This window comes from Pristiophorus japonicus, chromosome 12 (genome assembly GCF_044704955.1).
Source record: "Pristiophorus japonicus isolate sPriJap1 chromosome 12, sPriJap1.hap1, whole genome shotgun sequence".
Lineage (NCBI taxonomy): Eukaryota > Metazoa > Chordata > Chondrichthyes > Pristiophoridae > Pristiophorus > Pristiophorus japonicus.
This window is the reverse complement of record NC_091988.1, coordinates 74,860,526-75,000,794: the sequence shown is the minus strand read 5'-3', so window position 1 is coordinate 75,000,794 and position 140,269 is coordinate 74,860,526.

The following is a 140,269-nucleotide window of genomic DNA, read 5'->3' as shown; positions in this document are numbered from 1 at the left end:
AGAATGGTAAAGATGTTAAATGTTTTCTGCTTTTTCCTCCTCTCCCTCTGGATAAAAGTTGAAAGTGAAGCCCCTTCCTTCCTTCTGTTCCTGGGCTGGTCTCAGGGCTCTCCAGGCAGGAGCTCAAGTTGCTTGCTGCTCCTCTCACTGCTCACAGCTCCAACTGAGCAGGACACGCCTCCACTGCTCTACGATTGGTCCTTGTGCATGAAACTCTTTTAGGAGTCTACCTGCAAAACATAAACAACATTAAACTGTGCCACCCGACCTGGGTGACACAGCAGACATTTTCAAGGCCCCCTTTTTTTTTTTTGGTTTTTTTTTTTTTTTTTTTTTGGGCGCTAAAATCAAATTTTTCCAGTGCCCCCTATAAAAGGAGAGGGGGACACTAAAAACACCGGCAATTAAAACAAATTAAACTTTAAAACGTAAAATCAAATTAAAATTTGGTTGCCGGGCGTGATGATGCACTCCAGTCCCTCCGGTGCCCACCTCTCGCGGAAGGCCGCGAGCGTACCGGTGGACACCGCGTGCTCCATCTCCAAGGACACCCTGGACCGGATGTAAGAGCGGAAGAGAGGCAGGCAGTCAGGTTGAACGACCCCCTCGACCGCCCGCTGCCTGGACCGGCTGATGGCACCCTTGGCCGTGCCCAGGAGCAGTCCTACGAGGAGGCCTTCGGACCTACCCGCTCCCCTCCGCACAGGGTGCCCAAAGATCAGGAGAGTGGGACTGAAGTGCAGCCAGAATTTCAGGAGCAGCCCCTTCAAATAATAAAACAGGGGCTGCAACCTCGTGCATTCCATAAAAACATGGAACACGGACTCCTCCAGACCGCAGAAATTGCAGGCGGCCTGGGAGTCCGTGAACCGGCTTAAAAATTTGTTGCACGGCACTGCTCCGTGCACCACCCTCCAGGCCAAGTCCCCGATGAATAGTGGGAGGACCCCTGCGTAGAGTGCCCTCCATCGGGGACCCCCGCCTCCTCCGGACGGCAAGATGGTACGCCATGGCGTGTCCGGACGGCCGGCGAGGATGGCAAAGTTGAGGGTGTGCAGGAGCAGCCCGTACAGGAAACCCCTCCGCGCGGAACTGAAAGGCACGGAGGGGATTTCCCCGAGGCGGCTCAAGTTGTGAGGCGCCGGCCCCCGAGGGAGGTTCCGGGGTTTGGCGCCGATGAGGAATTCCGTCCGGACGGGGGTCAGTTCGGACGGGATCTCCCCACGTGCTTGAGCCTCCTCGATACACCTAACGGAGTCAGGGCCCAGAGCTGTTTTTAGCGACTCGATGGCATCGGCCGCGCGGCGGACGTTGGCAGAATTTAGGCGCCGCGCCAGCGTGACTGGCGCCATCCAGCCCGCTCCTCCGCCATCGAGCAGGTCCCTGACCCTGGTCACCTCACCAGCCACAGCCCTCTCTTCCGACCGCCACATGAAGCCTCGGCCGTGGAGGTACGGATTCCCGAGCAGCGGTTCCTGCAGGACGGCCGCCACTCCAGCCGGCGGAGAGCTGCGCTTGGTGGAGACTTTGTTCCAGACCCTGATGAGTTCCCTGTAAAAGACAGGCAGCTCCCGGAGGGCGGTCCTTGCACCCCCCAAGTTCACAAACAGGAGCTGCGTGTCATAATTGAGGTCGAGCTGCTGGCGGAAGAAATACCTCGCCAGAGCACACCACCTAGGAGGGGGCTCGACGTAAAGGTATCTCTGCAGGGTCTGAAGACGGAAAGTCGCGAGCTGGGCGCTGACGCACACCAACGACTGACCGCCCTCCTCAAGCGGGAGACTCAAGACCGCGGCAGAGACCCAGTGCTTCCTGTTGTTCCAGAAGAAGTCCACCAGCTTCTTCTGTATCTTGGCGACAAACGCAGGGGGAGGGGTCAAAGTGACCAGCCGGTACCACAGCATTGCGGCCACCAGCTGGTTTATGACTAGCGCTCGACCCCTGTAGGACAGCACTCGGAGCAGTCCTGTCCAGCGCCCTAGGCGAGCGGCGACCTTGGCCTCCAGCTCCTGCCAGTTCGCCGGCCAGGCTTACTCGTCGGGGCTAAGGTAGACTCCCAGATAGAGGAGATGGGTCGTGCTCCAGGCAAAAGGCCTGAGCTCCTCCGGCAGGGAGTCCACCCGCCACTGACCCACCAGGAGTCCGGAACATTTCTCCCAGTTGATCCTGGCGGAGGACGCGGCCGAGTAAATCTCCTGGCACTCACGCATCCTCCGCAGGTCAGCGGGATCCTCTACCGCGAGGAGCACGTCATCGGCGTAAGCCGAGAGGACGACCTCCACGCCCGGCCCTTGCAGAGCCAGTCCCGTCAACCTCGTCCGCAAGAGGCGCAGGAAAGGCTCCACGCAAACGGCGTATAACTGGCCGGACATGGGGCATCCCTGGCGCACCCCTCTCCTAAAGCGAAGGGGCGCCGTCAAGGACCCGTTAACCTTAATCAGACACTCCGCGGCGGCGTACAAAAGTCGGATCCGGGCGACGAAATGCGTCCCGAACCCGAAAGCGCGCAGAGTTCCGAGCAGATAGTCGTGATCCACCCTGTCGAACGCCTTCTCTTGGTCGAGGGATAGGAAGGCGACCGACAGACCAGCCTCCTGGGAGCAATGGATGAGGTCCCGGACCAGATGGATGTTGTCGTGGATTGTCCGGCCCGGGACCGTGTATGACTGGTCGGGGTGGATCATGTGGTCCAGCACGGCACCAAGGCGAGCAGACATCGCCCTGGCGAAGATTTTGTAGTCCGTGCTGAGGAGGGAGACCGGGCGCCAGTTCTTAAGGAGGCGGAGATCGCCCTTCTTAGGCAGCAGGACGATGACTGCCCTGCGCCAAGAGAGGGGCATCTCCCCGGTCGCCAGACTTTCCCCCAGGACCCGCGCGTAGTCGCTCCCCAGGACGTCCCAGAACGCCCTGTGGAACTCCACGGTCAGCCCGTCCAGCCCCGGGGATTTTCCCCTCGAGAGCCGGGCGAGGGCACCGGTCAGCTCCGCCAGGCTTAGCGGAGCTTCCAGATTTTCGGCGCCCTCCGGGCCGACCTTCGGCAGGTCCTCCCACAAAACTCTACGCGCTTCCTCGCTGGACGGATCCGGAGAGAACAGAGCCCCGTAATATTCACGGACCCTGTTGTTGACGCCCTCCGGATCCGAGACGAGAGAGCCGTCGTCGGCCAGCAGCGTCAAGAGCTGCTTACGGACACTCTGCCTTTTTTCCAGCGAGTAGAAGAAGGGGGAGCCGCGGTCCAGATCCCGCAGGAACCGGATCCGCGACCTCACGAACGCGCCTCGGGACCCGACGAGCTGCAGGTCCTTCAGCGCGGCCTTCTTCGCTTCGTACACCGTCCGCAGGGCCGGGCCCTGGACGACTTGACCGAGACGGGCTTCCAGGTCGAGCACCTCTTTTTCTAGGCGCCCGACTCTGGCCGCCCGCCTCTTGGTCGACCCCCTCGCGTACTCTTGACAGAAGACGCGGACGTGAGCCTTGCCCACGTCCCACCATAGCCTCAAGGAGGGGAAGCCCCCCTGCTTCCTTCTCCAGTCGGACCAGAATCGACGGAACGAGTCCTGGAACCGCACGTCCTCCAGCAGCCGGTTGTTAAAGTGCCAGTACGCGGACCCCGTCCCCGCGCGGAGCGAAGCGAGCTCCGCCCACACCAGGTGGTGGTCCGAACACGGCACCGGCCGCATGGAGGCCGCCGGGACGCAGGAAACGTACGCCCGAGACACGTAAAGGCGGTCGACCCTAGACCATCCAACTCCAGGCCTCACCCAAGTAAAGGCGCTGGAGTCGGGGTGGAGATTTCGCCAGACGTCCACCAAGTCGAAGGACCCGACCAGGTCCCTCAACTTCTCCATCGCCGTCATGCACTGCGGGGCACCGGAGCGGTCCCTCGCCTCGAGGGTGCAGTTAAAATCCCCCCCGAGGACAATGCAGTCGCCGACGTCGACGGAGCCAAGAAGAGCGGACACCTCTTCAAAGAAGCGCGTTTGCTGCGGGCCGGGATGAGGGGCGTACACGTTCACGAGATGGAGCGGCACGTCCCCCAGGCGAACCGTTACGTGCAGCAAGCGGCCTGGCACGGGCTCCTCGACCCCCAAGATCTCCGGCTGAAAATGCGGGCCCAGCAAGATGGCCACCCCACTTGAAATGGCGGTGAGGTGGCTCATGCGGACCTCTCCTTGCCATTCCAGGAGCCACGTGGCTTCGTCTCCCGGAACGGTGTGGGTTTCTTGCAGGAAGCACACCGCATATTTCCCCTCCCGCAGGAGCGAAAAATTGGCAAATCTACGGCGTGCCCCTCTGCCGCCGTTGATGTTGAGGCTGGCTATGGTTATCTTCATGGCAAAAGCATAGTGCAACCTCTACCTTAACCTATTGTGGGGGAGGGAGCGGAGTCTTTTGTTGAACTCCGCTCCCTCCGCAGCCCAGCGAGGAGTCCCTCGAGCTCGCGCAGCTCAAGGTGCTGCTCCTTTGTCAAGGGCCCGCCCGCGGCCAAGGTTTTAACGGCGGCGCGGACGGACCCCTTGATCAGCTCCGGCTCGGACCATTTTTCCAGGGCCAGTCGGGCTTGGTCGCGGCGACCCCGGCTCTGGGCCAAAAAGTCCCGGAGTTCCTTTGCAGGAACGAGGAGGGCCTCAGCGGCGGCCGCGAGCAGATCCATCGCCTCCCTGGCGGTGGTCTCTAGGTCTTCACCCGCGTCCCCCACCGAGTCCCCGTCCTCCTCCGGGAGGTGGCCGCCAGCAGCCGGCCCATCGACCGCACAAGGTACGGCAAATGAACCGGCCGCTCCAACCGGCCCTGGCACTGCCCCGATCCCACCCCCAGGATCGTCGGCAGAGGAGTCCCCACTGGGCTCTTTTAAAAATGGTGCTGGGTCGGGAAATGACAGCGGAAGGGGTTCCCCCTCCGCCCCAGGAACCGGAGAACAAGGAGAGACCCGGCCATAGGAAATCCCCAGGCCCTCCAAGTGCTCCAGCTCCAAAGTAAGGGGCGAGGGTGGGTGTTCCTCCCCCTCCCCGCTGCCACCCCCCGGCCCAGCGTCTACAGTTTCATTAAAATCAATATATTTTGTTTCTGCCGGGTCGAGCAACTCCCGGGGGAAGTTGGGTAATAGCTGGGCGGGCTCAGGTTCGGCCTTTTCGGCCTCGCCCGCCTCAGTCCCCGGGACGCCCGGCCCGGCGGCTACGCATTCCTCCGCGGTCCCCACGCCCCCCACGACAGGCAGATCTTCCACTCCATCCCCGGGAGGCAGAGGCTGGGCAGCCTCAACTGTCTCACCCTCCCCGGGGAAAGACTCCTCGCGCCTGCAGCGCAATTTGGGGGCGCTGGTGGGGGACGCGGGACACGCGGCGGGCACCGCCTCCTCCGCGGAGGGATGTTGTTCCCCCTCCGCCTCATTGGGGCGGTGCCTCTTTTTGTTCCTGGGGGCGCGCGGAGTCAGGGAGACCTCCATGTCTGCCGAGGCCTCCCGCTCCGCCCCCCCTTTTCCTTTTCTTGCCCGCGCCTGGGCCCCTCTGTGGTGGTATTCAAGGGCCCGGGCACGGGCTCGGGGCACCCCGCGCTCGCCGGTGACTGGGTTGGGCTGAGCGCGGTGGTCAGACTTTCCGGCGCACCGAGGGGACCCGCCTCTAGATGTTTCTCCTTCTTCCGCGCCTTCTTTCCGCTCGGACGCTCTCCCTCCCCCCCGCCGGAGGCCCTGAAAACAAAGGCCTCCGACGATGCCCGCGCACCCATGGCTCCCGGCACGCGGACGCAACTAGGGGGAGGGGTGGCGGCAGCGCCAGCCTTGGCCGCCTTCGGTGGTTTGGCGGCCTTGGAGGCGGGGCAGTTCTTACGAACATGCCCCACCTCCCTGCAGGCATGGCACCGCACGCCGTCCGACGTCCAGAAGACGCGGTAGGCAGTCCCCTCGTGCACCACATTAAAGTGCCCTTCTGTCACGTCCTCCCGCGCCAGCCGGACAAAGAGCTGGCGGCGGAAGGAGAACACGTGGCGCAGGCTGTTCTCCCTGAGGCCGAGCGGTATGGGGTTGATCCCTGACCTTACCTCCCCCAGTTGTTGTAGGTGAGGGAGGAGGAGCCCAGCGGGAACAAAGGGCGGGACGTTCGACACGATGACCCTCTGCGCGGTGGCCTCGAGAGGATCCACCGGCAGGAACGTCCCGCCCACCGTGAGCCCCTTTTCGAGGGCCAGGGACACCGCCCGCTCCGACCCCAGGAAGAAAACAGCCTTCCCAGACATCTTGGAGGCTGCGACAATGGCCGAGGGGCCGACTACCCCAGCCATCGCCCGCACGCACTCCTCGATGCTCATTGTGGGGTGAGTGTAGCTCTTGACCCCGTGTTTTTTTGTTATAAGTGTAAATGGTGGCAGGGCAGCGGGTGGCGCAGGAGGTGCTGTGGAAGCGGTTGCCACCTGCGCATACGTCCTTGCTGGCCCTGCCACCGGCGTGGATGGGGTCGCCATCACGGGGTCCCTTTAAGGGCTACACCCACCCCAAAGTCACAGGCCTTAATGGTCTTTAATGGCCTCGTGTATTTAACTGAGCAGAGGAGCCCTTAACGAGGCACCTCTCCCCTCGTTGACAATTGGGGAGAGGCCTTGCTCCCTCTGCTCAGTTGTCTTAATAGTTTTTTTTTATAAAATTTGGAAGGAAAGGGTTCTCAGAGAGAGAGGGGAGAAACAGAGTAGCAGAGAAAAGAGAGAGGGGGGTGGGAAGGGGGGGGGGCTGCGAGGGCAGGTCTCTCCTCGCAGCTGTGGGTGGGTGCACTCCCCAGATGGCAAAACACAAAAGTCTTTGAGGTGGTCTTCAGGTGGGGGGAGAAGATGTCTTCACCTGGGGTAGCTGGAGCCACCAGGCACTCCCAACGATCTTTAATTGGGTGATTAATAACAATCTTCAGCCTGGTAGCTCCAGCTATCCCAGGCTAGGCAAATGTGGGGGGTGGGGGGGGTTCCAATTGTGGGGGGGGGCCTAGTTGTAAGCACGGCCCCCACGCACACTACCACACACACACACACCCCTCGCGATGTTCCGGCCCTCAGTGGTCTTCTTTCCTCCCCCCACCGATACAACAAAGTCTGTTTGGGGAAATGCACCCACACCCACCTGTAGAATGTAGAGTCTCCCTCCTTCCACACTGGATGTTGTTGGTTTTTCCCCCTCTCTCCAACTCCTTGCAGAATGGTAAAGATGTTAAATGTTTTCTGCTTTTTCCTCCTCTCCCTCTGGATAAAAGTTGAAAGTGAAGCCCCTTCCTTCCTTCTGTTCCTGGGCTGGTCTCAGGGCTCTCCAGGCAGGAGCTCAAGTTGCTTGCTGCTCCTCTCACTGCTCACAGCTCCAACTGAGCAGGACACGCCTCCACTGCTCTACGATTGGTCCTTGTGCATGAAACTCTTTTTGGAGTTCACCTGCAAAAACATAAAACATGTATCCGTGCCACCCGAACTGGATGACACACACAAGACATTTACAAGGCCCCTTTTTTATTTATTTTTTTGTGTTTTTTTTTTGGGGCACTAAAATCAAATTTTTCCTTTTTCCAGTGCCCCCTATAAAAGGAGAGGGGGACACTAAAAGCACCGGCAATTAAAACAAATTAAACTTTAAAACGTAAAATCAAATTAAAATTTGGTTGCCGGGCGTGATGATGCACTCCAGTCCCTCCGGTGCCCACCTCTCGCGGAAGGCCGCGAGCGTACCGGTGGACACCGCGTGCTCCATCTCCAGGGACACCCTGGATCGGATGTAAGAGCGGAAGAGAGGCAGGCAGTCAGGTTGAACGACCCCCTCGACCGCCCGCTGCCTGGACCGGCTGATGGCACCCTTGGCCGTGCCCAGGAGCAGTCCTACGAGGAGGCCCTCGGACCTACCCGCTCCCCTCCGCACAGGGTGCCCAAAGATCAGGAGAGTGGGACTGAAGTGCAGCCAGAATTTCAGGAGCAGCCCCTTCAAATAGTGGAACAGGGGCTGCAACCTTGTGCATTCAATAAAAACATGGAACACGGACTCCTCCAGACCGCAGAAATTGCAGGCGGCCTGGGAGTCCGTGAACCGGCTTAAAAATTTGTTGCACGGCACTGCTCCGTGCACCACCCTCCAGGCCAAGTCCCCGATGAATAGTGGGAGGACCCCTGCGTAGAGTGCTCTCCAGCGGGGACCCCCGCCTCCTCCGGACGGCAAGATGGTACGCCATGGCGTGTCCGGACGGCCGGCGAGGATGGCAAAGTTGAGGGTGTGCAGGAGCAGCCCGTACAGGAAACCCCTCCGCGCGGAACTGAAAGGCACGGAGGGGATTTCCCCGAGGCGGCTCAAGTTGTGAGGCGCCGGCCCCCGAGGGAGGTTCCGGGGTTTGGCGCCGATGAGGAATTCCGTCCGGACGGGGGTCAGTTCGGACGGGATCTCCCCACGTGCTTGAGCCTCCTCGATACACCTAACGGAGTCAGGGCCCAGAGCTGTTTTTAGCGACTCGATGGCATCGGCCGCGCGGCGGACGTTGGCAGAATTTAGGCGCCGCGCCAGCGTGACTGGCGCCATCCAGCCCGCTCCTCCGCCATCGAGCAGGTCCCTGACCCTGGTCACCTCACCAGCCACAGCCCTCTCTTCCGACCGCCACATGAAGCCTCGGCCGTGGAGGTACGGATTCCCGAGCAGCGGTTCCTGCAGGACGGCCGCCACTCCAGCCGGCGGAGAGCTGCGCTTGGTGGAGACTTTGTTCCAGACCCTGATGAGTTCCCTGTAAAAGACAGGCAGCTCCCGGAGGGCGGTCCTGGCACCCCCCAAGTTCACAAACAGGAGCTGCGTGTCATAATTGAGGTCGAGCTGCTGGCGGAAGAAATACCTCGCCAGAGCACACCACCTAGGAGGGGGCTCGACGTAAAGGTATCTCTGCAGGGTCTGAAGACGGAAAGTCGCGAGCTGGGCGCTGACGCACACCAACGACTGACCGCCCTCCTCAAGCGGGAGACTCAAGACCGCGACAGAGACCCAGTGCTTCCTGTTGTTCCAGAAGAAGTCCACCAGCTTCTTCTGTATCTTGGCGACAAACGCAGGGGGAGGGGTCAAAGTGACCAGCCGGTACCACAGCATTGCGGCCACCAGCTGGTTTATGACTAGCGCTCGACCCCTGTAGGACAGCACTCGGAGCAGTCCTGTCCAGCGCCCTAGGCGAGCGGCGACCTTGGCCTCCAGCTCCTGCCAGTTCGCCGGCCAGGCTTCCTCGTCGGGGCTAAGGTAGACTCCCAGATAGAGGAGATGGGTCGTGCTCCAGGCAAAAGGCCTGAGCTCCTCCGGCAGGGAGTCCACCCGCCACTGACCCACCAGGAGTCCGGAACATTTCTCCCAGTTGATCCTGGCGGAGGACGCGGCCGAGTAAATCTCCTGGCACTCACGCATCCTCCGCAGGTCAGCGGGATCCTCTACCGCGAGGAGCACGTCATCGGCGTAAGCCGAGAGGACGACCTCCACGCCCGGCCCTTGCAGAGCCAGTCCCGTCAACCTCGTCCGCAAGAGGCGCAGGAAAGGCTCCACGCAAACGGCGTATAACTGGCCGGACATGGGGCATCCCTGGCGCACCCCTCTCCTAAAGCGAAGGGGCGCCGTCAAGGACCCGTTAACCTTAATCAGACACTCCGCGGCGGCGTACAAAAGTCGGATCCGGGCGACGAAATGCGTCCCGAACCCGAAAGCGCGCAGAGTTCCGAGCAGATAGTCGTGATCCACCCTGTCGAACGCCTTCTCTTGGTCGAGGGATAGGAAGGCGACCGACAGACCAGCCTCCTGGGAGCAATGGATGAGGTCCCGGACCAGATGGATGTTGTCGTGGATTGTCCGGCCCGGGACCGTGTATGACTGGTCGGGGTGGATCATGTGGTCCAGCACGGCACCAAGGCGAGCAGACATCGCCCTGGCGAAGATTTTGTAGTCCGTGCTGAGGAGGGAGACCGGGCGCCAGTTCTTAAGGAGGCGGAGATCGCCCTTCTTAGGCAGCAGGACGATGACTGCCCTGCGCCAAGAGAGGGGCATCTCCCCGGTCGCCAGACTTTCCCCCAGGACCCGCGCGTAGTCGCCCCCCAGGACGTCCCAGAACGCCCTGTGGAACTCCACGGTCAGCCCGTCCAGCCCCGGGGATTTTCCCCTCGAGAGCCGGGCGAGGGCACCGGTCAGCTCCGCCAGGCTTAGCGGAGCTTCCAGATTTTCGGCGCCCTCCGGGCTGACCTTCGGCAGGTCCTCCCACAAAACTCTACGCGCTTCCTCGCTGGACAGATCCGGAGAGAACAGAGCCCCGTAATATTCACGGACCCTGTTGTTGACGCCCTCCGGATCCGAGACGAGAGAGCCGTCGTCGGCCAGCAGCGTCAAGAGCTGCTTACGGACACTCTGCCTTTTTTCCAGCGAGTAGAAGAAGGGGGAGCCGCGGTCCAGATCCCGCAGGAACCGGATCCGCGACCTCACGAACGCGCCTCGGGACCCGACGAGCTGCAGGTCCTTCAGCGCGGCCTTCTTCGCTTCGTACACCGTCCGCAGGGCCGGGTCCTGGACGACTTGACCGAGACGGGCTTCCAGGTCGAGCACCTCTTTTTCTAGGCGCCCGACTCTGGCCGCCCGCCTCTTGGTCGACCCCCTCGCGTACTCTTGACAGAAGACGCGGACGTGAGCCTTGCCCACGTCCCACCATAGCCTCAAGGAGGGGAAGCCCCCCTGCTTCCTTCTCCAGTCGGACCAGAATCGACGGAACGAGTCCTGGAAACGCACGTCCTCCAGCAGCCGGTTGTTAAAGTGCCAGTACGCGGACCCCGCCCTCGCGCGGAGCGAAGCGAGCTCCGCCCACACCAGGTGGTGGTCCGAACACGGCACCGGCCGCATGGAGGCCGCCGGGACGCAGGAAACGTACGCCCGAGACACGTAAAGGCGGTCGACTCTAGACCATCCAACTCCAGGCCTCACCCAAGTAAAGGCGCTGGAGTCGGGGTGGAGATTTCGCCAGACGTCCACCAAGTCGAAGGACCCGACCAGGTCCCTCAACTTCTCCATCGCCGTCATGCACTGCGGGGCACCGGAGCGGTCCCTCGCCTCGAGGGTGCAGTTAAAATCCCCCCCGAGGACAATGCAGTCGCCGACGTCGACGGAGCCAAGAAGAGCGGACACCTCTTCAAAGAAGCGCGTTTGCTGCGGGCCGGGATGAGGGGCGTACACGTTCACGAGATGGAGCGGCACGTCCCCCAGGCGAACCGTTACGTGCAGCAAGCGGCCTGGCACGGGCTCCTCGACCCCCAAGATCTCCGGCTGAAAATGCGGGCCCAGCAAGATGGCCACCCCACTAGAAATGGCGGTGAGGTGGCTCATGCGGACCTCTCCTTGCCATTCCAGGAGCCACGTGGCTTCGTCTCCCGGAACGGTGTGGGTTTCTTGCAGGAAGCACACCGCATATTTCCCCTCCCGCAGGAGCGAAAAATTGTCAAATCTACGGCGTGCCCCTCTGCCGCCGTTGATGTTGAGGCTGGCTATGGTTATCTTCATGGCAAAAGCATAGTGCAACCTCTACCTTAACCTATTGTGGGGGAGGGAGCGGAGTCTTTTGTTGAACTCCGCTCCCTCCGCAGCCCAGCGAGGAGTCCCTCGAGCTCGCGCAGCTCAAGGTGCTGCTCCTTTGTCAAGGGCCCGCCCGCGGCCAAGGTTTTAACGGCGGCGCGGACGGACCCCTTGATCAGCTCCGGCTCGGACCATTTATCCAGGGCCAGTCGGGCTTGGTCGCGGCGACCCCGGCTCTGGGCCAAAAAGTCCCGGAGTTCCTTTGCAGGAACGAGGAGGGCCTCAGCGGCGGCCGCGAGCAGATCCACCGCCTCACTGGCGGTGGTCTCTAGGTCTTCACCCGCGTCCCCCACCGAGTCCCCGTCCTCCTCCGGGAGGTGGCCGCCAGCAGCCGGCCCATCGACCGCACAAGGTACGGCAAATGAACCGGCCGCTCCAACCGGCCCTGGCACTGCCCCGATCCCACCCCCAGGATCGTCGGCAGAGGAGTCCCCACTGGGCTCTTTTAAAAATGGTGCTGGGTCGGGAAATGACAGCGGAAGGGGTTCCCCCTCCGCCCCAGGAACCGGAGAACAAGGAGAGACCCGGCCATAGGAAATCCCCAGGCCCTCCAAGTGCTCCAGCTCCAAAGTAAGGGGCGAGGGTGGGTGTTCCTCCCCCTCCCCGCTGCCACCCCCCGGCCCAGCGTCTACAGTTTCATTAAAATCAATATATTTTGTTTCTGCCGGGTCGAGCAACTCCCGGGGGAAGTTGGGTAATAGCTGGGCGGGCTCAGGTTCGGCCTTTTCGGCCTCGCCCGCCTCAGTCCCCGGGACGCCCGGCCCGGCGGCTACGCATTCCTCCGCGGTCCCCACGCCCCCCACGACAGGCAGATCTTCCACTCCATCCCCGGGAGGCAGAGGCTGGGCAGCCTCAACTGTCTCACCCTCCCCGGGGAAAGACTCCTCGCGCCTGCAGCACAATTTGGGGGCGCTGGTGGGGGACGCGGGACACGCGGCGGGCACCGACTCCTCCGCGGAGGGATATTGTTCCCCCTCCGCGTCATTGGGGCGGTGCCTCTTTTTGTTCCTGGGGGCGCGCGGAGTCAGGGAGACCTCCATGTCTGCCGAGGCCTCCCGCTCCGCCCCCCCCTTTTCCTTTTCTTGCCCGCGCCCGGGCCCCTCTGTGGTGTTGTTCAAGGGCTCGGGCACGGGCTCGGGGCACCCCGCGCTCGCCGGTGACGGGGTTGGGCTGAGCGCGGTGGTCAAATTATCCGGCGCACCGAGGGGACCCGCCTCTTGATGTTTTGTCTTCTTCCGCGCCTTCTTTCCGGTCGGACGCTCTCCCTCCCCCCCGCCGGAGGCCCTGAAAACAAAGGCCTCCGACGATGCCCGCGCACCCATGGCTCCCGGCACGCGGACGCAACTAGGGGGAGGGGTGGCGGCAGCGCCAGCCTTGGCCGCCTTCGGTGGTTTGGCGGCCTTGGAGGCGGGGCAGTTCTTGCGAACATGCCCCACCTCCCTGCAGGCATGGCACCGCACGCCGTCCGACGTCCAGAAGACGCGGTAGGCAGTCCCCTCGTGCACCACATTAAAGTGCCCTTCTGTCACGTCCTCCCGCGCCAGCCGGACAAAGAGCTGGCGGCGGAAGGAGAACACGTGGCGCAGGCTGTTCTCCCTGAGGCCGAGCGGTATGGGGTTGATCCCTGACCTTACCTCCCCCAGTTGTTGTAGGTGAGGGAGGAGGAGCCCAGCGGGAACAAAGGGCGGGACGTTCGACACGATGACCCTCTGCGCGGTGGCCTCGAGAGGATCCACCGGCAGGAACGTCCCGCCCACCGTGAGCCCCTTTTCGAGGGCCAGGGACACCGCCCGCTCCGACCCCAGGAAGAAAACAGCCTTCCCAGACATCTTGGAGGCTGCGACAATGGCCGAGGGGCCGACTACCCCAGCCATCGCCCGCACGCACTCCTCGATGCTCATTGTGGGGTGAGTGTAGCTCTTGACCCCGTGTTTTTTTGTTATAAGTGTAAATGGTGGCAGGGCAGCGGGTGGCGCAGGAGGTGCTGTGGAAGCGGTTGCCACCTGCGCATACGTCCTTGCTGGCCCTGCCACCGGCGTGGATGGGGTCGCCATCACGGGGTCCCTTTAAGGGCTACACCCACCCCAAAGTCACAGGCCTTAATGGTCTTTAATGGCCTCGTGTATTTAACTGAGCAGAGGAGCCCTTAACGAGGCACCTCTCCCCTCGTTGACAATTGGGGAGAGGCCTTGCTCCCTCTGCTCAGTTGTCTTAATAGTTTTTTTTTATAAAATTTGGAAGGAAAGGGTTCTCAGAGAGAGAGGGGAGAAACAGAGTAGCAGAGAAAAGAGAGAGGGGGGTGGGAAGGGGGGGGGGCTGCGAGGGCAGGTCTCTCCTCGCAGCTGTGGGTGGGTGCACTCCCCAGATGGCAAAACACAAAAGTCTTTGAGGTGGTCTTCAGGTGGGGGGAGAAGATGTCTTCACCTGGGGTAGCTGGAGCCACCAGGCACTCCCAACGATCTTTAATTGGGTGATTAATAACAATCTTCAGCCTGGTAGCTCCAGCTATCCCAGGCTAGGCAAATGTGGGGGGGTGGGGGGGGGGCCTAGTTGTAAGCACGGCCCCCACGCACACTACCACACACACACACACCCCTCGCGATGTTCCGGCCCTCAGTGGTCTTCTTTCCTCCCCCCACCGATACAACAAAGTCTGTTTGGGGAAATGCACCCACACCCACCTGTAGAATGTAGAGTCTCCCTCCTTCCACACTGGATGTTGTTGGTTTTTCCCCCTCTCTCCAACTCCTTGCAGAATGGTAAAGATGTTAAATGTTTTCTGCTTTTTCCTCCTCTCCCTCTGGATAAAAGTTGAAAGTGAAGCCCCTTCCTTCCTTCTGTTCCTGGGCTGGTCTCAGGGCTCTCCAGGCAGGAGCTCAAGTTGCTTGCTGCTCCTCTCACTGCTCACAGCTCCAACTGAGCAGGACACGCCTCCACTGCTCTACGATTGGTCCTTGTGCATGAAACTCTTTTTGGAGTTCACCTGCAAAAACATAAAACATGTATCCGTGCCACCCGAACTGGATGACACACACAAGACATTTACAAGGCCCCTTTTTTATTTATTTTTTTGTGTTTTTTTTTTGGGGCACTAAAATCAAATTTTTCCTTTTTCCAGTGCCCCCTATAAAAGGAGAGGGGGACACTAAAAGCACCGGCAATTAAAACAAATTAAACTTTAAAACGTAAAATCAAATTAAAATTTGGTTGCCGGGCGTGATGATGCACTCCAGTCCCTCCGGTGCCCACCTCTCGCGGAAGGCCGCGAGCGTACCGGTGGACACCGCGTGCTCCATCTCCAGGGACACCCTGGATCGGATGTAAGAGCGGAAGAGAGGCAGGCAGTCAGGTTGAACGACCCCCTCGACCGCCCGCTGCCTGGACCGGCTGATGGCACCCTTGGCCGTGCCCAGGAGCAGTCCTACGAGGAGGCCCTCGGACCTACCCGCTCCCCTCCGCACAGGGTGCCCAAAGATCAGGAGAGTGGGACTGAAGTGCAGCCAGAATTTCAGGAGCAGCCCCTTCAAATAGTGGAACAGGGGCTGCAACCTTGTGCATTCAATAAAAACATGGAACACGGACTCCTCCAGACCGCAGAAATTGCAGGCGGCCTGGGAGTCCGTGAACCGGCTTAAAAATTTGTTGCACGGCACTGCTCCGTGCACCACCCTCCAGGCCAAGTCCCCGATGAATAGTGGGAGGACCCCTGCGTAGAGTGCTCTCCATCGGGGACCCCCGCCTCCTCCGGACGGCAAGATGGTACGCCATGGCGTGTCCGGACGGCCGGCGAGGATGGCAAAGTTGAGGGTGTGCAGGAGCAGCCCGTACAGGAAACCCCTCCGCGCGGAACTGAAAGGCACGGAGGGGATTTCCCCGAGGCGGCTCAAGTTGTGAGGCGCCGGCCCCCGAGGGAGGTTCCGGGGTTTGGCGCCGATGAGGAATTCCGTCCGGACGGGGGTCAGTTCGGACGGGATCTCCCCACGTGCTTGAGCCTCCTCGATACACCTAACGGAGTCAGGGCCCAGAGCTGTTTTTAGCGACTCGATGGCATCGGCCGCGCGGCGGACGTTGGCAGAATTTAGGCGCCGCGCCAGCGTGACTGGCGCCATCCAGCCCGCTCCTCCGCCATCGAGCAGGTCCCTGACCCTGGTCACCTCACCAGCCACAGCCCTCTCTTCCGACCGCCACATGAAGCCTCGGCCGTGGAGGTACGGATTCCCGAGCAGCGGTTCCTGCAGGACGGCCGCCACTCCAGCCGGCGGAGAGCTGCGCTTGGTGGAGACTTTGTTCCAGACCCTGATGAGTTCCCTGTAAAAGACAGGCAGCTCCCGGAGGGCGGTCCTGGCACCCCCCAAGTTCACAAACAGGAGCTGCGTGTCATAATTGAGGTCGAGCTGCTGGCGGAAGAAATACCTCGCCAGAGCACACCACCTAGGAGGGGGCTCGACGTAAAGGTATCTCTGCAGGGTCTGAAGACGGAAAGTCGCGAGCTGGGCGCTGACGCACACCAACGACTGACCGCCCTCCTCAAGCGGGAGACTCAAGACCGCGACAGAGACCCAGTGCTTCCTGTTGTTCCAGAAGAAGTCCACCAGCTTCTTCTGTATCTTGGCGACAAACGCAGGGGGAGGGGTCAAAGTGACCAGCCGGTACCACAGCATTGCGGCCACCAGCTGGTTTATGACTAGCGCTCGACCCCTGTAGGACAGCACTCGGAGCAGTCCTGTCCAGCGCCCTAGGCGAGCGGCGACCTTGGCCTCCAGCTCCTGCCAGTTCGCCGGCCAGGCTTCCTCGTCGGGGCTAAGGTAGACTCCCAGATAGAGGAGATGGGTCGTGCTCCAGGCAAAAGGCCTGAGCTCCTCCGGCAGGGAGTCCACCCGCCACTGACCCACCAGGAGTCCGGAACATTTCTCCCAGTTGATCCTGGCGGAGGACGCGGCCGAGTAAATCTCCTGGCACTCACGCATCCTCCGCAGGTCAGCGGGATCCTCTACCGCGAGGAGCACGTCATCGGCGTAAGCCGAGAGGACGACCTCCACGCCCGGCCCTTGCAGAGCCAGTCCCGTCAACCTCGTCCGCAAGAGGCGCAGGAAAGGCTCCACGCAAACGGCGTATAACTGGCCGGACATGGGGCATCCCTGGCGCACCCCTCTCCTAAAGCGAAGGGGCGCCGTCAAGGACCCGTTAACCTTAATCAGACACTCCGCGGCGGCGTACAAAAGTCGGATCCGGGCGACGAAATGCGTCCCGAACCCGAAAGCGCGCAGAGTTCCGAGCAGATAGTCGTGATCCACCCTGTCGAACGCCTTCTCTTGGTCGAGGGATAGGAAGGCGACCGACAGACCAGCCTCCTGGGAGCAATGGATGAGGTCCCGGACCAGATGGATGTTGTCGTGGATTGTCCGGCCCGGGACCGTGTATGACTGGTCGGGGTGGATCATGTGGTCCAGCACGGCACCAAGGCGAGCAGACATCGCCCTGGCGAAGATTTTGTAGTCCGTGCTGAGGAGGGAGACCGGGCGCCAGTTCTTAAGGAGGCGGAGATCGCCCTTCTTAGGCAGCAGGACGATGACTGCCCTGCGCCAAGAGAGGGGCATCTCCCCGGTCGCCAGACTTTCCCCCAGGACCCGCGCGTAGTCGCCCCCCAGGACGTCCCAGAACGCCCTGTGGAACTCCACGGTCAGCCCGTCCAGCCCCGGGGATTTTCCCCTCGAGAGCCGGGCGAGGGCACCGGTCAGCTCCGCCAGGCTTAGCGGAGCTTCCAGATTTTCGGCGCCCTCCGGGCTGACCTTCGGCAGGTCCTCCCACAAAACTCTACGCGCTTCCTCGCTGGACAGATCCGGAGAGAACAGAGCCCCGTAATATTCACGGACCCTGTTGTTGACGCCCTCCGGATCCGAGACGAGAGAGCCGTCGTCGGCCAGCAGCGTCAAGAGCTGCTTACGGACACTCTGCCTTTTTTCCAGCGAGTAGAAGAAGGGGGAGCCGCGGTCCAGATCCCGCAGGAACCGGATCCGCGACCTCACGAACGCGCCTCGGGACCCGACGAGCTGCAGGTCCTTCAGCGCGGCCTTCTTCGCTTCGTACACCGTCCGCAGGGCCGGGTCCTGGACGACTTGACCGAGACGGGCTTCCAGGTCGAGCACCTCTTTTTCTAGGCGCCCGACTCTGGCCGCCCGCCTCTTGGTCGACCCCCTCGCGTACTCTTGACAGAAGACGCGGACGTGAGCCTTGCCCACGTCCCACCATAGCCTCAAGGAGGGGAAGCCCCCCTGCTTCCTTCTCCAGTCGGACCAGAATCGACGGAACGAGTCCTGGAAACGCACGTCCTCCAGCAGCCGGTTGTTAAAGTGCCAGTACGCGGACCCCGCCCTCGCGCGGAGCGAAGCGAGCTCCGCCCACACCAGGTGGTGGTCCGAACACGGCACCGGCCGCATGGAGGCCGCCGGGACGCAGGAAACGTACGCCCGAGACACGTAAAGGCGGTCGACTCTAGACCATCCAACTCCAGGCCTCACCCAAGTAAAGGCGCTGGAGTCGGGGTGGAGATTTCGCCAGACGTCCACCAAGTCGAAGGACCCGACCAGGTCCCTCAACTTCTCCATCGCCGTCATGCACTGCGGGGCACCGGAGCGGTCCCTCGCCTCGAGGGTGCAGTTAAAATCCCCCCCGAGGACAATGCAGTCGCCGACGTCGACGGAGCCAAGAAGAGCGGACACCTCTTCAAAGAAGCGCGTTTGCTGCGGGCCGGGATGAGGGGCGTACACGTTCACGAGATGGAGCGGCACGTCCCCCAGGCGAACCGTTACGTGCAGCAAGCGGCCTGGCACGGGCTCCTCGACCCCCAAGATCTCCGGCTGAAAATGCGGGCCCAGCAAGATGGCCACCCCACTAGAAATGGCGGTGAGGTGGCTCATGCGGACCTCTCCTTGCCATTCCAGGAGCCACGTGGCTTCGTCTCCCGGAACGGTGTGGGTTTCTTGCAGGAAGCACACCGCATATTTCCCCTCCCGCAGGAGCGAAAAATTGTCAAATCTACGGCGTGCCCCTCTGCCGCCGTTGATGTTGAGGCTGGCTATGGTTATCTTCATGGCAAAAGCATAGTGCAACCTCTACCTTAACCTATTGTGGGGGAGGGAGCGGAGTCTTTTGTTGAACTCCGCTCCCTCCGCAGCCCAGCGAGGAGTCCCTCGAGCTCGCGCAGCTCAAGGTGCTGCTCCTTTGTCAAGGGCCCGCCCGCGGCCAAGGTTTTAACGGCGGCGCGGACGGACCCCTTGATCAGCTCCGGCTCGGACCATTTTTCCAGGGCCAGTCGGGCTTGGTCGCGGCGACCCCGGCTCTGGGCCAAAAAGTCCCGGAGTTCCTTTGCAGGAACGAGGAGGGCCTCAGCGGCGGCCGCGAGCAGATCCACCGCCTCACTGGCGGTGGTCTCTAGGTCTTCACCCGCGTCCCCCACCGAGTCCCCGTCCTCCTCCGGGAGGTGGCCGCCAGCAGCCAGCCCATCGACCGCACAAGGTACGGCAAATGAACCGGCCGCTCCAACCGGCCCTGGCACTGCCCCGATCCCACCCCCAGGATCGTCGGCAGAGGAGTCCCCACTGGGCTCTTTTAAAAATGGTGCTGGGTCGGGAAATGACAGCGGAAGGGGTTCCCCCTCCGCCCCAGGAACCGGAGAACAAGGAGAGACCCGGCCATAGGAAATCCCCAGGCCCTCCAAGTGCTCCAGCTCCAAAGTAAGGGGCGAGGGTGGGTGTTCCTCCCCCTCCCCGCTGCCACCCCCCGGCCCAGCATCTACAGTTTCATTAAAATCAATATATTTTGTTTCTGCCGGGTCGAGCAACTCCCGGGGGAAGTTGGGTAATAGCTGGGCGGGCTCAGGTTCGGTCTTTTCGGCCTCGCCCGCCTCAGTCCCCGGGACGCCCGGCCCGGCGGCTACGCATTCCTCCGCGGTCCCCACGCCCCCCACGACAGGCAGATCTTCCACTCCATCCCCGGGAGGCAGAGGCTGGGCAGCCTCAACTGTCTCACCCTCCCCGGGGAAAGACTCCTCGCGCCTGCAGCGCAATTTGGGGGCGCTGGTGGGGGACGCGGGACACGCGGCGGGCACCGACTCCTCCGCGGAGGGATATTGTTCCCCCTCCGCGTCATTGGGGCGGTGCCTCTTTTTGTTCCTGGGGGCGCGCGGAGTCAGGGAGACCTCCATGTCTGCCGAGGCCTCCCGCTCCGCCCCCCCCTTTTCCTTTTCTTGCCCGCGCCCGGGCCCCTCTGTGGTGTTGTTCAAGGGCTCGGGCACGGGCTCGGGGCACCCCGCGCTCGCCGGTGACGGGGTTGGGCTGAGCGCGGTGGTCAAATTATCCGGCGCACCGAGGGGACCCGCCTCTTGATGTTTTGTCTTCTTCCGCGCCTTCTTTCCGGTCGGACGCTCTCCCTCCCCCCCGCCGGAGGCCCTGAAAACAAAGGCCTCCGACGATGCCCGCGCACCCATGGCTCCCGGCACGCGGACGCAACTAGGGGGAGGGGTGGCGGCAGCGCCAGCCTTGGCCGCCTTCGGTGGTTTGGCGGCCTTGGAGGCGGGGCAGTTCTTGCGAACATGCCCCACCTCCCTGCAGGCATGGCACCGCACGCCGTCCGACGTCCAGAAGACGCGGTAGGCAGTCCCCTCGTGCACCACATTAAAGTGCCCTTCTGTCATGTCCTCCCGCGCCAGCCGGACAAAGAGCTGGCGGCGGAAGGAGAACACGTGGCGCAGGCTGTTCTCCCTGAGGCCGAGCGGTATGGGGTTGATCCCCGACCTTACCTCCCCCAGTTGTTGTAGGTGAGGGAGGAGGAGCCCAGCGGGAACAAAGGGCGGGACGTTCGACACGATGACCCTCTGCGCGGTGGCCTCGAGAGGGTCCACCGGCAGGAACGTCCCGCCCACCGTGAGCCCCTTTTCAAGGGCCAGGGACACCGCCCGCTCCGACCCCAGGAAGAACACGGCCTTCCCAGACATCTTGGAGGCTGCGACAATGGCCGAGGGGCCGACTACCCCAGCCATCGCCCGCACGCACTCCTCGATGCTCATTGTGGGGTGAGTGTAGCTCTTGACCCCGTGTTTTTTAGTTATTAGTCTGAAGGGTGGCAGGGCAGCGGCCGGCGCAGGAGGTGCCGTGGATGTGGACACCGCCTGCGCATACGACCTTGCTGGCCCTGCCACCGGCGTGGATGGGGTCGCCATCACGGGGTCCCTTTAAGGGCTACACCCACCCCAAAGTCACAGGCCTTAATGGTCTTTATTAGGCCTCTTGTAGATTGACTGAGCAGAGGAGCCCTTAATGAGGTACCTCTCCCCTAGTTGGCAATTGGGGAGGGGCCTTGCTCCCTCTGCTCAGTTGTCTTAAATGTTTTTTTTTTTAATTAAATTTGGAAGAAAGAGGCTCTCAGAGAGAGAGGGGAGAAACAGAGTAACAGAGAAAGAGAGAGGGGGGGTGGGAAGGGGGGGGCTGCGAGGGCAGGTCTCCCCTCGCAGCTGTGGGTGGGTGCACTCCCCAGATGGCAAAACACAAAAGTCCTTGGGGTGGTCTTCAGGTGGGGGGAGAAGATGTCTTCACCTGGGGTAGCTGGAGCCACCAGGCACTCCTAACGATCTTTAATTGGGTGATTAATAACAATCTTCAGCCTGGTAGCTCCAGCTATCCCAGGCTAGGCAAATGTGGGGGGGGTGGGGGGGGTTCCAATTGTGGGGGGGGGCCTAGTTGTAAGCACGGCCCCCACGCACACTACCACACACACACACACCCCCCGCGATGTTCCGGCCCTCAGTGGTCTTCTTTCCTCCCCCCACCGAAACAACAAAGTCTGTTTGGGGAAATGCACCAACACCCACCTGTTGAAATGTAGAGTCTCCCTCCTTCCACACTGGATGTTGTTGGTTTTTCCCCCCTCTCTCCAACTCCTTGCAGGATGGTAAAGTTGTTTAAAAGTTTTCTGCTTTTTCCTCCTCTCCCTCTGGGTTAAAGTTGAAGGTGAAGCCCCTTCCTTCCTTCTGTTCCTGGGCTGGTCTCAGGGCTCCCCAGGCAGGAGCTCAAGTTGCTAGCAGCTCCACTCACTGCTCACAGCTCCAACTGAGCAGGACACGCCTCCACTGCTCTCCAATTGGTCCTTGTGCATGAAACTCTTTTTGGAGTTCACCTGCAAAAACATAAAACATGTATCCGTGCCACCCGACCTGGATGACACACACAAGACATTTACAAGGCCCCTTTTTTATTTATTTTTTTGTGTTTTTTTTTTGGGGCACTAAAATCAAATTTTTCCTTTTTCCAGTGCCCCCTATAAAAGGAGAGGGGGACACTAAAAGCACCGGCAATTAAAACAAATTAAACTTTAAAACGTAAAATCAAATTAAAATTTGGTTGCCGGGCGTGATGATGCACTCCAGTCCCTCCGGTGCCCACCTCTCGCGGAAGGCCGCGAGCGTACCGGTGGACACCGCGTGCTCCATCTCCAAGGACACCCTGGACCGGATGTAAGAGCGGAAGAGAGGCAGGCAGTCAGGTTGAACGACCCCCTCGACCGCCCGCTGCCTGGACCGGCTGATGGCACCCTTGGCCGTGCCCAGGAGCAGTCCTACGAGGAGGCCCTCGGACCTACCCGCTCCCCTCCGCTCAGGGTGCCCAAAGATCAGGAGTGTGGGACTGAAGTGCAGCCAGAATTTCAGGAGCAGCCCCTTCAAATAATGGAACAGGGGCTGCAACCTCGTACACTCAATAAAAACATGGAACACGGACTCCTCCAGACCGCAGAAATTGCAGGCGGCCTGGGAGTCCGTGAACCGGCTTAAAAATTTATTGCACGGCACTGCTCCGTGCACCACCCTCCAGGCCAAGTCCCCGATGAATAGTGGGAGGACCCCTGCGTAGAGTGCCCTCCATCGGGGACCCCCGCCTCCTCCGGACGGCAAGATGGTACGCCATGGCGTGTCCGGACGGCCGGCGAGGATGGCAAAGTTGAGGGTGTGCAGGAGCAGCCCGTACAGGAAACCCCTCCGCGCGGAACTGAAAGGCACGGAGGGGATTTCCCCGAGGCGGCTCAAGTTGTGAGGCGCCGGCCCCCGAGGGAGGTTCCGGGGTTTGGCGCCGATGAGGAATTCCGTCCGGACGGGGGTCAGTTCGGACGGGATCTCCCCACGTGCTTGAGCCTCCTCGATACACCTAACCGAGTCAGGGCCCAGAGCTGTTTTTAGCGACTCGATGGCATCGGCCGCGTGGCGGACGTTGGCAGAATTTAGGCGCCGCGCCAGCGTGACTGGCGCCATCCAGCCCGCTCCTCCGCCATCGAGCAGGTCCCTGACCCTGGTCACCTCACCAGCCACAGCCCTCTCTTCCGACCGCCACATGAAGCCTCGGCCGTGGAGGTACGGATTCCCGAGCAGCGGCTCCTGCAGGACGGCCGCCACTCCAGCCGGTGGAGAGCTGCGCTTGGTGGAGACTTTGTTCCAGACCCTGATGAGTTCCCTGTAAAAGACAGGCAGCTCCCGGAGGGCGGTCCTGGCACCCCCCAAGTTCACAAACAGGAGCTGCGTGTCATAATTGAGGTCGAGCTGCTGGCGGAAGAAATACCTCGCCAGAGCACACCACCTAGGAGGGGGCTCGACGTAAAGGTATCTCTGCAGGGTCTGAAGACGGAAAGTCGCGAGCTGGGCGCTGACGCACACCAACGACTGACCGCCCTCCTCAAGCGGGAGACTCAAAACCGCGGCAGAGACCCAGTGCTTCCTGTTGTTCCAGAAGAAGTCCACCAGCTTCTTCTGTATCTTGGCGACAAATGCAGGGGGAGGGGTCAAAGTGACCAGCCGGTACCACAGCATTGCGGCCACCAGCTGGTTTATGACTAGCGCTCGACCCCTGTAGGACAGCACTCGGAGCAGTCCTGTCCAGCGCCCTAGGCGAGCGGCGACCTTGGCCTCCAGCTCCTGCCAGTTCGCCGGCCAGGCTTCCTCGTCGGGGCTAAGGTAGACTCCCAGATAGAGGAGATGGGTCGTGCTCCAGGCAAAAGGCCTGAGCTCCTCCGGCAGGGAGTCCACCCGCCACTGACCCACCAGGAGTCCGGAACATTTCTCCCAGTTGATCCTGGCGGAGGACGCGGCCGAGTAAATCTCCTGGCACTCACGCATCCTCCGCAGGTCAGCGGGATCCTCTACCGCGAGGAGCACGTCATCGGCGTAAGCCGAGAGGACGACCTCCACGCCCGGCCCTTGCAGAGCCAGTCCCGTCAACCTCGTCCGCAAGAGGCGCAGGAAAGGCTCCACGCAAACGGCGTATAACTGGCCGGACATGGGGCATCCCTGGCGCACCCCTCTCCTAAAGCGAAGGGGCGCCGTCAAGGACCCGTTAACCTTAATCAGACACTCCGCGGCGGCGTACAAAAGTCGGATCCGGGCGACGAAATGCGTCCCGAACCCGAAAGCGCGCAGAGTTCCGAGCAGATAGTCGTGATCCACCCTGTCGAACGCCTTCTCTTGGTCGAGGGATAGGAAGGCGACCGACAGACCAGCCTCCTGGGAGCAATGGATGAGGTCCCGGACCAGATGGATGTTGTCGTGGATTGTCCGGCCCGGGACCGTGTATGACTGGTCGGGGTGGATCATGTGGTCCAGCACGGCACCAAGGCGAGCAGACATCGCCCTGGCGAAGATTTTGTAGTCCGTGCTGAGGAGGGAGACCGGGCGCCAGTTCTTAAGGAGGCGGAGATCGCCCTTCTTAGGCAGCAGGACGATGACTGCCCTGCGCCAAGAGAGGGGCATCTCCCCGGTCGCCAGACTTTCCCCCAGGACCCGCGCGTAGTCGCCCCCCAGGACGTCCCAGAACGCCCTGTGGAACTCCACGGTCAGCCCGTCCAGCCCCGGGGATTTTCCCCTCGAGAGCCGGGCGAGGGCACCGGTCAGCTCCGCCAGGCTTAGCGGAGCTTCCAGATTTTCGGCGCCCTCCGGGCTGACCTTCGGCAGGTCCTCCCACAAAACTCTACGCGCTTCCTCGCTGGACAGATCCGGAGAGAACAGAGCCCCGTAATATTCACGGACCCTGTTGTTGACGCCCTCCGGATCCGAGACGAGAGAGCCGTCGTCGGCCAGCAGCGTCAAGAGCTGCTTACGGACACTCTGCCTTTTTTCCAGCGAGTAGAAGAAGGGGGAGCCGCGGTCCAGATCCCGCAGGAACCGGATCCGCGACCTCACGAACGCGCCTCGGGACCCGACGAGCTGCAGGTCCTTCAGCGCGGCCTTCTTCGCTTCGTACACCGTCCGCAGGGCCGGGTCCTGGACGACTTGACCGAGACGGGCTTCCAGGTCGAGCACCTCTTTTTCTAGGCGCCCGACTCTGGCCGCCCGCCTCTTGGTCGACCCCCTCGCGTACTCTTGACAGAAGACGCGGACGTGAGCCTTGCCCACGTCCCACCATAGCCTCAAGGAGGGGAAGCCCCCCTGCTTCCTTCTCCAGTCGGACCAGAATCGACGGAACGAGTCCTGGAAACGCACGTCCTCCAGCAGCCGGTTGTTAAAGTGCCAGTACGCGGACCCCGCCCTCGCGCGGAGCGAAGCGAGCTCCGCCCACACCAGGTGGTGGTCCGAACACGGCACCGGCCGCATGGAGGCCGCCGGGACGCAGGAAACGTACGCCCGAGACACGTAAAGGCGGTCGACTCTAGACCATCCAACTCCAGGCCTCACCCAAGTAAAGGCGCTGGAGTCGGGGTGGAGATTTCGCCAGACGTCCACCAAGTCGAAGGACCCGACCAGGTCCCTCAACTTCTCCATCGCCGTCATGCACTGCGGGGCACCGGAGCGGTCCCTCGCCTCGAGGGTGCAGTTAAAATCCCCCCCGAGGACAATGCAGTCGCCGACGTCGACGGAGCCAAGAAGAGCGGACACCTCTTCAAAGAAGCGCGTTTGCTGCGGGCCGGGATGAGGGGCGTACACGTTCACGAGATGGAGCGGCACGTCCCCCAGGCGAACCGTTACGTGCAGCAAGCGGCCTGGCACGGGCTCCTCGACCCCCAAGATCTCCGGCTGAAAATGCGGGCCCAGCAAGATGGCCACCCCACTAGAAATGGCGGTGAGGTGGCTCATGCGGACCTCTCCTTGCCATTCCAGGAGCCACGTGGCTTCGTCTCCCGGAACGGTGTGGGTTTCTTGCAGGAAGCACACCGCATATTTCCCCTCCCGCAGGAGCGAAAAATTGTCAAATCTACGGCGTGCCCCTCTGCCGCCGTTGATGTTGAGGCTGGCTATGGTTATCTTCATGGCAAAAGCATAGTGCAACCTCTACCTTAACCTATTGTGGGGGAGGGAGCGGAGTCTTTTGTTGAACTCCGCTCCCTCCGCAGCCCAGCGAGGAGTCCCTCGAGCTCGCGCAGCTCAAGGTGCTGCTCCTTTGTCAAGGGCCCGCCCGCGGCCAAGGTTTTAACGGCGGCGCGGACGGACCCCTTGATCAGCTCCGGCTCGGACCATTTATCCAGGGCCAGTCGGGCTTGGTCGCGGCGACCCCGGCTCTGGGCCAAAAAGTCCCGGAGTTCCTTTGCAGGAACGAGGAGGGCCTCAGCGGCGGCCGCGAGCAGATCCACCGCCTCACTGGCGGTGGTCTCTAGGTCTTCACCCGCGTCCCCCACCGAGTCCCCGTCCTCCTCCGGGAGGTGGCCGCCAGCAGCCGGCCCATCGACCGCACAAGGTACGGCAAATGAACCGGCCGCTCCAACCGGCCCTGGCACTGCCCCGATCCCACCCCCAGGATCGTCGGCAGAGGAGTCCCCACTGGGCTCTTTTAAAAATGGTGCTGGGTCGGGAAATGACAGCGGAAGGGGTTCCCCCTCCGCCCCAGGAACCGGAGAACAAGGAGAGACCCGGCCATAGGAAATCCCCAGGCCCTCCAAGTGCTCCAGCTCCAAAGTAAGGGGCGAGGGTGGGTGTTCCTCCCCCTCCCCGCTGCCACCCCCCGGCCCAGCGTCTACAGTTTCATTAAAATCAATATATTTTGTTTCTGCCGGTCGAGCAACTCCCGGGGGAAGTTGGGTAATAGCTGGGCGGGCTCAGGTTCGGCCTTTTCGGCCTCGCCCGCCTCAGTCCCCGGGACGCCCGGCCCGGCGGCTACGCATTCCTCCGCGGTCCCCACGCCCCCCACGACAGGCAGATCTTCCACTCCATCCCCGGGAGGCAGAGGCTGGGCAGCCTCAACTGTCTCACCCTCCCCGGGGAAAGACTCCTCGCGCCTGCAGCGCAATTTGGGGGCGCTGGTGGGGGACGCGGGACACGCGCCGGGCACCGACTCCTCCGCGGAGGGATATTGTTCCCCCTCCGCGTCATTGGGGCGGTGCCCCTTTTTGTTCCTGGGGGCGCGCGGAGTCAGGGAGACCTCCATGTCTGCCGAGGCCTCCCGCTCCGCCCCCCCCTTTTCCTTTTCTTGCCCGCGCCCGGGCCCCTCTGTGGTGTTGTTCAAGGGCTCGGGCACGGGCTCGGGGCACCCCGCGCTCGCCGGTGACGGGGTTGGGCTGAGCGCGGTGGTCAAATTATCCGGCGCACCGAGGGGACCCGCCTCTTGATGTTTTGTCTTCTTCCGCGCCTTCTTTCCGGTCGGACGCTCTCCCTCCCCCCCGCCGGAGGCCCTGAAAACAAAGGCCTCCGACGATGCCCGCGCACCCATGGCTCCCGGCACGCGGACGCAACTAGGGGGAGGGGTGGCGGCAGCGCCAGCCTTGGCCGCCTTCGGTGGTTTGGCGGCCTTGGAGGCGGGGCAGTTCTTGCGAACATGCCCCACCTCCCTGCAGGCATGGCACCGCACGCCGTCCGACGTCCAGAAGACGCGGTAGGCAGTCCCCTCGTGCACCACATTAAAGTGCCCTTCTGTCACGTCCTCCCGCGCCAGCCGGACAAAGAGCTGGCGGCGGAAGGAGAACACGTGGCGCAGGCTGTTCTCCCTGAGGCCGAGCGGTATGGGGTTGATCCCTGACCTTACCTCCCCCAGTTGTTGTAGGTGAGGGAGGAGGAGCCCAGCGGGAACAAAGGGCGGGACGTTCGACACGATGACCCTCTGCGCGGTGGCTTCGAGAGGATCCACCGGCAGGAACGTCCCGCCCACCGTGAGCCCCTTTTCGAGGGCCAGGGACACCGCCCGCTCCGACCCCAGGAAGAAAACAGCCTTCCCAGACATCTTGGAGGCTGCGACAATGGCCGAGGGGCCGACTACCCCAGCCATCACCCGCACGCACTCCTCGATGCTCATTGTGGGGTGAGTGTAGCTCTTGACCCCGTGTTTTTTTGTTATAAGTGTAAATGGTGGCAGGGCAGCGGGTGGCGCAGGAGGGGCCGTGGAAGCGGTTGCCACCTGCGCATACGTCCTTGCTGGCCCTGCCACCGGCGTGGATGGGGTCGCCATCACGGGGTCCCTTTAAGGGCTACACCCACCCCAAAGTCACAGGCCTTAATGGTCTTTAATGGCCTCGTGTATTTAACTGAGCAGAGGAGCCCTTAATGAGGCACCTCTCCCCTCGTTGACAATTGGGGAGAGGCCTTGCTCCCTCTGCTCAGTTGTCTTAATTGGTTTTTTTTTGCAAATTTGGAAGGAAGAGGCCTCAGAGAAAGAGGGGAGAAACAGAGTAGCAGAGAAAGAGAGAGGGGGGTGGGAAGGGGGGGGGGGGGGGACTGCGAGGGCAGGTCTCCCCTCGCAGCTGTGGGTGGGTGCACTCCCCAGATGGCAAAAACACAAAAGTCCTTGGGGTGGTCTTCAGGTGGGGGGAGAAGATGTCTTCACCTGGGGTAGCTGGAGCCACCAGGCACTCCTAACGATCTTTAATTGGGTGATTGAGAAAAACAACAATCTTCAGCCTGGTAGCTCCAGCTATCCCAGGCTAGGCAAATGTGGGGGGTGGGGGGGGTTCCAATTGTGGGGGGGGCCTAGTTGTAAGCAAGGCCCCCACACACACTACCACACACACACACACACACCCCCCGCGATGTTCCGGCCCTCAGTGGTCTTCTTTCCTCCCCCCACCGATACAACAAAGTCTGTTTGGGGAAATGCACCCACACCCACCTGTAGAGTAGTTGAGTCTCCCTCCTTCCACACTGGATGGTTGTTGTGGTTTTTCCCCCTCTCTCCAACTCTTTGCAGAAATGATAAAGTTGTTCAAAGTTTTCTGCTTCCTCCTCTCCCTCTGGGTTAAAGTTGATGGTGAAGCCCCTTCCTTCCTTCTCTTCCTGGGCTGGTCTCAGGGCTCTCCAGGCAGGAGCTCAAGTTGCTAGCTGCTTCCCTCACTGCTCACAGCTCCAACTGAGCAGGACACGCCTCCACTGCTCCACAATTGGTCCTTGTGCATGAAACTCTTTTAGAGTCTACCTGCAAAACATAAAAACATGTATCCGTGCCACCCGACCAGGATGACACACACAAGACATTTACAAGGCCCTTTTTTGGTTTTTTTTTTTTTGGTTTTTTTTTGGGCACTAAAATCAAATTTTCCTTTTTCCAGTGCCCCCTATAAAAGGAGAGGGGGACACTAAAAGCACCGGCAATTAAAACAAATTAAACTTTAAAACGTAAAATCAAATTAAAATTTGGTTGCCGGGCGTGATGATGCACTCCAGTCCCTCCGGTGCCCACCTCTCGCGGAAGGCCGCGAGCGTACCGGTGGACACCGCGTGCTCCATCTCCAAGGACACCCTGGACCGGATGTAAGAGCGGAAGAGAGGCAGGCAGTCAGGTTGAACGACCCCCTCGACCGCCCGCTGCCTGGACCGGCTGATGGCACCCTTGGCCGTGCCCAGGAGCAGTCCTACGAGGAGGCCTTCGGACCTACCCGCTCCCCTCCGCACAGGGTGCCCAAAGATCAGGAGAGTGGGACTGAAGTGCAGCCAGAATTTCAGGAGCAGCCCCTTCAAATAGTGGAACAGGGGCTGCAACCTTGTGCACTCCATAAAAACATGGAACACGGACTCCTCCAGACCGCAGAAATTGCAGGCGGCCTGGGAGTCCGTGAACCGGCTTAAAAATTTGTTGCACGGCACTGCTCCGTGCACCACCCTCCAGGCCAAGTCCCCGATGAATAGTGGGAGGACCCCTGCGTAGAGTGCCCTCCATCGGGGACCCCCGCCTCCTCCGGACGGCAAGATGGTACGCCATGGCGTGTCCGGACGGCCGGCGAGGATGGCAAAGTTGAGGGTGTGCAGGAGCAGCCCGTACAGGAAACCCCTCCGCGCGGAACTGAAAGGCACGGAGGGGATTTCCCCGAGGCGGCTCAAGTTGTGAGGCGCCGGCCCCCGAGGGAGGTTCCGGGGTTTGGCGCCGATGAGGAATTCCGTCCGGACGGGGGTCAGTTCGGACGGGATCTCCCCACGTGCTTGAGCCTCCTCGATGCACCTAACGGAGTCAGGGCCCAGAGCTGTTTTTAGCGACTCGATGGCATCGGCCGCGCGGCGGACGTTGGCAGAATTTAGGCGCCGCGCCAGCGTGTCTGGCGCCATCCAGCCCGCTCCTCCGCCATCGAGCAGGTCCCTGACCCTGGTCACCTCACCAGCCACAGCCCTCTCTTCCGACCGCCACATGAAGCCTCGGCCGTGGAGGTACGGATTCCCGAGCAGCGGCTCCTGCAGGACGGCCGCCACTCCAGCCGGCGGAGAGCTGCGCTTGGTGGAGACTTTGTTCCAGACCCTGATGAGTTCCCTGTAAAAGACAGGCAGCTCCCGGAGGGCGGTCCTGGCACCCCCCAAGTTCATAATTGAGGTCGAGCTGCTGGCGGAAGAAATACCTCGCCAGAGCACACCACCTAGGAGGGGGCTCGACGTAAAGGTATCTCTGCAGGGTCTGAAGACGGAAAGTCGCGAGCTGGGCGCTGACGCACACCAACGACTGACCGCCCTCCTCAAGCGGGAGACTCAAGACCGCGGCAGAGACCCAGTGCTTCCTGTTGTTCCAGAAGAAGTCCACCAGCTTCTTCTGTATCTTGGCGACAAACGCAGGGGGAGGGGTCAAAGTGACCAGCCGGTACCACAGCATTGCGGCCACCAGCTGGTTTATGACTAGTGCTCGACCCCTGTAGGACAGCACTCGGAGCAGTCCTGTCCAGCGCCCTAGGCGAGCGGCGACCTTGGCCTCCAGCTCCTGCCAGTTCGCCGGCCAGGCTTCCTCGTCGGGGCTAAGGTAGACTCCCAGATAGAGGAGATGGGTCGTGCTCCAGGCAAAAGGCCTGAGCTCCTCCGGCAGGGAGTCCACCCGCCACTGACCCACCAGGAGTCCGGAACATTTCTCCCAGTTGATCCTGGCGGAGGACGCGGCCGAGTAAATCTCCTGGCACTCACGCATCCTCCGCAGGTCAGCGGGATCCTCTACCGCGAGGAGCACGTCATCGGCGTAAGCCGAGAGGACGACCTCCACGCCCGGCCCTTGCAGAGCCAGTCCCGTCAACCTCGTCCGCAAGAGGCGCAGGAAAGGCTCCACGCAAACGGCGTATAACTGGCCGGACATGGGGCATCCCTGGCGCACCCCTCTCCTAAAGCGAAGGGGCGCCGTCAAGGACCCGTTAACCTTAATCAGACACTCCGCGGCGGCGTACAAAAGTCGGATCCGGGCGACGAAATGCGTCCCGAACCCGAAAGCGCGCAGAGTTCCGAGCAGATAGTCGTGATCCACCCTGTCGAACGCCTTCTCTTGGTCGAGGGATAGGAAGGCGACCGACAGACCAGCCTCCTGGGAGCAATGGATGAGGTCCCGGACCAGATGGATGTTGTCGTGGATTGTCCGGCCCGGGACCGTGTATGACTGGTCGGGGTGGATCATGTGGTCCAGCACGGCACCAAGGCGAGCAGACATCGCTCTGGCGAAGATTTTGTAGTCCGTGCTGAGGAGGGAGACCGGGCGCCAGTTCTTAAGGAGGCGGAGATCGCCCTTCTTAGGCAGCAGGACGATGACTGCCCTGCGCCAAGAGAGGGGCATCTCCCCGGTCGCCAGACTTTCCCCCAGGACCCGCGCGTAGTCGCCCCCCAGGACGTCCCAGAACGCCCTGTGGAACTCCACGGTCAGCCCGTCCAGCCCCGGGGATTTTCCCCTCGAGAGCCGGGCGAGGGCACCGGTCAGCTCCGCCAGGCTTAGCGGAGCTTCCAGATTTTCGGCGCCCTCCGGGCTGACCTTCGGCAGGTCCTCCCACAAAACTCTACGCGCTTCCTCGCTGGACGGATCCGGAGAGAACAGAGCCCCGTAATATTCACGGACCCTGTTGTTGACGCCCTCCGGATCCGAGACGAGAGAGCCGTCGTCGGCCAGCAGCGTCAAGAGCTGCTTACGGCCACTCTGCCTTTTTTCCAGCGAGTAGAAGAAGGGGGAGCCGCGGTCCAGATCCCGCAGGAACCGGATCCGCGACCTCACGAACGCGCCTCGGGACCCGACGAGCTGCAGGTCCTTCAGCGCGGCCTTCTTCGCTTCGTACACCGTCCGCAGGGCCGGGTCCTGGACGACTTGACCGAGACGGGCTTCCAGGTCGAGCACCTCTTTTTCTAGGCGCCCGACTCTGGCCGCCCGCCTCTTGGTCGACCCCCTCGCGTACTCTTGACAGAAGACGCGGACGTGAGCCTTGCCCACGTCCCACCATAGCCTCAAGGAGGGGAAGCCCCCCTGCTTCCTTCTCCAGTCGGACCAGAATCGACGGAACGAGTCCTGGAACCGCACGTCCTCCAGCAGCCGGTTGTTAAAGTGCCAGTACGCGGACCCCGCCCTCGCGCGGAGCGAAGCGAGCTCCGCCCACACCAGGTGGTGGTCCGAACACGGCACCGGCCGCATGGAGGCCGCCGGGACGCAGGAAACGTACGCCCGAGACACGTAAAGGCGGTCGACTCTAGACCATCCAACTCCAGGCCTCACCCAAGTAAAGGCGCTGGAGTCGGGGTGGAGATTTCGCCAGACGTCCACCAAGTCGAAGGACCCGACCAGGTCCCTCAACTTCTCCATCGCCGTCATGCACTGCGGGGCACCGGAGCGGTCCCTCGCCTCGAGGGTGCAGTTAAAATCCCCCCCGAGGACAATGCAGTCGCCGACGTCGACGGAGCCAAGAAGAGCGGACACCTCTTCAAAGAAGCGCGTTTGCTGCGGGCCGGGATGAGGGGCGTACACGTTCACGAGATGGAGCGGCACGTCCCCCAGGCGAACCGTTACGTGCAGCAAGCGGCCTGGCACGGGCTCCTCGACCCCCAAGATCTCCGGCTGAAAATGCGGGCCCAGCAAGATGGCCACCCCACTAGAAATGGCGGTGAGGTGGCTCATGCGGACCTCTCCTTGCCATTCCAGGAGCCACGTGGCTTCGTCTCCCGGAACGGTGTGGGTTTCTTGCAGGAAGCACACCGCATATTTCCCCTCCCGCAGGAGCGAAAAATTGTCAAATCTACGGCGTGCCCCTCTGCCGCCGTTGATGTTGAGGCTGGCTATGGTTATCTTCATGGCAAAAGCATAGTACAACCTCTACCTTAACCTATTGTGGGGGAGGGAGCGGAGTCTTTTGTTGAACTCCGCTCCTTCAGCAGCCCAGCGAGGAACTTTTTGAGCCGGCGCAGCTCAAGGCCTTGAGCCTTTGATAAGGGCCCGCCCGCGGCCATGGTTTTAGCGGCGGCGCGGACGGATGCGACGAGCAGCCCCGGCTCGGACCATCTTTCCAGGGCCAGACGGGCTTGGTCGCGGCGACCCCGGCACTGGACCAAAAAGTCCCGGAGTTCCTCTGCGGGAATGAGGAGGGTCTCAGTGGCGGCCGCGAGCAGATCCACCGCCTCACTGGCGATGGACTCGAGATCTTCACCCACGTCCTCCACCGAGTCCCCGTCCCCCTCCGGGAGGTCGCCGCTAGCAGCCGGCCCGTCGACCGCACGAGGTACGGCAAACGGCCCGGCCGCTCCATCTGGCCCTGGCTCTGCCCCGATCCCACCCCCAGGATCGTCGGCAGAGGAGTCCCCACTGGGCTCTTTTAAAATTGGTGCTGGGTCGGGAAGCGACAGCGGAAGGGGTTCCTCCTCCGCCCCAGGAACCGGGGAACACGGAGAGACCCGGTTTAGGAAGTTCTCCAGGTCCACCAAGTCCCCCAGCTCCAAAGTAGGGGGCAAGGGTTGTTGTTCTTCCCCCTCCCCGCCGCCTCCCCCCAGCCCAGCGTGTACGGATTCATTAAAATTGTTCATATTCTCAGTTTCTACCGGGTCGAGCAAATCCCGGGGGAAGTTGGGTATTGGCTGGGCGGGCTCAGGTTCGGCCTTTTCGGCCCCGCCCGCCTCGGTCCCCGGGACGCTCGACCCGGCGGCTACGCATTCTTCCACTGGCCCCACGCCCCCCACGACAGGCAGATCTTCCACGCCCACCCCAGGAGGCAGCGGCTGGGCAGCCTCGACTGCCTCATCCTCCCCGGGGACAGACTCCTCGCGCCTGCAGCGCAATTTGGGGGCGCTGGTGGGGGACGCGGGACACGCGGCGGGCACCGCCTCCTCCGCGGAGGGATGTTGTTCCCCCTCCGCCTCATTGGGGCGGTGCCTCTTTTTGTTCCTGGGGGTGCGCGAAAGCAGGGAGACCTCTGTGTCTGCCGAGGCCTCCCGCTCCGCCCCCCCCTTTTCCTTTTCTTGCCCGCGCCCGGGCCCCTCCGCGGTATTGGTCAAGGGCTCAGGCACGGGCTCAGGGCACCCCGCGCTCGCCGGTGACGGGGTTGGGCTGAGCGCGGTGGTCAAATTTTCCGGCGCACTGAGGGGACCCGCCTCGAGATGTTTCGCCTTCTTCCGCGCCTTCTTTCCGGTCGAACGCTCTCCCTCCCCCCCGCCGGAGGCCCTGAAAACAAAGGCCTCCGACGATGCCCGCGCACCCATGGCTCCCGGCACGCGGACGCAACTAGGGGGAGGGGTGGCGGCGGTGCCAGCCTTGGCCGCCTTCGGTGGTTTGGCGGCCTTGGAGGCGGGGCAGTTCTTACGAACATGCCCCACCTCCCTACAGGCATGGCACCGCACGCCGTCCGACGTCCAGAAGACGCGGTAGGCAGTCCCCTCGTGCACCACATTAAAGTTCCCCTCCGTCGTCTCCTCCCGCGCCAGCCGGACAAAGAGCTGGCGGCGGAAGGAGAACACGTGGCGCAGGCTGTTCTCCCTGAGGCCGAGCGGTATGGGGTTGATCCCCGACCTTACCTCCCCCAGTTGGTGTAGGTGAGGGAGGAGGAGCTCAGCGGGAACAAAGGGCGGGACGTTTGAAATGATGACCCTCTGCGCGGTGGCCTCGAGAGGGTCCACCGGCAGGAACGTCCCGCCCACCGTGAGCCCCTTTTCAAGGGCCAGGGACACCGCCCGCTCCGACCCCAGGAAGAACACGGCCTTCCCAGACATCTTGGAGGCTGCGACAATGGCCGAGGGGCCGACTACCCCAGCCATCGCCCGCACGCACTCCTCGATGCTCATTGTGGGGTGAGTGTAGCTCTTGACCCCGTGTTTTTTAGTTATTAGTCTGAAGGGTGGCAGGGCAGCGGCCGGCGCAGGAGGTGCCGTGGATGTGGACACCGCCTGCGCATACGACCTTGCTGGCCCTGCCACCGGCGTGGATGGGGTCGCCATCACGGGGTCCCTTTAAGGGCTACACCCACCCCAAAGTCACAGGCCTTAATGGTCTTTATTAGGCCTCTTGTAGATTGACTGAGCAGAGGAGCCCTTAATGAGGTACCTCTCCCCTAGTTGGCAATTGGGGAGGGGCCTTGCTCCCTCTGCTCAGTTGTCTTAAATGTTTTTTTTTTAAATTAAATTTGGAAGAAAGAGGCTCTCAGAGAGAGAGGGGAGAAACAGAGTAACAGAGAAAGAGAGAGGGGGGGTGGGAAGGGGGGGCTGCGAGGGCAGGTCTCCCCTCGCAGCTGTGGGTGGGTGCACTCCCCAGATGGCAAAACACAAAAGTCCTTGGGGTGGTCTTCAGGTGGGGGGAGAAGATGTCTTCACCTGGGGTAGCTGGAGCCACCAGGCACTCCTAACGATCTTTAATTGGGTGATTAAGAAAAATAACAATCTTCAGCCTGGTAGCTCCAGCTATCCCAGGCTAGGCAAATGTGGGGGGTGGGGGGGGTTCCAATTGTGGGGGGGGCCTAGTTGTAAGCAAGGCCCCCACACACACTACCACACACACACACACCCCCCGCGATGTTCCGGCCCTCAGTGGTCTTCTTTCCTCCCCCCACCGATACAACAAAGTCTGTTTGGGGAAATGCACCCACACCCACCTGTAGAGATAGTAGAGTCTCCCTCCTTCCACACTGGATGTTGGTTGTTGTGGTTTTTCCCCCTCTCTCCAACTCTTTGCAGAAATGATAAAGTTGTTCAAAGTTTTCTGCTTCCTCCTCTCCCTCTGGGTTAAAGTTGATGGTGAAGCCCCTTCCTTCCTTCTCTTCCTGGGCTGGTCTCAGGGCTCTCCAGGCAGGAGCTCAAGTTGCTAGCTGCTTCCCTCACTGCTCACAGCTCCAACTGAGCAGGACACGCCTCCACTGCTCCACAATTGGTCCTTGTGCATGAAACTCTTTTGAGTTTATCTGCAAAACATAAAGACATTAAACGGTGCCACCCGACCTGGGTGACACTCCAGACATTTACAAGGCCCTTTTTTTCCCCCCCTTTTTTGTTTTTTTTTTGTGTTTTTTTCTTTTTTTTTTTTTGTTTTTGTTTTTTTTTTGGGCACTAAAATCACAATTTTTCCCCAGTGCCCCCTATAAAAGGGAAGGGGACACTAAAAGCACCGGCAATTAAAACAAATTAACTTTAAAACGTAAAATCAAATTAAAATTTGGTTGCCGGGCGTGATGATGCACTCCAGTCCCTCCGGTGCCCACCTCTCGCGGAAGGCCGCGAGCGTACCGGTGGACACCGCGTGCTCCATCTCCAAGGACACCCTGGATCGGATGTAAGAGCGGAAGAGAGGCAGGCAGTCAGGTTGAACGACCCCCTCGACCGCCCGCTGCCTGGACCGGCTGATGGCACCCTTGGCCGTGCCCAGGAGCAGTCCTACGAGGAGGCCTTCAGACCTACCCGCTCCCCTCCGCACAGGGTGCCCAAAGATCAGGAGAGTGGGACTGAAGTGCAGCCAGAATTTCAGGAGCAGCCCCTTCAAATAGTGGAACAGGGGCTGCAACCTTGTGCATTCAATAAAAACATGGAACACGGACTCCTCCAGACCGCAGAAATTGCAGGCGGCCTGGGAGTCCGTGAACCGGCTTAAAAATTTGTTGCACGGCACTGCTCCGTGCACCACCCTCCAGGCCAAGTCCCCGATGAATAGTGGGAGGACCCCTGCGTAGAGTGCCCTCCATCGGGGACCCCCGCCTCCTCCGGACGGCAAGATGGTACGCCATGGCGTGTCCGGACGGCCGGCGAGGATGGCAAAGTTGAGGGTGTGCAGGAGCAGCCCGTACAGGAAACCCCTCCGCGCGGAACTGAAAGGCACGGAGGGGATTTCCCCGAGGCGGCTCAAGTTGTGAGGCGCCGGCCCCCGAGGGAGGTTCCGGGGTTTGGCGCCGATGAGGAATTCCGTCCGGACGGGGGTCAGTTCGGACGGGATCTCCCCACGTGCTTGAGCCTCCTCGATACACCTAACGGAGTCAGGGCCCAGAGCTGTTTTTAGCGACTCGATGGCATCGGCCGCGCGGCGGACGTTGGCAGAATTTAGGCGCCGCGCCAGCGTGACTGGCGCCATCCAGCCCGCTCCTCCGCCATCGAGCAGGTCCCTGACCCTGGTCACCTCACCAGCCACAGCCCTCTCTTCCGACCGCCACATGAAGCCTCGGCCGTGGAGGTACGGATTCCCGAGCAGCGGTTCCTGCAGGACGGCCGCCACTCCAGCCGGCGGAGAGCTGCGCTTGGTGGAGACTTTGTTCCAGACCCTGATGAGTTCCCTGTAAAAGACAGGCAGCTCCCGGAGGGCGGTCCTGGCACCCCCCAAGTTCACAAACAGGAGCTGCGTGTCATAATTGAGGTCGAGCTGCTGGCGGAAGAAATACCTCGCCAGAGCACACCACCTAGGAGGGGGCTCGACGTAAAGGTATCTCTGCAGGGTCTGAAGACGGAAAGTCGCGAGCTGGGCGCTGACGCACACCAACGACTGACCGCCCTCCTCAAGCGGGAGACTCAAGACCGCGGCAGAGACCCAGTGCTTCCTGTTGTTCCAGAAGAAGTCCACCAGCTTCTTCTGTATCTTGGCGACAAACGCAGGGGGAGGGGTCAAAGTGACCAGCCGGTACCACAGCATTGCGGCCACCAGCTGGTTTATGACTAGCGCTCGACCCCTGTAGGACAGCACTCGGAGCAGTCCTGTCCAGCGCCCTAGGCGAGCGGCGACCTTGGCCTCCAGCTCCTGCCAGTTCGCCGGCCAGGTTCCCTCGTCGGGGCTAAGGTAGACTCCCAGATAGAGGAGATGGGTCGTGCTCCAGGCAAAAGGCCTGAGCTCCTCCGGCAGGGAGTCCACCCGCCACTGACCCACCAGGAGTCCGGAACATTTCTCCCAGTTGATCCTGGCGGAGGACGCGGCCGAGTAAATCTCCTGGCACTCACGCATCCTCCGCAGGTCAGCGGGATCCTCTACCGCGAGGAGCACGTCATCGGCGTAAGCCGAGAGGACGACCTCCACGCCCGGCCCTTGCAGAGCCAGTCCCGTCAACCTCGTCCGCAAGAGGCGCAGGAAAGGCTCCACGCAAACGGCGTATAACTGGCCGGACATGGGGCATCCCTGGCGCACCCCTCTCCTAAAACGAAGGGGCGCCGTCAAGGACCCGTTAACCTTAATCAGACACTCCGCGGCGGTGTACAAAAGTCGGATCCGGGCGACGAAATGCGTCCCGAACCCGAAAGCGCGCAGAGTTCCGAGCAGATAGTCGTGATCCACCCTGTCGAACGCCTTCTCTTGGTCGAGGGATAGGAAGGCGACCGACAGACCAGCCTCCTGGGAACAATGGATGAGGTCCCGGACCAGATGGATGTTGTCGTGGATCGTCCGGCCCGGGACCGTGTATGACTGGTCGGGGTGGATCATGTGGTCCAGCACGGCACCAAGGCGAGCAGACATCGCCCTGGCGAAAATTTTGTAGTCCGTGCTGAGGAGGGAGACCGGGCGCCAGTTCTTAAGGAGGCGGAGATCGCCCTTCTTAGGCAGCAGGACGATGACTGCCCTGCGCCAAGAGAGGGGCATCTCCCCGGTCGCCAGACTTTCCCCCAGGACCCGCGCGTAGTCGCTCCCCAGGACGTCCCAGAACGCCCTGTGGAACTCCACGGTCAGCCCGTCCAGCCCCGGGGATTTTCCCCTCGAGAGCCGGGCGAGGGCACCGGTCAGCTCCGCCAGGCTTAGCGGAGCTTCCAGATTTTCGGCGCCCTCCGGGCCGACCTTCGGCAGGTCCTCCCACAAAACTCTACGCGCTTCCTCGCTGGACGGATCCGGAGAGAACAGAGCCCCGTAATATTCACGGACCCTGTTGTTGACGCCCTCCGGATCCGAGACGAGAGAGCCGTCGTCGGCCAGCAGCGTCAAGAGCTGCTTACGGACACTCTGCCTTTTTTCCAGCGAGTAGAAGAAGGGGGAGCCGCGGTCCAGATCCCGCAGGAACCGGATCCGCGACCTCACGAACGCGCCTCGGGACCCGACGAGCTGCAGGTCCTTCAGCGCGGCCTTCTTCGCTTCGTACACCGTCCGCAGGGCCGGGTCCTGGACGACTTGACCGAGACGGGCTTCCAGGTCGAGCACCTCTTTTTCTAGGCGCCCGACTCTGGCCGCCCGCCTCTTGGTCGACCCCCTCGCGTACTCTTGACAGAAGACGCGGACGTGAGCCTTGCCCACGTCCCACCATAGCCTCAAGGAGGGGAAGCCCCCCTGCTTCCTTCTCCAGTCGGACCAGAATCGACGGAACGAGTCCTGGAACCGCACGTCCTCCAGCAGCCGGTTGTTAAAGTGCCAGTACGCGGACCCCGTCCTCGCGCGGAGCGAAGCGAGCTCCGCCCACACCAGGTGGTGGTCCGAACACGGCACCGGCCGCATGGAGGCCGCCGGGACGCAGGAAACGTACGCCCGAGACACGTAAAGGCGGTCGACTCTAGACCATCCAACTCCAGGCCTCACCCAAGTAAAGGCGCTGGAGTCGGGGTGGAGATTTCGCCAGACGTCCACCAAGTCGAAGGACCCGACCAGGTCCCTCAACTTCTCCATCGCCGTCATGCACTGCGGGGCACCGGAGCGGTCCCTCGCCTCGAGGGTGCAGTTAAAATCCCCCCCGAGGACAATGCAGTCGCCGACGTCGACGGAGCCAAGAAGAGCGGACACCTCTTCAAAGAAGCGCGTTTGCTGCGGGCCGGGATGAGGGGCGTACACGCTCACGAGATGGAGCGGCACGTCCCCCAGGCGAACCGTTACGTGCAGCAAGCGGCCTGGCACGGGCTCCTCGACCCCCAAGATCTCCGGCTGAAAATGCGGGCCCAGCAAGATGGCCACCCCACTAGAAATGGCGGTGAGGTGGCTCATGCGGACCTCTCCTTGCCATTCCAGGAGCCACGTGGCTTCGTCTCCCGGAACGGTGTGGGTTTCTTGCAGGAAGCACACCGCATATTTCCCCTCCCGCAGGAGCGAAAAATTGTCAAATCTACGGCGTGCCCCTCTGCCGCCGTTGATGTTGAGGCTGGCTATGGTTATCTTCATGGCAAAAGCATAGTGCAACCTCTACCTTAACCTATTGTGGGGGAGGGAGCGGAGTCTTTTGTTGAACTCCGCTCCCTCCGCAGCCCAGCGAGGAGTCCCTCGAGCTCGCGCAGCTCAAGGTGCTGCTCCTTTGTCAAGGGCCCGCCCGCGGCCAAGGTTTTAACGGCGGCGCGGACAGACCCCTTGATCAGCTCTGGCTCGGACCATTTTTCCAGGGCCAGTCGGGCTTGGTCGCGGCGACCCCGGCTCTGGGCCAAAAAGTCCCGGAGTTCCTTTGCAGGAATGAGGAGGGCCTCAGCGGCGGCCGCGAGCAGATCCACCGCCTCACTGGCGGTGGTCTCTAGGTCTTCACCCGCGTCCCCCACCGAGTCCCCGTCCTCCTCCGGGAGGTGGCCGCCAGCAGCCAGCCCATCGACCGCACAAGGTACGGCAAATGAACCGGCCGCTCCAACCGGCCCTGGCACTGCCCCGATCCCACCCCCAGGATCGTCGGCAGAGGAGTCCCCACTGGGCTCTTTTAAAAATGGTGCTGGGTCGGGAAATGACAGCGGAAGGGGTTCCCCCTCCGCCCCAGGAACCGGAGAACAAGGAGAGACCCGGCCATAGGAAATCCCCAGGCCCTCCAAGTGCTCCAGCTCCAAAGTAAGGGGCGAGGGTGGGTGTTCCTCCCCCTCCCCGCTGTCACCCCCCGGCCCAGCATCTACAGTTTCATTAAAATCAATATATTTTGTTTCTGCCGGGTCGAGCAACTCCCGGGGGAAGTTGGGTAATAGCTGGGCGGGCTCAGGTTCGGCCTTTTCGGCCTCGCCCGCCTCAGTCCCCGGGACGCCCGGCCCGGCGGCTACGCATTCCTCCGCGGTCCCCACGCCCCCCACGACAGGCAGATCTTCCACTCCATCCCCGGGAGGCAGAGGCTGGGCAGCCTCAACTGTCTCACCCTCCCCGGGGAAAGACTCCTCGCGCCTGCAGCGCAATTTGGGGGCGCTGGTGGGGGACGCGGGACACGCGGCGGGCACCGACTCCTCCGCGGAGGGATATTGTTCCCCCTCCGCGTCATTGGGGCGGTGCCTCTTTTTGTTCCTGGGGGCGCGCGGAGTCAGGGAGACCTCCATGTCTGCCGAGGCCTCCCGCTCCGCCCCCCCCTTTTCCTTTTCTTGCCCGCGCCCGGGCCCCTCTGTGGTGTTGTTCAAGGGCTCGGGCACGGGCTCGGGGCACCCCGCGCTCGCCGGTGACGGGGTTGGGCTGAGCGCGGTGGTCAAATTATCCGGCGCACCGAGGGGACCCGCCTCTTGATGTTTTGTCTTCTTCCGCGCCTTCTTTCCGGTCGGACGCTCTCCCTCCCCCCCGCCGGAGGCCCTGAAAACAAAGGCCTCCGACGATGCCCGCGCACCCATGGCTCCCGGCACGCGGACGCAACTAGGGGGAGGGGTGGCGGCAGCGCCAGCCTTGGCCGCCTTCGGTGGTTTGGCGGCCTTGGAGGCGGGGCAGTTCTTGCGAACATGCCCCACCTCCCTGCAGGCATGGCACCGCACGCCGTCCGACGTCCAGAAGACGCGGTAGGCAGTCCCCTCGTGCACCACATTAAAGTGCCCTTCTGTCACGTCCTCCCGCGCCAGCCGGACAAAGAGCTGGCGGCGGAAGGAGAACACGTGGCGCAGGCTGTTCTCCCTGAGGCCGAGCGGTATGGGGTTGATCCCTGACCTTACCTCCCCCAGTTGTTGTAGGTGAGGGAGGAGGAGCTCAGCGGAAACAAAGGGCGGGACGTTTGAAATGATGACCCTCTGCGCGGTGGCCTCGAGAGGGTCCACCGGCAGGAACGTCCCGCCCACCGTGAGCCCCTTTTCAAGGGCCAGGGACACCGCCCGCTCCGACCCCAGGAAGAACACGGCCTTCCCAGACATCTTGGAGGCTGCGACAATGGCCGAGGGGCCGACTACCCCAGCCATCGCCCGCACGCACTCCTCAATGCTCATTGTGGGGTGAGTGTAGCTCTTGACCCCGTGTTTCCTGGTTATAAGTCTGAACGGTGGCAGGGCAGCGGGTGGCGCAGGAGGTGCCGTGGATGTGGACACCGCCTGCGCATACGTCCTTGCTGGCCCTGCCACCGGCGTGGATGGGGTCGCCATCACGGGGTCCCTTTAAGGGCTACACCCACCCCAAAGTCACAGGCCTTAATGGTCTTTAATGGCCTCTTATGTTAACTGAGCAGAGGAGCCCTTAACGAGGCACCTCTCCCCTCGTTGACAATTGGGGAGAGGCCTTGCTCCCTCTGCTCAGTTGTCTTAATTGGTTTTTTTTTAAATTAATTTGGAAGGAAAGGGTTCTCAGAGAGAGAGGGGAGAAACAGAGGGTAACGGAGAAAGAGAGAGGGGGGTGGGAAGGGGGGGGGGCTGCGAGGGCAGGTCTCCCCTCGCAGCTGTGGGTGGGTGCACTCCCCAGATGGCAAAACACAAAAGTCTTTGGGGTGGTCTTCAGGTGGGGGGAGAAAGATGTCTTCACCTGGGGTAGCTGGAGCCACCAGGCACTCCTAACGATCCTCAATAGGGTGATTAATGACTCTTCAGCCTGGTAGCTCCAGCTATCCCAGGCTAGGCAAATGTGGGGGGGGTGGGGGGGGTTCCAATTGTGGGGGGGGCCCAGTTGTAAGCACAGCCCCCACGCACACTACCACACACACACACACACCCCCCGCGATGTTCCGGCCCTCAGTGGTCTTCTTTCCTCCCCCCCACCGATACAACAAAGTCTGTTTGGGGAAATGCACCCACACCCACCTGTAGAAATGTTGAGTCTCCCTCCTTCCACACTGGATGTTGTTTGTCTTTTCCCCCTCTCTCCAACTCCTTGCAGAATGGTAATAAAGATGTTGTAATGATTTCTGTTCTCCTCCTCTCCCTCTGGATAAAAGTTGATGGTGAAGCCCCTTCCTTCCTTCTCTTCCTGGGCTGGTCTCAGGGCTCTCCAGGCAGGAGCTCAAGTTGCTAGCTGCTTCCCTCACTGCTCACAGCTCCAACTGAGCAGGACACGCCTCCACTGCTCCACAATTGGTCCTTGTGCATGAAACTCTTTTGAGTTCACCTGTGAAAACATAAAAACAATAAACGGTGCCACCCGACCTGGGTGACACTCCAGACATTTTCAAGGCCCTTTTTTTCCCCCCTTTTTTTTTTTTTTGGTTTTTTTTTTTGTGTTTTTCTTTTTTTTTGGTTTTTTTTTTGGGCACTAAAATCACAATTTTCCCCAGTGCCCCCTATAAAAGGGAAGGGGGACACTAAAAGCACCGGCAATTAAAACAAATTAAACTTTAAAACGTAAAATCAAATTAAAATTTGGTTGCCGGGCGTGATGATGCACTCCAGTCCCTCCGGTGCCCACCTCTCGCGGAAGGCCGCGAGCGTACCGGTGGACACCGCTTGCTCCATCTCCAAGGACACCCTGGACCGGATGTAAGAGCGGAAGAGAGGCAGGCAGTCAGGTTGAACGACCCCCTCGACCGCCCGCTGCCTGGACCGGCTGATGGCACCCTTGGCCGTGCCCAGGAGCAGTCCTACGAGGAGGCCTTCGGACCTACCCGCTCCCCTCCGCACAGGGTGCCCAAAGATCAGGAGAGTGGGACTGAAGTGCAGCCAGAATTTCAGGAGCAGCCCCTTCAAATAGTGGAACAGGGGCTGCAACCTCGTGCATTCAATAAAAACATGGAACACGGACTCCTCCAGACCGCAGAAATTGCAGGCGGCCTGGGAGTCCGTGAACCGGCTTAAAAATTTATTGCACGGCACTGCTCCGTGCACCACCCTCCAGGCCAAGTCCCCGATGAATAGTGGGAGGACCCCTGCGTAGAGTGCCCTCCATCGGGGACCCCCGCCTCCTCCGGACGGCAAGATGGTACGCCATGGCGTGTCCGGACGGCCGGCGAGGATGGCAAAGTTGAGGGTGTGCAGGAGCAGCCCGTACAGGAAACCCCTCCGCGCGGAACTGAAAGGCACGGAGGGGATTTCCCCGAGGCGGCTCAAGTTGTGAGGCGCCGGCCCCCGAGGGAGGTTCCGGGGTTTGGCGCCGATGAGGAATTCCGTCCGGACGGGGGTCAGTTCGGACGGGATCTCCCCACATGCTTGAGCCTCCTCGATACACCTAACGGAGTCAGGGCCCAGTGCTGTTTTTAGCGACTCGATGGCATCGGCCGCGCGGCGGACGTTGGCAGAATTTAGGCGCCGCGCCAGCGTGACTGGCGCCATCCAGCCCGCTCCTCCGCCATCGAGCAGGTCCCTGACCCTGGTCACCTCACCAGCCACAGCCCTCTCTTCCGACCGCCACATAAAACCTCGGCCGTGGAGGTACGGATTCCCGAGCAGCGGCTCCTGCAGGACGGCCGCCACTCCAGCCGGTGGAGAGCTGCGCTTGGTGGAGACTTTGTTCCAGACCCTGATGAGTTCCCTGTAAAAGACAGGCAGCTCCCGGAGGGCGGTCCTGGCACCCCCCAAGTTCACAAACAGGAGCTGCGTGTCATAATTGAGGTCGAGCTGCTGGCGGAAGAAATACCTCGCCAGAGCACACCACCTAGGAGGGGGCTCGACGTAAAGGTATCTCTGCAGGGTCTGAAGACGGAAAGTCGCGAGCTGGGCGCTGACGCACACCAACGACTGACCGCCCTCCTCAAGCGGGAGACTCAAGACCGCGGCAGAGACCCAGTGCTTCCTGTTGTTCCAGAAGAAGTCCACCAGCTTCTTCTGTATCTTGGCGACAAACGCAGGGGGAGGGGTCAAAGTGACCAGCCGGTACCACAGCATTGCGGCCACCAGCTGGTTTATGACTAGCGCTCGACCCCTGTAGGACAGCACTCGGAGCAGTCCTGTCCAGCGCCCTAGGCGAGCGGCGACCTTGGCCTCCAGCTCCTGCCAGTTCGCCGGCCAGGCTCCCTCGTCGGGGCTAAGGTAGACTCCCAGATAGAGGAGATGGGTCGTGCTCCAGGCAAAAGGCCTGAGCTCCTCCGGCAGGGAGTCCACCCGCCACTGACCCACCAGGAGTCCGGAACATTTCTCCCAGTTGATCCTGGCGGAGGACGCGGCCGAGTAAATCTCCTGGCACTCACGCATCCTCCGCAGGTCAGCGGGATCCTCTATCGCGAGGAGCACGTCATCGGCGTAAGCCGAGAGGACGACCTCCACGCCCGGCCCTTGCAGAGCCAGTCCCGTCAACCTCGTCCGCAAGAGGCGCAGGAAAGGCTCCACGCAAACGGCGTATAACTGGCCGGACATGGGGCATCCCTGGCGCACCCCTCTCCTAAAGCGAAGGGGCGCCGTCAAGGACCCGTTAACCTTAATCAGACACTCCGCGGCGGCGTACAAAAGTCGGATCCGGGCGACGAAAAGCGTCCCGAACCCGAAAGCGCGCAGAGTTCCGAGCAGATAGTCGTGATCCACCCTGTCGAACGCCTTCTCTTGGTCGAGGGATAGGAAGGCGACCGACAGACCAGCCTCCTGGGAACAATGGATGAGGTCCCGGACCAGATGGATGTTATCGTGGATTGTCCGGCCCGGGACCGTGTATGACTGGTCGGGGTGGATCATGTGGTCCAGCACGGCACCAAGGCGAGCAGACATCGCCCTGGCGAAGATTTTGTAGTCCGTGCTGAGGAGGGAGACCGGGCGCCAGTTCTTAAGGAGGCGGAGATCGCCCTTCTTAGGCAGCAGGACGATGACTGCCCTGCGCCAAGAGAGGGGCATCTCCCCGGTCGCCAGACTTTCCCCCAGGACCCGCGCGTAGTCGCTCCCCAGGACGTCCCAGAACGCCCTGTGGAACTCCACGGTCAGCCCGTCCAGCCCCGGGGATTTTCCCCTCGAGAGCCGGGCGAGGGCACCGGTCAGCTCCGCCAAGCTTAGCGGAGCTTCCAGATTTTCGGCGCCCTCCGGGCCGACCTTCGGCAGGTCCTCCCACAAAACTCTACGCGCTTCCTCGCTGGACGGATCCGGAGAGAACAGAGCCCCGTAATATTCACGGACCCTGTTGTTGACGCCCTCCGGATCCGAGACGAGAGAGCCGTCGTCGGCCAGCAGCGTCAAGAGCTGCTTACGGACACTCTGCCTTTTTTCCAGCGAGTAGAAGAAGGGGGAGCCGCGGTCCAGATCCCGCAGGAACCGGATCCGCGACCTCACGAACGCGCCTCGGGACCCGACGAGCTGCAGGTCCTTCAGCGCGGCCTTCTTCGCTTCGTACACCGTCCGCAGGGCCGGGTCCTGGACGACTTGACCGAGACGGGCTTCCAGGTCGAGCACCTCTTTTTCTAGGCGCCCGACTCTGGCCGCCCGCCTCTTGGTCGACCCCCTCGCGTACTCTTGACAGAAGACGCGGACGTGAGCCTTGCCCACGTCCCACCATAGCCTCAAGGAGGGGAAGCCCCCCTGCTTCCTTCTCCAGTCGGACCAGAATCGACGGAACGAGTCCTGGAACCGCACGTCCCCCAGCAGCCGGTTGTTAAAGTGCCAGTACGCGGACCCCGTCCTCGCGCGGAGCGAAGCGAGCTCCGCCCACACCAGGTGGTGGTCCGAACACGGCACCGGCCGCATGGAGGCCGCCGGGACGCAGGAAACGTACGCCCGAGACACGTAAAGGCGGTCGACTCTAGACCATCCAACTCCAGGCCTCACCCAAGTAAAGGCGCTGGAGTCGGGGTGGAGATTTCGCCAGACGTCCACCAAGTCGAAGGACCCGACCAGGTCCCTCAACTTCTCCATCGCCGTCATGCACTGCGGGGCACCGGAGCGGTCCCTCGCCTCGAGGGTGCAGTTAAAATCCCCCCCGAGGACAATGCAGTCGCCGACGTCGACGGAGCCAAGAAGAGCGGACACCTCTTCAAAGAAGCGCGTTTGCTGCGGGCCGGGATGAGGGGCGTACACGTTCACGAGATGGAGCGGCACGTCCCCCAGGCGAACCGTTACGTGCAGCAAGCGGCCTGGCACGGGCTCCTCGACCCCCAAGATCTCCGGCTGAAAATGCGGGCCCAGCAAGATGGCCACCCCACTAGAAATGGCGGTGAGGTGGCTCATGCGGACCTCTCCTTGCCATTCCAGGAGCCACGTGGCTTCGTCTCCCGGAACGGTGTGGGTTTCTTGCAGGAAGCACACCGCATATTTCCCCTCCCGCAGGAGCGAAAAATTGTCAAATCTACGGCGTGCCCCTCTGCCGCCGTTGATGTTGAGGCTGGCTATGGTTATCTTCATGGCAAAAGCATAGTGCAACCTCTACCTTAACCTATTGTGGGGGAGGGAGCGGAGTCTTTTGTTGAACTCCGCTCCCTCCGCAGCCCAGCGAGGAGTCCCTCGAGCTCGCGCAGCTCAAGGTGCTGCTCCTTTGTCAAGGGCCCGCCCGCGGCCAAGGTTTTAACGGCGGCGCGGACGGACCCCTTGATCAGCTCCGGCTCGGACCATTTTTCCAGGGCCAGTCGGGCTTGGTCGCGGCGACCCCGGCTCTGGGCCAAAAAGTCCCGGAGTTCCTTTGCAGGAATGAGGAGGGCCTCAGCGGCGGCCGCGAGCAGATCCACCGCCTCCCTGGCGGTGGTCTCTACTTCTTCTCCCGCGTCCCCCACCGAGTCCCCGTCCTCCTCCGGGAGGTGGCCGCCAGCAGCCGGCCCATCGACCGCACAAGGTATGGCAAATGAACCGGCCGCTCCAACCGGCCCTGGCTCTGCCCCGATCCCACCCCCAGGATCGTCGGCAGAGGAGTCCCCACTGGGCTCTTTTAAAATTGGTGCTGGGTCGGGAAATGACAGCGGAAGGGGTTCCCCCTCCGCCCCAGGAACCGGGGAACAAGGAGAGACCCGGCCATAGGAAATCCCCAGGCCCTCCAAGTGCACCAGCTCCAAAGTAAGGGGCGAGGGTGGGTGTTCCTCCCCCTCCCCGCTGCCACCCCCCGGCCCAGCATCTACAGTTTCATTAAAATCAATATATTGTGTTTCTGCCGGGTCGAGCAACTCCCGGGGGAAGTTGGGTAATAGCTGGGCGGGCTCAGGTTCGGCCTTTTCGGCCTCGCCCGCCTCAGTCCCCGGGACGCCCGGCCCGGCGGCTACGCATTCCTCCGCGGTCCCCACGCCCCCCACGACAGGCAGATCTTCCACTCCATCCCCGGGAGGCAGAGGCTGGGCAGCCTCAACTGTCTCACCCTCCCCGGGGAAAGACTCCTCGCGCCTGCAGCGCAATTTGGGGGCGCTGGTGGGGGACGCGGGACACGCGGCGGGCACCGACTCCTCCGCGGAGGGATATTGTTCCCCCTCCGCGTCATTGGGGCGGTGCCTCTTTTTGTTCCTGGGGGCGCGCAGAGTCAGGGAGACCTCCATGTCTGCCGAGGCCTCCCGCTCCGCCCCCCCCTTTTCCTTTTCTTGCCCGCGCCCGGGCCCCTCTGTGGTGTTGTTCAAGGGCTCGGGCACGGGCTCGGGGCACCCCGCGCTCGCCGGTGACGGGGTTGGGCTGAGCGCGGTGGTCAAATTATCCGGCGCACCGAGGGGACCCGCCTCTTGATGTTTTGTCTTCTTCCGCGCCTTCTTTCCGGTCGGACGCTCTCCCTCCCCCCCGCCGGAGGCCCTGAAAACAAAGGCCTCCGACGATGCCCGCGCACCCATGGCTCCCGGCACGCGGACGCAACTAGGGGGAGGGGTGGCGGCAGCGCCAGCCTTGGCCGCCTTCGGTGGTTTGGCGGCCTTGGAGGCGGGGCAGTTCTTGCGAACATGCCCCACCTCCCTGCAGGCATGGCACCGCACGCCGTCCGACGTCCAGAAGACGCGGTAGGCAGTCCCCTCGTGCACCACATTAAAGTGCCCTTCTGTCATGTCCTCCCGCGCCAGCCGGACAAAGAGCTGGCGGCGGAAGGAGAACACGTGGCGCAGGCTGTTCTCCCTGAGGCCGAGCGGTATGGGGTTGATCCCTGACCTTACCTCCCCCAGTTGTTGTAGGTGAGGGAGGAGGAGCCCAGCGGGAACAAAGGGCGGGACGTTCGACACGATGACCCTCTGCACGGTGGCTTCGAGAGGATCCACCGGCAGGAACGTCCCGCCCACCGTGAGCCCCTTTTCGAGGGCCAGGGACACCGCCCGCTCCGACCCCAGGAAGAAAACAGCCTTCCCAGACATCTTGGAGGCTGCGACAATGGCCGAGGGGCCGACTACCCCAGCCATCGCCCGCACGCACTCCTCGATGCTCATTGTGGGGTGAGTGTAGCTCTTGACCCCGTGTTTTTTTGTTATAAGTGTAAATGGTGGCAGGGCAGCGGGTGGCGCAGGAGGTGCTGTGGAAGCGGTTGCCACCTGCGCATACGTCCTTGCTGGCCCTGCCACCGGCGTGGATGGGGTCGCCATCACGGGGTCCCTTTAAGGGCTACACCCACCCCAAAGTCACAGGCCTTAATGATCTTTAATGGCCTCGTGTATTTAACTGAGCAGAGGAGCCCTTAACGAGGCACCTCTCCCCTCGTTGACAATTGGGGAGAGGCCTTGCTCCCTCTGCTCAGTTGTCTTAATTGTTTTTTTTTTTAAAAATTTGGAAGGAAAGGGTTCTCAGAGAGAGAGGGGAGAAACAGAGTAGCAGAGAAAAGAGAGAGGGGGGTGGGAAGGGGGGGGGGCTGCGAGGGCAGGTCTCCCCTCGCAGCTGTGGGTGGGTGCACTCCCCAGATGGCAAAACACAAAAGTCTTTGAGGTGGTCTTCAGGTGGGGGGAGAAGATGTCTTCACCTGGGGTAGCTGGAGCCACCAGGCACTCCTAACGATCTTTAATTGGGTGATTGAGAAAAACAACAATCTTCAGCCTGGTAGCTCCAGCTATCCCAGGCTAGGCAAATGTGGGGGGGTGGGGGGGGTTCCAATTATGGGGGGGGCCTAGTTGTAAGCACGGCCCCCACACACACTACCACACACACACACACCCCCCGCGATGTTCCGGCCCTCAGTGGTCTTCTTTCCTCCCCCCACCGATACAACAAAGTCTGTTTGGGGAAATGCACCCACACCCACCTGTAGAATGTAGAGTCTCCCTCCTTCCACACTGGTTTGTTGTTGGTCTTTTCCCCCTCTCTCCAACTCTTTGCAGAATGGTGAAAAAGATGTTGAAAGTTTTCTGCTTTCTCCTCCTCTCCCTCTGGGTTAAAGTTGAAAGTGAAGCCCCTTCCTTCCTTCTCTTCCTGGGCTGGTCTCAGGGCTCTCCAGGCAGGAGCTCAAGTTGCTTGCAGCTTCCCTCACTGCTCACAGTTCCTACTGAGCAGGACACGCCTCCACTGCTGCACAATTGGTCCTTGTGCATGAAACTCTTTTGAGTTTATCTGTGAAAACATAAAGACATTAAACGGTGCCACCCGACCTGGGTGACACTCCAGACATTTACAAGGCCCATTTTTTTTTTTCCCCCTTTTTTGTGTTTTTTTTTTTGTTTTTTCTTTTTTTTTTGTTTTTTTTTTTTGGGCACTAAAATCACAATTTTTCCCCAGTGCCCCCTATAAAAGGGAAGGGGACACTAAAAGCACCGGCAATTAAAACAAATTAACTTTAAAACGTAAAATCAAATTAAAATTTGGTTGCCGGGCGTGATGATGCACTCCAGTCCCTCCGGTGCCCACCTCTCGCGGAAGGCCGCGAGCGTACCGGTGGACACCGCGTGCTCCATCTCCAAGGACACCCTGGACCGGATGTAAGAGCGGAAGAGAGGCAGGCAGTCAGGTTGAACGACCCCCTCGACCGCCCGCTGCCTGGACCGGCTGATGGCACCCTTGGCCGTGCCCAGGAGCAGTCCTACGAGGAGGCCTTCGGACCTACCCGCTCCCCTCCGCACAGGGTGCCCAAAGATCAGGAGAGTGGGACTGAAGTGCAGCCAGAATTTCAGGAGCAGCCCCTTCAAATAATGGAACAGGGGCTGCAACCTTGTGCACTCAATAAAAACATGGAACACGGACTCCTCCAGACCGCAGAAATTGCAGGCGGCCTGGGAGTCCGTGAACCGGCTTAAAAATTTGTTGCACGGCACTGCTCCGTGCACCACCCTCCAGGCCAAGTCCCCGATGAATAGTGGGAGGACCCCTGCGTAGAGTGCCCTCCATCGGGGACCCCCGCCTCCTCCGGACGGCAAGATGGTGCGCCATGGCGTGTCCGGACGGCCGGCGAGGATGGCAAAGTTGAGGGTGTGCAGGAGCAGCCCGTACAGGAAACCCCTCCGCGCGGAACTGAAAGGCACGGAGGGGATTTCCCCGAGGCGGCTCAAGTTGTGAGGCGCCGGCCCCCGAGGGAGGTTCCGGGGTTTGGCGCCGATGAGGAATTCCGTCCGGACGGGGGTCAGTTCGGACGGGATCTCCCCACGTGCTTGAGCCTCCTCGATACACCTAACGGAGTCAGGGCCCAGAGCTGTTTTTAGCGACTCGATGGCATCGGCCGCGCGGCGGACGTTGGCAGAATTTAGGCGCCGCGCCAGCGTGACTGGCGCCATCCAGCCCGCTCCTCCGCCATCGAGCAGGTCCCTGACCCTGGTCACCTCACCAGCCACAGCCCTCTCTTCCGACCGCCACATGAAGCCTCGGCCGTGGAGGTACGGATTCCCGAGCAGCGGCTCCTGCAGGACGGCCGCCACTCCAGCCGGCGGAGAGCTGCGCTTGGTGGAGACTTTGTTCCAGACCCTGATGAGTTCCCTGTAAAAGACAGGCAGCTCCCGGAGGGCGGTCCTGGCACCCCCCAAGTTCACAAACAGGAGCTGCGTGTCATAATTGAGGTCGAGCTGCTGGCGGAAGAAATACCTCGCCAGAGCACACCACCTAGGAGGGGGCTCGACGTAAAGGTATCTCTGCAGGGTCTGAAGACGGAAAGTCGCGAGCTGGGCGCTGACGCACACCAACGACTGACCGCCCTCCTCAAGCGGGAGACTCAAGACCGCGACAGAGACCCAGTGCTTCCTGTTGTTCCAGAAGAAGTCCACCAGCTTCTTCTGTATCTTGGCGACAAACGCAGGGGGAGGGGTCAAAGTGACCAGCCGGTACCACAGCATTGCGGCCACCAGCTGGTTTATGACTAGCGCTCGACCCCTGTAGGACAGCACTCGGAGCAGTCCTGTCCAGCGCCCTAGGCGAGCGGCGACCTTGGCCTCCAGCTCCTGCCAGTTCGCCGGCCAGGCTCCCTCGTCGGGGCTAAGGTAGACTCCCAGATAGAGGAGATGGGTCGTGCTCCAGGCAAAAGGCCTGAGCTCCTCCGGCAGGGAGTCCACCCGCCACTGACCCACCAGGAGTCCGGAACATTTCTCCCAGTTGATCCTGGCGGAGGACGCGGCCGAGTAAATCTCCTGGCACTCACGCATCCTCCGCAGGTCAGCGGGATCCTCTACCGCGAGGAGCACGTCATCGGCGTAAGCCGAGAGGACGACCTCCACGCCCGGCCCTTGCAGAGCCAGTCCCGTCAACCTCGTCCGCAAGAGGCGCAGGAAAGGCTCCACGCAAACGGCGTATAACTGGCCGGACATGGGGCATCCCTGGCGCACCCCTCTCCTAAAGCGAAGGGGCGCCGTCAAGGACCCGTTAACCTTAATCAGACACTCCGCGGCGGCGTACAAAAGTCGGATCCGGGCGACGAAATGCGTCCCGAACCCGAAAGCGCGCAGAGTTCCGAGCAGATAGTCGTGATCCACCCTGTCGAACGCCTTCTCTTGGTCGAGGGATAGGAAGGCGACCGACAGACCAGCCTCCTGGGAACAATGGATGAGGTCCCGGACCAGATGGATGTTGTCGTGGATTGTCCGGCCCGGGACCGTGTATGACTGGTCGGGGTGGATCATGTGGTCCAGCACGGCACCAAGGCGAGCAGACATCGCCCTGGCGAAGATTTTGTAGTCCGTGCTGAGGAGGGAGACCGGGCGCCAGTTCTTAAGGAGGCGGAGATCGCCCTTCTTAGGCAGCAGGACGATGACTGCCCTGCGCCAAGAGAGGGGCATCTCCCCGGTCGCCAGACTTTCCCCCAGGACCCGCGCGTAGTCGCTCCCCAGGACGTCCCAGAACGCCCTGTGGAACTCCACGGTCAGCCCGTCCAGCCCCGGGGATTTTCCCCTCGAGAGCCGGGCGAGGGCACCGGTCAGCTCCGCCAGGCTTAGCGGAGCTTCCAGATTTTCGGCGCCCTCCGGGCCGACCTTCGGCAGGTCCTCCCACAAAACTCTACGCGCTTCCTCGCTGGACGGATCCGGAGAGAACAGAGCCCCGTAATATTCACGGACCCTGTTGTTGACGCCCTCCGGATCCGAGACGAGAGAGCCGTCGTCGGCCAGCAGCGTCAAGAGCTGCTTACGGACACTCTGCCTTTTTTCCAGCGAGTAGAAGAAGGGGGAGCCGCGGTCCAGATCCCGCAGGAACCGGATCCGCGACCTCACGAACGCGCCTCGGGACCCGACGAGCTGCAGGTCCTTCAGCGCGGCCTTCTTCGCTTCGTACACCGTCCGCAGGGCCGGGTCCTGGACGACTTGACCGAGACGGGCTTCCAGGTCGAGCACCTCTTTTTCTAGGCGCCCGACTCTGGCCGCCCGCCTCTTGGTCGACCCCCTCGCGTACTCTTGACAGAAGACGCGGACGTGAGCCTTGCCCACGTCCCACCATAGCCTCAAGGAGGGGAAGCCCCCCTGCTTCCTTCTCCAGTCGGACCAGAATCGACGGAACGAGTCCTGGAACCGCACGTCCTCCAGCAGCCGGTTGTTAAAGTGCCAGTACGCGGACCCCGTCCTCGCGCGGAGCGAAGCGAGCTCCGCCCACACCAGGTGGTGGTCCGAACACGGCACCGGCCGCATGGAGGCCGCCGGGACGCAGGAAACGTACGCCCGAGACACGTAAAGGCGGTCGACTCTAGACCATCCAACTCCAGGCCTCACCCAAGTAAAGGCGCTGGAGTCGGGGTGGAGATTTCGCCAGACGTCCACCAAGTCGAAGGACCCGACCAGGTCCCTCAACTTCTCCATCGCCGTCATGCACTGCGGGGCACCGGAGCGGTCCCTCGCCTCGAGGGTGCAGTTAAAATCCCCCCCGAGGACAATGCAGTCGCCGACGTCGACGGAGCCAAGAGCGGACACCTCTTCAAAGAAGCGCGTTTGCTGCGGGCCGGGATGAGGGGCGTACACGTTCACGAGATGGAGCGGCACGTCCCCCAGGCGAACCGTTACGTGCAGCAAGCGGCCTGGCACGGGCTCCTCGACCCCCAAGATCTCCGGCTGAAAATGCGGGCCCAGCAAGATGGCCACCCCACTAGAAATGGCGGTGAGGTGGCTCATGCGGACCTCTCCTTGCCATTCCAGGAGCCACGTGGCTTCGTCTCCCGGAACGGTGTGGGTTTCTTGCAGGAAGCACACCGCATATTTCCCCTCCCGCAGGAGCGAAAAATTGTCAAATCTACGGCGTGCCCCTCTGCCGCCGTTGATGTTGAGGCTGGCTATGGTTATCTTCATGGCAAAAGCATAGTGCAACCTCTACCTTAACCTATTGTGGGGGAGGGAGCGGAGTCTTTTGTTGAACTCCGCTCCCTCCGCAGCCCAGCGAGGAGTCCCTCGAGCTCGCGCAGCTCAAGGTGCTGCTCCTTTGTCAAGGGCCCGCCCGCGGCCAAGGTTTTAACGGCGGCGCGGACGGACCCCTTGATCAGCTCCGGCTCGGACCATTTATCCAGGGCCAGTCGGGCTTGGTCGCGGCGACCCCGGCTCTGGGCCAAAAAGTCCCGGAGTTCCTTTGCAGGAACGAGGAGGGCCTCAGCGGCGGCCGCGAGCAGATCCACCGCCTCACTGGCGGTGGTCTCTAGGTCTTCACCCGCGTCCCCCACCGAGTCCCCGTCCTCCTCCGGGAGGTGGCCGCCAGCAGCCGGCCCATCGACCGCACAAGGTACGGCAAATGAACCGGCCGCTCCAACCGGCCCTGGCACTGCCCCGATCCCACCCCCAGGATCGTCGGCAGAGGAGTCCCCACTGGGCTCTTTTAAAAATGGTGCTGGGTCGGGAAATGACAGCGGAAGGGGTTCCCCCTCCGCCCCAGGAACCGGAGAACAAGGAGAGACCCGGCCATAGGAAATCCCCAGGCCCTCCAAGTGCTCCAGCTCCAAAGTAAGGGGCGAGGGTGGGTGTTCCTCCCCCTCCCCGCTGCCACCCCCCGGCCCAGCGTCTACAGTTTCATTAAAATCAATATATTTTGTTTCTGCCGGGTCGAGCAACTCCCGGGGGAAGTTGGGTAATAGCTGGGCGGGCTCAGGTTCGGCCTTTTCGGCCTCGCCCGCCTCAGTCCCCGGGACGCCCGGCCCGGCGGCTACGCATTCCTCCGCGGTCCCCACGCCCCCCACGACAGGCAGATCTTCCACTCCATCCCCGGGAGGCAGAGGCTGGGCAGCCTCAACTGTCTCACCCTCCCCGGGGAAAGACTCCTCGCGCCTGCAGCGCAATTTGGGGGCGCTGGTGGGGGACGCGGGACACGCGGCGGGCACCGACTCCTCCGCGGAGGGATATTGTTCCCCCTCCGCGTCATTGGGGCGGTGCCTCTTTTTGTTCCTGGGGGCGCGCGGAGTCAGGGAGACCTCCATGTCTGCCGAGGCCTCCCGCTCCGCCCCCCCCTTTTCCTTTTCTTGCCCGCGCCCGGGCCCCTCTGTGGTGTTGTTCAAGGGCTCGGGCACGGGCTCGGGGCACCCCGCGCTCGCCGGTGACCGGGTTGGGCTGAGCGCGGTGGTCAAATTATCCGGCGCACCGAGGGGACCCGCCTCTTGATGTTTTGTCTTCTTCCGCGCCTTCTTTCCGGTCGGACGCTCTCCCTCCCCCCCGCCGGAGGCCCTGAAAACAAAGGCCTCCGACGATGCCCGCGCACCCATGGCTCCCGGCACGCGGACGCAACTAGGGGGAGGGGTGGCGGCAGCGCCAGCCTTGGCCGCCTTCGGTGGTTTGGCGGCCTTGGAGGCGGGGCAGTTCTTGCGAACATGCCCCACCTCCCTGCAGGCATGGCACCGCACGCCGTCCGACGTCCAGAAGACGCGGTAGGCAGTCCCCTCGTGCACCACATTAAAGTGCCCTTCTGTCATGTCCTCCCGCGCCAGCCGGACAAAGAGCTGGCGGCGGAAGGAGAACACGTGGCGCAGGCTGTTCTCCCTGAGGCCGAGCGGTATGGGGTTGATCCCTGACCTTACCTCCCCCAGTTGTTGTAGGTGAGGGAGGAGGAGCCCAGCGGGAACAAAGGGCGGGACGTTCGACACGATGACCCTCTGCGCGGTGGCTTCGAGAGGATCCACCGGCAGGAACGTCCCGCCCACCGTGAGCCCCTTTTCGAGGGCCAGGGACACCGCCCGCTCCGACCCCAGGAAGAAAACAGCCTTCCCAGACATCTTGGAGGCTGCGACAATGGCCGAGGGGCCGACTACCCCAGCCATCGCCCGCACGCACTCCTCGATGCTCATTGTGGGGTGAGTGTAGCTCTTGACCCCGTGTTTTTTTGTTATAAGTGTAAATGGTGGCAGGGCAGCGGGTGGCGCAGGAGGTGCTGTGGAAGCGGTTGCCACCTGCGCATACGTCCTTGCTGGCCCTGCCACCGGCGTGGATGGGGTCGCCATCACGGGGTCCCTTTAAGGGCTACACCCACCCCAAAGTCACAGGCCTTAATGATCTTTAATGGCCTCGTGTATTTAACTGAGCAGAGGAGCCCTTAACGAGGCACCTCTCCCCTCGTTGACAATTGGGGAGAGGCCTTGCTCCCTCTGCTCAGTTGTCTTAATTGTTTTTTTTTTTAAAAATTTGGAAGGAAAGGGTTCTCAGAGAGAGAGGGGAGAAACAGAGTAGCAGAGAAAAGAGAGAGGGGGGTGGGAAGGGGGGGGGGCTGCGAGGGCAGGTCTCCCCTCGCAGCTGTGGGTGGGTGCACTCCCCAGATGGCAAAACACAAAAGTCTTTGAGGTGGTCTTCAGGTGGGGGGAGAAGATGTCTTCACCTGGGGTAGCTGGAGCCACCAGGCACTCCTAACGATCTTTAATTGGGTGATTGAGAAAAACAACAATCTTCAGCCTGGTAGCTCCAGCTATCCCAGGCTAGGCAAATGTGGGGGGTGGGGGGGGTTCCAATTGTGGGGGGGGCCTAGTTGTAAGCACGGCCCCCACACACACTACCACACACACACACACCCCCCGCGATGTTCCGGCCCTCAGTGGTCTTCTTTCCTCCCCCCACCGATACAACAAAGTCTGTTTGGGGAAATGCACCCACACCCACCTATAGAATGTAGAGTCTCCCTCCTTCCACACTGGTTTGTTGTTGGTTTTTTCCCCCTCTCTCCAACTCTTTGCAGAATGGTGAAAAAGATGTTGAAAGTTTTCTGCTTTCTCCTCCTCTCCCTCTGGGTTAAAGTTGAAAGTGAAGCCCCTTCCTTCCTTCTCTTCCTGGGCTGGTCTCAGGGCTCTCCAGGCAGGAGCTCAAGTTGCTTGCAGCTTCCCTCACTGCTCACAGTTCCTACTGAGCAGGACACGCCTCCACTGCTGCACAATTGGTCCTTGTGCATGAAACTCTTTTGAGTTTATCTGCGAAAACATAAAACATTAAACGGTGCCACCCGACCTGGGTGACACTCCAGACATTTACAAGGCCCTTTTTTCCTTTTTTTGTTTTTTTTTTGTTTTTTTTTTTGTGTTTTTTGTTTTTTTTTGGGGGGTTTTTTTTTGGGCACTAAAATCACAATTTCTCCGGTGCCCCCTATAAAAGGGAAGGGGACACTAAAAGCACCGGCAATTAAAACAAATTAAACTTTAAAACGTAAAATCAAATTAAAATTTGGTTGCCGGGCGTGATGATGCACTCCAGTCCCTCCGGTGCCCACCTCTCGCGGAAGGCCGCGAGCGTACCGGTGGACACCGCGTGCTCCATCTCCAAGGACACCCTGGACCGGATGTAAGAGCGGAAGAGAGGCAGGCAGTCAGGTTGAACGACCCCCTCGACCGCCCGCTGCCTGGACCGGCTGATGGCACCCTTGGCCGTGCCCAGGAGCAGTCCTACGAGGAGGCCTTCGGACCTACCCGCTCCCCTCCGCACAGGGTGCCCAAAGATCAGGAGAGTGGGACTGAAGTGCAGCCAGAATTTCAGGAGCAGCCCCTTCAAATAATAAAACAGGGGCTGCAACCTCGTGCATTCCATAAAAACATGGAACACGGACTCCTCCAGACCGCAGAAATTGCAGGCGGCCTGGGAGTCCGTGAACCGGCTTAAAAATTTGTTGCACGGCACTGCTCCGTGCACCACCCTCCAGGCCAAGTCCCCGATGAATAGTGGGAGGACCCCTGCGTAGAGTGCCCTCCATCGGGGACCCCCGCCTCCTCCGGACGGCAAGATGGTACGCCATGGCGTGTCCGGACGGCCGGCGACGATGGCAAAGTTGAGGGTGTGCAGGAGCAGCCCGTACAGGAAACCCCTCCGCGCGGAACTGAAAGGCACGGAGGGGATTTCCCCGAGGCGGCTCAAGTTGTGAGGCGCCGGCCCCCGAGGGAGGTTCCGGGGTTTGGCGCCGATGAGGAATTCCGTCCGGACGGGGGTCAGTTCGGACGGGATCTCCCCACGTGCTTGAGCCTCCTCGATACACCTAACGGAGTCAGGGCCCAGAGCTGTTTTTAGCGACTCGATGGCATCGGCCGCGCGGCGGACGTTGGCAGAATTTAGGCGCCGCGCCAGCGTGACTGGCGCCATCCAGCCCGCTCCTCCGCCATCGAGCAGGTCCCTGACCCTGGTCACCTCACCAGCCACAGCCCTCTCTTCCGACCGCCACATGAAGCCTCGGCCGTGGAGGTACGGATTCCCGAGCAGCGGTTCCTGCAGGACGGCCGCCACTCCAGCCGGCGGAGAGCTGCGCTTGGTGGAGACTTTGTTCCAGACCCTGATGAGTTCCCTGTAAAAGACAGGCAGCTCCCGGAGGGCGGTCCTGGCACCCCCCAAGTTCACAAACAGGAGCTGCGTGTCATAATTGAGGTCGAGCTGCTGGCGGAAGAAATACCTCGCCAGAGCACACCACCTAGGAGGGGGCTCGACGTAAAGGTATCTCTGCAGGGTCTGAAGACGGAAAGTCGCGAGCTGGGCGCTGACGCACACCAACGACTGACCGCCCTCCTCAAGCGGGAGACTCAAGACCGCGACAGAGACCCAGTGCTTCCTGTTGTTCCAGAAGAAGTCCACCAGCTTCTTCTGTATCTTGGCGACAAACGCAGGGGGAGGGGTCAAAGTGACCAGCCGGTACCACAGCATTGCGGCCACCAGCTGGTTTATGACTAGCGCTCGACCCCTGTAGGACAGCACTCGGAGCAGTCCTGTCCAGCGCCCTAGGCGAGCGGCGACCTTGGCCTCCAGCTCCTGCCAGTTCGCCGGCCAGGCTTCCTCGTCGGGGCTAAGGTAGACTCCCAGATAGAGGAGATGGGTCGTGCTCCAGGCAAAAGGCCTGAGCTCCTCCGGCAGGGAGTCCACCCGCCACTGACCCACCAGGAGTCCGGAACATTTCTCCCAGTTGATCCTGGCGGAGGACGCGGCCGAGTAAATCTCCTGGCACTCTCGCATCCTCCGCAGGTCAGCGGGATCCTCTACCGCGAGGAGCACGTCATCGGCGTAAGCCGAGAGGACGACCTCCACGCCCGGCCCTTGCAGAGCCAGTCCCGTCAACCTCGTCCGCAAGAGGCGCAGGAAAGGCTCCACGCAAACGGCGTATAACTGGCCGGACATGGGGCATCCCTGGCGCACCCCTCTCCTAAAGCGAAGGGGCGCCGTCAAGGACCCGTTAACCTTAATCAGACACTCCGCGGCGGCGTACAAAAGTCGGATCCGGGCGACGAAATGCGTCCCGAACCCGAAAGCGCGCAGAGTTCCGAGCAGATAGTCGTGATCCACCCTGTCGAACGCCTTCTCTTGGTCGAGGGATAGGAAGGCGACCGACAGACCAGCCTCCTGGGAGCAATGGATGAGGTCCCGGACCAGATGGCTGTTGTCGTGGATTGTCCGGCCCGGGACCGTGTATGACTGGTCGGGGTGGATCATGTGGTCCAGCACGGCACCAAGGCGAGCAGACATCGCCCTGGCGAAGATTTTGTAGTCCGTGCTGAGGAGGGAGACCGGGCGCCAGTTCTTAAGGAGGCGGAGATCGCCCTTCTTAGGCAGCAGGACGATGACTGCCCTGCGCCAAGAGAGGGGCATCTCCCCGGTCGCCAGACTTTCCCCCAGGACCCGCGCGTAGTCGCTCCCCAGGACGTCCCAGAACGCCCTGTGGAACTCCACGGTCAGCCCGTCCAGCCCCGGGGATTTTCCCCTCGAGAGCCGGGCGAGGGCACCGGTCAGCTCCGCCAGGCTTAGCGGAGCTTCCAGATTTTCGGCGCCCTCCGGGCCGACCTTCGGCAGGTCCTCCCACAAAACTCTACGCGCTTCCTCGCTGGACGGATCCGGAGAGAACAGAGCCCCGTAATATTCACGGACCCTGTTGTTGACGCCCTCCGGATCCGAGACGAGAGAGCCGTCGTCGGCCAGCAGCGTCAAGAGCTGCTTACGGACACTCTGCCTTTTTTCCAGCGAGTAGAAGAAGGGGGAGCCGCGGTCCAGATCCCGCAGGAACCGGATCCGCGACCTCACGAACGCGCCTCGGGACCCGACGAGCTGCAGGTCCTTCAGCGCGGCCTTCTTCGCTTCGTACACCGTCCGCAGGGCCGGGTCCTGGACGACTTGACCGAGACGGGCTTCCAGGTCGAGCACCTCTTTTTCTAGGCGCCCGACTCTGGCCGCCCGCCTCTTGGTCGACCCCCTCGCGTACTCTTGACAGAAGACGCGGACGTGAGCCTTGCCCACGTCCCACCATAGCCTCAAGGAGGGGAAGCCCCCCTGCTTCCTTCTCCAGTCGGACCAGAATCGACGGAACGAGTCCTGGAACCGCACGTCCTCCAGCAGCCGGTTGTTAAAGTGCCAGTACGCGGACCCCGTCCTCGCGCGGAGCGAAGCGAGCTCCGCCCACACCAGGTGGTGGTCCGAACACGGCACCGGCCGCATGGAGGCCGCCGGGACGCAGGAAACGTACGCCCGAGACACGTAAAGGCGGTCGACCCTAGACCATCCAACTCCAGGCCTCACCCAAGTAAAGGCGCTGGAGTCGGGGTGGAGATTTCGCCAGACGTCCACCAAGTCGAAGGACCCGACCAGGTCCCTCAACTTCTCCATCGCCGTCATGCACTGCGGGGCACCGGAGCGGTCCCTCGCCTCGAGGGTGCAGTTAAAATCCCCCCCGAGGACAATGCAGTCGCCGACGTCGACGGAGCCAAGAAGAGCGGACACCTCTTCAAAGAAGCGCGTTTGCTGCGGGCCGGGATGAGGGGCGTACACGTTCACGAGATGGAGCGGCACGTCCCCCAGGCGAACCGTTACGTGCAGCAAGCGGCCTGGCACGGGCTCCTCGACCCCCAAGATCTCCGGCTGAAAATGTGGGCCCAGCAAGATGGCCACCCCACTTGAAATGGCGGTGAGGTGGCTCATGCGGACCTCTCCTTGCCATTCCAGGAGCCACGTGGCTTCGTCTCCCGGAACGGTGTGGGTTTCTTGCAGGAAGCACACCGCATATTTCCCCTCCCGCAGGAGCGAAAAATTGTCAAATCTACGGCGTGCCCCTCTGCCGCCGTTGATGTTGAGGCTGGCTATGGTTATCTTCATGGCAAAAGCATAGTGCAACCTCTACCTTAACCTATTGTGGGGGAGGGAGCGGAGTCTTTTGTTGAACTCCGCTCCCTCCGCAGCCCAGCGAGGAGTCCCTCGAGCTCGCGCAGCTCAAGGTGCTGCTCCTTTGTCAAGGGCCCGCCCGCGGCCAAGGTTTTAACGGCGGCGCGGACGGACCCCTTGATCAGCTCCGGCTCGGACCATTTTTCCAGGGCCAGTCGGGCTTGGTCGCGGCGACCCCGGCTCTGGGCCAAAAAGTCCCGGAGTTCCTTTGCAGGAACGAGGAGGGCCTCAGCGGCGGCCGCGAGCAGATCCACCGCCTCCCTGGCGGTGGTCTCTAGGTCTTCACCCGCGTCCCCCACCGAGTCCCCGTCCTCCTCCGGGAGGTGGCCGCCAGCAGCCGGCCCATCGACCGCACAAGGTACGGCAAATGAACCGGCCGCTCCAACCGGCCCTGGCACTGCCCCGATCCCACCCCCAGGATCGTCGGCAGAGGAGTCCCCACTGGGCTCTTTTAAAAATGGTGCTGGGTCGGGAAATGACAGCGGAAGGGGTTCCCCCTCCGCCCCAGGAACCGGAGAACAAGGAGAGACCCGGCCATAGGAAATCCCCAGGCCCTCCAAGTGCTCCAGCTCCAAAGTAAGGGGCGAGGGTGGGTGTTCCTCCCCCTCCCCGCTGCCACCCCCCGGCCCAGCGTCTACAGTTTCATTAAAATCAATATATTTTGTTTCTGCCGGGTCGAGCAACTCCCGGGGGAAGTTGGGTAATAGCTGGGCGGGCTCAGGTTCGGCCTTTTCGGCCTCGCCCGCCTCAGTCCCCGGGACGCCCGGCCCGGCGGCTACGCATTCCTCCGCGGTCCCCACGCCCCCCACGACAGGCAGATCTTCCACTCCATCCCCGGGAGGCAGAGGCTGGGCAGCCTCAACTGTCTCACCCTCCCCGGGGAAAGACTCCTCGCGCCTGCAGCGCAATTTGGGGGCGCTGGTGGGGGACGCGGGACACGCGGCGGGCACCGCCTCCTCCGCGGAGGGATGTTGTTCCCCCTCCGCCTCATTGGGGCGGTGCCTCTTTTTGTTCCTGGGGGCGCGCGGAGTCAGGGAGACCTCCATGTCTGCCGAGGCCTCCCGCTCCGCCCCCCCCTTTTCCTTTTCTTGCCCGCGCCTGGGCCCCTCTGTGGTGGTATTCAAGGGCCCGGGCACGGGCTCGGGGCACCCCGCGCTCGCCGGTGACTGGGTTGGGCTGAGCGCGGTGGTCAGACTTTCCGGCGCACCGAGGGGACCCGCCTCTAGATGTTTCGCCTTCTTCCGCGCCTTCTTTCCGCTCGGACGCTCTCCCTCCCCCCCGCCGGAGGCCCTGAAAACAAAGGCCTCCGACGATGCCCGCGCACCCATGGCTCCCGGCACGCGGACGCAACTAGGGGGAGGGGTGGCGGCAGCGCCAGCCTTGGCCGCCTTCGGTGGTTTGGCGGCCTTGGAGGCGGGGCAGTTCTTGCGAACATGCCCCACCTCCCTGCAGGCATGGCACCGCACGCCGTCCGACGTCCAGAAGACGCGGTAGGCAGTCCCCTCGTGCACCACATTAAAGTGCCCTTCTGTCATGTCCTCCCGCGCCAGCCGGACAAAGAGCTGGCGGCGGAAGGAGAACACGTGGCGCAGGCTGTTCTCCCTGAGGCCGAGCGGTATGGGGTTGATCCCTGACCTTACCTCCCCCAGTTGTTGTAGGTGAGGGAGGAGGAGCCCAGCGGGAACAAAGGGCGGGACGTTCGACACGATGACCCTCTGCGCGGTGGCTTCGAGAGGATCCACCGGCAGGAACGTCCCGCCCACCGTGAGCCCCTTTTCGAGGGCCAGGGACACCGCCCGCTCCGACCCCAGGAAGAAAACAGCCTTCCCAGACATCTTGGAGGCTGCGACAATGGCCGAGGGGCCGACTACCCCAGCCATCGCCCGCACGCACTCCTCGATGCTCATTGTGGGGTGAGTGTAGCTCTTGACCCCGTGTTTTTTTGTTATAAGTGTAAATGGTGGCAGGGCAGCGGGTGGCGCAGGAGGTGCTGTGGAAGCGGTTGCCACCTGCGCATACGTCCTTGCTGGCCCTGCCACCGGCGTGGATGGGGTCGCCATCACGGGGTCCCTTTAAGGGCTACACCCACCCCAAAGTCACAGGCCTTAATGATCTTTAATGGCCTCGTGTATTTAACTGAGCAGAGGAGCCCTTAACGAGGCACCTCTCCCCTCGTTGACAATTGGGGAGAGGCCTTGCTCCCTCTGCTCAGTTGTCTTAATTGTTTTTTTTTTAAAATTTGGAAGGAAAGGGTTCTCAGAGAGAGAGGGGAGAAACAGAGTAGCAGAGAAAAGAGAGAGGGGGGTGGGAAGGGGGGGGGGCTGCGAGGGCAGGTCTCCCCTCGCAGCTGTGGGTGGGTGCACTCCCCAGATGGCAAAACACAAAAGTCTTTGAGGTGGTCTTCAGGTGGGGGGAGAAGATGTCTTCACCTGGGGTAGCTGGAGCCACCAGGCACTCCTAACGATCTTTAATTGGGTGATTGAGAAAAACAACAATCTTCAGCCTGGTAGCTCCAGCTATCCCAGGCTAGGCAAATGTGGGGGGTGGGGGGGGTTCCAATTGTGGGGGGGGCCTAGTTGTAAGCACGGCCCCCACACACACTACCACACACACACACACCCCCCGCGATGTTCCGGCCCTCAGTGGTCTTCTTTCCTCCCCCCACCGATACAACAAAGTCTGTTTGGGGAAATGCACCCACACCCACCTGTAGAATGTAGAGTCTCCCTCCTTCCACACTGGTTTGTTGTTGGTCTTTTCCCCCTCTCTCCAACTCTTTGCAGAATGGTGAAAAAGATGTTGAAAGTTTTCTGCTTTCTCCTCCTCTCCCTCTGGGTTAAAGTTGAAAGTGAAGCCCCTTCCTTCCTTCTCTTCCTGGGCTGGTCTCAGGGCTCTCCAGGCAGGAGCTCAAGTTGCTTGCAGCTTCCCTCACTGCTCACAGTTCCTACTGAGCAGGACACGCCTCCACTGCTGCACAATTGGTCCTTGTGCATGAAACTCTTTTGAGTTCACCTGTGAAAACATAAAAACAATAAACGGTGCCACCCGACCTGGGTGACACTCCAGACATTTTCAAGGCCCTTTTTTTCCCCCCTTTTTTTTTTTGGTTTTTTTTTTGTGTTTTTCCTTTTTTTTTTTTTGTTTTTTTTTTAGGCACTAAAATCACAATTTTCCCCAGTGCCCCCTATAAAAGGGAAGGGGGACACTAAAAGCACCGGCAATTAAAACAAATTAAACTTTAAAACGTAAAATCAAATTAAAATTTGGTTGCCGGGCGTGATGATGCACTCCAGTCCCTCCGGTGCCCACCTCTCGCGGAAGGCCGCGAGCGTACCGGTGGACACCGCGTGCTCCATCTCCAAGGACACCCTGGACCGGATGTAAGAGCGGAAGAGAGGCAGGCAGTCAGGTTGAACGACCCCCTCGACCGCCCGCTGCCTGGACCGGCTGATGGCACCCTTGGCCGTGCCCAGGAGCAGTCCTACGAGGAGGCCTTCGGACCTACCCGCTCCCCTCCGCACAGGGTGCCCAAAGATCAGGAGAGTGGGACTGAAGTGCAGCCAGAATTTCAGGAGCAGCCCCTTCAAATAGTGGAACAGGGGCTGCAACCTCGTGCATTCAATAAAAACATGGAACACGGACTCCTCCAGACCGCAGAAATTGCAGGCGGCCTGGGAGTCCGTGAACCGGCTTAAAAATTTGTTGCACGGCACTGCTCCGTGCACCACCCTCCAGGCCAAGTCCCCGATGAATAGTGGGAGGACCCCTGCGTAGAGTGCCCTCCATCGGGGACCCCCGCCTCCTCCGGACGGCAAGATGGTACGCCATGGCGTGTCCGGACGGCCGGCGAGGATGGCAAAGTTGAGGGTGTGCAGGAGCAGCCCGTACAGGAAACCCCTCCGCGCGGAACTGAAAGGCACGGAGGGGATTTCCCCGAGGCGGCTCAAGTTGTGAGGCGCCGGCCCCCGAGGGAGGTTCCGGGGTTTGGCGCCGATGAGGAATTCCGTCCGGACGGGGGTCAGTTCGGACGGGATCTCCCCACGTGCTTGAGCCTCCTCGATACACCTAACGGAGTCAGGGCCCAGAGCTGTTTTTAGCGACTCGATGGCATCGGCCGCGTGGCGGACGTTGGCAGAATTTAGGCGCCGCGCCAGCGTGACTGGCGCCATCCAGCCCGCTCCTCCGCCATCGAGCAGGTCCCTGACCCTGGTCACCTCACCAGCCACAGCCCTCTCTTCCGACCGCCACATGAAGCCTCGGCCGTGGAGGTACGGATTCCCGAGCAGCGGCTCCTGCAGGACGGCCGCCACTCCAGCCGGCGGAGAGCTGCGCTTGGTGGAGACTTTGTTCCAGACCCTGATGAGTTCCCTGTAAAAGACAGGCAGCTCCCGGAGGGCGGTCCTGGCACCCCCCAAGTTCACAAACAGGAGCTGCGTGTCATAATTGAGGTCGAGCTGCTGGCGGAAGAAATACCTCGCCAGAGCGCACCACCTAGGAGGGGGCTCGACGTAAAGGTATCTCTGCAGGGTCTGAAGACGGAAAGTCGCGAGCTGGGCGCTGACGCACACCAACGACTGACCGCCCTCCTCAAGCGGGAGACTCAAGACCGCAGCAGAGACCCAGTGCTTCCTGTTGTTCCAGAAGAAGTCCACCAGCTTCTTCTGTATCTTGGCGACAAACGCAGGGGGAGGGGTCAAAGTGACCAGCCGGTACCACAGCATTGCGGCCACCAGCTGGTTTATGACTAGCGCTCGACCCCTGTAGGACAGCACTCGGAGCAGTCCTGTCCAGCGCCCTAGGCGAGCGGCGACCTTGGCCTCCAGCTCCTGCCAGTTCGCCGGCCAGGCTCCCTCGTCGGGGCTAAGGTAGACTCCCAGATAGAGGAGATGGGTCGTGCTCCAGGCAAAAGGCCTGAGCTCCTCCGGCAGGGAGTCCACCCGCCACTGACCCACCAGGAGTCCGGAACATTTCTCCCAGTTGATCCTGGCGGAGGACGCGGCCGAGTAAATCTCCTGGCACTCACGCATCCTCCGCAGGTCAGCGGGATCCTCTACCGCGAGGAGCACGTCATCGGCGTAAGCCGAGAGGACGACCTCCACGCCCGGCCCTTGCAGAGCCAGTCCCGTCAACCTCGTCCGCAAGAGGCGCAGGAAAGGCTCCACGCAAACGGCGTATAACTGGCCGGACATGGGGCATCCCTGGCGCACCCCTCTCCTAAAGCGAAGGGGCGCCGTCAAGGACCCGTTAACCTTAATCAGACACTCCGCGGCGGCGTACAAAAGTCGGATCCGGGCGACGAAATGCGTCCCGAACCCGAAAGCGCGCAGAGTTCCGAGCAGATAGTCGTGATCCACCCTGTCGAACGCCTTCTCTTGGTCGAGGGATAGGAAGGCGACCGACAGACCAGCCTCCTGGGAGCAATGGATGAGGTCCCGGACCAGATGGCTGTTGTCGTGGATTGTCCGGCCCGGGACCGTGTATGACTGGTCGGGGTGGATCATGTGGTCCAGCACGGCACCAAGGCGAGCAGACATCGCCCTGGCGAAGATTTTGTAGTCCGTGCTGAGGAGGGAGACCGGGCGCCAGTTCTTAAGGAGGCGGAGATCGCCCTTCTTAGGCAGCAGGACGATGACTGCCCTGCGCCAAGAGAGGGGCATCTCCCCGGTCGCCAGACTTTCCCCCAGGACCCGCGCGTAGTCGCTCCCCAGGACGTCCCAGAACGCCCTGTGGAACTCCACGGTCAGCCCGTCCAGCCCCGGGGATTTTCCCCTCGAGAGCCGGGCGAGGGCACCGGTCAGCTCCGCCAGGCTTAGCGGAGCTTCCAGATTTTCGGCGCCCTCCGGGCCGACCTTCGGCAGGTCCTCCCACAAAACTCTACGCGCTTCCTCGCTGGACGGATCCGGAGAGAACAGAGCCCCGTAATATTCACGGACCCTGTTGTTGACGCCCTCCGGATCCGAGACGAGAGAGCCGTCGTCGGCCAGCAGCGTCAAGAGCTGCTTACGGACACTCTGCCTTTTTTCCAGCGAGTAGAAGAAGGGGGAGCCGCGGTCCAGATCCCGCAGGAACCGGATCCGCGACCTCACGAACGCGCCTCGGGACCCGACGAGCTGCAGGTCCTTCAGCGCGGCCTTCTTCGCTTCGTACACCGTCCGCAGGGCCGGGTCCTGGACGACTTGACCGAGACGGGCTTCCAGGTCGAGCACCTCTTTTTCTAGGCGCCCGACTCTGGCCGCCCGCCTCTTGGTCGACCCCCTCGCGTACTCTTGACAGAAGACGCGGACGTGAGCCTTGCCCACGTCCCACCATAGCCTCAAGGAGGGGAAGCCCCCCTGCTTCCTTCTCCAGTCGGACCAGAATCGACGGAACGAGTCCTGGAACCGCACGTCCTCCAGCAGCCGGTTGTTAAAGTGCCAGTACGCGGACCCCGTCCTCGCGCGGAGCGAAGCGAGCTCCGCCCACACCAGGTGGTGGTCCGAACACGGCACCGGCCGCATGGAGGCCGCCGGGACGCAGGAAACGTACGCCCGAGACACGTAAAGGCGGTCGACTCTAGACCATCCAACTCCAGGCCTCACCCAAGTAAAGGCGCTGGAGTCGGGGTGGAGATTTCGCCAGACGTCCACCAAGTCGAAGGACCCGACCAGGTCCCTCAACTTCTCCATCGCCGTCATGCACTGCGGGGCACCGGAGCGGTCCCTCGCCTCGAGGGTGCAGTTAAAATCCCCCCCGAGGACAATGCAGTCGCCGACGTCGACGGAGCCAAGAAGAGCGGACACCTCTTCAAAGAAGCGCGTTTGCTGCGGGCCGGGATGAGGGGCGTACACGTTCACGTGATGGAGCGGCACGTCCCCCAGGCGAACCGTTACGTGCAGCAAGCGGCCTGGCACGGGCTCCTCGACCCCCAAGATCTCCGGCTGAAAATGCGGGCCCAGCAAGATGGCCACCCCACTAGAAATGGCGGTGAGGTGGCTCATGCGGACCTCTCCTTGCCATTCCAGGAGCCACGTGGCTTCGTCTCCCGGAACGGTGTGGGTTTCTTGCAGGAAGCACACCGCATATTTCCCCTCCCGCAGGAGCGAAAAATTGTCAAATCTACGGCGTGCCCCTCTGCCGCCGTTGATGTTGAGGCTGGCTATGGTTATCTTGATGGCAAAAGCATAGTGCAACCTCTACCTTAACCTATTGTGGGGGAGGGAGCGGAGTCTTTTGTTGAACTCCGCTCCCTCCGCAGCCCAGCGAGGAGTCCCTCGAGCTCGCGCAGCTCAAGGTGCTGCTCCTTTGTCAAGGGCCCGCCCGCGGCCAAGGTTTTAACGGCGGCGCGGACGGACCCCTTGATCAGCTCCGGCTCGGACCATTTATCCAGGGCCAGTCGGGCTTGGTCGCGGCGACCCCGGCTCTGGGCCAAAAAGTCCCGGAGTTCCTTTGCAGGAACGAGGAGGGCCTCAGCGGCGGCCGCGAGCAGATCCACCGCCTCCCTGGCGGTGGTCTCTAGGTCTTCACCCGCGTCCCCCACCGAGTCCCCGTCCTCCTCCGGGAGGTGGCCGCCAGCAGCCGGCCCATCGACCGCACAAGGTACGGCAAATGAACCGGCCGCTCCAACCGGCCCTGGCTCTGCCCCGATCCCACCCCCAGGATCGTCGGCAGAGGAGTCCCCACTGGGCTCTTTTAAAAATGGTGCTGGGTCGGGAAATGACAGCGGAAGGGGTTCCCCCTCCGCCCCAGGAACCGGAGAACAAGGAGAGACCCGGCCATAGGAAATCCCCAGGCCCTCCAAGTGCTCCAGCTCCAAAGTAAGGGGCGAGGGTGGGTGTTCCTCCCCCTCCCCGCTGCCACCCCCCGGCCCAGCATCTACAGTGTCATAATTATTTGTTTCATTCTCTGCCGGGTCGAGCAAATCCCGGGGGAAGTTGGGTAATAGCTGGGCGGGCTCAGGTTCGGCCTTTTCGGCCTCGCCCGCCTCAGTCCCCGGGACGCCCGGCCCGGCGGCTACGCATTCCTCCGCGGTCCCCACGCCCCCCACGACAGGCAGATCTTCCACTCCATCCCCGGGAGGCAGAGGCTGGGCAGCCTCAACTGTCTCACCCTCCCCGGGGAAAGACTCCTCGCGCCTGCAGCGCAATTTGGGGGCGCTGGTGGGGGACGCGGGACACGCGGCGGGCACCGACTCCTCCGCGGAGGGATGTTGTTCCCCCTCCGCGTCATTGGGGCGGTGCCTCTTTTTGTTCCTGGGGGCGCGCGGAGTCAGGGAGACCTCCATGTCTGCCGAGGCCTCCCGCTCCGCCCCCCCCTTTTCCTTTTCTTGCCCGCGCCCGGGCCCCTCTGTGGTGTTGTTCAAGGGCTCGGGCACGGGCTCGGGGCACCCCGCGCTCGCCGGTGACGGGGTTGGGCTGAGCGCGGTGGTCAAATTATCCGGCGCACCGAGGGGACCCGCCTCTTGATGTTTTGTCTTCTTCCGCGCCTTCTTTCCGGTCGGACGCTCTCCCTCCCCCCCGCCGGAGGCCCTGAAAACAAAGGCCTCCGACGATGCCCGCGCACCCATGGCTCCCGGCACGCGGACGCAACTAGGGGGAGGGGTGGCGGCAGCGCCAGCCTTGGCCGCCTTCGGTGGTTTGGCGGCCTTGGAGGCGGGGCAGTTCTTACGAACATGCCCCACCTCCCTGCAGGCATGGCACCGCACGCCGTCCGACGTCCAGAAGACGCGGTAGGCAGTCCCCTCGTGCACCACATTAAAGTGCCCTTCTGTCATGTCCTCCCGCGCCAGCCGGACAAAGAGCTGGCGGCGGAAGGAGAACACGTGGCGCAGGCTGTTCTCCCTGAGGCCGAGCGGTATGGGGTTGACCCCTGACCTTACCTCCCCCAGTTGTTGTAGGTGAGGGAGGAGGAGCCCAGCGGGAACAAAGGGCGGGACGTTCGACACGATGACCCTCTGCGCGGTGGCCTCGAGAGGATCCACCGGCAGGAACGTCCCGCCCACCGTGAGCCCCTTTTCGAGGGCCAGGGACACCGCCCGCTCTGACCCCAGGAAGAAAACAGCCTTCCCAGACATCTTGGAGGCTGCGACAATGGCCGAGGGGCCGACTACCCCAGCCATCGCCCGCACGCACTCCTCGATGCTCATTGTGGGGTGAGTGTAGCTCTTGACCCCGTGTTTTTTTGTTATAAGTGTAAATGGTGGCAGGGCAGCGGGTGGCGCAGGAGGTGCTGTGGAAGCGGTTGCCACCTGCGCATACGTCCTTGCTGGCCCTGCCACCGGCGTGGATGGGGTCGCCATCACGGGGTCCCTTTAAGGGCTACACCCACCCCAAAGTCACAGGCCTTAATGGTCTTTAATGGCCTCGTGTATTTAACTGAGCAGAGGAGCCCTTAACGAGGCACCTCTCCCCTCGTTGACAATTGGGGAGAGGCCTTGCTCCCTCTGCTCAGTTGTCTTAATTGTTTTTTTTTAAATTTGGAAGGAAAGGGTTCTCAGAGAGAGAGGGGAGAAACAGAGTAGCAGAGAAAAGAGAGAGGGGGGTGGGAAGGAGGGGGGGCTGCGAGGGCAGGTCTCTCCTCGCAGCTGTGGGTGGGTGCACTCCCCAGATGGCAAAACACAAAAGTCTTTGAGGTGGTCTTCAGGTGGGGGGAGAAGATGTCTTCACCTGGGGTAGCTGGAGCCACCAGGCACTCCTAACGATCTTTAATTGGGTGATTGAGAAAAATAACAATCTTCAGCCTGGTAGCTCCAGCTATCCCAGGCTAGGCAAATGTGTGGGGTGGGGGGGGTTCCAATTGTGGCGGGGGGCCTAGTTGTAAGCAAGGCCCCCACACACACTACCACACTCACACATACCCCCCGCGATGTTCCGGCCCTCAGTGGTCTTCTTTCCTCCCCCCACCGAAACAACAAAGTCTGTTTGGGGAAATGCACCCACACCCACCTGTAGAAATTGTAGAGTCTCCCTCCTTCCACACTGGATGTTGTTGTGGTTTTTCCCCCTCTCTCCAACTCTTTGCAGAATGATAAAGATGTTAAAAGATTTCTGCTTTCTCCTCCTCTCCCTCTGGATAAAAGTTGGTGTTGAAGCCCCTTCCTTCCTTCTCTTCCTGGGCTGGTCTCAGGGCTCTCCAGGCAGGAGCTCAAGTTGCTAGCAGCTGCTCTCACTGCTCACAGCTCCAACTGAGCAGGACACGCCTCCACAGCTCCACAATTGGTCCTTGTGCATGAAACTCTTTTTGGAGTTCACCTGCAAAAACATAAAACATGTATCCGTGCCACCCGACCTGGATGACACACACAAGACATTTACAAGGCCCCTTTTTTATTTATTTTTTTGTGTTTTTTTTTGGGGCACTAAAATCAAATTTTTCCTTTTTCCAGTGCCCCCTATAAAAGGAGAGGGGGACACTAAAAGCACCGGCAATTAAAACAAATTAAACTTTAAAACGTAAAATCAAATTAAAATTTGGTTGCCGGGCGTGATGATGCACTCCAGTCCCTCCGGTGCCCACCTCTCGCGGAAGGCCGCGAGCGTACCGGTGGACACCGCGTGCTCCATCTCCAAGGACACCCTGGATCGGATGTAAGAGCGGAAGAGAGGCAGGCAGTCAGGTTGAATGACCCCCTCGACCGCCCGCTGCCTGGACCGGCTGATGGCACCCTTGGCCGTGCCCAGGAGCAGTCCTACGAGGAGGCCCTCGGACCTACCCGCTCCCCTCCGCACAGGGTGCCCAAAGATCAGGAGAGTGGGACTGAAGTGCAGCCAGAATTTCAGGAGCAGCCCCTTCAAATAGTGGAACAGGGGCTGCAACCTTGTGCATTCAATAAAAACATGGAACACGGACTCCTCCAGACCGCAGAAATTGCAGGCGGCCTGGGAGTCCGTGAACCGGCTTAAAAATTTGTTGCACGGCACTGCTCCGTGCACCACCCTCCAGGCCAAGTCCCCGATGAATAGTGGGAGGACCCCTGCGTAGAGTGCCCTCCATCGGGGACCCCCGCCTCCTCCGGACGGCAAGATGGTACGCCATGGCGTGTCCGGACGGCCGGCGAGGATGGCAAAGTTGAGGGTGTGCAGGAGCAGCCCGTACAGGAAACCCCTCCGCGCGGAACTGAAAGGCACGGAGGGGATTTCCCCGAGGCGGCTCAAGTTGTGAGGCGCCGGCCCCCGAGGGAGGTTCCGGGGTTTGGCGCCGATGAGGAATTCCGTCCGGACGGGGGTCAGTTCGGACGGGATCTCCCCACGTGCTTGAGCCTCCTCGATACACCTAACGGAGTCAGGGCCCAGAGCTGTTTTTAGCGACTCGATGGCATCGGCCGCGCGGCGGACGTTGGCAGAATTTAGGCGCCGCGCCAGCGTGACTGGCGCCATCCAGCCCGCTCCTCCGCCATCGAGCAGGTCCCTGACCCTGGTCACCTCACCAGCCACAGCCCTCTCTTCCGACCGCCACATGAAGCCTCGGCCGTGGAGGTACGGATTCCCGAGCAGCGGTTCCTGCAGGACGGCCGCCACTCCAGCCGGCGGAGAGCTGCGCTTGGTGGAGACTTTGTTCCAGACCCTGATGAGTTCCCTGTAAAAGACAGGCAGCTCCCGGAGGGCGGTCCTGGCACCCCCCAAGTTCACAAACAGGAGCTGCGTGTCATAATTGAGGTCGAGCTGCTGGCGGAAGAAATACCTCGCCAGAGCACACCACCTAGGAGGGGGCTCGACGTAAAGGTATCTCTGCAGGGTCTGAAGACGGAAAGTCGCGAGCTGGGCGCTGACGCACACCAACGACTGACCGCCCTCCTCAAGCGGGAGACTCAAGACCGCGACAGAGACCCAGTGCTTCCTGTTGTTCCAGAAGAAGTCCACCAGCTTCTTCTGTATCTTGGCGACAAACGCAGGGGGAGGGGTCAAAGTGACCAGCCGGTACCACAGCATTGCGGCCACCAGCTGGTTTATGACTAGCGCTCGACCCCTGTAGGACAGCACTCGGAGCAGTCCTGTCCAGCGCCCTAGGCGAGCGGCGACCTTGGCCTCCAGCTCCTGCCAGTTCGCCGGCCAGGCTTCCTCGTCGGGGCTAAGGTAGACTCCCAGATAGAGGAGATGGGTCGTGCTCCAGGCAAAAGGCCTGAGCTCCTCCGGCAGGGAGTCCACCCGCCACTGACCCACCAGGAGTCCGGAACATTTCTCCCAGTTGATCCTGGCGGAGGACGCGGCCGAGTAAATCTCCTGGCACTCACGCATCCTCCGCAGGTCAGCGGGATCCTCTACCGCGAGGAGCACGTCATCGGCGTAAGCCGAGAGGACGACCTCCACGCCCGGCCCTTGCAGAGCCAGTCCCGTCAACCTCGTCCGCAAGAGGCGCAGGAAAGGCTCCACGCAAACGGCGTATAACTGGCCGGACATGGGGCATCCCTGGCGCACCCCTCTCCTAAAGCGAAGGGGCGCCGTCAAGGACCCGTTAACCTTAATCAGACACTCCGCGGCGGCGTACAAAAGTCGGATCCGGGCGACGAAATGCGTCCCGAACCCGAAAGCGCGCAGAGTTCCGAGCAGATAGTCGTGATCCACCCTGTCGAACGCCTTCTCTTGGTCGAGGGATCGGAAGGCGACCGACAGACCAGCCTCCTGGGAGCAATGGATGAGGTCCCGGACCAGATGGATGTTGTCGTGGATTGTCCGGCCCGGGACCGTGTATGACTGGTCGGGGTGGATCATGTGGTCCAGCACGGCACCAAGGCGAGCAGACATCGCCCTGGCGAAGATTTTGTAGTCCGTGCTGAGGAGGGAGACCGGGCGCCAGTTCTTAAGGAGGCGGAGATCGCCCTTCTTAGGCAGCAGGACGATGACTGCCCTGCGCCAAGAGAGGGGCATCTCCCCGGTCGCCAGACTTTCCCCCAGGACCCGCGCGTAGTCGCCCCCCAGGACGTCCCAGAACGCCCTGTGGAACTCCACGGTCAGCCCGTCCAGCCCCGGGGATTTTCCCCTCGAGAGCCGGGCGAGGGCACCGGTCAGCTCCGCCAGGCTTAGCGGAGCTTCCAGATTTTCGGCGCCCTCCGGGCTGACCTTCGGCAGGTCCTCCCACAAAACTCTACGCGCTTCCTCGCTGGACAGATCCGGAGAGAACAGAGCCCCGTAATATTCACGGACCCTGTTGTTGACGCCCTCCGGATCCGAGACGAGAGAGCCGTCGTCGGCCAGCAGCGTCAAGAGCTGCTTACGGACACTCTGCCTTTTTTCCAGCGAGTAGAAGAAGGGGGAGCCGCGGTCCAGATCCCGCAGGAACCGGATCCGCGACCTCACGAACGCGCCTCGGGACCCGACGAGCTGCAGGTCCTTCAGCGCGGCCTTCTTCGCTTCGTACACCGTCCGCAGGGCCGGGTCCTGGACGACTTGACCGAGACGGGCTTCCAGGTCGAGCACCTCTTTTTCTAGGCGCCCGACTCTGGCCGCCCGCCTCTTGGTCGACCCCCTCGCGTACTCTTGACAGAAGACGCGGACGTGAGCCTTGCCCACGTCCCACCATAGCCTCAAGGAGGGGAAGCCCCCCTGCTTCCTTCTCCAGTCGGACCAGAATCGACGGAACGAGTCCTGGAAACGCACGTCCTCCAGCAGCCGGTTGTTAAAGTGCCAGTACGCGGACCCCGCCCTCGCGCGGAGCGAAGCGAGCTCCGCCCACACCAGGTGGTGGTCCGAACACGGCACCGGCCGCATGGAGGCCGCCGGGACGCAGGAAACGTACGCCCGAGACACGTAAAGGCGGTCGACTCTAGACCATCCAACTCCAGGCCTCACCCAAGTAAAGGCGCTGGAGTCGGGGTGGAGATTTCGCCAGACGTCCACCAAGTCGAAGGACCCGACCAGGTCCCTCAACTTCTCCATCGCCGTCATGCACTGCGGGGCACCGGAGCGGTCCCTCGCCTCGAGGGTGCAGTTAAAATCCCCCCCGAGGACAATGCAGTCGCCGACGTCGACGGAGCCAAGAAGAGCGGACACCTCTTCAAAGAAGCGCGTTTGCTGCGGGCCGGGATGAGGGGCGTACACGTTCACGAGATGGAGCGGCACGTCCCCCAGGCGAACCGTTACGTGCAGCAAGCGGCCTGGCACGGGCTCCTCGACCCCCAAGATCTCCGGCTGAAAATGCGGGCCCAGCAAGATGGCCACCCCACTAGAAATGGCGGTGAGGTGGCTCATGCGGACCTCTCCTTGCCATTCCAGGAGCCACGTGGCTTCGTCTCCCGGAACGGTGTGGGTTTCTTGCAGGAAGCACACCGCATATTTCCCCTCCCGCAGGAGCGAAAAATTGTCAAATCTACGGCGTGCCCCTCTGCCGCCGTTGATGTTGAGGCTGGCTATGGTTATCTTCATGGCAAAAGCATAGTGCAACCTCTACCTTAACCTATTGTGGGGGAGGGAGCGGAGTCTTTTGTTGAACTCCGCTCCCTCCGCAGCCCAGTGAGGAGTCCCTCGAGCTCGCGCAGCTCAAGGTGCTGCTCCTTTGTCAAGGGCCCGCCCGCGGCCAAGGTTTTAACGGCGGCGCGGACGGACCCCTTGATCAGCTCCGGCTCGGACCATTTATCCAGGGCCAGTCGGGCTTGGTCGCGGCGACCCCGGCTCTGGGCCAAAAAGTCCCGGAGTTCCTTTGCAGGAACGAGGAGGGCCTCAGCGGCGGCCGCGAGCAGATCCACCGCCTCACTGGCGGTGGTCTCTAGGTCTTCACCCGCGTCCCCCACCGAGTCCCCGTCCTCCTCCGGGAGGTGGCCGCCAGCAGCCGGCCCATCGACCGCACAAGGTACGGCAAATGAACCGGCCGCTCCAACCGGCCCTGGCACTGCCCCGATCCCACCCCCAGGATCGTCGGCAGAGGAGTCCCCACTGGGCTCTTTTAAAAATGGTGCTGGGTCGGGAAATGACAGCGGAAGGGGTTCCCCCTCCGCCCCAGGAACCGGAGAACAAGGAGAGACCCGGCCATAGGAAATCCCCAGGCCCTCCAAGTGCTCCAGCTCCAAAGTAAGGGGCGAGGGTGGGTGTTCCTCCCCCTCCCCGCTGCCACCCCCCGGCCCAGCGTCTACAGTTTCATTAAAATCAATATATTTTGTTTCTGCCGGGTCGAGCAACTCCCGGGGGAAGTTGGGTAATAGCTGGGCGGGCTCAGGTTCGGCCTTTTCGGCCTCGCCCGCCTCAGTCCCCGGGACGCCCGGCCCGGCGGCTACGCATTCCTCCGCGGTCCCCACGCCCCCCACGACAGGCAGATCTTCCACTCCATCCCCGGGAGGCAGAGGCTGGGCAGCCTCAACTGTCTCACCCTCCCCGGGGAAAGACTCCTCGCGCCTGCAGCGCAATTTGGGGGCGCTGGTGGGGGACGCGGGACACGCGGCGGGCACCGACTCCTCCGCGGAGGGATATTGTTCCCCCTCCGCGTCATTGGGGCGGTGCCTCTTTTTGTTCCTGGGGGCGCGCGGAGTCAGGGAGACCTCCATGTCTGCCGAGGCCTCCCGCTCCGCCCCCCCCTTTTCCTTTTCTTGCCCGCGCCCGGGCCCCTCTGTGGTGTTGTTCAAGGGCTCGGGCACGGGCTCGGGGCACCCCGCGCTCGCCGGTGACGGGGTTGGGCTGAGCGCGGTGGTCAAATTATCCGGCGCACCGAGGGGACCCGCCTCTTGATGTTTTGTCTTCTTCCGCGCCTTCTTTCCAGTCGGACGCTCTCCCTCCCCCCCGCCGGAGGCCCTGAAAACAAAGGCCTCCGACGATGCCCGCGCACCCATGGCTCCCGGCACGCGGACGTAACTAGGGGGAGGGGTGGCGGCAGCGCCAGCCTTGGCCGCCTTCGGTGGTTTGGCGGCCTTGGAGGCGGGGCAGTTCTTGCGAACATGCCCCACCTCCCTGCAGGCATGGCACCGCACGCCGTCCGACGTCCAGAAGACGCGGTAGGCAGTCCCCTCGTGCACCACATTAAAGTGCCCTTCTGTCATGTCCTCCCGCGCCAGCCGGACAAAGAGCTGGCGGCGGAAGGAGAACACGTGGCGCAGGCTGTTCTCCCTGAGGCCGAGCGGTATGGGGTTGATCCCTGACCTTACCTCCCCCAGTTGTTGTAGGTGAGGGAGGAGGAGCCCAGCGGGAACAAAGGGCGGGACGTTCGACACGATGACCCTCTGCGCGGTGGCCTCGAGAGGATCCACCGGCAGGAACGTCCCGCCCACCGTGAGCCCCTTTTCGAGGGCCAGGGACACCGCCCGCTCCGACCCCAGGAAGAAAACAGCCTTCCCAGACATCTTGGAGGCTGCGACAATGGCCGAGGGGCCGACTACCCCAGCCATCGCCCGCACGCACTCCTCGATGCTCATTGTGGGGTGAGTGTAGCTCTTGACCCCGTGTTTTTTTGTTATAAGTGTAAATGGTGGCAGGGCAGCGGGTGGCGCAGGAGGTGCTGTGGAAGCGGTTGCCACCTGCGCATACGTCCTTGCTGGCCCTGCCACCGGCGTGGATGGGGTCGCCATCACGGGGTCCCTTTAAGGGCTACACCCACCCCAAAGTCACAGGCCTTAATGGTCTTTTAATGGCCTCGTATGTTAACTGAGCAGAGGAGCCCTTAACGAGGCACCTCTCCCCTCGTTGACAATTGGGGAGAGGCCTTGCTCCCTCTGCTCAGTTGTCTTAATTGTTTTTTTTTTAAATTTGGAAGGAAAGGGTTCTCAGAGAGAGAGGGGAGAAACAGAGTAGCAGAGAAAAGAGAGAGGGGGGTGGGAAGGGGGGGGGGCTGCGAGGGCAGGTCTCCCCTCGCAGCTGTGGGTGGGTGCACTCCCCAGATGGCAAAACACAAAAGTCTTTGAGGTGGTCTTCAGGTGGGGGGAGAAGATGTCTTCACCTGGGGTAGCTGGAGCCACCAGGCACTCCTAACGATCTTTAATTGGGTGATTAATAACAATCTTCAGCCTGGTAGCTCCAGCTATCCCAGGCTAGGCAAATGTGGGGGGTGGGGGGGGTTCCAATTGTGGGGGGGGGCCTAGTTGTAAGCACGGCCCCCACGCACACTACCACACACACACACACCCCTCGCGATGTTCCGGCCCTCAGTGGTCTTCTTTCCTCCCCCCACCGATATAACAAAGTCTTTTTGGGAAGTGCACCAACACCCACCTGTAGAGATAGTAGAGTCTCCCTCCTTCCACACTGGATGGTTGTTTGTCTTTTCCCCCTCTCTCCAACTCTTTGCAGAAATGGTAAAGATGTTTAAAAGTTTTCTGTTCTCCTCCTCTCCCTCTGGGTTAAAGTTGAAGGTGAAGCCCCTTTCTTCCTTCTCTTCCTGGGCTGGTCTCAGGGCTCTCCAGGCAGGAGCTCAAGTTGCTAGCAGCTTCACTCACTGCTCACAGCTCCAACTGAGCAGGACACGCCTCCACAGCTCCACAATTGGTCCTTGTGCATGAAACTCTTTTGAGTTTATCTGTGAAAACATAAAACATTAAACGGTGCCACCCGACCTGGGTGACACTCCAGACATTTACAAGGCCCTTTTTTTTTCCCCCTTTTTTGTGTTTTTTTTTTGTGTTTTTTCTTTTTTTTTTTTTTGTTTTTTTTTGGGCACTAAAATCACAATTTTTCCCCAGTGCCCCCTATAAAAGGGAAGGGGACACTAAAAGCACCGGCAATTAAAACAAATTAACTTTAAAACGTAAAATCAAATTAAAATTTGGTTGCCGGTCGTGATGATGCACTCCAGTCCCTCCGGTGCCCACCTCTCGCGGAAGGCCGCGAGCGTACCGGTGGACACCGCGTGCTCCATCTCCAAGGACACCCTGGACCGGATGTAAGAGCGGAAGAGAGGCAGGCAGTCAGGTTGAACGACCCCCTCGACCGCCCGCTGCCTGGACCGGCTGATGGCACCCTTGGCCGTGCCCAGGAGCAGTCCTACGAGGAGGCCTTCGGACCTACCCGCTCCCCTCCGCACAGGGTGCCCAAAGATCAGGAGAGTGGGACTGAAGTGCAGCCAGAATTTCAGGAGCATCCCCTTCAAATAATGGAACAGGGGCTGCAACCTTGTGCACTCCATAAAAACATGGAACACGGACTCCTCCAGACCGCAGAAATTGCAGGCGGCCTGGGAGTCCGTGAACCGGCTTAAAAATTTGTTGCACGGCACTGCTCCGTGCACCACCCTCCAGGCCAAGTCCCCGATGAATAGTGGGAGGACCCCTGCGTAGAGTGCCCTCCATCGGGGACCCCCGCCTCCTCCGGACGGCAAGATGGTACGCCATGGCGTGTCCGGACGGCCGGCGAGGATGGCAAAGTTGAGGGTGTGCAGGAGCAGCCCGTACAGGAAACCCCTCCGCGCGGAACTGAAAGGCACGGAGGGGATTTCCCCGAGGCGGCTCAAGTTGTGAGGCGCCGGCCCCCGAGGGAGGTTCCGGAGTTTGGCGCCGATGAGGAATTCCGTCCGGACGGGGGTCAGTTCGGACGGGATCTCCCCACGTGCTTGAGCCTCCTCGATGCACCTAACGGAGTCAGGGCCCAGAGCTGTTTTTAGCGACTCGATGGCATCGGCCGCGTGGCGGACGTTGGCAGAGTTTAGGCGCCGCGCCAGCGTGTCTGGCGCCATCCAGCCCGCTCCTCCGCCATCGAGCAGGTCCCTGACCCTGGTCACCTCACCAGCCACAGCCCTCTCTTCCGACCGCCACATGAAGCCTCGGCCGTGGAGGTACGGATTCCCGAGCAGCGGCTCCTGCAGGACGGCCGCCACTCCAGCCGGCGGAGAGCTGCGCTTGGTGGAGACTTTGTTCCAGACCCTGATGAGTTCCCTGTAAAAGACAGGCAGCTCCCGGAGGGCGGTCCTGGCACCCCCCAAGTTCACAAACAGGAGCTGCGTGTCATAATTGAGGTCGAGCTGCTGGCGGAAGAAATACCTCGCCAGAGCGCACCACCTAGGAGGGGGCTCGACGTAAAGGTATCTCTGCAGGGTCTGAAGACGGAAAGTCGCGAGCTGGGCGCTGACGCACACCAACGACTGACCGCCCTCCTCAAGCGGGAGACTCAAGACCGCGGCAGAGACCCAGTGCTTCCTGTTGTTCCAGAAGAAGTCCACCAGCTTCTTCTGTATCTTGGCGACAAACGCAGGGGGAGGGGTCAAAGTGACCAGCCGGTACCACAGCATTGCGGCCACCAGCTGGTTTATGACTAGCGCTCGACCCCTGTAGGACAGCACTCGGAGCAGTCCTGTCCAGCGCCCTAGGCGAGCGGCGACCTTGGCCTCCAGCTCCTGCCAGTTCGCCGGCCAGGCTCCCTCGTCGGGGCTAAGGTAGACTCCCAGATAGAGGAGATGGGTCGTGCTCCAGGCAAAAGGCCTGAGCTCCTCCGGCAGGGAGTCCACCCGCCACTGACCCACCAGGAGTCCGGAACATTTCTCCCAGTTGATCCTGGCGGAGGACGCGGCCGAGTAAATCTCCTGGCACTCACGCATCCTCCGCAGGTCAGCGGGATCCTCTACCGCGAGGAGCACGTCATCGGCGTAAGCCGAGAGGACGACCTCCACGCCCGGCCCTTGCAGAGCCAGTCCCGTCAACCTCGTCCGCAAGAGGCGCAGGAAAGGCTCCACGCAAACGGCGTATAACTGGCCGGACATGGGGCATCCCTGGCGCACCCCTCTCCTAAAGCGAAGGGGCGCCGTCAAGGACCCGTTAACCTTAATCAGACACTCCGCGGCGGCGTACAAAAGTCGGATCCGGGCGACGAAATGCGTCCCGAACCCGAAAGCGCGCAGAGTTCCGAGCAGATAGTCGTGATCCACCCTGTCGAACGCCTTCTCTTGGTCGAGGGATAGGAAGGCGACCGACAGACCAGCCTCCTGGGAGCAATGGATGAGGTCCCGGACCAGATGGATGTTGTCGTGGATCGTCCGGCCCGGGACCGTGTATGACTGGTCGGGGTGGATCATGTGGTCCAGCACGGCACCAAGGCGAGCAGACATCGCCCTGGCGAAGATTTTGTAGTCCGTGCTGAGGAGGGAGACCGGGCGCCAGTTCTTAAGGAGGCGGAGATCGCCCTTCTTAGGCAGCAGGACGATGACTGCCCTGCGCCAAGAGAGGGGCATCTCCCCGGTCGCCAGACTTTCCCCCAGGACCCGCGCGTAGTCGCTCCCCAGGACGTCCCAGAACGCCCTGTGGAACTCCACGGTCAGCCCGTCCAGCCCCGGGGATTTTCCCCTCGAGAGCCGGGCGAGGGCACCGGTCAGCTCCGCCAGGCTTAGCGGAGCTTCCAGATTTTCGGCGCCCTCCGGGCCGACCTTCGGCAGGTCCTACCACAAAACTCTACGCGCTTCCTCGCTGGACGGATCCGGAGAGAACAGAGCCCCGTAATATTCACGGACCCTGTTGTTGACGCCCTCCGGATCCGAGACGAGATAGCCGTCGTCGGCCAGCAGCGTCAAGAGCTGCTTACGGACACTCTGCCTTTTTTCCAGCGAGTAGAAGAAGGGGGAGCCGCGGTCCAGATCCCGCAGGAACCGGATCCGCGACCTCACGAACGCGCCTCGGGACCCGACGAGCTGCAGGTCCTTCAGCGCGGCCTTCTTCGCTTCGTACACCGTCCGCAGGGCCGGGTCCTGGACGACTTGACCGAGACGGGCTTCCAGGTCGAGCACCTCTTTTTCTAGGCGCCCGACTCTGGCCGCCCGCCTCTTGGTCGACCCCCTCGCGTACTCTTGACAGAAGACGCGGACGTGAGCCTTGCCCACGTCCCACCATAGCCTCAAGGAGGGGAAGCCCCCCTGCTTCCTTCTCCAGTCGGACCAGAATCGACGGAACGAGTCCTGGAACCGCACGTCCTCCAGCAGCCGGTTGTTAAAGTGCCAGTACGCGGACCCCGTCCTCGCGCGGAGCGAAGCGAGCTCCGCCCACACCAGGTGGTGGTCCGAACACGGCACCGGCCGCATGGAGGCCGCCGGGACGCAGGAAACGTACGCCCGAGACACGTAAAGGCGGTCGACTCTAGACCATCCAACTCCAGGCCTCACCCAAGTAAAGGCGCTGGAGTCGGGGTGGAGATTTCGCCAGACGTCCACCAAGTCGAAGGACCCGACCAGGTCCCTCAACTTCTCCATCGCCGTCATGCACTGCGGGGCACCGGAGCGGTCGCTCGCCTCGAGGGTGCAGTTAAAATCCCCCCCGAGGACAATGCAGTCGCCGACGTCGACGGAGCCAAGAAGAGCGGACACCTCTTCAAAGAAGCGCGTTTGCTGCGGGCCGGGATGAGGGGCGTACACGTTCACGAGATGGAGCGGCACGTCCCCCAGGCGAACCGTTACGTGCAGCAAGCGGCCTGGCACGGGCTCCTCGACCCCCAAGATCTCCGGCTGAAAATGCGGGCCCAGCAAGATGGCCACCCCACTAGAAATGGCGGTGAGGTGGCTCATGCGGACCTCTCCTTGCCATTCCAGGAGCCACGTGGCTTCGTCTCCCGGAACGGTGTGGGTTTCTTGCAGGAAGCACACCGCATATTTCCCCTCCCGCAGGAGCGAAAAATTGTCAAATCTACGGCGTGCCCCTCTGCCGCCGTTGATGTTGAGGCTGGCTATGGTTATCTTCATGGCAAAAGCATAGTGCAACCTCTACCTTAACCTATTGTGGGGGAGGGAGCGGAGTCTTTTGTTGAACTCCGCTCCCTCCGCAGCCCAGCGAGGAGTCCCTCGAGCTCGCGCAGCTCAAGGTGCTGCTCCTTTGTCAAGGGCCCGCCCGCGGCCAAGGTTTTAACGGCGGCGCGGACGGACCCCTTGATCAGCTCCGGCTCGGACCATTTATCCAGGGCCAGTCGGGCTTGGTCGCGGCGACCCCGGCTCTGGGCCAAAAAGTCCCGGAGTTCCTTTGCAGGAACGAGGAGGGCCTCAGCGGCGGCCGCGAGCAGATCCACCGCCTCACTGGCGGTGGTCTCTAGGTCTTCACCCGCGTCCCCCACCGAGTCCCCGTCCTCCTCCGGGAGGTGGCCGCCAGCAGCCGGCCCATCGACCGCACAAGGTACGGCAAATGAACCGGCCGCTCCAACCGGCCCTGGCACTGCCCCGATCCCACCCCCAGGATCGTCGGCAGAGGAGTCCCCACTGGGCTCTTTTAAAAATGGTGCTGGGTCGGGAAATGACAGCGGAAGGGGTTCCCCCTCCGCCCCAGGAACCGGAGAACAAGGAGAGACCCGGCCATAGGAAATCCCCAGGCCCTCCAAGTGCTCCAGCTCCAAAGTAAGGGGCGAGGGTGGGTGTTCCTCCCCCTCCCCGCTGCCACCCCCCGGCCCAGCATCTACAGTTTCATTAAAATCAATATATTTTGTTTCTGCCGGGTCGAGCAACTCCCGGGGGAAGTTGGGTAATAGCTGGGCGGGCTCAGGTTCGGCCTTTTCGGCCTCGCCCGCCTCAGTCCCCGGGACGCCCGGCCCGGCGGCTACGCATTCCTCCGCGGTCCCCACGCCCCCCACGACAGGCAGATCTTCCACTCCATCCCCGGGAGGCAGAGGCTGGGCAGCCTCAACTGTCTCACCCTCCCCGGGGAAAGACTCCTCGCGCCTGCAGCGCAATTTGGGGGCGCTGGTGGGGGACGCGGGACACGCGGCGGGCACCGCCTCCTCCGCGGAGGGATGTTGTTCCCCCTCCGCCTCATTGGGGCGGTGCCTCTTTTTGTTCCTGGGGGCGCGCGGAGTCAGGGAGACCTCCATGTCTGCCGAGGCCTCCCGCTCCGCCCCCCCCTTTTCCTTTTCTTGCCCGCGCCTGGGCCCCTCTGTGGTGGTATTCAAGGGCCCGGGCACGGGCTCGGGGCACCCCGCGCTCGCCGGTGACTGGGTTGGGCTGAGCGCGGTGGTCAGACTTTCCGGCGCACCGAGGGGACCCGCCTCTAGATGTTTCTCCTTCTTCCGCGCCTTCTTTCCGCTCGGACGCTCTCCCTCCCCCCCGCCGGAGGCCCTGAAAACAAAGGCCTCCGACGATGCCCGCGCACCCATGGCTCCCGGCACGCGGACGCAACTAGGGGGAGGGGTGGCGGCAGCGCCAGCCTTGGCCGCCTTCGGTGGTTTGGCGGCCTTGGAGGCGGGGCAGTTCTTACGAACATGCCCCACCTCCCTGCAGGCATGGCACCGCACGCCGTCCGACGTCCAGAAGACGCGGTAGGCAGTCCCCTCCTGCACCACATTAAAGTGCCCTTCTGTCACGTCCTCCCGCGCCAGCCGGACAAAGAGCTGGCGGCGGAAGGAGAACACGTGGCGCAGGCTGTTCTCCCTGAGGCCGAGCGGTATGGGGTTGATCCCTGACCTTACCTCCCCCAGTTGTTGTAGGTGAGGGAGGAGGAGCTCAGCGGGAACAAAGGGCGGGACGTTCGACACGATGACCCTCTGCGCGGTGGCCTCGAGAGGATCCACCGGCAGGAACGTCCCGCCCACCGTGAGCCCCTTTTCGAGGGCCAGGGACACCGCCCGCTCCGACCCCAGGAAGAAAACAGCCTTCCCAGACATCTTGGAGGCTGCGACAATGGCCGAGGGGCCGACTACCCCAGCCATCGCCCGCACGCACTCCTCGATGCTCATTGTGGGGTGAGTGTAGCTCTTGACCCCGTGTTTTTTTGTTATAAGTGTAAATGGTGGCAGGGCAGCGGGTGGCGCAGGAGGTGCTGTGGAAGCGGTTGCCACCTGCGCATACGTCCTTGCTGGCCCTGCCACCGGCGTGGATGGGGTCGCCATCACGGGGTCCCTTTAAGGGCTACACCCACCCCAAAGTCACAGGCCTTAATGGTCTTTAATGGCCTCTTGTATAATGACTGAGCAGAGGAGCCCTTAACGAGGCACCTCTCCCCTCGTTGACAATTGGGGAGAGGCCTTGCTCCCTCTGCTCAGTTGTCTTAATTGTTTTTTTTTTTAAATTTGGAAGGAAAGGGTTCTCAGAGAGAGAGGGGAGAAACAGAGTAGCAGAGAAAAGAGAGAGGGGGGTGGGAAGGGGGGGGGGCTGCGAGGGCAGGTCTCTCCTCGCAGCTGTGGGTGGGTGCACTCCCCAGATGGCAAAACACAAAAGTCTTTGAGGTGGTCTTCAGGTGGGGGGAGAAGATGTCTTCACCTGGGGTAGCTGGAGCCACCAGGCACTCCTAACGATCTTTAATTGGGTGAATAAGAAAAACAACAATCTTCAGCCTGGTAGCTCCAGCTATCCCAGGCTAGGCAAATGTGGGGGGGTGGGGGGGGTTCCAATTGTGGGGGGGGCCTAGTTGTAAGCAAGGCCCCCACACACACTTCCACACACACACACACCCCCCGCGATGTTCCGGCCCTCAGTGGTCTTCTTTCCTCCCCCCACCGATACAACAAAGTCTGTTTGGGGAAATGCACCCACACCCACCTGTAGAATGTTGGGTCTCCCTCCTTCCACACTGGATGTTGGTTGTTGTGGTTTTTCCCCCTCTCTCCAACTCCTTGCAGAAATGATAAAGTTGTACAAAGTTTTCTGCTTCCTCCTCCTCTCCCTCTGGATAGAAGTTGGTGTTGAAGCCCCTTCCTTCCTTCTGTTCCTGGGCTGGTCTCAGGGCTCTCCAGGCAGGAGCTCAAGTTGCAAGCTGCTCCTCTCACTGCTCACAGCTCCAACTGAGCAGGACACGCCTCCACAGCTCCACAATTGGTCCTTGTGCATGAAACTCTTTTGAGTTAACCTGCAAAAACATAAAACATGTATCCGTGCCACCCGACCTGGGTGACACACACAAGACATTTACAAGGCCCCTTTTTTATTTATTTTTTTGTGTTTTTTTTTTTTTTTTTTGGGGCACTAAAATCAAATTTTTCCTTTTTCCAGTGCCCCCTATAAAAGGAGAGGGGACACTAAAAGCACCGGCAATTAAAACAAATTAAACTTTAAAACGTAAAATCAAATTAAAATTTGGTTGCCGGGCGTGATGATGCACTCCAGTCCCTCCGGTGCCCACCTCTCGCGGAAGGCCGCGAGCGTACCGGTGGACACCGCGTGCTCCATCTCCAAGGACACCCTGGACCGGATGTAAGAGCGGAAGAGAGGCAGGCAGTCAGGTTGAACGACCCCCTCGACCGCCCGCTGCCTGGACCGGCTGATGGCACCCTTGGCCGTGCCCAGGAGCAGTCCTACGAGGAGGCCTTCGGACCTACCCGCTCCCCTCCGCACAGGGTGCCCAAAGATCAGGAGAGTGGGACTGAAGTGCAGCCAGAATTTCAGGAGCAGCCCCTTCAAATAATAAAACAGGGGCTGCAACCTCGTGCATTCCATAAAAACATGGAACACGGACTCCTCCAGACCGCAGAAATTGCAGGCGGCCTGGGAGTCCGTGAACCGGCTTAAAAATTTGTTGCACGGCACTGCTCCGTGCACCACCCTCCAGGCCAAGTCCCCGATGAATAGTGGGAGGACCCCTGCGTAGAGTGCCCTCCATCGGGGACCCCCGCCTCCTCCGGACGGCAAGATGGTACGCCATGGCGTGTCCGGACGGCCGGCGAGGATGGCAAAGTTGAGGGTGTGCAGGAGCAGCCCGTACAGGAAACCCCTCCGCGCGGAACTGAAAGGCACGGAGGGGATTTCCCCGAGGCGGCTCAAGTTGTGAGGCGCCGGCCCCCGAGGGAGGTTCCGGGGTTTGGCGCCGATGAGGAATTCCGTCCGGACGGGGGTCAGTTCGGACGGGATCTCCCCACGTGCTTGAGCCTCCTCGATACACCTAACGGAGTCAGGGCCCAGAGCTGTTTTTAGCGACTCGATGGCATCGGCCGCGCGGCGGACGTTGGCAGAATTTAGGCGCCGCGCCAGCGTGACTGGCGCCATCCAGCCCGCTCCTCCGCCATCGAGCAGGTCCCTGACCCTGGTCACCTCACCAGCCACAGCCCTCTCTTCCGACCGCCACATGAAGCCTCGGCCGTGGAGGTACGGATTCCCGAGCAGCGGTTCCTGCAGGACGGCCGCCACTCCAGCCGGCGGAGAGCTGCGCTTGGTGGAGACTTTGTTCCAGACCCTGATGAGTTCCCTGTAAAAGACAGGCAGCTCCCGGAGGGCGGTCCTGGCACCCCCCAAGTTCACAAACAGGAGCTGCGTGTCATAATTGAGGTCGAGCTGCTGGCGGAAGAAATACCTCGCCAGAGCACACCACCTAGGAGGGGGCTCGACGTAAAGGTATCTCTGCAGGGTCTGAAGACGGAAAGTCGCGAGCTGGGCGCTGACGCACACCAACGACTGACCGCCCTCCTCAAGCGGGAGACTCAAGACCGCGACAGAGACCCAGTGCTTCCTGTTGTTCCAGAAGAAGTCCACCAGCTTCTTCTGTATCTTGGCGACAAACGCAGGGGGAGGGGTCAAAGTGACCAGCCGGTACCACAGCATTGCGGCCACCAGCTGGTTTATGACTAGCGCTCGACCCCTGTAGGACAGCACTCGGAGCAGTCCTGTCCAGCGCCCTAGGCGAGCGGCGACCTTGGCCTCCAGCTCCTGCCAGTTCGCCGGCCAGGCTTCCTCGTCGGGGCTAAGGTAGACTCCCAGATAGAGGAGATGGGTCGTGCTCCAGGCAAAAGGCCTGAGCTCCTCCGGCAGGGAGTCCACCCGCCACTGACCCACCAGGAGTCCGGAACATTTCTCCCAGTTGATCCTGGCGGAGGACGCGGCCGAGTAAATCTCCTGGCACTCACGCATCCTCCGCAGGTCAGCGGGATCCTCTACCGCGAGGAGCACGTCATCGGCGTAAGCCGAGAGGACGACCTCCACGCCCGGCCCTTGCAGAGCCAGTCCCGTCAACCTCGTCCGCAAGAGGCGCAGGAAAGGCTCCACGCAAACGGCGTATAACTGGCCGGACATGGGGCATCCCTGGCGCACCCCTCTCCTAAAGCGAAGGGGCGCCGTCAAGGACCCGTTAACCTTAATCAGACACTCCGCGGCGGCGTACAAAAGTCGGATCCGGGCGACGAAATGCGTCCCGAACCCGAAAGCGCGCAGAGTTCCGAGCAGATAGTCGTGATCCACCCTGTCGAACGCCTTCTCTTGGTCGAGGGATAGGAAGGCGACCGACAGACCAGCCTCCTGGGAGCAATGGATGAGGTCCCGGACCAGATGGATGTTGTCGTGGATTGTCCGGCCCGGGACCGTGTATGACTGGTCGGGGTGGATCATGTGGTCCAGCACGGCACCAAGGCGAGCAGACATCGCCCTGGCGAAGATTTTGTAGTCCGTGCTGAGGAGGGAGACCGGGCGCCAGTTCTTAAGGAGGCGGAGATCGCCCTTCTTAGGCAGCAGGACGATGACTGCCCTGCGCCAAGAGAGGGGCATCTCCCCGGTCGCCAGACTTTCCCCCAGGACCCGCGCGTAGTCGCCCCCCAGGACGTCCCAGAACGCCCTGTGGAACTCCACGGTCAGCCCGTCCAGCCCCGGGGATTTTCCCCTCGAGAGCCGGGCGAGGGCACCGGTCAGCTCCGCCAGGCTTAGCGGAGCTTCCAGATTTTCGGCGCCCTCCGGGCTGACCTTCGGCAGGTCCTCCCACAAAACTCTACGCGCTTCCTCGCTGGACAGATCCGGAGAGAACAGAGCCCCGTAATATTCACGGACCCTGTTGTTGACGCCCTCCGGATCCGAGACGAGAGAGCCGTCGTCGGCCAGCAGCGTCAAGAGCTGCTTACGGACACTCTGCCTTTTTTCCAGCGAGTAGAAGAAGGGGGAGCCGCGGTCCAGATCCCGCAGGAACCGGATCCGCGACCTCACGAACGCGCCTCGGGACCCGACGAGCTGCAGGTCCTTCAGCGCGGCCTTCTTCGCTTCGTACACCGTCCGCAGGGCCGGGTCCTGGACGACTTGACCGAGACGGGCTTCCAGGTCGAGCACCTCTTTTTCTAGGCGCCCGACTCTGGCCGCCCGCCTCTTGGTCGACCCCCTCGCGTACTCTTGACAGAAGACGCGGACGTGAGCCTTGCCCACGTCCCACCATAGCCTCAAGGAGGGGAAGCCCCCCTGCTTCCTTCTCCAGTCGGACCAGAATCGACGGAACGAGTCCTGGAAACGCACGTCCTCCAGCAGCCGGTTGTTAAAGTGCCAGTACGCGGACCCCGCCCTCGCGCGGAGCGAAGCGAGCTCCGCCCACACCAGGTGGTGGTCCGAACACGGCACCGGCCGCATGGAGGCCGCCGGGACGCAGGAAACGTACGCCCGAGACACGTAAAGGCGGTCGACTCTAGACCATCCAACTCCAGGCCTCACCCAAGTAAAGGCGCTGGAGTCGGGGTGGAGATTTCGCCAGACGTCCACCAAGTCGAAGGACCCGACCAGGTCCCTCAACTTCTCCATCGCCGTCATGCACTGCGGGGCACCGGAGCGGTCCCTCGCCTCGAGGGTGCAGTTAAAATCCCCCCCGAGGACAATGCAGTCGCCGACGTCGACGGAGCCAAGAAGAGCGGACACCTCTTCAAAGAAGCGCGTTTGCTGCGGGCCGGGATGAGGGGCGTACACGTTCACGAGATGGAGCGGCACGTCCCCCAGGCGAACCGTTACGTGCAGCAAGCGGCCTGGCACGGGCTCCTCGACCCCCAAGATCTCCGGCTGAAAATGCGGGCCCAGCAAGATGGCCACCCCACTAGAAATGGCGGTGAGGTGGCTCATGCGGACCTCTCCTTGCCATTCCAGGAGCCACGTGGCTTCGTCTCCCGGAACGGTGTGGGTTTCTTGCAGGAAGCACACCGCATATTTCCCCTCCCGCAGGAGCGAAAAATTGTCAAATCTACGGCGTGCCCCTCTGCCGCCGTTGATGTTGAGGCTGGCTATGGTTATCTTCATGGCAAAAGCATAGTGCAACCTCTACCTTAACCTATTGTGGGGGAGGGAGCGGAGTCTTTTGTTGAACTCCGCTCCCTCCGCAGCCCAGTGAGGAGTCCCTCGAGCTCGCGCAGCTCAAGGTGCTGCTCCTTTGTCAAGGGCCCGCCCGCGGCCAAGGTTTTAACGGCGGCGCGGACGGACCCCTTGATCAGCTCCGGCTCGGACCATTTATCCAGGGCCAGTCGGGCTTGGTCGCGGCGACCCCGGCTCTGGGCCAAAAAGTCCCGGAGTTCCTTTGCAGGAACGAGGAGGGCCTCAGCGGCGGCCGCGAGCAGATCCACCGCCTCACTGGCGGTGGTCTCTAGGTCTTCACCCGCGTCCCCCACCGAGTCCCCGTCCTCCTCCGGGAGGTGGCCGCCAGCAGCCGGCCCATCGACCGCACAAGGTACGGCAAATGAACCGGCCGCTCCAACCGGCCCTGGCACTGCCCCGATCCCACCCCCAGGATCGTCGGCAGAGGAGTCCCCACTGGGCTCTTTTAAAAATGGTGCTGGGTCGGGAAATGACAGCGGAAGGGGTTCCCCCTCCGCCCCAGGAACCGGAGAACAAGGAGAGACCCGGCCATAGGAAATCCCCAGGCCCTCCAAGTGCTCCAGCTCCAAAGTAAGGGGCGAGGGTGGGTGTTCCTCCCCCTCCCCGCTGCCACCCCCCGGCCCAGCGTCTACAGTTTCATTAAAATCAATATATTTTGTTTCTGCCGGGTCGAGCAACTCCCGGGGGAAGTTGGGTAATAGCTGGGCGGGCTCAGGTTCGGCCTTTTCGGCCTCGCCCGCCTCAGTCCCCGGGACGCCCGGCCCGGCGGCTACGCATTCCTCCGCGGTCCCCACGCCCCCCACGACAGGCAGATCTTCCACTCCATCCCCGGGAGGCAGAGGCTGGGCAGCCTCAACTGTCTCACCCTCCCCGGGGAAAGACTCCTCGCGCCTGCAGCGCAATTTGGGGGCGCTGGTGGGGGACGCGGGACACGCGGCGGGCACCGCCTCCTCCGCGGAGGGATGTTGTTCCCCCTCCGCCTCATTGGGGCGGTGCCTCTTTTTGTTCCTGGGGGCGCGCGGAGTCAGGGAGACCTCCATGTCTGCCGAGGCCTCCCGCTCCGCCCCCCCCTTTTCCTTTTCTTGCCCGCGCCTGGGCCCCTCTGTGGTGGTATTCAAGGGCCCGGGCACGGGCTCGGGGCACCCCGCGCTCGCCGGTGACTGGGTTGGGCTGAGCGCGGTGGTCAGACTTTCCGGCGCACCGAGGGGACCCGCCTCTAGATGTTTCGCCTTCTTCCGCGCCTTCTTTCCGCTCGGACGCTCTCCCTCCCCCCCGCCGGAGGCCCTGAAAACAAAGGCCTCCGACGATGCCCGCGCACCCATGGCTCCCGGCACGCGGACGCAACTAGGGGGAGGGGTGGCGGCAGCGCCAGCCTTGGCCGCCTTCGGTGGTTTGGCGGCCTTGGAGGCGGGGCAGTTCTTACGAACATGCCCCACCTCCCTGCAGGCATGGCACCGCACGCCGTCCGACGTCCAGAAGACGCGGTAGGCAGTCCCCTCGTGCACCACATTAAAGTGCCCTTCTGTCACGTCCTCCCGCGCCAGCCGGACAAAGAGCTGGCGGCGGAAGGAGAACACGTGGCGCAGGCTGTTCTCCCTGAGGCCGAGCGGTATGGGGTTGATCCCTGACCTTACCTCCCCCAGTTGTTGTAGGTGAGGGAGGAGGAGCCCAGCGGGAACAAAGGGCGGGACGTTCGACACGATGACCCTCTGCGCGGTGGCTTCGAGAGGATCCACCGGCAGGAACGTCCCGCCCACCGTGAGCCCCTTTTCGAGGGCCAGGGACACCGCCCGCTCCGACCCCAGGAAGAAAACAGCCTTCCCAGACATCTTGGAGGCTGCGACAATGGCCGAGGGGCCGACTACCCCAGCCATCGCCCGCACGCACTCCTCGATGCTCATTGTGGGGTGAGTGTAGCTCTTGACCCCGTGTTTTTTTGTTATAAGTGTAAATGGTGGCAGGGCAGCGGGTGGCGCAGGAGGTGCTGTGGAAGCGGTTGCCACCTGCGCATACGTCCTTGCTGGCCCTGCCACCGGCGTGGATGGGGTCGCCATCACGGGGTCCCTTTAAGGGCTACACCCACCCCAAAGTCACAGGCCTTAATGATCTTTAATGGCCTCGTGTATTTAACTGAGCAGAGGAGCCCTTAACGAGGCACCTCTCCCCTCGTTGACAATTGGGGAGAGGCCTTGCTCCCTCTGCTCAGTTGTCTTAATTGTTTTTTTTTTTAAAAATTTGGAAGGAAAGGGTTCTCAGAGAGAGAGGGGAGAAACAGAGTAGCAGAGAAAAGAGAGAGGGGGGTGGGAAGGGGGGGGGGCTGCGAGGGCAGGTCTCCCCTCGCAGCTGTGGGTGGGTGCACTCCCCAGATGGCAAAACACAAAAGTCTTTGAGGTGGTCTTCAGGTGGGGGGAGAAGATGTCTTCACCTGGGGTAGCTGGAGCCACCAGGCACTCCTAACGATCTTTAATTGGGTGATTGAGAAAAACAACAATCTTCAGCCTGGTAGCTCCAGCTATCCCAGGCTAGGCAAATGTGGGGGGTGGGGGGGGTTCCAATTGTGGGGGGGGCCTAGTTGTAAGCACGGCCCCCACACACACTACCACACACACACACACCCCCCGCGATGTTCCGGCCCTCAGTGGTCTTCTTTCCTCCCCCCACCGATACAACAAAGTCTGTTTGGGGAAATGCACCCACACCCACCTGTAGAATGTAGAGTCTCCCTCCTTCCACACTGGTTTGTTGTTGGTCTTTTCCCCCTCTCTCCAACTCTTTGCAGAATGGTGAAAAAGATGTTGAAAGTTTTCTGCTTTCTCCTCCTCTCCCTCTGGGTTAAAGTTGAAAGTGAAGCCCCTTCCTTCCTTCTCTTCCTGGGCTGGTCTCAGGGCTCTCCAGGCAGGAGCTCAAGTTGCTTGCAGCTTCCCTCACTGCTCACAGTTCCTACTGAGCAGGACACGCCTCCACTGCTGCACAATTGGTCCTTGTGCATGAAACTCTTTTGAGTTCACCTGTGAAAACATAAAAACAATAAACGGTGCCACCCGACCTGCGTGACACTCCAGACATTTTCAAGGCCCTTTTTTTCCCCCCTTTTTTTTTTTGGTTTTTTTTTTGTGTTTTTCCTTTTTTTTTTTTTGGTTTTTTTTTGGGCACTAAAATCACAATTTTCCCCAGTGCCCCCTATAAAAGGGAAGGGGGACACTAAAAGCACCGGCAATTAAAACAAATTAAACTTTAAAACGTAAAATCAAATTAAAATTTGGTTGCCGGGCGTGATGATGCACTCCAGTCCCTCCGGTGCCCACCTCTCGCGGAAGGCCGCGAGCGTACCGGTGGACACCGCGTGCTCCATCTCCAAGGACACCCTGGATCGGATGTAAGAGCGGAAGAGAGGCAGGCAGTCAGGTTGAACGACCCCCTCGACCGCCCGCTGCCTGGACCGGCTGATGGCACCCTTGGCCGTGCCCAGGAGCAGTCCTACGAGGAGGCCTTCGGACCTACCCGCTCCCCTCCGCACAGGGTGCCCAAAGATCAGGAGAGTGGGACTGAAGTGCAGCCAGAATTTCAGGAGCAGCCCCTTCAAATAGTGGAACAGGGGCTGCAACCTCGTGCATTCAATAAAAACATGGAACACGGACTCCTCCAGACCGCAGAAATTGCAGGCGGCCTGGGAGTCCGTGAACCGGCTTAAAAATTTGTTGCACGGCACTGCTCCGTGCACCACCCTCCAGGCCAAGTCCCCGATGAATAGTGGGAGGACCCCTGCGTAGAGTGCCCTCCATCGGGGACCCCCGCCTCCTCCGGACGGCAAGATGGTACGCCATGGCGTGTCCGGACGGCCGGCGAGGATGGCAAAGTTGAGGGTGTGCAGGAGCAGCCCGTACAGGAAACCCCTCCGCGCGGAACTGAAAGGCACGGAGGGGATTTCCCCGAGGCGGCTCAAGTTGTGAGGCGCCGGCCCCCGAGGGAGGTTCCGGGGTTTGGCGCCGATGAGGAATTCCGTCCGGACGGGGGTCAGTTCGGACGGGATCTCCCCACGTGCTTGAGCCTCCTCGATACACCTAACGGAGTCAGGGCCCAGAGCTGTTTTTAGCGACTCGATGGCATCGGCCGCGTGGCGGACGTTGGCAGAATTTAGGCGCCGCGCCAGCGTGACTGGCGCCATCCAGCCCGCTCCTCCGCCATCGAGCAGGTCCCTGACCCTGGTCACCTCACCAGCCACAGCCCTCTCTTCCGACCGCCACATGAAGCCTCGGCCGTGGAGGTACGGATTCCCGAGCAGCGGCTCCTGCAGGACGGCCGCCACTCCAGCCGGCGGAGAGCTGCGCTTGGTGGAGACTTTGTTCCAGACCCTGATGAGTTCCCTGTAAAAGACAGGCAGCTCCCGGAGGGCGGTCCTGGCACCCCCCAAGTTCACAAACAGGAGCTGCGTGTCATAATTGAGGTCGAGCTGCTGGCGGAAGAAATACCTCGCCAGAGCGCACCACCTAGGAGGGGGCTCGACGTAAAGGTATCTCTGCAGGGTCTGAAGACGGAAAGTCGCGAGCTGGGCGCTGACGCACACCAACGACTGACCGCCCTCCTCAAGCGGGAGACTCAAGACCGCAGCAGAGACCCAGTGCTTCCTGTTGTTCCAGAAGAAGTCCACCAGCTTCTTCTGTATCTTGGCGACAAACGCAGGGGGAGGGGTCAAAGTGACCAGCCGGTACCACAGCATTGCGGCCACCAGCTGGTTTATGACTAGCGCTCGACCCCTGTAGGACAGCACTCGGAGCAGTCCTGTCCAGCGCCCTAGGCGAGCGGCGACCTTGGCCTCCAGCTCCTGCCAGTTCGCCGGCCAGGCTCCCTCGTCGGGGCTAAGGTAGACTCCCAGATAGAGGAGATGGGTCGTGCTCCAGGCAAAAGGCCTGAGCTCCTCCGGCAGGGAGTCCACCCGCCACTGACCCACCAGGAGTCCGGAACATTTCTCCCAGTTGATCCTGGCGGAGGACGCGGCCGAGTAAATCTCCTGGCACTCACGCATCCTCCGCAGGTCAGCGGGATCCTCTACCGCGAGGAGCACGTCATCGGCGTAAGCCGAGAGGACGACCTCCACGCCCGGCCCTTGCAGAGCCAGTCCCGTCAACCTCGTCCGCAAGAGGCGCAGGAAAGGCTCCACGCAAACGGCGTATAACTGGCCGGACATGGGGCATCCCTGGCGCACCCCTCTCCTAAAGCGAAGGGGCGCCGTCAAGGACCCGTTAACCTTAATCAGACACTCCGCGGCGGCGTACAAAAGTCGGATCCGGGCGACGAAATGCGTCCCGAACCCGAAAGCGCGCAGAGTTCCGAGCAGATAGTCGTGATCCACCCTGTCGAACGCCTTCTCTTGGTCGAGGGATAGGAAGGCGACCGACAGACCAGCCTCCTGGGAGCAATGGATGAGGTCCCGGACCAGATGGATGTTGTCGTGGATCGTCCGGCCCGGGACCGTGTATGACTGGTCGGGGTGGATCATGTGGTCCAGCACGGCACCAAGGCGAGCAGACATCGCCCTGGCGAAGATTTTGTAGTCCGTGCTGAGGAGGGAGACCGGGCGCCAGTTCTTAAGGAGGCGGAGATCGCCCTTCTTAGGCAGCAGGACGATGACTGCCCTGCGCCAAGAGAGGGGCATCTCCCCGGTCGCCAGACTTTCCCCCAGGACCCGCGCGTAGTCGCTCCCCAGGACGTCCCAGAACGCCCTGTGGAACTCCACGGTCAGCCCGTCCAGCCCCGGGGATTTTCCCCTCGAGAGCCGGGCGAGGGCACCGGTCAGCTCCGCCAGGCTTAGCGGAGCTTCCAGATTTTCGGCGCCCTCCGGGCCGACCTTCGGCAGGTCCTCCCACAAAACTCTACGCGCTTCCTCGCTGGACGGATCCGGAGAGAACAGAGCCCCGTAATATTCACGGACCCTGTTGTTGACGCCCTCCGGATCCGAGACGAGATAGCCGTCGTCGGCCAGCAGCGTCAAGAGCTGCTTACGGACACTCTGCCTTTTTTCCAGCGAGTAGAAGAAGGGGGAGCCGCGGTCCAGATCCCGCAGGAACCGGATCCGCGACCTCACGAACGCGCCTCGGGACCCGACGAGCTGCAGGTCCTTCAGCGCGGCCTTCTTCGCTTCGTACACCGTCCGCAGGGCCGGGTCCTGGACGACTTGACCGAGACGGGCTTCCAGGTCGAGCACCTCTTTTTCTAGGCGCCCGACTCTGGCCGCCCGCCTCTTGGTCGACCCCCTCGCGTACTCTTGACAGAAGACGCGGACGTGAGCCTTGCCCACGTCCCACCATAGCCTCAAGGAGGGGAAGCCCCCCTGCTTCCTTCTCCAGTCGGACCAGAATCGACGGAACGAGTCCTGGAACCGCACGTCCTCCAGCAGCCGGTTGTTAAAGTGCCAGTACGCGGACCCCGTCCTCGCGCGGAGCGAAGCGAGCTCCGCCCACACCAGGTGGTGGTCCGAACACGGCACCGGCCGCATGGAGGCCGCCGGGACGCAGGAAACGTACGCCCGAGACACGTAAAGGCGGTCGACTCTAGACCATCCAACTCCAGGCCTCACCCAAGTAAAGGCGCTGGAGTCGGGGTGGAGATTTCGCCAGACGTCCACCAAGTCGAAGGACCCGACCAGGTCCCTCAACTTCTCCATCGCCGTCATGCACTGCGGGGCACCGGAGCGGTCCCTCGCCTCGAGGGTGCAGTTAAAATCCCCCCCGAGGACAATGCAGTCGCCGACGTCGACGGAGCCAAGAAGAGCGGACACCTCTTCAAAGAAGCGCGTTTGCTGCGGGCCGGGATAAGGGGCGTACACGTTCACGAGATGGAGCGGCACGTCCCCCAGGCGAACCGTTACGTGCAGCAAGCGGCCTGGCACGGGCTCCTCGACCCCCAAGATCTCCGGCTGAAAATGCGGGCCCAGCAAGATGGCCACCCCACTAGAAATGGCGGTGAGGTGGCTCATGCGGACCTCTCCTTGCCATTCCAGGAGCCACGTGGCTTCGTCTCCCGGAACGGTGTGGGTTTCTTGCAGGAAGCACACCGCATATTTCCCCTCCCGCAGGAGCGAAAAATTGTCAAATCTACGGCGTGCCCCTCTGCCGCCGTTGATGTTGAGGCTGGCTATGGTTATCTTGATGGCAAAAGCATAGTGCAACCTCTACCTTAACCTATTGTGGGGGAGGGAGCGGAGTCTTTTGTTGAACTCCGCTCCCTCCGCAGCCCAGCGAGGAGTCCCTCGAGCTCGCGCAGCTCAAGGTGCTGCTCCTTTGTCAAGGGCCCGCCCGCGGCCAAGGTTTTAACGGCGGCGCGGACGGACCCCTTGATCAGCTCCGGCTCGGACCATTTATCCAGGGCCAGTCGGGCTTGGTCGCGGCGACCCCGGCTCTGGGCCAAAAAGTCCCGGAGTTCCTTTGCAGGAACGAGGAGGGCCTCAGCGGCGGCCGCGAGCAGATCCACCGCCTCCCTGGCGGTGGTCTCTAGGTCTTCACCCGCGTCCCCCACCGAGTCCCCGTCCTCCTCCGGGAGGTGGCCGCCAGCAGCCGGCCCATCGACCGCACAAGGTACGGCAAATGAACCGGCCGCTCCAACCGGCCCTGGCTCTGCCCCGATCCCACCCCCAGGATCGTCGGCAGAGGAGTCCCCACTGGGCTCTTTTAAAAATGGTGCTGGGTCGGGAAATGACAGCGGAAGGGGTTCCCCCTCCGCCCCAGGAACCGGAGAACAAGGAGAGACCCGGCCATAGGAAATCCCCAGGCCCTCCAAGTGCTCCAGCTCCAAAGTAAGGGGCGAGGGTGGGTGTTCCTCCCCCTCCCCGCTGCCACCCCCCGGCCCAGCATCTACAGTGTCATAATTATTTGTTTCATTCTCTGCCGGGTCGAGCAAATCCCGGGGGAAGTTGGGTAATAGCTGGGCGGGCTCAGGTTCGGCCTTTTCGGCCTCGCCCGCCTCAGTCCCCGGGACGCCCGGCCCGGCGGCTACGCATTCCTCCGCGGTCCCCACGCCCCCCACGACAGGCAGATCTTCCACTCCATCCCCGGGAGGCAGAGGCTGGGCAGCCTCAACTGTCTCACCCTCCCCGGGGAAAGACTCCTCGCGCCTGCAGCGCAATTTGGGGGCGCTGGTGGGGGACGCGGGACACGCGGCGGGCACCGACTCCTCCGCGGAGGGATGTTGTTCCCCCTCCGCGTCATTGGGGCGGTGCCTCTTTTTGTTCCTGGGGGCGCGCGGAGTCAGGGAGACCTCCATGTCTGCCGAGGCCTCCCGCTCCGCCCCCCCCTTTTCCTTTTCTTGCCCGCGCCCGGGCCCCTCTGTGGTGTTGTTCAAGGGCTCGGGCACGGGCTCGGGGCACCCCGCGCTCGCCGGTGACGGGGTTGGGCTGAGCGCGGTGGTCAAATTATCCGGCGCACCGAGGGGACCCGCCTCTTGATGTTTTGTCTTCTTCCGCGCCTTCTTTCCGGTCGGACGCTCTCCCTCCCCCCCGCCGGAGGCCCTGAAAACAAAGGCCTCCGACGATGCCCGCGCACCCATGGCTCCCGGCACGCGGACGCAACTAGGGGGAGGGGTGGCGGCAGCGCCAGCCTTGGCCGCCTTCGGTGGTTTGGCGGCCTTGGAGGCGGGGCAGTTCTTACGAACATGCCCCACCTCCCTGCAGGCATGGCACCGCACGCCGTCCGACGTCCAGAAGACGCGGTAGGCAGTCCCCTCGTGCACCACATTAAAGTGCCCTTCTGTCATGTCCTCCTGCGCCAGCCGGACAAAGAGCTGGCGGCGGAAGGAGAACACGTGGCGCAGGCTGTTCTCCCTGAGGCCGAGCGGTATGGGGTTGACCCCTGACCTTACCTCCCCCAGTTGTTGTAGGTGAGGGAGGAGGAGCCCAGCGGGAACAAAGGGCGGGACGTTCGACACGATGACCCTCTGCGCGGTGGCCTCGAGAGGATCCACCGGCAGGAACGTCCCGCCCACCGTGAGCCCCTTTTCGAGGGCCAGGGACACCGCCCGCTCTGACCCCAGGAAGAAAACAGCCTTCCCAGACATTTTGGAGGCTGCGACAATGGCCGAGGGGCCGACTACCCCAGCCATCGCCCGCACGCACTCCTCGATGCTCATTGTGGGGTGAGTGTAGCTCTTGACCCCGTGTTTTTTTGTTATAAGTGTAAATGGTGGCAGGGCAGCGGGTGGCGCAGGAGGTGCTGTGGAAGCGGTTGCCACCTGCGCATACGTCCTTGCTGGCCCTGCCACCGGCGTGGATGGGGTCGCCATCACGGGGTCCCTTTAAGGGCTACACCCACCCCAAAGTCACAGGCCTTAATGGTCTTTAATGGCCTCGTGTATTTAACTGAGCAGAGGAGCCCTTAACGAGGCACCTCTCCCCTCGTTGACAATTGGGGAGAGGCCTTGCTCCCTCTGCTCAGTTGTCTTAATTGTTTTTTTTTAAATTTGGAAGGAAAGGGTTCTCAGAGAGAGAGGGGAGAAACAGAGTAGCAGAGAAAAGAGAGAGGGGGGTGGGAAGGAGGGGGGGCTGCGAGGGCAGGTCTCTCCTCGCAGCTGTGGGTGGGTGCACTCCCCAGATGGCAAAACACAAAAGTCTTTGAGGTGGTCTTCAGGTGGGGGGAGAAGATGTCTTCACCTGGGGTAGCTGGAGCCACCAGGCACTCCTAACGATCTTTAATTGGGTGATTGAGAAAAATAACAATCTTCAGCCTGGTAGCTCCAGCTATCCCAGGCTAGGCAAATGTGTGGGGTGGGGGGGGTTCCAATTGTGGGGGGGGGCCTAGTTGTAAGCAAGGCCCCCACACACACTACCACACTCACACATACCCCCCGCGATGTTCCGGCCCTCAGTGGTCTTCTTTCCTCCCCCCACCGAAACAACAAAGTCTGTTTGGGGAAATGCACCCACACCCACCTGTAGAAATTGTAGAGTCTCCCTCCTTCCACACTGGATGTTGTTGTGGTTTTTCCCCCTCTCTCCAACTCTTTGCAGAATGATAAAGATGTTAAAAGATTTCTGCTTTCTCCTCCTCTCCCTCTGGATAAAAGTTGGTGTTGAAGCCCCTTCCTTCCTTCTCTTCCTGGGCTGGTCTCAGGGCTCTCCAGGCAGGAGCTCAAGTTGCTAGCAGCTGCTCTCACTGCTCACAGCTCCAACTGAGCAGGACACGCCTCCACAGCTCCACAATTGGTCCTTGTGCATGAAACTCTTTTTGGAGTTCACCTGCAAAAACATAAAACATGTATCCGTGCCACCCGACCTGGATGACACACACAAGACATTTACAAGGCCCCTTTTTTATTTATTTTTTTGTGTTTTTTTTTGGGGCACTAAAATCAAATTTTTCCTTTTTCCAGTGCCCCCTATAAAAGGAGAGGGGGACACTAAAAGCACCGGCAATTAAAACAAATTAAACTTTAAAACGTAAAATCAAATTAAAATTTGGTTGCCGGGCGTGATGATGCACTCCAGTCCCTCCGGTGCCCACCTCTCGCGGAAGGCCGCGAGCGTACCGGTGGACACCGCGTGCTCCATCTCCAAGGACACCCTGGATCGGATGTAAGAGCGGAAGAGAGGCAGGCAGTCAGGTTGAACGACCCCCTCGACCGCCCGCTGCCTGGACCGGCTGATGGCACCCTTGGCCGTGCCCAGGAGCAGTCCTACGAGGAGGCCCTCGGACCTACCCGCTCCCCTCCGCACAGGGTGCCCAAAGATCAGGAGAGTGGGACTGAAGTGCAGCCAGAATTTCAGGAGCAGCCCCTTCAAATAGTGGAACAGGGGCTGCAACCTTGTGCATTCAATAAAAACATGGAACACGGACTCCTCCAGACCGCAGAAATTGCAGGCGGCCTGGGAGTCCGTGAACCGGCTTAAAAATTTGTTGCACGGCACTGCTCCGTGCACCACCCTCCAGGCCAAGTCCCCGATGAATAGTGGGAGGACCCCTGCGTAGAGTGCCCTCCATCGGGGACCCCCGCCTCCTCCGGACGGCAAGATGGTACGCCATGGCGTGTCCGGACGGCCGGCGAGGATGGCAAAGTTGAGGGTGTGCAGGAGCAGCCCGTACAGGAAACCCCTCCGCGCGGAACTGAAAGGCACGGAGGGGATTTCCCCGAGGCGGCTCAAGTTGTGAGGCGCCGGCCCCCGAGGGAGGTTCCGGGGTTTGGCGCCGATGAGGAATTCCGTCCGGACGGGGGTCAGTTCGGACGGGATCTCCCCACGTGCTTGAGCCTCCTCGATACACCTAACGGAGTCAGGGCCCAGAGCTGTTTTTAGCGACTCGATGGCATCGGCCGCGCGGCGGACGTTGGCAGAATTTAGGCGCCGCGCCAGCGTGACTGGCGCCATCCAGCCCGCTCCTCCGCCATCGAGCAGGTCCCTGACCCTGGTCACCTCACCAGCCACAGCCCTCTCTTCCGACCGCCACATGAAGCCTCGGCCGTGGAGGTACGGATTCCCGAGCAGCGGTTCCTGCAGGACGGCCGCCACTCCAGCCGGCGGAGAGCTGCGCTTGGTGGAGACTTTGTTCCAGACCCTGATGAGTTCCCTGTAAAAGACAGGCAGCTCCCGGAGGGCGGTCCTGGCACCCCCCAAGTTCACAAACAGGAGCTGCGTGTCATAATTGAGGTCGAGCTGCTGGCGGAAGAAATACCTCGCCAGAGCACACCACCTAGGAGGGGGCTCGACGTAAAGGTATCTCTGCAGGGTCTGAAGACGGAAAGTCGCGAGCTGGGCGCTGACGCACACCAACGACTGACCGCCCTCCTCAAGCGGGAGACTCAAGACCGCGACAGAGACCCAGTGCTTCCTGTTGTTCCAGAAGAAGTCCACCAGCTTCTTCTGTATCTTGGCGACAAACGCAGGGGGAGGGGTCAAAGTGACCAGCCGGTACCACAGCATTGCGGCCACCAGCTGGTTTATGACTAGCGCTCGACCCCTGTAGGACAGCACTCGGAGCAGTCCTGTCCAGCGCCCTAGGCGAGCGGCGACCTTGGCCTCCAGCTCCTGCCAGTTCGCCGGCCAGGCTTCCTCGTCGGGGCTAAGGTAGACTCCCAGATAGAGGAGATGGGTCGTGCTCCAGGCAAAAGGCCTGAGCTCCTCCGGCAGGGAGTCCACCCGCCACTGACCCACCAGGAGTCCGGAACATTTCTCCCAGTTGATCCTGGCGGAGGACGCGGCCGAGTAAATCTCCTGGCACTCACGCATCCTCCGCAGGTCAGCGGGATCCTCTACCGCGAGGAGCACGTCATCGGCGTAAGCCGAGAGGACGACCTCCACGCCCGGCCCTTGCAGAGCCAGTCCCGTCAACCTCGTCCGCAAGAGGCGCAGGAAAGGCTCCACGCAAACGGCGTATAACTGGCCGGACATGGGGCATCCCTGGCGCACCCCTCTCCTAAAGCGAAGGGGCGCCGTCAAGGACCCGTTAACCTTAATCAGACACTCCGCGGCGGCGTACAAAAGTCGGATCCGGGCGACGAAATGCGTCCCGAACCCGAAAGCGCGCAGAGTTCCGAGCAGATAGTCGTGATCCACCCTGTCGAACGCCTTCTCTTGGTCGAGGGATCGGAAGGCGACCGACAGACCAGCCTCCTGGGAGCAATGGATGAGGTCCCGGACCAGATGGATGTTGTCGTGGATTGTCCGGCCCGGGACCGTGTATGACTGGTCGGGGTGGATCATGTGGTCCAGCACGGCACCAAGGCGAGCAGACATCGCCCTGGCGAAGATTTTGTAGTCCGTGCTGAGGAGGGAGACCGGGCGCCAGTTCTTAAGGAGGCGGAGATCGCCCTTCTTAGGCAGCAGGACGATGACTGCCCTGCGCCAAGAGAGGGGCATCTCCCCGGTCGCCAGACTTTCCCCCAGGACCCGCGCGTAGTCGCCCCCCAGGACGTCCCAGAACGCCCTGTGGAACTCCACGGTCAGCCCGTCCAGCCCCGGGGATTTTCCCCTCGAGAGCCGGGCGAGGGCACCGGTCAGCTCCGCCAGGCTTAGCGGAGCTTCCAGATTTTCGGCGCCCTCCGGGCTGACCTTCGGCAGGTCCTCCCACAAAACTCTACGCGCTTCCTCGCTGGACAGATCCGGAGAGAACAGAGCCCCGTAATATTCACGGACCCTGTTGTTGACGCCCTCCGGATCCGAGACGAGAGAGCCGTCGTCGGCCAGCAGCGTCAAGAGCTGCTTACGGACACTCTGCCTTTTTTCCAGCGAGTAGAAGAAGGGGGAGCCGCGGTCCAGATCCCGCAGGAACCGGATCCGCGACCTCACGAACGCGCCTCGGGACCCGACGAGCTGCAGGTCCTTCAGCGCGGCCTTCTTCGCTTCGTACACCGTCCGCAGGGCCGGGTCCTGGACGACTTGACCGAGACGGGCTTCCAGGTCGAGCACCTCTTTTTCTAGGCGCCCGACTCTGGCCGCCCGCCTCTTGGTCGACCCCCTCGCGTACTCTTGACAGAAGACGCGGACGTGAGCCTTGCCCACGTCCCACCATAGCCTCAAGGAGGGGAAGCCCCCCTGCTTCCTTCTCCAGTCGGACCAGAATCGACGGAACGAGTCCTGGAAACGCACGTCCTCCAGCAGCCGGTTGTTAAAGTGCCAGTACGCGGACCCCGCCCTCGCGCGGAGCGAAGCGAGCTCCGCCCACACCAGGTGGTGGTCCGAACACGGCACCGGCCGCATGGAGGCCGCCGGGACGCAGGAAACGTACGCCCGAGACACGTAAAGGCGGTCGACTCTAGACCATCCAACTCCAGGCCTCACCCAAGTAAAGGCGCTGGAGTCGGGGTGGAGATTTCGCCAGACGTCCACCAAGTCGAAGGACCCGACCAGGTCCCTCAACTTCTCCATCGCCGTCATGCACTGCGGGGCACCGGAGCGGTCCCTCGCCTCGAGGGTGCAGTTAAAATCCCCCCCGAGGACAATGCAGTCGCCGACGTCGACGGAGCCAAGAAGAGCGGACACCTCTTCAAAGAAGCGCGTTTGCTGCGGGCCGGGATGAGGGGCGTACACGTTCACGAGATGGAGCGGCACGTCCCCCAGGCGAACCGTTACGTGCAGCAAGCGGCCTGGCACGGGCTCCTCGACCCCCAAGATCTCCGGCTGAAAATGCGGGCCCAGCAAGATGGCCACCCCACTAGAAATGGCGGTGAGGTGGCTCATGCGGACCTCTCCTTGCCATTCCAGGAGCCACGTGGCTTCGTCTCCCGGAACGGTGTGGGTTTCTTGCAGGAAGCACACCGCATATTTCCCCTCCCGCAGGAGCGAAAAATTGTCAAATCTACGGCGTGCCCCTCTGCCGCCGTTGATGTTGAGGCTGGCTATGGTTATCTTCATGGCAAAAGCATAGTGCAACCTCTACCTTAACCTATTGTGGGGGAGGGAGCGGAGTCTTTTGTTGAACTCCGCTCCCTCCGCAGCCCAGTGAGGAGTCCCTCGAGCTCGCGCAGCTCAAGGTGCTGCTCCTTTGTCAAGGGCCCGCCCGCGGCCAAGGTTTTAACGGCGGCGCGGACGGACCCCTTGATCAGCTCCGGCTCGGACCATTTATCCAGGGCCAGTCGGGCTTGGTCGCGGCGACCCCGGCTCTGGGCCAAAAAGTCCCGGAGTTCCTTTGCAGGAACGAGGAGGGCCTCAGCGGCGGCCGCGAGCAGATCCACCGCCTCACTGGCGGTGGTCTCTAGGTCTTCACCCGCGTCCCCCACCGAGTCCCCGTCCTCCTCCGGGAGGTGGCCGCCAGCAGCCGGCCCATCGACCGCACAAGGTACGGCAAATGAACCGGCCACTCCAACCGGCCCTGGCACTGCCCCGATCCCACCCCCAGGATCGTCGGCAGAGGAGTCCCCACTGGGCTCTTTTAAAAATGGTGCTGGGTCGGGAAATGACAGCGGAAGGGGTTCCCCCTCCGCCCCAGGAACCGGAGAACAAGGAGAGACCCGGCCATAGGAAATCCCCAGGCCCTCCAAGTGCTCCAGCTCCAAAGTAAGGGGCGAGGGTGGGTGTTCCTCCCCCTCCCCGCTGCCACCCCCCGGCCCAGCGTCTACAGTTTCATTAAAATCAATATATTTTGTTTCTGCCGGGTCGAGCAACTCCCGGGGGAAGTTGGGTAATAGCTGGGCGGGCTCAGGTTCGGCCTTTTCGGCCTCGCCCGCCTCAGTCCCCGGGACGCCCGGCCCGGCGGCTACGCATTCCTCCGCGGTCCCCACGCCCCCCACGACAGGCAGATCTTCCACTCCATCCCCGGGAGGCAGAGGCTGGGCAGCCTCAACTGTCTCACCCTCCCCGGGGAAAGACTCCTCGCGCCTGCAGCGCAATTTGGGGGCGCTGGTGGGGGACGCGGGACACGCGGCGGGCACCGACTCCTCCGCGGAGGGATATTGTTCCCCCTCCGCGTCATTGGGGCGGTGCCTCTTTTTGTTCCTGGGGGCGCGCGGAGTCAGGGAGACCTCCATGTCTGCCGAGGCCTCCCGCTCCGCCCCCCCCTTTTCCTTTTCTTGCCCGCGCCCGGGCCCCTCTGTGGTGTTGTTCAAGGGCTCGGGCACGGGCTCGGGGCACCCCGCGCTCGCCGGTGACGGGGTTGGGCTGAGCGCGGTGGTCAAATTATCCGGCGCACCGAGGGGACCCGCCTCTTGATGTTTTGTCTTCTTCCGCGCCTTCTTTCCAGTCGGACGCTCTCCCTCCCCCCCGCCGGAGGCCCTGAAAACAAAGGCCTCCGACGATGCCCGCGCACCCATGGCTCCCGGCACGCGGACGTAACTAGGGGGAGGGGTGGCGGCAGCGCCAGCCTTGGCCGCCTTCGGTGGTTTGGCGGCCTTGGAGGCGCGGCAGTTCTTGCGAACATGCCCCACCTCCCTGCAGGCATGGCACCGCACGCCGTCCGACGTCCAGAAGACGCGGTAGGCAGTCCCCTCGTGCACCACATTAAAGTGCCCTTCTGTCATGTCCTCCCGCGCCAGCCGGACAAAGAGCTGGCGGCGGAAGGAGAACACGTGGCGCAGGCTGTTCTCCCTGAGGCCGAGCGGTATGGGGTTGATCCCTGACCTTACCTCCCCCAGTTGTTGTAGGTGAGGGAGGAGGAGCCCAGCGGGAACAAAGGGCGGGACGTTCGACACGATGACCCTCTGCGCGGTGGCCTCGAGAGGATCCACCGGCAGGAACGTCCCGCCCACCGTGAGCCCCTTTTCGAGGGCCAGGGACACCGCCCGCTCCGACCCCAGGAAGAAAACAGCCTTCCCAGACATCTTGGAGGCTGCGACAATGGCCGAGGGGCCGACTACCCCAGCCATCGCCCGCACGCACTCCTCGATGCTCATTGTGGGGTGAGTGTAGCTCTTGACCCCGTGTTTTTTTGTTATAAGTGTAAATGGTGGCAGGGCAGCGGGTGGCGCAGGAGGTGCTGTGGAAGCGGTTGCCACCTGCGCATACGTCCTTGCTGGCCCTGCCACCGGCGTGGATGGGGTCGCCATCACGGGGTCCCTTTAAGGGCTACACCCACCCCAAAGTCACAGGCCTTAATGGTCTTTTAATGGCCTCGTATGTTAACTGAGCAGAGGAGCCCTTAACGAGGCACCTCTCCCCTCGTTGACAATTGGGGAGAGGCCTTGCTCCCTCTGCTCAGTTGTCTTAATTGTTTTTTTTTTAAATTTGGAAGGAAAGGGTTCTCAGAGAGAGAGGGGAGAAACAGAGTAGCAGAGAAAAGAGAGAGGGGGGTGGGAAGGGGGGGGGGCTGCGAGGGCAGGTCTCCCCTCGCAGCTGTGGGTGGGTGCACTCCCCAGATGGCAAAACACAAAAGTCTTTGAGGTGGTCTTCAGGTGGGGGGAGAAGATGTCTTCACCTGGGGTAGCTGGAGCCACCAGGCACTCCTAACGATCTTTAATTGGGTGATTAATAACAATCTTCAGCCTGGTAGCTCCAGCTATCCCAGGCTAGGCAAATGTGGGGGGTGGGGGGGGTTCCAATTGTGGGGGGGGGCCTAGTTGTAAGCACGGCCCCCACGCACACTACCACACACACACACACCCCTCGCGATGTTCCGGCCCTCAGTGGTCTTCTTTCCTCCCCCCACCGATATAACAAAGTCTTTTTGGGAAGTGCACCAACACCCACCTGTAGAGATAGTAGAGTCTCCCTCCTTCCACACTGGATGGTTGTTTGTCTTTTCCCCCTCTCTCCAACTCTTTGCAGAAATGGTAAAGATGTTTAAAAGTTTTCTGTTCTCCTCCTCTCCCTCTGGGTTAAAGTTGAAGGTGAAGCCCCTTTCTTCCTTCTCTTCCTGGGCTGGTCTCAGGGCTCTCCAGGCAGGAGCTCAAGTTGCTAGCAGCTTCACTCACTGCTCACAGCTCCAACTGAGCAGGACACGCCTCCACAGCTCCACAATTGGTCCTTGTGCATGAAACTCTTTTGAGTTTATCTGTGAAAACATAAAACATTAAACGGTGCCACCCGACCTGGGTGACACTCCAGACATTTACAAGGCCCTTTTTTTTTCCCCCTTTTTTGTGTTTTTTTTTTGTGTTTTTTCTTTTTTTTTTTTTGTTTTTTTTTGGGCACTAAAATCACAATTTTTCCCCAGTGCCCCCTATAAAAGGGAAGGGGACACTAAAAGCACCGGCAATTAAAACAAATTAACTTTAAAACGTAAAATCAAATTAAAATTTGGTTGCCGGGCGTGATGATGCACTCCAGTCCCTCCGGTGCCCACCTCTCGCGGAAGGCCGCGAGCGTACCGGTGGACACCGCGTGCTCCATCTCCAAGGACACCCTGGACCGGATGTAAGAGCGGAAGAGAGGCAGGCAGTCAGGTTGAACGACCCCCTCGACCGCCCGCTGCCTGGACCGGCTGATGGCACCCTTGGCCGTGCCCAGGAGCAGTCCTACGAGGAGGCCTTCGGACCTACCCGCTCCCCTCCGCACAGGGTGCCCAAAGATCAGGAGAGTGGGACTGAAGTGCAGCCAGAATTTCAGGAGCATCCCCTTCAAATAATGGAACAGGGGCTGCAACCTTGTGCACTCCATAAAAACATGGAACACGGACTCCTCCAGACCGCAGAAATTGCAGGCGGCCTGGGAGTCCGTGAACCGGCTTAAAAATTTGTTGCACGGCACTGCTCCGTGCACCACCCTCCAGGCCAAGTCCCCGATGAATAGTGGGAGGACCCCTGCGTAGAGTGCCCTCCATCGGGGACCCCCGCCTCCTCCGGACGGCAAGATGGTACGCCATGGCGTGTCCGGACGGCCGGCGAGGATGGCAAAGTTGAGGGTGTGCAGGAGCAGCCCGTACAGGAAACCCCTCCGCGCGGAACTGAAAGGCACGGAGGGGATTTCCCCGAGGCGGCTCAAGTTGTGAGGCGCCGGCCCCCGAGGGAGGTTCCGGAGTTTGGCGCCGATGAGGAATTCCGTCCGGACGGGGGTCAGTTCGGACGGGATCTCCCCACGTGCTTGAGCCTCCTCGATGCACCTAACGGAGTCAGGGCCCAGAGCTGTTTTTAGCGACTCGATGGCATCGGCCGCGTGGCGGACGTTGGCAGAGTTTAGGCGCCGCGCCAGCGTGTCTGGCGCCATCCAGCCCGCTCCTCCGCCATCGAGCAGGTCCCTGACCCTGGTCACCTCACCAGCCACAGCCCTCTCTTCCGACCGCCACATGAAGCCTCGGCCGTGGAGGTACGGATTCCCGAGCAGCGGCTCCTGCAGGACGGCCGCCACTCCAGCCGGCGGAGAGCTGCGCTTGGTGGAGACTTTGTTCCAGACCCTGATGAGTTCCCTGTAAAAGACAGGCAGCTCCCGGAGGGCGGTCCTGGCACCCCCCAAGTTCACAAACAGGAGCTGCGTGTCATAATTGAGGTCGAGCTGCTGGCGGAAGAAATACCTCGCCAGAGCGCACCACCTAGGAGGGGGCTCGACGTAAAGGTATCTCTGCAGGGTCTGAAGACGGAAAGTCGCGAGCTGGGCGCTGACGCACACCAACGACTGACCGCCCTCCTCAAGCGGGAGACTCAAGACCGCGGCAGAGACCCAGTGCTTCCTGTTGTTCCAGAAGAAGTCCACCAGCTTCTTCTGTATCTTGGCGACAAACGCAGGGGGAGGGGTCAAAGTGACCAGCCGGTACCACAGCTTTGCGGCCACCAGCTGGTTTATGACTAGCGCTCGACCCCTGTAGGACAGCACTCGGAGCAGTCCTGTCCAGCGCCCTAGGCGAGCGGCGACCTTGGCCTCCAGCTCCTGCCAGTTCGCCGGCCAGGCTCCCTCGTCGGGGCTAAGGTAGACTCCCAGATAGAGGAGATGGGTCGTGCTCCAGGCAAAAGGCCTGAGCTCCTCCGGCAGGGAGTCCACCCGCCACTGACCCACCAGGAGTCCGGAACATTTCTCCCAGTTGATCCTGGCGGAGGACGCGGCCGAGTAAATCTCCTGGCACTCACGCATCCTCCGCAGGTCAGCGGGATCCTCTACCGCGAGGAGCACGTCATCGGCGTAAGCCGAGAGGACGACCTCCACGCCCGGCCCTTGCAGAGCCAGTCCCGTCAACCTCGTCCGCAAGAGGCGCAGGAAAGGCTCCACGCAAACGGCGTATAACTGGCCGGACATGGGGCATCCCTGGCGCACCCCTCTCCTAAAGCGAAGGGGCGCCGTCAAGGACCCGTTAACCTTAATCAGACACTCCGCGGCGGCGTACAAAAGTCGGATCCGGGCGACGAAATGCGTCCCGAACCCGAAAGCGCGCAGAGTTCCGAGCAGATAGTCGTGATCCACCCTGTCGAACGCCTTCTCTTGGTCGAGGGATAGGAAGGCGACCGACAGACCAGCCTCCTGGGAGCAATGGATGAGGTCCCGGACCAGATGGATGTTGTCGTGGATCGTCCGGCCCGGGACCGTGTATGACTGGTCGGGGTGGATCATGTGGTCCAGCACGGCACCAAGGCGAGCAGACATCGCCCTGGCGAAGATTTTGTAGTCCGTGCTGAGGAGGGAGACCGGGCGCCAGTTCTTAAGGAGGCGGAGATCGCCCTTCTTAGGCAGCAGGACGATGACTGCCCTGCGCCAAGTGAGGGGCATCTCCCCGGTCGCCAGACTTTCCCCCAGGACCCGCGCGTAGTCGCTCCCCAGGACGTCCCAGAACGCCCTGTGGAACTCCACGGTCAGCCCGTCCAGCCCCGGGGATTTTCCCCTCGAGAGCCGGGCGAGGGCACCGGTCAGCTCCGCCAGGCTTAGCGGAGCTTCCAGATTTTCGGCGCCCTCCGGGCCGACCTTCGGCAGGTCCTCCCACAAAACTCTACGCGCTTCCTCGCTGGACGGATCCGGAGAGAACAGAGCCCCGTAATATTCACGGACCCTGTTGTTGACGCCCTCCGGATCCGAGACGAGATAGCCGTCGTCGGCCAGCAGCGTCAAGAGCTGCTTACGGACACTCTGCCTTTTTTCCAGCGAGTAGAAGAAGGGGGAGCCGCGGTCCAGATCCCGCAGGAACCGGATCCGCGACCTCACGAACGCGCCTCGGGACCCGACGAGCTGCAGGTCCTTCAGCGCGGCCTTCTTCGCTTCGTACACCGTCCGCAGGGCCGGGTCCTGGACGACTTGACCGAGACGGGCTTCCAGGTCGAGCACCTCTTTTTCTAGGCGCCCGACTCTGGCCGCCCGCCTCTTGGTCGACCCCCTCGCGTACTCTTGACAGAAGACGCGGACGTGAGCCTTGCCCACGTCCCACCATAGCCTCAAGGAGGGGAAGCCCCCCTGCTTCCTTCTCCAGTCGGACCAGAATCGACGGAACGAGTCCTGGAACCGCACGTCCTCCAGCAGCCGGTTGTTAAAGTGCCAGTACGCGGACCCCGTCCTCGCGCGGAGCGAAGCGAGCTCCGCCCACACCAGGTGGTGGTCCGAACACGGCACCGGCCGCATGGAGGCCGCCGGGACGCAGGAAACGTACGCCCGAGACACGTAAAGGCGGTCGACTCTAGACCATCCAACTCCAGGCCTCACCCAAGTAAAGGCGCTGGAGTCGGGGTGGAGATTTCGCCAGACGTCCACCAAGTCGAAGGACCCGACCAGGTCCCTCAACTTCTCCATCGCCGTCATGCACTGCGGGGCACCGGAGCGGTCCCTCGCCTCGAGGGTGCAGTTAAAATCCCCCCCGAGGACAATGCAGTCGCCGACGTCGACGGAGCCAAGAAGAGCGGACACCTCTTCAAAGAAGCGCGTTTGCTGCGGGCCGGGATGAGGGGCGTACACGTTCACGAGATGGAGCGGCACGTCCCCCAGGCGAACCGTTACGTGCAGCAAGCGGCCTGGCACGGGCTCCTCGACCCCCAAGATCTCCGGCTGAAAATGCGGGCCCAGCAAGATGGCCACCCCACTAGAAATGGCGGTGAGGTGGCTCATGCGGACCTCTCCTTGCCATTCCAGGAGCCACGTGGCTTCGTCTCCCGGAACGGTGTGGGTTTCTTGCAGGAAGCACACCGCATATTTCCCCTCCCGCAGGAGCGAAAAATTGTCAAATCTACGGCGTGCCCCTCTGCCGCCGTTGATGTTGAGGCTGGCTATGGTTATCTTCATGGCAAAAGCATAGTGCAACCTCTACCTTAACCTATTGTGGGGGAGGGAGCGGAGTCTTTTGTTGAACTCCGCTCCCTCCGCAGCCCAGCGAGGAGTCCCTCGAGCTCGCGCAGCTCAAGGTGCTGCTCCTTTGTCAAGGGCCCGCCCGCGGCCAAGGTTTTAACGGCGGCGCGGACGGACCCCTTGATCAGCTCCGGCTCGGACCATTTATCCAGGGCCAGTCGGGCTTGGTCGCGGCGACCCCGGCTCTGGGCCAAAAAGTCCCGGAGTTCCTTTGCAGGAACGAGGAGGGCCTCAGCGGCGGCCGCGAGCAGATCCACCGCCTCACTGGCGGTGGTCTCTAGGTCTTCACCCGCGTCCCCCACCGAGTCCCCGTCCTCCTCCGGGAGGTGGCCGCCAGCAGCCGGCCCATCGACCGCACAAGGTACGGCAAATGAACCGGCCGCTCCAACCGGCCCTGGCACTGCCCCGATCCCACCCCCAGGATCGTCGGCAGAGGAGTCCCCACTGGGCTCTTTTAAAAATGGTGCTGGGTCGGGAAATGACAGCGGAAGGGGTTCCCCCTCCGCCCCAGGAACCGGAGAACAAGGAGAGACCCGGCCATAGGAAATCCCCAGGCCCTCCAAGTGCTCCAGCTCCAAAGTAAGGGGCGAGGGTGGGTGTTCCTCCCCCTCCCCGCTGCCACCCCCCGGCCCAGCATCTACAGTTTCATTAAAATCAATATATTTTGTTTCTGCCGGGTCGAGCAACTCCCGGGGGAAGTTGGGTAATAGCTGGGCGGGCTCAGGTTCGGCCTTTTCGGCCTCGCCCGCCTCAGTCCCCGGGACGCCCGGCCCGGCGGCTACGCATTCCTCCGCGGTCCCCACGCCCCCCACGACAGGCAGATCTTCCACTCCATCCCCGGGAGGCAGAGGCTGGGCAGCCTCAACTGTCTCACCCTCCCCGGGGAAAGACTCCTCGCGCCTGCAGCGCAATTTGGGGGCGCTGGTGGGGGACGCGGGACACGCGGCGGGCACCGCCTCCTCCGCGGAGGGATGTTGTTCCCCCTCCGCCTCATTGGGGCGGTGCCTCTTTTTGTTCCTGGGGGCGCGCGGAGTCAGGGAGACCTCCATGTCTGCCGAGGCCTCCCGCTCCGCCCCCCCCTTTTCCTTTTCTTGCCCGCGCCTGGGCCCCTCTGTGGTGGTATTCAAGGGCCCGGGCACGGGCTCGGGGCACCCCGCGCTCGCCGGTGACTGGGTTGGGCTGAGCGCGGTGGTCAGACTTTCCGGCGCACCGAGGGGACCCGCCTCTAGATGTTTCTCCTTCTTCCGCGCCTTCTTTCCGCTCGGACGCTCTCCCTCCCCCCCGCCGGAGGCCCTGAAAACAAAGGCCTCCGACGATGCCCGCGCACCCATGGCTCCCGGCACGCGGACGCAACTAGGGGGAGGGGTGGCGGCAGCGCCAGCCTTGGCCGCCTTCGGTGGTTTGGCGGCCTTGGAGGCGGGGCAGTTCTTACGAACATGCCCCACCTCCCTGCAGGCATGGCACCGCACGCCGTCCGACGTCCAGAAGACGCGGTAGGCAGTCCCCTCGTGCACCACATTAAAGTGCCCTTCTGTCACGTCCTCCCGCGCCAGCCGGACAAAGAGCTGGCGGCGGAAGGAGAACACGTGGCGCAGGCTGTTCTCCCTGAGGCCGAGCGGTATGGGGTTGATCCCTGACCTTACCTCCCCCAGTTGTTGTAGGTGAGGGAGGAGGAGCTCAGCGGGAACAAAGGGCGGGACGTTCGACACGATGACCCTCTGCGCGGTGGCCTCGAGAGGATCCACCGGCAGGAACGTCCCGCCCACCGTGAGCCCCTTTTCGAGGGCCAGGGACACCGCCCGCTCCGACCCCAGGAAGAAAACAGCCTTCCCAGACATCTTGGAGGCTGCGACAATGGCCGAGGGGCCGACTACCCCAGCCATCGCCCGCACGCACTCCTCGATGCTCATTGTGGGGTGAGTGTAGCTCTTGACCCCGTGTTTTTTTGTTATAAGTGTAAATGGTGGCAGGGCAGCGGGTGGCGCAGGAGGTGCTGTGGAAGCGGTTGCCACCTGCGCATACGTCCTTGCTGGCCCTGCCACCGGCGTGGATGGGGTCGCCATCACGGGGTCCCTTTAAGGGCTACACCCACCCCAAAGTCACAGGCCTTAATGGTCTTTAATGGCCTCTTGTATAATGACTGAGCAGAGGAGCCCTTAACGAGGCACCTCTCCCCTCGTTGACAATTGGGGAGAGGCCTTGCTCCCTCTGCTCAGTTGTCTTAATTGTTTTTTTTTTTAAATTTGGAAGGAAAGGGTTCTCAGAGAGAGAGGGGAGAAACAGAGTAGCAGAGAAAAGAGAGAGGGGGGTGGGAAGGGGGGGGGGCTGCGAGGGCAGGTCTCTCCTCGCAGCTGTGGGTGGGTGCACTCCCCAGATGGCAAAACACAAAAGTCTTTGAGGTGGTCTTCAGGTGGGGGGAGAAGATGTCTTCACCTGGGGTAGCTGGAGCCACCAGGCACTCCTAACGATCTTTAATTGGGTGAATAAGAAAAACAACAATCTTCAGCCTGGTAGCTCCAGCTATCCCAGGCTAGGCAAATGTGGGGGGGTGGGGGGGGTTCCAATTGTGGGGGGGGCCTAGTTGTAAGCAAGGCCCCCACACACACTTCCACACACACACACACCCCCCGCGATGTTCCGGCCCTCAGTGGTCTTCTTTCCTCCCCCCACCGATACAACAAAGTCTGTTTGGGGAAATGCACCCACACCCACCTGTAGAATGTTGGGTCTCCCTCCTTCCACACTGGATGTTGGTTGTTGTGGTTTTTCCCCCTCTCTCCAACTCCTTGCAGAAATGATAAAGTTGTACAAAGTTTTCTGCTTCCTCCTCCTCTCCCTCTGGATAGAAGTTGGTGTTGAAGCCCCTTCCTTCCTTCTGTTCCTGGGCTGGTCTCAGGGCTCTCCAGGCAGGAGCTCAAGTTGCAAGCTGCTCCTCTCACTGCTCACAGCTCCAACTGAGCAGGACACGCCTCCACAGCTCCACAATTGGTCCTTGTGCATGAAACTCTTTTGAGTTAACCTGCAAAAACATAAAACATGTATCCGTGCCACCCGACCTGGGTGACACACACAAGACATTTACAAGGCCCCTTTTTTATTTATTTTTTTGTGTTTTTTTTTTTTTTTTTTGGGGCACTAAAATCAAATTTTTCCTTTTTCCAGTGCCCCCTATAAAAGGAGAGGGGACACTAAAAGCACCGGCAATTAAAACAAATTAAACTTTAAAACGTAAAATCAAATTAAAATTTGGTTGCCGGGCGTGATGATGCACTCCAGTCCCTCCGGTGCCCACCTCTCGCGGAAGGCCGCGAGCGTACCGGTGGACACCGCGTGCTCCATCTCCAAGGACACCCTGGACCGGATGTAAGAGCGGAAGAGAGGCAGGCAGTCAGGTTGAACGACCCCCTCGACCGCCCGCTGCCTGGACCGGCTGATGGCACCCTTGGCCGTGCCCAGGAGCAGTCCTACGAGGAGGCCTTCGGACCTACCCGCTCCCCGCCGCACAGGGTGCCCAAAGATCAGGAGAGTGGGACTGAAGTGCAGCCAGAATTTCAGGAGCAGCCCCTTCAAATAATAAAACAGGGGCTGCAACCTCGTGCATTCCATAAAAACATGGAACACGGACTCCTCCAGACCGCAGAAATTGCAGGCGGCCTGGGAGTCCGTGAACCGGCTTAAAAATTTGTTGCACGGCACTGCTCCGTGCACCACCCTCCAGGCCAAGTCCCCGATGAATAGTGGGAGGACCCCTGCGTAGAGTGCCCTCCATCGGGGACCCCCGCCTCCTCCGGACGGCAAGATGGTGCGCCATGGCGTGTCCGGACGGCCGGCGAGGATGGCAAAGTTGAGGGTGTGCAGGAGCAGCCCGTACAGGAAACCCCTCCGCGCGGAACTGAAAGGCACGGAGGGGATTTCCCCGAGGCGGCTCAAGTTGTGAGGCGCCGGCCCCCGAGGGAGGTTCCGGGGTTTGGCGCCGATGAGGAATTCCGTCCGGACGGGGGTCAGTTCGGACGGGATCTCCCCACGTGCTTGAGCCTCCTCGATACACCTAACGGAGTCAGGGCCCAGAGCTGTTTTTAGCGACTCGATGGCATCGGCCGCGCGGCGGACGTTGGCAGAATTTAGGCGCCGCGCCAGCGTGACTGGCGCCATCCAGCCCGCTCCTCCGCCATCGAGCAGGTCCCTGACCCTGGTCACCTCACCAGCCACAGCCCTCTCTTCCGACCGCCACATGAAGCCTCGGCCGTGGAGGTACGGATTCCCGAGCAGCGGTTCCTGCAGGACGGCCGCCACTCCAGCCGGCGGAGAGCTGCGCTTGGTGGAGACTTTGTTCCAGACCCTGATGAGTTCCCTGTAAAAGACAGGCAGCTCCCGGAGGGCGGTCCTGGCACCCCCCAAGTTCACAAACAGGAGCTGCGTGTCATAATTGAGGTCGAGCTGCTGGCGGAAGAAATACCTCGCCAGAGCACACCACCTAGGAGGGGGCTCGACGTAAAGGTATCTCTGCAGGGTCTGAAGACGGAAAGTCGCGAGCTGGGCGCTGACGCACACCAACGACTGACCGCCCTCCTCAAGCGGGAGACTCAAGACCGCGACAGAGACCCAGTGCTTCCTGTTGTTCCAGAAGAAGTCCACCAGCTTCTTCTGTATCTTGGCGACAAACGCAGGGGGAGGGGTCAAAGTGACCAGCCGGTACCACAGCATTGCGGCCACCAGCTGGTTTATGACTAGCGCTCGACCCCTGTAGGACAGCACTCGGAGCAGTCCTGTCCAGCGCCCTAGGCGAGCGGCGACCTTGGCCTCCAGCTCCTGCCAGTTCGCCGGCCAGGCTTCCTCATCGGGGCTAAGGTAGACTCCCAGATAGAGGAGATGGGTCGTGCTCCAGGCAAAAGGCCTGAGCTCCTCCGGCAGGGAGTCCACCCGCCACTGACCCACCAGGAGTCCGGAACATTTCTCCCAGTTGATCCTGGCGGAGGACGCGGCCGAGTAAATCTCCTGGCACTCACGCATCCTCCGCAGGTCAGCGGGATCCTCTACCGCGAGGAGCACGTCATCGGCGTAAGCCAAGAGGACGACCTCCACGCCCGGCCCTTGCAGAGCCAGTCCCGTCAACCTCGTCCGCAAGAGGCGCAGGAAAGGCTCCACGCAAACGGCGTATAACTGGCCGGACATGGGGCATCCCTGGCGCACCCCTCTCCTAAAGCGAAGGGGCGCCGTCAAGGACCCGTTAACCTTAATCAGACACTCCGCGGCGGCGTACAAAAGTCGGATCCGGGCGACGAAATGCGTCCCGAACCCGAAAGCGCGCAGAGTTCCGAGCAGATAGTCGTGATCCACCCTGTCGAACGCCTTCTCTTGGTCGAGGGATAGGAAGGCGACCGACAGACCAGCCTCCTGGGAGCAATGGATGAGGTCCCGGACCAGATGGATGTTGTCGTGGATTGTCCGGCCCGGGACCGTGTATGACTGGTCGGGGTGGATCATGTGGTCCAGCACGGCACCAAGGCGAGCAGACATCGCCCTGGCGAAGATTTTGTAGTCCGTGCTGAGGAGGGAGACCGGGCGCCAGTTCTTAAGGAGGCGGAGATCGCCCTTCTTAGGCAGCAGGACGATGACTGCCCTGCGCCAAGAGAGGGGCATCTCCCCGGTCGCCAGACTTTCCCCCAGGACCCGCGCGTAGTCGCCCCCCAGGACGTCCCAGAACGCCCTGTGGAACTCCACGGTCAGCCCGTCCAGCCCCGGGGATTTTCCCCTCGAGAGCCGGGCGAGGGCACCGGTCAGCTCCGCCAGGCTTAGCGGAGCTTCCAGATTTTCGGCGCCCTCCGGGCTGACCTTCGGCAGGTCCTCCCACAAAACTCTACGCGCTTCCTCGCTGGACAGATCCGGAGAGAACAGAGCCCCGTAATATTCACGGACCCTGTTGTTGACGCCCTCCGGATCCGAGACGAGAGAGCCGTCGTCGGCCAGCAGCGTCAAGAGCTGCTTACGGACACTCTGCCTTTTTTCCAGCGAGTAGAAGAAGGGGGAGCCGCGGTCCAGATCCCGCAGGAACCGGATCCGCGACCTCACGAACGCGCCTCGGGACCCGACGAGCTGCAGGTCCTTCAGCGCGGCCTTCTTCGCTTCGTACACCGTCCGCAGGGCCGGGTCCTGGACGACTTGACCGAGACGGGCTTCCAGGTCGAGCACCTCTTTTTCTAGGCGCCCGACTCTGGCCGCCCGCCTCTTGGTCGACCCCCTCGCGTACTCTTGACAGAAGACGCGGACGTGAGCCTTGCCCACGTCCCACCATAGCCTCAAGGAGGGGAAGCCCCCCTGCTTCCTTCTCCAGTCGGACCAGAATCGACGGAACGAGTCCTGGAAACGCACGTCCTCCAGCAGCCGGTTGTTAAAGTGCCAGTACGCGGACCCCGTCCTCGCGCGGAGCGAAGCGAGCTCCGCCCACACCAGGTGGTGGTCCGAACACGGCACCGGCCGCATGGAGGCCGCCGGGACGCAGGAAACGTACGCCCGAGACACGTAAAGGCGGTCGACTCTAGACCATCCAACTCCAGGCCTCACCCAAGTAAAGGCGCTGGAGTCGGGGTGGAGATTTCGCCAGACGTCCACCAAGTCGAAGGACCCGACCAGGTCCCTCAACTTCTCCATCGCCGTCATGCACTGCGGGGCACCGGAGCGGTCCCTCGCCTCGAGGGTGCAGTTAAAATCCCCCCCGAGGACAATGCAGTCGCCGACGTCGACGGAGCCAAGAAGAGCGGACACCTCTTCAAAGAAGCGCGTTTGCTGCGGGCCGGGATGAGGGGCGTACACGTTCACGAGATGGAGCGGCACGTCCCCCAGGCGAACCGTTACGTGCAGCAAGCGGCCTGGCACGGGCTCCTCGACCCCCAAGATCTCCGGCTGAAAATGCGGGCCCAGCAAGATGGCCACCCCACTAGAAATGGCGGTGAGGTGGCTCATGCGGACCTCTCCTTGCCATTCCAGGAGCCACGTGGCTTCGTCTCCCGGAACGGTGTGGGTTTCTTGCAGGAAGCACACCGCATATTTCCCCTCCCGCAGGAGCGAAAAATTGTCAAATCTACGGCGTGCCCCTCTGCCGCCGTTGATGTTGAGGCTGGCTATGGTTATCTTCATGGCAAAAGCATAGTGCAACCTCTACCTTAACCTATTGTGGGGGAGGGAGCGGAGTCTTTTGTTGAACTCCGCTCCCTCCGCAGCCCAGCGAGGAGTCCCTCGAGCTCGCGCAGCTCAAGGTGCTGCTCCTTTGTCAAGGGCCCGCCCGCGGCCAAGGTTTTAACGGCGGCGCGGACGGACCCCTTGATCAGCTCCGGCTCGGACCATTTATCCAGGGCCAGTCGGGCTTGGTCGCGGCGACCCCGGCTCTGGGCCAAAAAGTCCCGGAGTTCCTTTGCAGGAACGAGGAGGGCCTCAGCGGCGGCCGCGAGCAGATCCACCGCCTCACTGGCGGTGGTCTCTAGGTCTTCACCCGCGTCCCCCACCGAGTCCCCGTCCTCCTCCGGGAGGTGGCCGCCAGCAGCCGGCCCATCGACCGCACAAGGTACGGCAAATGAACCGGCCGCTCCAACCGGCCCTGGCACTGCCCCGATCCCACCCCCAGGATCGTCGGCAGAGGAGTCCCCACTGGGCTCTTTTAAAAATGGTGCTGGGTCGGGAAATGACAGCGGAAGGGGTTCCCCCTCCGCCCCAGGAACCGGAGAACAAGGAGAGACCCGGCCATAGGAAATCCCCAGGCCCTCCAAGTGCTCCAGCTCCAAAGTAAGGGGCGAGGGTGGGTGTTCCTCCCCCTCCCCGCTGCCACCCCCCGGCCCAGCATCTACAGTTTCATTAAAATCAATATATTTTGTTTCTGCCGGGTCGAGCAACTCCCGGGGGAAGTTGGGTAATAGCTGGGCGGGCTCAGGTTCGGCCTTTTCGGCCTCGCCCGCCTCAGTCCCCGGGACGCCCGGCCCGGCGGCTACGCATTCCTCCGCGGTCCCCACGCCCCCCACGACAGGCAGATCTTCCACTCCATCCCCGGGAGGCAGAGGCTGGGCAGCCTCAACTGTCTCACCCTCCCCGGGGAAAGACTCCTCGCGCCTGCAGCGCAATTTGGGGGCGCTGGTGGGGGACGCGGGACACGCGGCGGGCACCGCCTCCTCCGCGGAGGGATGTTGTTCCCCCTCCGCCTCATTGGGGCGGTGCCTCTTTTTGTTCCTGGGGGCGCGCGGAGTCAGGGAGACCTCCATGTCTGCCGAGGCCTCCCGCTCCGCCCCCCCCTTTTCCTTTTCTTGCCCGCGCCTGGGCCCCTCTGTGGTGGTATTCAAGGGCCCGGGCACGGGCTCGGGGCACCCCGCGCTCGCCGGTGACTGGGTTGGGCTGAGCGCGGTGGTCAGACTTTCCGGCGCACCGAGGGGACCCGCCTCTAGATGTTTCTCCTTCTTCCGCGCCTTCTTTCCGCTCGGACGCTCTCCCTCCCCCCCGCCGGAGGCCCTGAAAACAAAGGCCTCCGACGATGCCCGCGCACCCATGGCTCCCGGCACGCGGACGCAACTAGGGGGAGGGGTGGCGGCAGCGCCAGCCTTGGCCGCCTTCGGTGGTTTGGCGGCCTTGGAGGCGGGGCAGTTCTTACGAACATGCCCCACCTCCCTGCAGGCATGGCACCGCACGCCGTCCGACGTCCAGAAGACGCGGTAGGCAGTCCCCTCGTGCACCACATTAAAGTGCCCTTCTGTCACGTCCTCCCGCGCCAGCCGGACAAAGAGCTGGCGGCGGAAGGAGAACACGTGGCGCAGGCTGTTCTCCCTGAGGCCGAGCGGTATGGGGTTGATCCCTGACCTTACCTCCCCCAGTTGTTGTAGGTGAGGGAGGAGGAGCTCAGCGGGAACAAAGGGCGGGACGTTCGACACGATGACCCTCTGCGCGGTGGCCTCGAGAGGATCCACCGGCAGGAACGTCCCGCCCACCGTGAGCCCCTTTTCGAGGGCCAGGGACACCGCCCGCTCCGACCCCAGGAAGAAAACAGCCTTCCCAGACATCTTGGAGGCTGCGACAATGGCCGAGGGGCCGACTACCCCAGCCATCGCCCGCACGCACTCCTCGATGCTCATTGTGGGGTGAGTGTAGCTCTTGACCCCGTGTTTTTTTGTTATAAGTGTAAATGGTGGCAGGGCAGCGGGTGGCGCAGGAGGTGCTGTGGAAGCGGTTGCCACCTGCGCATACGTCCTTGCTGGCCCTGCCACCGGCGTGGATGGGGTCGCCATCACGGGGTCCCTTTAAGGGCTACACCCACCCCAAAGTCACAGGCCTTAATGGTCTTTAATGGCCTCTTGTATAATGACTGAGCAGAGGAGCCCTTAACGAGGCACCTCTCCCCTCGTTGACAATTGGGGAGAGGCCTTGCTCCCTCTGCTCAGTTGTCTTAATTGTTTTTTTTTTTAAATTTGGAAGGAAAGGGTTCTCAGAGAGAGAGGGGAGAAACAGAGTAGCAGAGAAAAGAGAGAGGGGGGTGGGAAGGGGGGGGGGGCTGCGAGGGCAGGTCTCTCCTCGCAGCTGTGGGTGGGTGCACTCCCCAGATGGCAAAACACAAAAGTCTTTGAGGTGGTCTTCAGGTGGGGGGAGAAGATGTCTTCACCTGGGGTAGCTGGAGCCACCAGGCACTCCTAACGATCTTTAATTGGGTGAATAAGAAAAACAACAATCTTCAGCCTGGTAGCTCCAGCTATCCCAGGCTAGGCAAATGTGGGGGGGTGGGGGGGGTTCCAATTGTGGGGGGGGCCTAGTTGTAAGCAAGGCCCCCACACACACTTCCACACACACACACACCCCCCGCGATGTTCCGGCCCTCAGTGGTCTTCTTTCCTCCCCCCACCGATACAACAAAGTCTGTTTGGGGAAATGCACCCACACCCACCTGTAGAATGTTGGGTCTCCCTCCTTCCACACTGGATGTTGGTTGTTGTGGTTTTTCCCCCTCTCTCCAACTCCTTGCAGAAATGATAAAGTTGTACAAAGTTTTCTGCTTCCTCCTCCTCTCCCTCTGGATAGAAGTTGGTGTTGAAGCCCCTTCCTTCCTTCTGTTCCTGGGCTGGTCTCAGGGCTCTCCAGGCAGGAGCTCAAGTTGCAAGCTGCTCCTCTCACTGCTCACAGCTCCAACTGAGCAGGACACGCCTCCACAGCTCCACAATTGGTCCTTGTGCATGAAACTCTTTTGAGTTCACCTGTGAAAACATAAAAACAATAAACGGTGCCACCCGACCTGGGTGACACTCCAGACATTTTCAAGGCCCTTTTTTTCCCCCCTTTTTTTTTTTTGGTTTTTTTTTTGTGTTTTTCTTTTTTTTTGGTTTTTTTTTTGGGCACTAAAATAACAATTTTCCCCAGTGCCCCCTATAAAAGGGAAGGGGGACACTAAAAGCACCGGCAATTAAAACAAATTAAACTTTAAAACGTAAAATCAAATTAAAATTTGGTTGCCGGGCGTGATGATGCACTCCAGTCCCTCCGGTGCCCACCTCTCGCGGAAGGCCGCGAGCGTACCGGTGGACACCGCGTGCTCCATCTCCAAGGACACCCTGGATCGGATGTAAGAGCGGAAGAGAGGCAGGCAGTCAGGTTGAACGACCCCCTCGACCGCCCGCTGCCTGGACCGGCTGATGGCACCCTTGGCCGTGCCCAGGAGCAGTCCTACGAGGAGGCCTTCGGACCTACCCGCTCCCCTCCGCACAGGGTGCCCAAAGATCAGGAGAGTGGGACTGAAGTGCAGCCAGAATTTCAGGAGCAGCCCCTTCAAATAGTGGAACAGGGGCTGCAACCTCGTGCATTCAATAAAAACATGGAACACGGACTCCTCCAGACCGCAGAAATTGCAGGCGGCCTGGGAGTCCGTGAACCGGCTTAAAAATTTATTGCACGGCACTGCTCCGTGCACCACCCTCCAGGCCAAGTCCCCGATGAATAGTGGGAGGACCCCTGCGTAGAGTGCCCTCCATCGGGGACCCCCGCCTCCTCCGGACGGCAAGATGGTACGCCATGGCGTGTCCGGACGGCCGGCGAGGATGGCAAAGTTGAGGGTGTGCAGGAGCAGCCCGTACAGGAAACCCCTCCGCGCGGAACTGAAAGGCACGGAGGGGATTTCCCCGAGGCGGCTCAAGTTGTGAGGCGCCGGCCCCCGAGGGAGGTTCCGGGGTTTGGCGCCGATGAGGAATTCCGTCCGGACGGGGGTCAGTTCGGACGGGATCTCCCCACGTGCTTGAGCCTCCTCGATACACCTAACGGAGTCAGGGCCCAGAGCTGTTTTTAGCGACTCGATGGCATCGGCCGCGCGGCGGACGTTGGCAGAATTTAGGCGCCGCGCCAGCGTGACTGGCGCCATCCAGCCCGCTCCTCCGCCATCGAGCAGGTCCCTGACCCTGGTCACCTCACCAGCCACAGCCCTCTCTTCCGACCGCCACATGAAGCCTCGGCCGTGGAGGTACGGATTCCCGAGCAGCGGTTCCTGCAGGACGGCCGCCACTCCAGCCGGCGGAGAGCTGCGCTTGGTGGAGACTTTGTTCCAGACCCTGATGAGTTCCCTGTAAAAGACAGGCAGCTCCCGGAGGGCGGTCCTGGCACCCCCCAAGTTCACAAACAGGAGCTGCGTGTCATAATTGAGGTCGAGCTGCTGGCGGAAGAAATACCTCGCCAGAGCACACCACCTAGGAGGGGGCTCGACGTAAAGGTATCTCTGCAGGGTCTGAAGACGGAAAGTCGCGAGCTGGGCGCTGACGCACACCAACGACTGACCGCCCTCCTCAAGCGGGAGACTCAAGACCGCGACAGAGACCCAGTGCTTCCTGTTGTTCCAGAAGAAGTCCACCAGCTTCTTCTGTATCTTGGCGACAAACGCAGGGGGAGGGGTCAAAGTGACCAGCCGGTACCACAGCATTGCGGCCACCAGCTGGTTTATGACTAGCGCTCGACCCCTGTAGGACAGCACTCGGAGCAGTCCTGTCCAGCGCCCTAGGCGAGCGGCGACCTTGGCCTCCAGCTCCTGCCAGTTCGCCGGCCAGGCTTCCTCGTCGGGGCTAAGGTAGACTCCCAGATAGAGGAGATGGGTCGTGCTCCAGGCAAAAGGCCTGAGCTCCTCCGGCAGGGAGTCCACCCGCCACTGACCCACCAGGAGTCCGGAACATTTCTCCCAGTTGATCCTGGCGGAGGACGCGGCCGAGTAAATCTCCTGGCACTCACGCATCCTCCGCAGGTCAGCGGGATCCTCTACCGCGAGGAGCACGTCATCGGCGTAAGCCGAGAGGACGACCTCCACGCCCGGCCCTTGCAGAGCCAGTCCCGTCAACCTCGTCCGCAAGAGGCGCAGGAAAGGCTCCACGCAAACGGCGTATAACTGGCCGGACATGGGGCATCCCTGGCGCACCCCTCTCCTAAAGCGAAGGGGCGCCGTCAAGGACCCGTTAACCTTAATCAGACACTCCGCGGCGGCGTACAAAAGTCGGATCCGGGCGACGAAATGCGTCCCGAACCCGAAAGCGCGCAGAGTTCCGAGCAGATAGTCGTGATCCACCCTGTCGAACGCCTTCTCTTGGTCGAGGGATAGGAAGGCGACCGACAGACCAGCCTCCTGGGAACAATGGATGAGGTCCCGGACCAGATGGATGTTGTCGTGGATTGTCCGGCCCGGGACCGTGTATGACTGGTCGGGGTGGATCATGTGGTCCAGCACGGCACCAAGGCGAGCAGACATCGCCCTGGCGAAGATTTTGTAGTCCGTGCTGAGGAGGGAGACCGGGCGCCAGTTCTTAAGGAGGCGGAGATCGCCCTTCTTAGGCAGCAGGACGATGACTGCCCTGCGCCAAGAGAGGGGCATCTCCCCGGTCGCCAGACTTTCCCCCAGGACCCGCGCGTAGTCGCTCCCCAGGACGTCCCAGAACGCCCTGTGGAACTCCACGGTCAGCCCGTCCAGCCCCGGGGATTTTCCCCTCGAGAGCCGGGCGAGGGCACCGGTCAGCTCCGCCAGGCTTAGCGGAGCTTCCAGATTTTCGGCGCCCTCCGGGCCGACCTTCGGCAGGTCCTCCCACAAAACTCTACGCGCTTCCTCGCTGGACGGATCCGGAGAGAACAGAGCCCCGTAATATTCACGGACCCTGTTGTTGACGCCCTCCGGATCCGAGACGAGAGAGCCGTCGTCGGCCAGCAGCGTCAAGAGCTGCTTACGGACACTCTGCCTTTTTTCCAGCGAGTAGAAGAAGGGGGAGCCGCGGTCCAGATCCCGCAGGAACCGGATCCGCGACCTCACGAACGCGCCTCGGGACCCGACGAGCTGCAGGTCCTTCAGCGCGGCCTTCTTCGCTTCGTACACCGTCCGCAGGGCCGGGTCCTGGACGACTTGACCGAGACGGGCTTCCAGGTCGAGCACCTCTTTTTCTAGGCGCCCGACTCTGGCCGCCCGCCTCTTGGTCGACCCCCTCGCGTACTCTTGACAGAAGACGCGGACGTGAGCCTTGCCCACGTCCCACCATAGCCTCAAGGAGGGGAAGCCCCCCTGCTTCCTTCTCCAGTCGGACCAGAATCGACGGAACGAGTCCTGGAACCGCACGTCCTCCAGCAGCCGGTTGTTAAAGTGCCAGTACGCGGACCCCGTCCTCGCGCGGAGCGAAGCGAGCTCCGCCCACACCAGGTGGTGGTCCGAACACGGCACCGGCCGCATGGAGGCCGCCGGGACGCAGGAAACGTACGCCCGAGACACGTAAAGGCGGTCGACTCTAGACCATCCAACTCCAGGCCTCACCCAAGTAAAGGCGCTGGAGTCGGGGTGGAGATTTCGCCAGACGTCCACCAAGTCGAAGGACCCGACCAGGTCCCTCAACTTCTCCATCGCCGTCATGCACTGCGGGGCACCGGAGCGGTCCCTCGCCTCGAGGGTGCAGTTAAAATCCCCCCCGAGGACAATGCAGTCGCCGACGTCGACGGAGCCAAGAAGAGCGGACACCTCTTCAAAGAAGCGCGTTTGCTGCGGGCCGGGATGAGGGGCGTACACGTTCACGAGATGGAGCGGCACGTCCCCCAGGCGAACCGTTACGTGCAGCAAGCGGCCTGGCACGGGCTCCTCGACCCCCAAGATCTCCGGCTGAAAATGCGGGCCCAGCAAGATGGCCACCCCACTAGAAATGGCGGTGAGGTGGCTCATGCGGACCTCTCCTTGCCATTCCAGGAGCCACGTGGCTTCGTCTCCCGGAACGGTGTGGGTTTCTTGCAGGAAGCACACCGCATATTTCCCCTCCCGCAGGAGCGAAAAATTGTCAAATCTACGGCGTGCCCCTCTGCCGCCGTTGATGTTGAGGCTGGCTATGGTTATCTTCATGGCAAAAGCATAGTGCAACCTCTACCTTAACCTATTGTGGGGGAGGGAGCGGAGTCTTTTGTTGAACTCCGCTCCCTCCGCAGCCCAGCGAGGAGTCCCTCGAGCTCGCGCAGCTCAAGGTGCTGCTCCTTTGTCAAGGGCCCGCCCGCGACCAAGGTTTTAACGGCGGCGCGGACGGACCCCTTGATCAGCTCCGGCTCGGACCATTTATCCAGGGCCAGTCGGGCTTGGTCGCGGCGACCCCGGCTCTGGGCCAAAAAGTCCCGGAGTTCCTTTGCAGGAACGAGGAGGGCCTCAGCGGCGGCCGCGAGCAGATCCACCGCCTCACTGGCGGTGGTCTCTAGGTCTTCACCCGCGTCCCCCACCGAGTCCCCGTCCTCCTCCGGGAGGTGGCCGCCAGCAGCCGGCCCATCGACCGCACAAGGTACGGCAAATGAACCGGCCACTCCAACCGGCCCTGGCACTGCCCCGATCCCACCCCCAGGATCGTCGGCAGAGGAGTCCCCACTGGGCTCTTTTAAAAATGGTGCTGGGTCGGGAAATGACAGCGGAAGGGGTTCCCCCTCCGCCCCAGGAACCGGAGAACAAGGAGAGACCCGGCCATAGGAAATCCCCAGGCCCTCCAAGTGCTCCAGCTCCAAAGTAAGGGGCGAGGGTGGGTGTTCCTCCCCCTCCCCGCTGCCACCCCCCGGCCCAGCATCTACAGTTTCATTAAAATCAATATATTTTGTTTCTGCCGGGTCGAGCAACTCCCGGGGGAAGTTGGGTAATAGCTGGGCGGGCTCAGGTTCGGCCTTTTCGGCCTCGCCCGCCTCAGTCCCCGGGACGCCCGGCCCGGCGGCTACGCATTCCTCCGCGGTCCCCACGCCCCCCACGACAGGCAGATCTTCCACTCCATCCCCGGGAGGCAGAGGCTGGGCAGCCTCAACTGTCTCACCCTCCCCGGGGAAAGACTCCTCGCGCCTGCAGCGCAATTTGGGGGCGCTGGTGGGGGACGCGGGACACGCGGCGGGCACCGACTCCTCCGCGGAGGGATATTGTTCCCCCTCCGCGTCATTGGGGCGGTGCCTCTTTTTGTTCCTGGGGGCGCGCGGAGTCAGGGAGACCTCCATGTCTGCCGAGGCCTCCCGCTCCGCCCCCCCCTTTTCCTTTTCTTGCCCGCGCCTGGGCCCCTCTGTGGTGGTATTCAAGGGCCCGGGCACGGGCTCGGGGCACCCCGCGCTCGCCGGTGACTGGGTTGGGCTGAGCGCGGTGGTCAGACTTTCCGGCGCACCGAGGGGACCCGCCTCTAGATGTTTCTCCTTCTTCCGCGCCTTCTTTCCGCTCGGACGCTCTCCCTCCCCCCCGCCGGAGGCCCTGAAAACAAAGGCCTCCGACGATGCCCGCGCACCCATGGCTCCCGGCACGCGGACGCAACTAGGGGGAGGGGTGGCGGCAGCGCCAGCCTTGGCCGCCTTCGGTGGTTTGGCGGCCTTGGAGGCGGGGCAGTTCTTACGAACATGCCCCACCTCCCTGCAGGCATGGCACCGCACGCCGTCCGACGTCCAGAAGACGCGGTAGGCAGTCCCCTCGTGCACCACATTAAAGTGCCCTTCTGTCACGTCCTCCCGCGCCAGCCGGACAAAGAGCTGGCGGCGGAAGGAGAACACGTGGCGCAGGCTGTTCTCCCTGAGGCCGAGCGGTATGGGGTTGATCCCTGACCTTACCTCCCCCAGTTGTTGTAGGTGAGGGAGGAGGAGCTCAGCGGGAACAAAGGGCGGGACGTTCGACACGATGACCCTCTGCGCGGTGGCCTCGAGAGGATCCACCGGCAGGAACGTCCCGCCCACCGTGAGCCCCTTTTCGAGGGCCAGGGACACCGCCCGCTCCGACCCCAGGAAGAAAACAGCCTTCCCAGACATCTTGGAGGCTGCGACAATGGCCGAGGGGCCGACTACCCCAGCCATCGCCCGCACGCACTCCTCGATGCTCATTGTGGGGTGAGTGTAGCTCTTGACCCCGTGTTTTTTTGTTATAAGTGTAAATGGTGGCAGGGCAGCGGGTGGCGCAGGAGGTGCTGTGGAAGCGGTTGCCACCTGCGCATACGTCCTTGCTGGCCCTGCCACCGGCGTGGATGGGGTCGCCATCACGGGGTCCCTTTAAGGGCTACACCCACCCCAAAGTCACAGGCCTTAATGGTCTTTAATGGCCTCTTGTATAATGACTGAGCAGAGGAGCCCTTAACGAGGCACCTCTCCCCTCGTTGACAATTGGGGAGAGGCCTTGCTCCCTCTGCTCAGTTGTCTTAATTGTTTTTTTTTTTAAATTTGGAAGGAAAGGGTTCTCAGAGAGAGAGGGGAGAAACAGAGTAGCAGAGAAAAGAGAGAGGGGGGTGGGAAGGGGGGGGGGCTGCGAGGGCAGGTCTCTCCTCGCAGCTGTGGGTGGGTGCACTCCCCAGATGGCAAAACACAAAAGTCTTTGAGGTGGTCTTCAGGTGGGGGGAGAAGATGTCTTCACCTGGGGTAGCTGGAGCCACCAGGCACTCCTAACGATCTTTAATTGGGTGAATAAGAAAAACAACAATCTTCAGCCTGGTAGCTCCAGCTATCCCAGGCTAGGCAAATGTGGGGGGGTGGGGGGGGTTCCAATTGTGGGGGGGGCCTAGTTGTAAGCAAGGCCCCCACACACACTTCCACACACACACACACCCCCCGCGATGTTCCGGCCCTCAGTGGTCTTCTTTCCTCCCCCCACCGATACAACAAAGTCTGTTTGGGGAAATGCACCCACACCCACCTGTAGAATGTTGGGTCTCCCTCCTTCCACACTGGATGTTGGTTGTTGTGGTTTTTCCCCCTCTCTCCAACTCCTTGCAGAAATGATAAAGTTGTACAAAGTTTTCTGCTTCCTCCTCCTCTCCCTCTGGATAGAAGTTGGTGTTGAAGCCCCTTCCTTCCTTCTGTTCCTGGGCTGGTCTCAGGGCTCTCCAGGCAGGAGCTCAAGTTGCAAGCTGCTCCTCTCACTGCTCACAGCTCCAACTGAGCAGGACACGCCTCCACAGCTCCACAATTGGTCCTTGTGCATGAAACTCTTTTAGGAGTCTACCTGCAAAACATAAACAACATTAAACTGTGCCACCCGACCTGGGTGACACAGCAGACATTTTCAAGCCCCTTTTTTTTTTTGGTTTTTGGTTTTTTTTTTTTGGGGCGCTAAAATCAAATTTTTCCAGTGCCCCCTATAAAAGGAGAGGGGGACACTAAAAACACCGGCAATTAAAACAAATTAAACTTTAAAACGTAAAATCAAATTAAAATTTGGTTGCCGGGCGTGATGATGCACTCCAGTCCCTCCGGTGCCCACCTCTCGCGGAAGGCCGCGAGCGTACCGGTGGACACCGCGTGCTCCATCTCCAAGGACACCCTGGATCGGATGTAAGAGCGGAAGAGAGGCAGGCAGTCAGGTTGAACGACCCCCTCGACCGCCCGCTGCCTGGACCGGCTGATGGCACCCTTGGCCGTGCCCAGGAGCAGTCCTACGAGGAGGCCCTCGGACCTACCCGCTCCCCTCCGCACAGGGTGCCCAAAGATCAGGAGAGTGGGACTGAAGTGCAGCCAGAATTTCAGGAGCAGCCCCTTCAAATAGTGGAACAGGGGCTGCAACCTTGTGCATTCAATAAAAACATGGAACACGGACTCCTCCAGACCGCAGAAATTGCAGGCGGCTTGGGAGTCCGTGAACCGGCTTAAAAATTTGTTGCACGGCACTGCTCCGTGCACCACCCTCCAGGCCAAGTCCCCGATGAATAGTGGGAGGACCCCTGCGTAGAGTGCCCTCCATCGGGGACCCCCGCCTCCTCCGGACGGCAAGATGGTACGCCATGGCGTGTCCGGACGGCCGGCGAGGATGGCAAAGTTGAGGGTGTGCAGGAGCAGCCCGTACAGGAAACCCCTCCGCGCGGAACTGAAAGGCACGGAGGGGATTTCCCCGAGGCGGCTCAAGTTGTGAGGCGCCGGTCCCCGAGGGAGGTTCCGGGGTTTGGCGCCGATGAGGAATTCCGTCCGGACGGGGGTCAGTTCGGACGGGATCTCCCCACGTGCTTGAGCCTCCTCGATACACCTAACGGAGTCAGGGCCCAGAGCTGTTTTTAGCGACTCGATGGCATCGGCCGCGCGGCGGACGTTGGCAGAATTTAGGCGCCGCGCCAGCGTGACTGGCGCCATCCAGCCCGCTCCTCCGCCATCGAGCAGGTCCCTGACCCTGGTCACCTCACCAGCCACAGCCCTCTCTTCCGACCGCCACATGAAGCCTCGGCCGTGGAGGTACGGATTCCCGAGCAGCGGTTCCTGCAGGACGGCCGCCACTCCAGCCGGCGGAGAGCTGCGCTTGGTGGAGACTTTGTTCCAGACCCTGATGAGTTCCCTGTAAAAGACAGGCAGCTCCCGGAGGGCGGTCCTGGCACCCCCCAAGTTCACAAACAGGAGCTGCGTGTCATAATTGAGGTCGAGCTGCTGGCGGAAGAAATACCTCGCCAGAGCACACCACCTAGGAGGGGGCTCGACGTAAAGGTATCTCTGCAGGGTCTGAAGACGGAAAGTCGCGAGCTGGGCGCTGACGCACACCAACGACTGACCGCCCTCCTCAAGCGGGAGACTCAAGACCGCGACAGAGACCCAGTGCTTCCTGTTGTTCCAGAAGAAGTCCACCAGCTTCTTCTGTATCTTGGCGACAAACGCAGGGGGAGGGGTCAAAGTGACCAGCCGGTACCACAGCATTGCGGCCACCAGCTGGTTTATGACTAGCGCTCGACCCCTGTAGGACAGCACTCGGAGCAGTCCTGTCCAGCGCCCTAGGCGAGCGGCGACCTTGGCCTCCAGCTCCTGCCAGTTCGCCGGCCAGGCTTCCTCGTCGGGGCTAAGGTAGACTCCCAGATAGAGGAGATGGGTCGTGCTCCAGGCAAAAGGCCTGAGCTCCTCCGGCAGGGAGTCCACCCGCCACTGACCCACCAGGAGTCCGGAACATTTCTCCCAGTTGATCCTGGCGGAGGACGCGGCCGAGTAAATCTCCTGGCACTCACGCATCCTCCGCAGGTCAGCGGGATCCTCTACCGCGAGGAGCACGTCATCGGCGTAAGCCGAGAGGACGACCTCCACGCCCGGCCCTTGCAGAGCCAGTCCCGTCAACCTCGTCCGCAAGAGGCGCAGGAAAGGCTCCACGCAAACGGCGTATAACTGGCCGGACATGGGGCATCCCTGGCGCACCCCTCTCCTAAAGCGAAGGGGCGCCGTCAAGGACCCGTTAACCTTAATCAGACACTCCGCGGCGGCATACAAAAGTCGGATCCGGGCGACGAAATGCGTCCCGAACCCGAAAGCGCGCAGAGTTCCGAGCAGATAGTCGTGATCCACCCTGTCGAACGCCTTCTCTTGGTCGAGGGATAGGAAGGCGACCGACAGACCAGCCTCCTGGGAGCAATGGATGAGGTCCCGGACCAGATGGATGTTGTCGTGGATCGTCCGGCCCGGGACCGTGTATGACTGGTCGGGGTGAATCATGTGGTCCAGCACGGCACCAAGGCGAGCAGACATCGCCCTGGCGAAGATTTTGTAGTCCGTGCTGAGGAGGGAGACCGGGCGCCAGTTCTTAAGGAGGCGGAGATCGCCCTTCTTAGGCAGCAGGACGATGATTGCCCTGCGCCAAGAGAGGGGCATCTCCCCGGTCGCCAGACTTTCCCCCAGGACCCGCGCGTAGTCGCTCCCCAGGACGTCCCAGAACGCCCTGTGGAACTCCACGGTCAGCCCGTCCAGCCCCGGGGATTTTCCCCTCGAGAGCCGGGCGAGGGCACCGGTCAGCTCCGCCAGGCTTAGCGGAGCTTCCAGATTTTCGGCGCCCTCCGGGCTGACCTTCGGCAGGTCCTCCCACAAAACTCTACGCGCTTCCTCGCTGGACGGATCCGGAGAGAACAGAGCCCCGTAATATTCACGGACCCTGTTGTTGACGCCCTCCGGATCCGAGACGAGAGAGCCGTCGTCGGCCAGCAGCGTCAAGAGCTGCTTACGGACACTCTGCCTTTTTTCCAGCGAGTAGAAGAAGGGGGAGCCGCGGTCCAGATCCCGCAGGAACCGGATCCGCGACCTCACGAACGCGCCTCGGGACCCGACGAGCTGCAGGTCCTTCAGCGCGGCCTTCTTCGCTTCGTACACCGTCCGCAGGGCCGGGTCCTGGACGACTTGACCGAGACGGGCTTCCAGGTCGAGCACCTCTTTTTCTAGGCGCCCGACTCTGGCCGCCCGCCTCTTGGTCGACCCCCTCGCGTACTCTTGACAGAAGACGCGGACGTGAGCCTTGCCCACGTCCCACCATAGCCTCAAGGAGGGGAAGCCCCCCTGCTTCCTTCTCCAGTCGGACCAGAATCGACGGAACGAGTCCTGGAACCGCACGTCCTCCAGCAGCCGGTTGTTAAAGTGCCAGTACGCGGACCCCGTCCTCGCGCGGAGCGAAGCGAGCTCCGCCCACACCAGGTGGTGGTCCGAACACGGCACCGGCCGCATGGAGGCCGCCGGGACGCAGGAAACGTACGCCCGAGACACGTAAAGGCGGTCGACTCTAGACCATCCAACTCCAGGCCTCACCCAAGTAAAGGCGCTGGAGTCGGGGTGGAGATTTCGCCAGACGTCCACCAAGTCGAAGGACCCGACCAGGTCCCTCAACTTCTCCATCGCCGTCATGCACTGCGGGGCACCGGAGCGGTCCCTCGCCTCGAGGGTGCAGTTAAAATCCCCCCCGAGGACAATGCAGTCGCCGACGTCGACGGAGCCAAGAAGAGCGGACACCTCTTCAAAGAAGCGCGTTTGCTGCGGGCCGGGATGAGGGGCGTACACGTTCACGAGATGGAGCGGCACGTCCCCCAGGCGAACCGTTACGTGCAGCAAGCGGCCTGGCACGGGCTCCTCGACCCCCAAGATCTCCGGCTGAAAATGCGGGCCCAGCAAGATGGCCACCCCACTAGAAATGGCGGTGAGGTGGCTCATGCGGACCTCTCCTTGCCATTCCAGGAGCCACGTGGCTTCGTCTCCCGGAACGGTGTGGGTTTCTTGCAGGAAGCACACCGCATATTTCCCCTCCCGCAGGAGCGAAAAATTGTCAAATCTACGGCGTGCCCCTCTGCCGCCGTTGATGTTGAGGCTGGCTATGGTTATCTTCATGACAAAAGCATAGTGCAACCTCTACCTTAACCTATTGTGGGGGAGGGAGCGGAGTCTTTTGTTGAACTCCGCTCCCTCCGCAGCCCAGCGAGGAGTCCCTCGAGCTCGCGCAGCTCAAGGTGCTGCTCCTTTGTCAAGGGCCCGCCCGCGGCCAAGGTTTTAACGGCGGCGCGGACGGACCCCTTGATCAGCTCCGGCTCGGACCATTTTTCCAGGGCCAGTCGGGCTTGGTCGCGGCGACCCCGGCTCTGGGCCAAAAAGTCCCGGAGTTCCTTTGCAGGAACGAGGAGGGCCTCAGCGGCGACCGCGAGCAGATCCACCGCCTCCCTGGCGGTGGTCTCTAGGTCTTCACCCGCGTCCCCCACCGAGTCCCCGTCCTCCTCCGGGAGGTGGCCGCCAGCAGCCGGCCCATCGACCGCACAAGGTACGGCAAATGAACCGGCCGCTCCAACCGGCCCTGGCACTGCCCCGATCCCACCCCCAGGATCGTCGGCAGAGGAGTCCCCACTGGGCTCTTTTAAAAATGGTGCTGGGTCGGGAAATGACAGCCCCAGGAACCGGAGAACAAGGAGAGACCCGGCCATAGGAAATCCCCAGGCCCTCCAAGTGCTCCAGCTCCAAAGTAAGGGGCGAGGGTGGGTGTTCCTCCCCCTCCCCGCTGCCACCCCCCGGCCCAGCATCTACAGTTTCATTAAAATCAATATATTTTGTTTCTGCCGGGTCGAGCAACTCCCGGGGGAAGTTGGGTAATAGCTGGGCGGGCTCAGGTTCGGCCTTTTCGGCCTCGCCCGCCTCAGTCCCCGGGACGCCCGGCCCGGCGGCTACGCATTCCTCCGCGGTCCCCACGCCCCCCACGACAGGCAGATCTTCCACTCCATCCCCGGGAGGCAGAGGCTGGGCAGCCTCAACTGTCTCACCCTCCCCGGGGAAAGACTCCTCGCGCCTGCAGCGCAATTTGGGGGCGCTGGTGGGGGACGCGGGACACGCGGCGGGCACCGCCTCCTCCGCGGAGGGATGTTGTTCCCCCTCCGCCTCATTGGGGCGGTGCCTCTTTTTGTTCCTGGGGGCGCGCGGAGTCAGGGAGACCTCCATGTCTGCCGAGGCCTCCCGCTCCGCCCCCCCCTTTTCCTTTTCTTGCCCGCGCCTGGGCCCCTCTGTGGTGGTATTCAAGGGCCCGGGCACGGGCTCGGGGCACCCCGCGCTCGCCGGTGACTGGGTTGGGCTGAGCGCGGTGGTCAGACTTTCCGGCGCACCGAGGGGACCCGCCTCTAGATGTTTCTCCTTCTTCCGCGCCTTCTTTCCGCTCGGACGCTCTCCCTCCCCCCCGCCGGAGGCCCTGAAAACAAAGGCCTCCGACGATGCCCGCGCACCCATGGCTCCCGGCACGCGGACGCAACTAGGGGGAGGGGTGGCGGCAGCGCCAGCCTTGGCCGCCTTCGGTGGTTTGGCGGCCTTGGAGGCGGGGCAGTTCTTACGAACATGCCCCACCTCCCTGCAGGCATGGCACCGCACGCCGTCCGACGTCCAGAAGACGCGGTAGGCAGTCCCCTCGTGCACCACATTAAAGTGCCCTTCTGTCACGTCCTCCCGCGCCAGCCGGACAAAGAGCTGGCGGCGGAAGGAGAACACGTGGCGCAGGCTGTTCTCCCTGAGGCCGAGCGGTATGGGGTTGATCCCTGACCTTACCTCCCCCAGTTGTTGTAGGTGAGGGAGGAGGAGCTCAGCGGGAACAAAGGGCGGGACGTTCGACACGATGACCCTCTGCGCGGTGGCCTCGAGAGGATCCACCGGCAGGAACGTCCCGCCCACCGTGAGCCCCTTTTCGAGGGCCAGGGACACCGCCCGCTCCGACCCCAGGAAGAAAACAGCCTTCCCAGACATCTTGGAGGCTGCGACAATGGCCGAGGGGCCGACTACCCCAGCCATCGCCCGCACGCACTCCTCGATGCTCATTGTGGGGTGAGTGTAGCTCTTGACCCCGTGTTTTTTTGTTATAAGTGTAAATGGTGGCAGGGCAGCGGGTGGCGCAGGAGGTGCTGTGGAAGCGGTTGCCACCTGCGCATACGTCCTTGCTGGCCCTGCCACCGGCGTGGATGGGGTCGCCATCACGGGGTCCCTTTAAGGGCTACACCCACCCCAAAGTCACAGGCCTTAATGGTCTTTAATGGCCTCTTGTATAATGACTGAGCAGAGGAGCCCTTAACGAGGCACCTCTCCCCTCGTTGACAATTGGGGAGAGGCCTTGCTCCCTCTGCTCAGTTGTCTTAATTGTTTTTTTTTTTAAATTTGGAAGGAAAGGGTTCTCAGAGAGAGAGGGGAGAAACAGAGTAGCAGAGAAAAGAGAGAGGGGGGTGGGAAGGGGGGGGGGCTGCGAGGGCAGGTCTCTCCTCGCAGCTGTGGGTGGGTGCACTCCCCAGATGGCAAAACACAAAAGTCTTTGAGGTGGTCTTCAGGTGGGGGGAGAAGATGTCTTCACCTGGGGTAGCTGGAGCCACCAGGCACTCCTAACGATCTTTAATTGGGTGAATAAGAAAAACAACAATCTTCAGCCTGGTAGCTCCAGCTATCCCAGGCTAGGCAAATGTGGGGGGGTGGGGGGGTTCCAATTGTGGGGGGGGCCTAGTTGTAAGCAAGGCCCCCACACACACTTCCACACACACACACACCCCCCGCGATGTTCCGGCCCTCAGTGGTCTTCTTTCCTCCCCCCACCGATACAACAAAGTCTGTTTGGGGAAATGCACCCACACCCACCTGTAGAATGTTGGGTCTCCCTCCTTCCACACTGGATGTTGGTTGTTGTGGTTTTTCCCCCTCTCTCCAACTCCTTGCAGAAATGATAAAGTTGTACAAAGTTTTCTGCTTCCTCCTCCTCTCCCTCTGGATAGAAGTTGGTGTTGAAGCCCCTTCCTTCCTTCTGTTCCTGGGCTGGTCTCAGGGCTCTCCAGGCAGGAGCTCAAGTTGCAAGCTGCTCCTCTCACTGCTCACAGCTCCAACTGAGCAGGACACGCCTCCACAGCTCCACAATTGGTCCTTGTGCATGAAACTCTTTTGAGTTTATCTGTGAAAACATAAAACATTAAACGGTGCCACCCGACCTGGGTGACACTCCAGACATTTACAAGGCCCATTTTTTTTTTTTTTTTTTTTTCCCCCCTTTTTTGTGTTTTTTTTTGTGTTTTTTCTTTTTTTTTTTGTTTTTTTTTTTGGGCACTAAAATCACAATTTTTCCCCAGTGCCCCCTATAAAAGGGAAGGGGACACTAAAAGCACCGGCAATTAAAACAAATTAACTTTAAAACGTAAAATCAAATTAAAATTTGGTTGCCGGGCGTGATGATGCACTCCAGTCCCTCCGGTGCCCACCTCTCGCGGAAGGCCGCGAGCGTACCGGTGGACACCGCGTGCTCCATCTCCAAGGACACCCTGGACCGGATGTAAGAGCGGAAGAGAGGCAGGCAGTCAGGTTGAACGACCCCCTCGACCGCCCGCTGCCTGGACCGGCTGATGGCACCCTTGGCCGTGCCCAGGAGCAGTCCTACGAGGAGGCCTTCGGACCTACCCGCTCCCCTCCGCACAGGGTGCCCAAAGATCAGGAGAGTGGGACTGAAGTGCAGCCAGAATTTCAGGAGCAGCCCCTTCAAATAATGGAACAGGGGCTGCAACCTTGTGCACTCAATAAAAACATGGAACACGGACTCCTCCAGACCGCAGAAATTGCAGGCGGCCTGGGAGTCCGTGAACCGGCTTAAAAATTTGTTGCACGGCACTGCTCCGTGCACCACCCTCCAGGCCAAGTCCCCGATGAATAGTGGGAGGACCCCTGCGTAGAGTGCCCTCCATCGGGGACCCCCGCCTCCTCCGGTCGGCAAGATGGTGCGCCATGGCGTGTCCGGACGGCCGGCGAGGATGGCAAAGTTGAGGGTGTGCAGGAGCAGCCCGTACAGGAAACCCCTCCGCGCGGAACTGAAAGGCACGGAGGGGATTTCCCCGAGGCGGCTCAAGTTGTGAGGCGCCGGCCCCCGAGGGAGGTTCCGGGGTTTGGCGCCGATGAGGAATTCCGTCCGGACGGGGGTCAGTTCGGACGGGATCTCCCCACGTGCTTGAGCCTCCTCGATACACCTAACGGAGTCAGGGCCCAGAGCTGTTTTTAGCGACTCGATGGCATCGGCCGCGTGGCGGACGTTGGCAGAATTTAGGCGCCGCGCCAGCGTGACTGGCGCCATCCAGCCCGCTCCTCCGCCATCGAGCAGGTCCCTGACCCTGGTCACCTCACCAGCCACAGCCCTCTCTTCCGACCGCCACATGAAGCCTCGGCCGTGGAGGTACGGATTCCCGAGCAGCGGCTCCTGCAGGACGGCCGCCACTCCAGCCGGCGGAGAGCTGCGCTTGGTGGAGACTTTGTTCCAGACCCTGATGAGTTCCCTGTAAAAGACAGGCAGCTCCCGGAGGGCGGTCCTGGCACCCCCCAAGTTCACAAACAGGAGCTGCGTGTCATAATTGAGGTCAAGCTGCTGGCGGAAGAAATACCTCGCCAGAGCGCACCACCTAGGAGGGGGCTCGACGTAAAGGTATCTCTGCAGGGTCTGAAGACGGAAAGTCGCGAGCTGGGCGCTGACGCACACCAACGACTGACCGCCCTCCTCAAGCGGGAGACTCAAGACCGCGGCAGAGACCCAGTGCTTCCTGTTGTTCCAGAAGAAGTCCACCAGCTTCTTCTGTATCTTGGCGACAAACGCAGGGGGAGGGGTCAAAGTGACCAGCCGGTACCACAGCATTGCGGCCACCAGCTGGTTTATGACTAGCGCTCGACCCCTGTAGGACAGCACTCGGAGCAGTCCTGTCCAGCGCCCTAGGCGAGCGGCGACCTTGGCCTCCAGCTCCTACCAGTTCGCCGGCCAGGCTCCCTCGTCGGGGCTAAGGTAGACTCCCAGATAGAGGAGATGGGTCGTGCTCCAGGCAAAAGGCCTGAGCTCCTCCGGCAGGGAGTCCACCCGCCACTGACCCACCAGGAGTCCGGAACATTTCTCCCAGTTGATCCTGGCGGAGGACGCGGCCGAGTAAATCTCCTGGCACTCACGCATCCTCCGCAGGTCAGCGGGATCCTCTACCGCGAGGAGCACGTCATCGGCGTAAGCCGAGAGGACGACCTCCACGCCCGGCCCTTGCAGAGCCAGTCCCGTCAACCTCGTCCGCAAGAGGCGCAGGAAAGGCTCCACGCAAACGGCGTATAACTGGCCGGACATGGGGCATCCCTGGCGCACCCCTCTCCTAAAGCGAAGGGGCGCCGTCAAGGACCCGTTAACCTTAATCAGACACTCCGCGGCGGCGTACAAAAGTCGGATCCGGGCGACGAAATGCGTCCCGAACCCGAAAGCGCGCAGAGTTCCGAGCAGATAGTCGTGATCCACCCTGTCGAACGCCTTCTCTTGGTCGAGGGATAGGAAGGCGACCGACAGACCAGCCTCCTGGGAGCAATGGATGAGGTCCCGGACCAGATGGATGTTGTCGTGGATCGTCCGGCCCGGGACCGTGTATGACTGGTCGGGGTGGATCATGTGGTCCAGCACGGCACCAAGGCGAGCAGACATCGCCCTGGCGAAAATTTTGTAGTCCGTGCTGAGGAGGGAGACCGGGCGCCAGTTCTTAAGGAGGCGGAGATCGCCCTTCTTAGGCAGCAGGACGATGACTGCCCTGCGCCAAGAGAGGGGCATCTCCCCGGTCGCCAGACTTTCCCCCAGGACCCGCGCGTAGTCGCTCCCCAGGACGTCCCAGAACGCCCTGTGGAACTCCACGGTCAGCCCGTCCAGCCCCGGGGATTTTCCCCTCGAGAGCCGGGCGAGGGCACCGGTCAGCTCCGCCAGGCTTAGCGGAGCTTCCAGATTTTCGGCGCCCTCCGGGCCGACCTTCGGCAGGTCCTCCCACAAAACTCTACGCGCTTCCTCGCTGGACGGATCCGGAGAGAACAGAGCCCCGTAATATTCACGGACCCTGTTGTTGACGCCCTCCGGATCCGAGACGAGAGAGCCGTCGTCGGCCTGCAGCGTCAAGAGCTGCTTACGGACACTCTGCCTTTTTTCCAGCGAGTAGAAGAAGGGGGAGCCGCGGTCCAGATCCCGCAGGAACCGGATCCGCGACCTCACGAACGCGCCTCGGGACCCGACGAGCTGCAGGTCCTTCAGCGCGGCCTTCTTCGCTTCGTACACCGTCCGCAGGGCCGGGTCCTGGACGACTTGACCGAGACGGGCTTCCAGGTCGAGCACCTCTTTTTCTAGGCGCCCGACTCTGGCCGCCCGCCTCTTGGTCGACCCCCTCGCGTACTCTTGACAGAAGACGCGGACGTGAGCCTTGCCCACGTCC